This window comes from Eptesicus fuscus, chromosome 22 (assembly GCF_027574615.1).
Source record: "Eptesicus fuscus isolate TK198812 chromosome 22, DD_ASM_mEF_20220401, whole genome shotgun sequence".
In the NCBI taxonomy this organism is placed as follows: domain Eukaryota; kingdom Metazoa; phylum Chordata; class Mammalia; order Chiroptera; family Vespertilionidae; genus Eptesicus; species Eptesicus fuscus.
Window position 1 is genome coordinate 10,346,034 of NC_072494.1, and position 143,287 is coordinate 10,489,320.

Here is a 143,287-nt window from a genome sequence, read left to right on the forward strand (position 1 = left end):
TCATCTGTAAATGCCACTCAAGAGCTCTGCGGAGCAGGTGCCTCATCACTATTGGGTCTTTGATGAAATGATAAGGCCTTTGGTAGCCTGAGTTCCTTTGTTTTTTCCCCCTTTTCTCTATAAGACTTATTGAGTCATTGCTAAGGAAAAAGCTTTTTTCTTTTTTTAATTTTGCGACAGTGCCTCAGTCAGCGCCCCCAAGGCCTCATAGCTCTCCTTTCTCCCCATCCCAAAGGCCTCTCTGGCTCCTGGCTCTTAGCCAATGCCTAATTTTCTTTAACCCGACAGCACTCTGGGGCTAGGGTAGTTATTTGGGGGAGGAGGGGTCCATAGTGTCACCATCCCCTTCCACTCCAGCAGAGTGTAGAAGTTCAAGGGGAACAGCCAGTCAAGTCTGGTTCCTCAGGATCCCCTATTCTCAGTCAGGAAAAGTCAAGAGGATGATTGGGGGAGGGTGGGGGGTGTTCATGGTTTAAGACTTTCAACAACTGTGCCCCAGGAGATGACAACTGTCCCCACTGGGCCTGAGGTCCCTTCCCTTTGTTTCAAAAGCTGCTCAGGCCAGAATTGAAAATCAATCAGTGTCACCTAACAGACTTGAGAAAACATCTACTTATTATCTAAGTGGCCGACAGCATTGCTTTAACACTCGGTAATTTGCATTTCCAAGGAGAGCAATTTATTTTTAATTATTTTATCAGGCACAGACGTCCTCTCCAAACATAATTAGTTCCTTTGCTGGGGGATTATCAGTGGCTATGAGAACTCCCACTGTAGACCTACTAGTTCCTTAACTTCACCTCCCTTTATGGCCTCCCTTGAAATACTCCAAATGTTTCCTTAAACACGTCAGCACAGTTTCTCTCTCTCAGGAAAGGGAGCATAGCTTTCAGAGAACAGAGCTCAAGTTCAGACTTCTTAGAAAACATGATTAATGCCTCCCCCTCCCAATTATTCCAGAAACGTCTGTTTTCATTGGGATATTGAAGGGAAAGAGAGCAGAACTGAGCCCAGGCAGAGAATCGGTGGATTCCGGTGCCTCCCCTCCCTCCACCGCCTCTCTCTCCACCTGGATACCGCCTTTCAGCGCTTGGCTCAAATACCACTTTTTCATGTTTGACTACAGCACAGAGGTTGCCAGAGCAGACACTGGAATATCTAACTGTCCCCCCACCCCCAGTGGAGTCGGGTGGGATGATCATTTCCCAAGGAGCGCCCTGTGTCCGGCCCCGATGGGTGTGAGGGATCCAGTGGGGATCAAGCTGGCATAGCCCCGCTCCCCTTGCTTATCACCTTGTCTGCTTTGGACGCTCTGCTGTCACCGATGGGATGTGGAACATGTGGGATTTTCTAAGGAGCCACATTGCACTCTTTGGCTCATGGTGACGTTTCAGGCAACGAAAACCCCAGTCTTCTTTTTTTCCTTTTTGACCTTCTAGAGTAAAATTTGTTTTCACCCATTTCCGTAGGCATTTTACATGAAATCTCTACTCACCCCGATTGTGTACTTGTTCATCTCAAGTTCTTAAAACTTAACGGAGAACGTCACCTTTCCTCATTGATTTCAACTTTTCCATTCTGGGTCACCACCTGGTTTTACTTTACTTGCTTGTGTTATAAAGTCTCCCTGGCAACCGGACAAACCTCTGCCTCAGGAGCTGGCTACCTACGCCCCACGGGCAAAATGCAGCCCGCCCCTGTTTTTTAAATTACAATTTGTTGGAATACAGCCCCTTCCTTCCGTTTGCCCACATATTCTCTGTGGCCACTGTCATGACAAAATGGCGGAGTCAAGCAGTTGCCATGGAGACTGTAGGGCCCCCGCAAAGCCTGAGATGTTTGCTATCTGGCTCTTTATGGAAAATGTTTGACAACCCTGCTCTGTTTAAGTGGCTAGTGTTCTGTCTGTCTTCACCACGTGTTATGTTCCTGGGAAACTTGACTTGACTTACTATATCTGTACCAGTTGTAGATCTGATTAATTTAATAAAGAATCTAAGGCTTCCATATTGGTGTCTCGCCCAGCAGTTCTGAAGGTGGGATCCTCTCCACCGCACTCCTACCAGCGATGGAAAGTCCACACCATCCTGTTGAGTACTTTCTCTGTACAGGACGAGGTGACTCAGAGATGACTAAGGCAGGAACAGGCTCCTTTCATTATCTTCAGTCTATTGAGGCATCTATAGGAACAACGGGTTTATGGCAGCAGATGAACGCAATGGTAGATTGAAGTCATGTGCCATAAGAACTTGTTACCATGGGACAGGAGTTCATCATCTCAGCGTTTCATGGCCTCCCCGTGTGAAAGGGATTCTTCTTCCCATCTTATAGGTAAGAAGCTGAAATTCAGAGAGGTGGGGATTTGTCTAGGATCACCCAGCCATCTGCAGAAGAGTAAGAGCTGAAATTGAGGTTGGCTGGCAAGTCCTGGGCTCCTGTAATAAGCGTGGCAGGTGCTTGTTTTGTCACATGCTCTCGAAGTGCTGGTTTGTTCTAAAAAGGGGAAAAGGATTCAGACTGTAAGAGCAGGGGACCCCTTTGCACTCTGCCCTGATTCCCAGATTTCCATTCCACCCAATGCATGTTGATTCAATAGCTCCTCTGTGTTGCCTTATGATGGTGTTCAAATAGACACACAAGAGCATGTTTTTGTTACAGTCTCCCATGAGTGAAGGCGGATGCTACAAGTTCTGAAGTCTGTCTTTAGGGAATCTCTGTGTTGTTTAATGGTCTGTCTCCAGCGGCTCTTTGTACCACCCTGCCGGCAGCAGGAAATGGTTTGAGGATCTTCTGTTCTCCAGCCCCATCAAAGGGCGCTGATGCAAAATGGTCTTTATTCCCTAAGTGTGGGCCAAGTACCTTCCAGCCATAAAAGTGACAAGTTGGGATGCTGTGTGCAAAAAGGCACCACTGTTGAAGCAAAACATTGAGCAGTATCCTAGGAGTCTGACGTGGCTGGAGTTAGCGTCAATATTGAGTAAGGGTTACTGGCTCTGTCCAACATCAGCTCCCAACATATGTCTAAGTTCCTCACCTGAAACATTTTCCCTGATGGAGAGAGGTATTCAGTGTAGTATTAAGTATGGGTCATTCAAATGCAGTAAACTGGGAGACTTCCACTTGGCAACTGTGACATTTAGTAATCTTTCCACACAAAAAAACATAGTCAACATTTGAGCCTTCGTAAGAAGTAAGCTGCAGTGAGATACAATTGAGGCTGCAACTGCTTCCTCTTAGGATCTTCCACTTTGACTTTTTGCTCCTTTTAAATGATGTGCCCCATGAGTACTTCGGTAACTTAATAGTCAGGAATGTGAGCTCTGGACTTAGATTCCTAGGTTCAAATCCTGACATCACTCATGGGTTGTGTAGTCTTTAGCAGTTAACTTCTGTTGGCCTCAATTCCCTCCTCCATAAAATGAGAATAATACCCATTACTTCATAGGACTTGTTGTAAGGATTATATGAGATATTCATGTGAAGGAGAAGTCATAAATGTTAGAGATCATCATCGTTATGGACATCAATGACAAGCTGGCCGTTTGAATCCTTTCTACGCCTGAGAAGGAAACCAGATAGCCGGTGCTTTACTACCTAATTCTTAACACAATAGTGGAGAGAACAGGGCAAGAGAATGAAATGCGAGCATGGGCTTGGCCACAAAATGGGATCATTGCTTGGGTCCTCAGCCCAAAAGGCTAATTTAGAGAAAGAGAAGTGTAAAGTTTCAGAAAGAGTCAGGCTATCAAGGCAGTGTGGACCGAGGAATATTTGGACAAAATTGTCTGAGTGCGTTACAGTTAAATGAGGAGTCAAGAAAGTTTAAGCCAGGAGTTCCAAGTGAATATATGGGAATTAATGGGAAATGAAGCCACTAGAGGCTCCTATCCTGAGGTTCTTTATACCTGTATTAATTAGCTAATTCAATTTACATGTAGATTCGGGTACAAATAATTAGCTTGGGAATTTGTATTAGTCTGCTCAGACTGCCATAACAAAATGCCATAGACTGGGGGGCTCAAACAGCAGGAACTTATTTTCTCACGGCTCTGGAGGCTGGGAAGTCCCAGATCAAGATGCCAACTGACTGACAAGGGCCCTCCTCCCAACTTATACACTGCCAACTTTTCAATGCGTCCTCACATGACAAAGAGAAAGGGAGAGAGAGACCCTCATGACCTTACCTAAGCTTAATTATCTCCCCAAGGCCCTATCTCCTAATACTATCACATTGGCAAGCAAAGCGTCAACATATGAATTTGGAAGAACAAAATTAATTCAGTCCATGGCACTTGGAGAGGGTACACAACTTAAAAGGAAAACCATTCCAGTGAGCAGAATTCTTCCCCAATCTCCCCTCCTACTGAGCCATGCTCCAGCTCTCCCATCAGCAATGGGTGATTACTAAAGTGGCAGGAAGGGTGTCATCATGAGAAAAGTCGGAGGATAAAAAGGGATTGCTTATGCCGAAACCGGTTTGGCTCAATGGATAGAGCGTCGGTCTACGGACTGAAAGGTCCCAGGTTCGATTCCGGTCAAGGGCATGTACATTGGCTGCGGGCACATCCCTGATAGGGGGTGTGCAGAGGCAGCTGGTCGATGATTCTCTCTCATCGATGTTTCTAGCTCTCTATCCCTCTCCCTTCCTCTCTGTAAAAAATCAATAAAATATATTTAAAAAAAAAAAAAAAGGGATTGCTTAAACATACATGCAGGGCTCTGGGTGGGAACACAACGAAACTGGACCATGTGTCCTCCACAACCTTCACAAATGGCTGTTTTTGTCTCCTCTGGACCAAAGACATATTGGGGGTTGGAGGGAGGTGTTATGGGGAAAGCAGGTGAAAAAGAGGAATTGGGGAAAAGGAATGAGCAATTAGCACATAAGAGTGAGAAAGCAGAAATACAAGCCGACATCCACAGAAAGAAGAACCTCACACCCCCTGCCTACCCAAGCTCTGCCCTTGGGCACAGATGGGTCTCTGATCCGTCCTCCCCCACCGCCTCCGCACCAGGCAACTTCTGAAGGATGAAGCCTGCCTGCCCGCAGGAAGAAGCCCTTCCTTCAGACACCAGGAGAGGCAGCAAGCTCCACAGCACTGGGGCAAGGCTTTGCTGTCTGGGACAGTAGGAGAAACACCTTAGGTTTGGAGGTTTCTTTCCTTTTTTTAAAAAAAAAATATATTTTTTTATTGATTTCAGAGAGGAAGAGAGAGATAGAAACATCAATGATGAGAGAGAATCATTGATCGGTTGCCTCCTGCATATCCCCCACTGGGGATCAAGTCTGCAGCTCAGGCATGTGCCCTGACCAGGAGTCAAATCGTGATCTCCTGGTTCAGCGGTAGACGTTCAACCACTGAGGCACGCCGGCCGGGCTGGTCTGTCAGTTTCTGCTTAGAGTAAGGTGGAAGTTCAGTCCAGGGGGGAGGGGGAGAAAGTACTGAAGAGGAACTGAAGAGCTAGGAAGAGCTAGACCATTTGAAGGGGCTGCCCTGAGCTGCCCAGGAAGGCTGCCTCAGATCTTCATCAAAAGAGTTATTAACTCTTCCTCTTCTCATAGTTGGACTGAAGCAAATCCCTCACTTAGCCTTCTTTCAAATGCATGCAGACCTTGAGAGAGGACCAAGAGGGAGAGGAAGGAGGGGCTGATTAGCAAAGAAGTGAGAAGTGACAGGTGTTGTGAGGCCAATTGACAGGACAGGAGATGGTGTGACTGAATGAGTGTAAGGTGACAGCCATCGTCCTGAAGAGCCACATCCTCCTGTGGCTTCTACTCTGTGTTGTGTCCTGTTTACCAAGAAAAAAATCACCCAGATTAACCTCACTTCCTTTTCTGCTATGCTTTGCAGGCTGATAAGTCAAGGGCTAGCTATACAGAGCTATGCAGGAGCTGCAGCGAGGCGCTTGAACCAGAAGGAACAAGTGGCATTTATGGGACTCCGTGCCCAACTAAATGACCGTACCCAAAGCGTGATGACTAAGGCGTCATGTTTACCTGGAGATCTCTCCAGGTTGTGCTCAAGTGCCTGCTCAGCATTTTCACTGGCAACTTGAAGGCAAAGGGAGCAGCTTGTCAAGTGTTCAGTTGACACAGAGTCAGGAGATGGCACTACTAAGTCAGCTGACGGGAGTGGACAGGTTAGAATGATGGATAGAAACTAATGAGATGAAGAGAGAACCCCTAGTTAAGTTCAGGCAATTAGATGCACCAGGTAAGGGAGAGTTGAGTTCACGTGCGAAAAAAAGAAATATGTGATTTTGGTTGATTGCACACTTGATAAAAATTACTAACTAGCAGGACATGTTTGCAGCTTTAAGTTGCTTATACAGAGTGGTCAATACATTTTAAAAAATCATGACAGCAATACATGCGAGTTTTAGAAATTAAAACCACACCCAAGAGGAATGAAAACAAATGCCCATAGAAAGATGTGTGCATCAATGTTCATAACATTATTCCTCATCACCCCAGAGGGAAATCAACCCAAATATCCATCAACTGGTGAATGAATATCATGGAATACTGTTTAGCAATAAAAAGGAGTGAAGTACAGATACATGCTATATAACACGATGAACCTCAAAAGCATTATGCTGAGTGAAAGAATACGAGGCAATAGACTACATATTGTGCGACTCCATTTATATGAAATGCTTAAAAATGCTTAAAGGCAAATTTCTAAAGACAGAAAGCAGATCGGTGGTTGCCTTGTCCTGAGACTGTTATTAGGGATACAATTTTAACAGCACTGAAATTCATACAAAATATGGGTACGACTAAAGAATTTGTAAAGTCTCCTGTGTTTTCAAATTATAACCAGAGTCGTTCCTACTATAATGGCAACCTGACTGTGCCTGTGTTAAAGGACAAATTGAAAATGGTCGTTTTTATGAAAGGCACACAATGGAATGAAATTGAATTAGCATTACTTATTGTTAAGCCAAAAGAATAGAGCCTCAGAAGAGGAGGGCCTTCGGATTGGTTTTTATGTTAATATGCTGCTACCTAGTGATCATTTAGAAAATGGCAGGACTCGGCTTTTTTTTTTTTTCTCCCCCCCCCCCCCCCCCAGCCATGTCTGTATACCACAAATATCTGAATGCTTGGCTATGGGGTTGGTGAAATATTTGCGTGAATCACTGAATAATTTATGCTTCACAAAAATACTATAGTGGCAAGAACTGGATTGGGAATCTCGAAAAATGACTTCCAGTCCCCATCTGCCGGTGTCAGCTTTGTGACTTTGAGCCGGGAGAAGATTAATCTGATTCCAAAGTCCAAGGAGAAGCTCTGTAAGGCAGTGGTTAGGAGCAGGGCCTTGGGGCAAGCTCCTGAGGACTCTAAACTTTGAAATCTTATGCTTTAAAATGGGGACAAAAGAATACCCACTTCCAGGGTAGTTATGAGAACTAAGAATGCATGTAACAACCCTTAGAATACACCTCAGAAAAAGTTAGGCTAGCTCTGGCCGGTGTGGCTCAGTTGGTTGGAGTGTTGTCCTGTACATCTAAAAGTCTCAGGTTCAATTTCTGGTCAGGGCACATACCTAGGTGGCAGGTTCGATCCCTGGTTGGGGAGCTTACAAGAGGCAACTGATCAATGTTTCTCTTTCACATCCATGTTTTTCTCTCTCTCTCCTTTCCTCTCTCTCTCTCAAATCAATAAAAACATATGCTTGAGTGAGGATGTAAAAAAAGTAGGCTCTAGTGCTATTTCCCTATAGTAATAATTTGTATCATAATTGTGATCCTCTCCCACCCTATCCCAAAACAATGAGCAAAACCCAGAGGGATATACATTCAGAAAACTAAATATATTTTGGTTTACCAATTAATTGGAAAACACATTTGAATAATTTAACTTTAAAATAAGTAAAGGTTGCATAGAAGTTGGAATTTTACAAATAACTTGAAACCTGGCATTGCTGATTATTTTTAAATCATACAGATAGTGACAGGGATGTCAAGGGGCGGCTGTTCTAGCTGAGCCTCTTACCACTGGTATCTTCTAGATGTCCGACATGTTTATATATGCCAGCCAGCACAACGCTGACCAGAGAAAATATGTTCCTTCTATGTCCCCACGAATTACAGTGAGTGTTTGAACCACTCTGGATTTCATTTCACACATTGGAGAACCAGTCTGCTTAAGGAGCTACATTGTCTGAAACGGAACAGTTTCTACTATTTAACTTCTTCACCATTTTATTTCCTGAAGATGTCAAAATAGCTTAGATAATTAACCTTAGCTCTTATTTTCCATGCTGACTTTCTAACATTGCTTATACCTTATATCTTTTGTTTCTTTGTTTTGTACCGCTTCTATTGAGGGATAACTTAGATACCACAGAATTCACCTAAAGTATGCAATTCCGAGTCTTAATAAATTTATATAGTTGTGCGGCCATTACCACAATCCAGTTTTGGAGCAAACCCATCACATACTTTGTGTTTGACTAGCCCCATATGGAAAGAATTTATTGGATCATTAACCTGTGTATTTAAGCCATCTAGCTCTAGGACCTAGCCTAGGCATTCCTTTTGAGTAAATTGATCTCTAAAGAAAAACCAAATCAAGATCTCAATTTGACTCAAAATAGAGGTCTGTAAAGCACATTCTTCAATGGTTTCTCCACAGGTCTGCAAGCTATTTAAGGACATAAGTTAAAAATGTGAATAAAGAGTCAGAGTTAATGCACATACCCTACTGTACGTGTATATATTGAAAAGTGTATATTGCATAATTCATTATAGTTTATGCTGATATTATGGCCACCCTTCACCCAGTGGCAAACTTGTTTTTTCACTCTTATGAATTTGATTAGGTAGGGTAAACTATCCAGAGCCTAACCATTTTTTTCCTTTATTTTTATTGTTGACATTATTACAGATGTCTAGCATATCACATATTTATGAAAGAAATATTCCCCCTTTCAGTGATCTGGCTGTGCACACTTTCATGGAGTTGGACCTGAGATATATTGGCTGGGATACTTTCAGAGGAAGAGCTTCTTCCTGAATGGAATATTTAAAGAGGCCCCGATTTTGTATTGTTTCAAAAGGATATTATTCAAAAACTGACTAAATTACCATGCCCCTCTTCCTGCAAATCCAGTGTTTATGGTCTGTTTCTCCCAATACAGCGTCTATTAAATGTATGTACCTAAAAATGTCTCTGTGCAAGAATTATAATCTGGGAATGATGAAAATGCCTCTATTTATTTATTTGTTTTTACTTTGTCTTTAAATTTATCTATAGGCATTTCAGAGGGGTAGTTATATACAAACTAACTCCACTTTGGTTCCAGGGACATCTTTATCTAGCCCTGCAGAGTTTACTGCTAATTATATTCATCTTCACATTTAAATACTATTTTATATTATTATTTAAGTGTTCAGTCTCTACCAGATATTGAGTAAGACTTTCGTGTTTAGTTGTTAGAAACTTTGTGTGTGTGAATAAATAAATTCTATATTTCTCAAGTGCCTAGTCCACACCGGACACACAAAAAGCTATTTAATATGTACTTGTTTAATTAATAAATGATACCTCAGGTTTGCTTTTCCTCTTGCAGACCCCCATGACATTTACATTTATCAGATAGCCCAGGCTTCCTAGACACTGCAGCTTTTCTGTCCTGCTGTCCCCACTAAGTACAGCAGCAGCACATGCCATACCATATGTCTGGCCATATGGCCCTCAATAGCTGTAATACAAAACCATCTCCATTGCAATAAGTCTGATTTCTATTCCTCCATTTAAATACACACACACACACACACACACACACACACACGCACACACACACACACACACACACTAGAGGCCTGGTGCACAAAATTCATGCATGGGGGGTATCCCTCAGCCCAGCCTGCACCCTCTCCAATCTGGGAATCTGGGACCACTGGCTCCTAACTGCTCGCCTGCCTGCCTGCCTGCCTGATCGCCCCTTACTGCCTCTGCCTGCCGACCTGATCACCCTTACCTTGCCCCCCTGCTGGCCTGATCAACCCTAACCACCTCTGCCTTAGCTCCCAGCCTAAGTCGCAGTCTGGCTTCCCTCTGTGGGAGGCGACCTAGCGGATCAGGGGAAGGTGCCACCCCCATTACCCGGCTGCTGCTGCCACTGCCAGCCTGAGCCTGGGCCCTTCGCAGCCGCTGTGGCTTTGTCCGGAAGGTCATCTGCTCTAATTAGCATATTACCCTTTTATTAGTATAGATTTTTTAAATTGATTTCAGAGAGCAAAGGAGAGGGAGACAGAAACATCAATGATGAGAGAATCATCCATCGGATGCCTCCTGTACACCCCCTACTGGGATGGAGCATGCGCCCTTGACCGTTGACGGGAATCAAACCTGGGACTCTTCAGTCAGCAGGCCGAGGCTCTATCCACTGAGCCAAACCGGCTAGGGCTATTCCTCCCTTTTTAATGGATAACTTGGACTGCGATTTCAAATACAGTCCCCTTTCATTTAATTTCACCCTCGATTTTTAATATTATCAGAGCACACTGGTAGAAAAAAGTTTGACAGTAAGTACAAAGTCAAGTTCCCCTTCACCCCTACACTACCAGCGTCTAGAGAACATTCTGTACACACAGGGGGCACCTGCCCGTAATTCGCTGATTCTATGACCTTGGGGGAGTCACTTTAACCCCTATGAGTCTCGGGGGTCCCTCCATAAAATGCTGCCCATCTCTCCAGGTTGTAGAGTCTAGAGAGACATGCGTGTGTAGGCACTCTGTGGGGTCTTAAGCGCTACACAAATTTAAAAGACCTTTGTGGGGTTCTTTATGCCTGTCCTGGGGCAGACCTGTCAGTTCACCACGCAGCTGTAAAGGACGCCCCCGATCACCTCTCACCCGCACCCCATCTTGCCCCCGCCGCTCCAGCACCACAAGTTCTACGGCTCCTCCTGCGGTGGCCGCGCCTCCAGGCCTGTCCTCCACAGGGACCGTGACCGAGCACCGCGACAGAGCGCCCATGAGCGCCAGGCCCAGGCCCCGGGAGACCCGGGAAGCTCGCGGCGTTCTCGGCCATCGGGAGGAGCGAGCCTTCTTCGCAGCGCTCCTCCCTGCAGTTTGTAAACCCGTGTTTCCTCTAGGGCCGCCCCCTAGGGTCTCAAATGGAAACCCGAGTCGCCCCGGTCTCAGTCCAGCCCGTAGCTCCCCGTGTTCCTGGCAAGCGAAACTCGCCACCCGACCTCTAGTCTAAACCACCCTCCAGCCTTAGCCACGCCCCCCAGCCAAATGCCCCGCCCTCGCGCCTCAGCCTCAGATTTGATTTCTGCGCGCGCCAAGTCTTGGTGTAGCTATGATTGGTTGGAGGTGAGCCAATCTCCAGTATGATTGGCTGGTAATAGCGAGAGGGTGGGGCTAATGCCACGGCGGGAATTATGGGGGGGGATTTAAGACTGATGATTGGTTCTGGAGGACCGACTGAAAAGCGGAAGCAGGTGTTGGGGCGGGACTTCGTGGGAGAGGCCGGAAAGAACGTGATGGAATTAGTTAGGTGTCCAGAGCATGGTGAGGGGCCAGGGTCCTAGGGCCCCCCCGGGGTCGGTCCATCTATCATGGCGTAATTGTTGTCGACCTTCTCTCCTCAGGGACTTCCTGCTTTCTGAAGACCGGCGTTCGCGATGGCCCGAATAAAGGGAAGAGCTTCTACGTGTGCCGGGCGGACGCTTGCAACTTTGTGCAGGCCACCGAGTAGGTCCCGACTCCCCGTGACCTCGCGGGGCCTCCCGGGGGGAGCCGCCGGCTCTCGGCGCCCGGCGTCAGAGGGTGCAGGAGCGCTGGGGCCCCTGGTCTGCGGAGCCAGGGCCCTTGAAGTAGTTGGTAATCCCAGCACCGCAGGGCGTGTTGGGGAGACGCTCCGCTCCTGCTTGCTGTGTGACCCGAGCCTGGTTGCTTACCCTCTCTGGGTCACCAAGAGCTGTGTAAGGGGGGATAGGCTACCTCTAATCCTTCTGGTCCTTTCCAGCTCTGGGTTTCTATTTATTTGTTCGGCCTAGGCAACTTGGACATTCCCCTCCTCCGCCCCATTTAACTGAGGACCTACAGGCAGAGTAGGAAGGAGTTGGGCCTTGTTTTGAATTAGTTTCAGGCTGAACTGGTTTTTAAGTGTTTGAGGTTTAAAACACCCCGTTGGCCCCATCTACAAACAGGATCCTCTGCATTTAAGTGGTGATAATGATAATCCAAAGAAACGAGTTACTTCAGGGGTTAATGCTGAAAGGAAATCAGATACCTGATTTCAGCACTGGAGTTTTACAAAATGGAAAGCTGAGACCCAGCAATATTAAGTGTCTTTTTTTAAAGTGAGAAAAATTAATACTATTCTCAGAGTGTTCATGTTTTGTAGTGCCAGCTGTCCACAGTCTCTAGAGGACTTGAAAGCGATCACATCATTAAACATGTTTTCCTTCTCTCTACTGGACTTGAGAAAGAAAAATAACTTTTCTCTATACCATGTAAAGCACATAATGGATATCAACTAGAAAATAAAGTATTTTTCCAACATGTGATGTTAACTTTTCCGAGAAAATATTCTTTTACTGGTAGCCCTCTACTAAGGTTTTTAATTGAAAGAAATTACTGGGATCCACTTTCATTAAATACAAAATGATTTTGAGTAAAACTGTCAAATCTTGAGATAGAAGGCACCAACCAAAAATAAGCTATCAGTAGCATATTATGTTAGGGTTTGCTATTTATTTCTCGTTTCTATACTGAGCTTCTTAGTTTCATGAAACATGAAAGCATGTTCATATTAGTAGTAATTAAGCATTAATGGTAGCATAAGACTTGGTTTTACATTAAAAGGAAGATACCCTTATATAGAGTGCCATTTATACAAATGTACTGCTATACAAACTATAATAATAAAAGTGTAATATGCTAATTAGACTAGACGTCCTTTCGGACAACCTTCCAGATGAAGCCGGGGCTGTGAGGGAAGCCTAGGGCCTGGGTGCCGGCTGGCGGCTGGAGGGAAGCCTGGGTCCCGGGTGCCAGAGGGAAGCCAGTGCCAGCAGCTGGGGGAAGGAAGGCCTACTCTTGCACACATTTCATGCATCAGACCTCTAGTACAATAATATTTGACTTGAATACAGTAAAGGATAAACTTGATCTGTTTGGAATATGCCTGGTAACCAGAATATAAGCAAAATAAAAAGTGTTGCAGGTCAGGAAAGGAGAGTACTTCGCTTAAACCAATTTACTCTCAAATGTCAAATTTTCTCATAATAAGAAGTTGGAGGATAGGATTTAAGTTTATGGCCAAGCATGAACAAATTAGGGTGTGTTGCTGCAGTAGGTATATGAACAACACTAAGTGACAGCAAACAGGTTATGAAAGGAAAAAGGAGGATGGAAGAATCTGGGGAAAATGCCCAGCCAGTCTTAGATACTTCAGGCATTCCTGGGGTCTTACAATGTAAAGGTCATGTACCACAGTATATTTTAAAACTTTTGAGCCATCAGGAAAGAGTATTGTCACGCATTATTTGGGGGGTGGGAAAGAGGAAAGCTGTGGGCGCTTTCCCCAGAGGAGAGCATGTACACATGAAATGTCTGGGGTTTACAAACTCAGTGGAGGTCATGCCTGGACTCTTACAGTTTGGATTTAATTGTAGGATGTTTGCTTCTGTTCTTTGCCTTCTAAAACAAAATTTCTATTTTTCCCCCCCTCTAGCCTTCCTGTTTCTCATTGTTTATTGCACGAGGGATTTGTGGTAGAACTTCAGGGCTTACTGTCACCCCAGGGCACGAAAGAATATAGGTAAGTGTCCAAAAGGAACATCTAAGTACATTTTCTTTTTTTTTTTTTTTTTTTCCTTGCCTGGAAGAGTTAGAGCCAGGTATGTTTTCCTAGGATTCTTTAATACTCGTTATTTAAAAAAAAAAAAACAAGAACACAGCAGTATTTTTACATGTATTGATATCGTCTGAGCTGTCACTCCTCACTGCTGAGCAAAATTTCAGGATTAAACTGCTCCACCTTTGTCCCCATTCAGCGCTCAAGTAGCCAGTAACACCAGCCCACCAACGGTCATTAACTTGTCTACTTTCTCATTCTGGTAATAGAATGAGGTAATGTGTAAAAATGTCTAACATATGTTAAGTACTCTGTGAATGTTAGTTGCCCTTTTTATGGGAACTCAGAAGTGCAGGAAAGTCTATTTAGATGTTAGATGATATTTCTTATGAGAATTGAAAGATAAGTAGGAATTCACAAGGAGCAAGAGAGGGGTCATATTTAACTGATTAATACTCTACATTAGGGTACAGAGGCACGAAGTAACAGAATTACATGCATTTGGTTCAGTAATAGTTTAGCACATGTTTGAGTAGAGACTTCAGAAGATAAGGCTGGCCAGGAAGGCAGGGGCCAGATGTGATGGTCTTTATATGATATTCTGTGCAGTTTGGAATTTATATATTCTAGATTTATTTCCCCCAACTCCCCCATCCCCAAAAAAGAGGCATTCAAGGGCCATCTTCACAATTTTTACATACCTGAATACTGCCTGTTTTACTATTTTTCTTAATTGAGCTATACATGCAATAAGATGCATAGATCTTAAGTCTTCAACTGGTTGAGGTTTGGGAGAAGTATACTAGTTTACCCATCCTTATGACCAAGACCCCAGTCAAAATATAGAATGTTTCTATTGCCTAATGAAGTGCTATTAGACCCGCTTCTAGTTAATCTCCTCATCCACCATAGGCAACCACTATTTTGATTCATAATATATACATTTTTTTTGTTTGACTTTTATGTAGCAGTATCTGTGAAATTCTCCATCTGGTTTTGTGTATCAGTAATTCATTCATTGTTATTGCTGAGTTGAATTCTATTTTATGAATTCCACAGTTTGTTTCATGTGCTCATTTGCCATCTGTATATCTTTGATGAACTATGTGTTTAAATTTTTTGCCCATTTTTTAAATTTAGATTTTTATATAATTGTAGATTCACTTGCAGTTATGACAATACAGAGAGATCCCTGTAGACTTTACCTAATGGTAACATTTTGCAAAATTTAGTATAATATCACAGCTAGAATATTGATATCGATACAATTCATTGATCTTATTTGTAAAGATAGTTTTACTTATACTAATTTGTGTATATGTGTGTGTGTGTGTGTGTATATATATGTGTGTGTGTATGTATATATATATATGTGTGTGTGTGTGTGTGTGTGTGTATATATATATATATACACACACACACACACACACTAGAGGCCCAGTACATGAAATTTGTGTGCGGGGGGGAGGGGGTGGGGAGGGGGGTGCTCCCTCAATCCGGCCTGCACCCTCCAATCCGGGACCCCTCAGGGGATGTCCGACTGCCTCTTGCAATCTGAGACCGCTGGCTCCTAATTGCTCGCCTGTCTGCCTGCCTGATCGCCCCTAACCCCTCTGCCTGCCTGCCTGATCGCCCCCAACCACTTCTGCCTGCCTGATCGCCCCTAACTGCCTCTGCCTCGCCCCGCACCCGTACCCACGATTCCCTTCTCTGGCCGGTTGCAGGCACCCAGGACCTGGGCTTCCCTCCCTCTGGCTGACCGCAGGCACCCAGGACCTGGGCCGGCTTCGCCTGGGCTGGCCACAGCCACAGGGGACTGTGGGCAAGCGGCTTCACCTGTGCTGCAGCTGTAGGCGCTCAGGATCACGGGGCGGGTGGCTTGTCCCTCTCCTGGGCTGCAGCCCCAGCTGCTGGCACCCGGGACCGCAGGGTGGGCGGCTTGTCCCTCTCCTGGGCCACAGCCCCAGCCACTGGCACCCGGGACTGCGGGGTGTGCAGCTTGTCCCTCTCCTGGGCCGCAAGCGTAAGCACAGCCACTGGCACCTGGGACTGCGGGGCGGGCAGCTTGTCCCTCTCCCAGGCTGCATCCTGGCTGGTCCCCATTCCTCTCTCCCCAGTGTAGAGTGTCTGAGCCGTTACTGCGTGATGGTGTGAGGGTGTGATGACCAATTGCATATTAGCTCTTTATTTTATATATATATATGACCAATTGCATATTAGCTCTTTATTATATACATATACATATATATATATATATGTATATATATATATATATACACACACACACATTTAGTTCTGTACAGTTTTTTCACGTGTAGTTTTGTGTATTCACCACGACAGTCAAAATATTGAACAGTTCGATCACCACAGGAACCTTCCTGTTGCCCTTGTATAACCATACCCACTTCACTCCTACTCCCCCCTCACTCCTGGCAGCCATGAATCTGATCTCCATTTAAAAAATATTACATTAATGGAATTATACAGTATGACCTGGGACCTTTCAGTCCGCAGGCCAGTGCTCTATCCACTGAACCAAACTGGAGTTTTTTTTTTTGTCTTTTAAATATTGTGCTGTCTTTTATTATTGAGTTGGAGTTCTTTATATATTCTCTATACAAGTCCTTTGGCAGATGTACACATTCTGAATATTTTCTTCTGTTTGTGATTTTCATTTTCTTAACTGTTTTGAAAAGCAGAACTTTTTCATTTTTATAAAGTTCAGTTTATTACATTTTCTTTTTTAAATATATTTTATTGATTTTTCACAGAGAGGAAGGGAGAGAGATAGAGAGTTAGAAACATCGATGAGAGAGAAACATCGATCAGCTGCCTCCTGCACACCCCCCACTGGGGATGTGCCCACAACCAAGGTACGTGCCCTTGACCGGAATCGAACCTGGGACCTTTCAGTCCGAAGGCTGACGCTCTATCCACTGAGCCAAACCGGTTTCGGCTATTACATTTTAATGGCTTGTGCTTTTTGTCTTCTCTGTAAGAAATCTTTGCCTTCCCAACATCATACATTTCTCCAGTTGTTTCTTGTAGAAGTTTTATAGTTTTGCTTATGGCTTTGTTTATTTGTTTGTTTACTCTATGGTTGACCTCAAATTAATTTTGGATATCTTATGCGATAGGAGTAAAAGTTTATTTTTCCATATAATATCAAATGAATGCTATGCAATTGTTTTTGCGCTGTTTTTTGAAGACATTCTTTTCTCCATGGAAATGCTTATTAAAAAATCAGTTGAGCCCTAACTGGTTTGGCTCAGTGGATAGAGCATTGGCCTGCGGACTAAAGGGTCCTTCCTGGGTTCGATTCCAGTCAGGGGCATGCTCAGTTGTGGGCTTGATCCCCAGGAGGGGGTGTGCATGAGGCAGCCAATCAATGATTCTCCCTCATCATTGATGTTTCTCTCTCTTTCTCCCTCTCCCCTCCTCTCTGAAATCAATAAAAATATATTTTTAAATATATTTTTAAAAAATTAGGTGACCATTTGTGGGCTATTTCTGGACTTACTAATCTGTTCCACTGATGCCTTAGCCTGTCCTTACACAATCAGATAAGGTAGTGTGTGTCTTCCAACTTTATTTTTCAAGACTGGCTATTCTGGGTCCTTTGTATTTCCATATATAACACAGAATCAACTTTTAAAATTTCCTCAGGAAGCACTGTTGGGATTACACTGAATCTATGTGGATCATTTGTGGGAGAACTGACAATAATATTGATTTTCCAATCCATGAGCATGGTCTATTTATTTATGACTTTAAAATTTCTTTTTAGTATTGTTGAATAGTTTTCATTATGGAGTTCTGTACCCTTTTTGCTAATTTTAGTCCTCAATGTTTATGGTTTTTGATGTGGTTGTAAATGGAATTTTTAAAAATTTCATGTTTCGATTGTTTTCTCTGATATAGTGGGGCTGGTACGCTTCTAGTACATGAAACCATTTGCAACTACTGGGGGCTCTGTCATGCAGAAACACTGTTCTAGGTGGTAGGAAACCACTGAAGAATTTTTTATTCAATTTGCATTAAAAGAAGAACTAACTATGGAGGATAGATTAGAAAGTGAAGATAGTGGAGGCAAGGGGACCACTGAAATAATAGCTACATAGCATATTCATGATCTTTTATTGTCATAGATTCTGCTGTGATAAGTTTCGATATCCCCGTTTTACAGACAGATAGGGAAAATGTAGAGAGATTAGAATGGAATCTAAGTTCCCATGGTTATGAGTTACATTGCTGATATTCAAACCTAGTGAGAAAAATGGGCTTGGATTGAGGCAGTGGCAGTGGAATTGGATACACTTAGACTGCAGAAAACTTGCTGAAAGAGAATTGATAAGACGAATTTTCCGGTAGGGCATTGAAGCATGCTTCTTCCCTTCTTTCTCATCAGGAATAGTGATCATGGTAGCCCTGGGCGACTTTCCTGGGTTGTGAGGACACAGTGGGGCTGTGTGTGATGCACTTAGTCTGGTGTTTGGGTTATTGTCAGTGCTCAGTAAATGGTTGCTGAGTTGGGGTTTATGGGTGATGAGTATACCATTAAGCAAGATAGGAAGAAAGGGTTGGGATGTGATCATGTGGAGAGCTTTGGATTAATCATGTGTTGCGTAATGTGAAACCAGCTAAAAGAGTGAGTGTGCAGCTTTGAAGAGAGGTTTAGGCTACTGGGAATTTTGAGAACTTATCATTAATATTCTTCATACTGGGTAGGTAAAGCTGAGAGGTGATCATTGTTTTAAAATAGAAAAAAAATGCTAAATGTAATTCTTTTAGCCCAAATCCAGAACACTGTTACTAGGAGGTATTTACTAGAGCTTTAAAAAGGTTGTTTTAGGATGAATAAAATAAAGTTCTGCAGCATACAACCACAACAAAAAACATGTATCCAGCTATGTGGTATAGGCGGGGAATATAAGCAGAAGTACACAGCCCATGGATGATGATGTCCTTTGCAGACAATAATACATTTAACCAGAACTCCTGTAGTCTGGAGAATGACCTCACACTGGCTTTTCTTTCCAAGAACTTCGGTACGTTATATCCCCAAATTAATACCATTATGTGTAAAGCTTAACCTGAATAGGAGACAGGTGCAGCAAAGTAACGCCCCTTCTGTACACCTTGGAGTGCAGCTGCATTTGTGTGCAGTTCTCCAATGTAAACACCAGATGGTACCACTCACCAGCATTTGACTGGTCCTTCAGCCATGGCCCTCTGTTGGGCAATGAAGGAAGCTATGCTAGTCATTCAGTAGAACCAGAGGGAAGAACTCTTGCCTTGATATGCGTGTTTGCCACATAAAAGTGTCACACCCTGATTTACAAATGTGGGACATTGTCATTGAGCTCTGAGTTCATGTTCTCTTTTTTTCTCTCCCTGCCCCCAGCCCTTTTACTTTTTATTCTCTAGGATATGGGATCAAAATGGGTGGAAATAATACTCTTTTGCCTATAAATAATAATACAAGTTAGTTCTTTAAGAAAACTGGTTTTAGTAGTATGCTCAAAATTTTTATTTTTAATAACACTTGAATCTTTGTATGTCTAGAAAATTCCTTGAGTGGTTACTTTTTGGGTAAATTTGGCATGCAGATTATCTAGCCCAATGAAGATTACCTAGGCTGCTGACAAAGAGGCATTAGGGCATGAGCCAGAAGGACCTCAGGCCCCACCAACCCTTAAAGAACCCACATCGATAAAGCCAGTACCTAGTAGGTATTATATAGTATCATTCTCTGTGCTGTACAATAGGAGTAACCCTTGTATGTAAAGGATATCAGCCCTTTGTAAATATGTGTAGCAATTACTTTTCCCAGCTTGCTTTTTGTCTTAGAATTTGCTTATAGTATTTTTACTATATGGAAGTTTAAAACTTAAGTAGTCCAAATTACCGAATTCTTTATCTCTCAGCTGTAGAGTCTTATGTCATGCTAAGAAAAGCCTTCACTTTAGGATTACCAAGATATTCATCTTTTTTTGTCCCTTAGGATATTTATAGTTTCATTTTATACATTTTCATTTTTGTTTCAACTTGGGTTTTAGTGTTAAAGCAGTGAACCCATATTCCTAAGTGCCCTATGACAAAACTGGGTAAGAACTAGACATAGGAAGGTCATTAAGCAGTCCTATTTGCACACGTTAGAAGGCCAAATTAGATGTGTTCAAATGCCAGATGCTTCTGTGACTTTAAGACCTACAGTAAGGGATTATTGCTAATCAAGATTACTGAGAAAGTGGAGGAATTCAGACTTGAACTTGGCCTTGAATGACCTTTAAGATTTGGATAGAGATAAGGACAAGGGAGTGTTCCAGAGTGTAAGCAGAGGTCTGGATATAGGAATAAGCCCCTGTGGCTGCAGGAGTGGAGTAATGACTGCAGTTATTTATTAAGTTCTTAATATGGGTCAGACTTTGATCTGACTGTTATCTTCACAGCGACCAAATGAGGTAGGTACTTATTTATTTGCTAGAGGCCTGATGCACGAAATTCATGCAAGAGTAGGCCTTCGCAGCTTCGATCCTGTGGCTGCAGCCCCGGCTTCGTCCGGAAGGTTGTCCATAAGGACGTCTGGATGGCTGTTTGGTTGATTTGCATATTATGCTTTTATTATTATAGATGATTATTATTACTTTTTACCATTTTACAGGAAAGTAAACTGCCACAGGGACCAGTCAAATATGGTGTCATCATTTTCAGAGCTAATTATGTGGTAGGGCTGAGATTCGAATCCTCTCAGCCTGCCTGACAGTGTGGTGCTGGGTTGGACAGCCAGCCTTTAGGAAGAAGGGAGGATGTGCTTTCTGATGAAAGAGACTGAATTGAAGATGTCTGGCTTCCTCTGGCTGGTTTCTTCATCCTTGTTGTTTATAACCTGTATCCTGGAAAATAATTAATATGCTACAGACATTACATTCTCCTTATAGTGGAATCAGTATTTGCTTTTACATGTGTTTTACTGGATTTTCACATCCTTGATTATTTGTGTTTTATACTACATTAGATTGTTATTCCGATGCACTAGAAGTAAGGCTGAGAAGAAACAATGGTGTGGATATATCCCATGGCAGGTAGGAGTTATTTACCTGTTTTCAGACCTGCTCTGTTCAGACTGTTTAATCTGTGGCATCACCTGAAAAAACTTTGAAGTACAACATAAACTGATTGGTCTTCATCATACTGTCTCTGAAAGGCAGTTCTTGTCTTTAAGGAAGATAGACCCTGTTATGGCTTTTAATTCAAAGAACTATTTGATTATAGTAAAGATTTAATTGTCTTCTATTTTACTTACCTAAATATTTTCGGAGGTCTTAAATGTAGTCAATATTCTCCTACTTAGGGGAAAATTTAGATTTATTTGACTAACTTCAGCATCTTTTTATATACTGATATCTCCTTGATATTGGTATAAGCTGATTATAATTCATAAGCTCTTAGAATGTGAGAACTAGGAGAGATCCCACAGATATCCAGTAGGTGAGAAACTAGATCTAGGGAAGTGATGAGACTTGTTTTGATGGAGGGATAGCTTGAACTTATGATTCTAGACTCCACAGTGAGACCTTCCAAATCAATTAAGCATAGGACCTTGATTTGGTTTGGGGAAAAGTTCATATTGAGCAAATAGTTTTTCATGAAAAGAATACATGTGGCTGTTGCTATTAGAAAAGCTCTTTGATTTAGATAGCACATTTCCTGGATGCCTGGGAAGCAGTGATCATGGACAGAGAAGGAGCCAAGCATTGAAAGTGCTGTTAAGAAACAAATACTTCATGAGTTTGACAGGAGTCTTTTCTAGAGACAGGGATAGTCCCAGGCATGTTCAGAAATATTGTAATGCTTTTACTGTTTCCATTTCTTCAGGAAAAAAAAGGTATTCTAGAAATGAAGTTTGCATTAATATCTTATATTAAACTAGAGGCCCAGTGTACAAAATACATGCACTGGGTGTGTGTGTGTGGGGGGTCCCTCAGCCCAGCCTGTGCCCTCTCTCAGTCTGGGAGCCCTCGGGGGATGTCTAACTGTCCAGAGCGGGCCTAAGCCGGCAGTGGACATCCTTAGTGCTGCTGCAGAGGCCTCTGCCGTTTTGCTCACCAGCTGTGAGCCCGGCTTCTGGCTGAGTGGTGCTCCCTCTGTGGGAGCGCCCTGACCACCAGGGGGCAGCTTCTGCGTTGAGCGTCTGCCCCCTGGTGGTCAGTGCGTGTCATATTGACAGGTTGTTCCGCTGTTCAGTCTATTTGCATATTAGCCTTTTATTATATAGGATCATGTTCTTTTTCCTGTAGGATCCTAATTCCAAAGAGCATTCTGTAACCAGCAAGTCTCAGCATGCATCTGAGCCATCTCATTATCCTCCCATCAAGCAGAGAAACCCGTTCAAGGTACTTGACAAGAATCAAGAACCATCTCTGTGGAAACAGCTCATCAAAGGTGAAGATGTGGAAAAGATGGCTGGTAAGAAGCAAAGGGAAAAGGAAGACCCACTCTTGGATCAAAAGAAGGAACAGAAGCCTGAATCTAACTGCTGGGTGGAGAAAGATCTCTCATCTGGCCGGGCGGTAAAGGAAAAATCTGCAGGTCAAGAGAAGCCACGAGGGGAGAAAGCAGAGCTCCAGTGTGAAGCAAAGGGAATTGAAGGGATGCACAAAAGAAACCTTCCTGAGATGAAATCCAAGCAGTGCCATGGTAATGAGCTGAGAAAACCATCTGCGGCTCCTCGGGAGAACCTGAACGGTGAGAGTCATTATGTCCAAAAAGAATCAGAACCTCTGAGAGAAAAGAAAACCAGGCCTTTGCCTCAAACTGTTCGCAGCCAAAACCCAATAAACAAGCCCCCGGAAGCAGGACACCTCAGCAAGGAGCAGCCCAAGAGCCGGGAGGCTAGAGAACCAAAGGCCAAGGACGACCCCAGCACGCAGGCCACCCAGGAGAGGCGGCTCCAGGGCCCTTTCCAGGCGCAAGCAGAGGCCCATCCTGCACCTGCTCCAAAAGGGCCGGCCACCCAGCCTGCGCCACCGGCTGCAGGGCCTTCCCTGGGAGAGAGGCGAGAAGCGGACACAAGCAGTGGTGAGGAAGATGATGTTGTTTTTGTTTGCTCTCAGCCAAGGATCCCCTCATTCTTAGACACGACTTCAGACTCACAAAAGAAGGAGACCCCCCAATGCCCTGGTCAAACTGTGCAAAGAAAAATGTCTCCTGCCTCAGGTGTTTCCAGGAAGGTAGAACCCTCAGACCCAGCATCCCAACGTGCGTCCCTCACAACACAACTGAAACAAAAGAAGGTGAGTGCTGCCTGGTGCTTCCGTTGGAAGGTTAGGACTCTGCTTACTCTGGGCAGATAGGGACTCCACAAATGAGTTAAAGATGGTAATGTGAGCAAAGTTCCATAGATGGGTGTTCGTTTCTGCCTTTTCCTATGTTTATATTTTCAGGATTGGTGAATCAGCTGGGCTTAAAAAAAGTTTTGGTTTTCGCATGTATAGTTAAAAGACTGTAATTTCAGAGTTTTAGCATTTTAGGTATTTTAATCTGAAGCTGTCTTTTAACAACTGGAGAGGAGCGATCCATTTTATTGGACCTGTTTTTCAGAGCACACTGGCATCAGTGAACATTCAGGCTCTTCCAGACAAAGGTCAGAAGCTGCTCAAGCAAATTCAGGAGTTGGAGGAAACACTCAGTGCTCTTGCCCTCTCCCCAGAGCAAGGTAAATGGGTTGTGCCCCAGAACTCGGGTTTGCATGAACTTTACAAGAGACATTCGAGAAGCCATCTTTTTAAAAATGTATATATTTTTATTGATTTCAGAGAGGAAAGGAGAGGGAGAAAGGGATAGAACCATCAATGATGAGAAAGAATCATTGATTGGCTGCCTCCTGCACACACACACACACACACACACACACACACACACCCCACACCTCACTGGGGATTGAGCCTCAACTTGGGCTTGTGCCCTGACTGAGAAACTGTGACCTGGTTCACAGGTCGGCGCTCAGCCACTGAGCAACACTGGCCAGGCACGAGAAGCCATCTTGATAAAGAATGTTGACTCATTCACCTTTCCATTTCATTATCTGCTTCTGAGCTTCCTTTAAAAATCACAAAGCTTTTATAAAAGCTTTCTCCTATTTCCTGTGGACTCACCTCTCTTTCCCATAGTTATGTGCACCTGTAATGCTACACACTCTAGGAAGCTTTCCCTAGCTTATTGGAATGGTGCTCATCCCACTCTCTCTTGCCCTCTCCTCATATATAATTCCTTTACTTTTCTGAACTTTAATCTGTTCTTCCCTTGTTTTTTGAACAGGCCCAGATGAGAAGAGTAGCACTCAAGTACCACAACAGAGTAGCATCACCAAAACTACCACTGCCCCTCCCCACTTGGTGCCACCCAAACCCCTACAGCTGCAGGGTCAGGTTCTCCAGCCTCTGGGTTCTTGGGGACTGAAGGCTGCCAGCCAGGCAGCTGCTGGACAGTCCAGTCAGCGCTACGGAGGTAAGATCAAGGGCCTGGCCCTGTTGTGAATAGCTACCCCGAGGAGGTAAAATTCTGCCTGGTAGATGTCTTTCTGCCCACATGAAGGCGAAGCCATTCCTGAGTTGTTAGTTGCCTGTGTGAGAAAGATTGCGATGCTCAGCTGAGCTCTGCACAGTGTGTTTAGATCTCTGTGAGGGCAGACACTGTGTCTGTCTGCATGGTTCACTAACCTTGATCAGTCAGCCAGGGGTCGACACGTAGGAGTCAGTAGTAAGTGTGAATGGAAATTTGAACTCACAGCATGGTGAAGTAGGTAGACCAGCAGATACATTTGTATTCCCTCTGTGTCTGTTAAGCAGAGCAGAGGAATGACATGACTGAAGACCGATAGCAAATAGACCCATCAAGAGCAGTAACACCCTGTGTAGCTCAGTGTTTTCATCCTGAACTTTCCATAAAATGATGAATTTAGAAGTAACTGCAGAATGAAGATCTCAAGGAGAGCCTCAGATATGTAATAGGACCGGTTGGCGTGCTGATCACGAGCCAGGAGCTCAGGTTGGCTGGCAGTGACCAGTTTCCCCCCAGTGAGAACTGTTAAGAGAAAAAGGGAAAGGGAGAGAAGGAAGCAGATGGGGAGAAAGGAGATAGGAGAGAAAGTTGAAGAGCATAGTTCACAAGGGGGTCTATACTCTGCCTGAGAAAGCTAAGGTCCATCTGGAAGGGCACAGAGAAGGCGTGCTTGTTAAAGTAGCAAAGTAGTCGGGTGTACAGGAATGTTTTGAGAACGTTACTGTGTTACAGCATCATCCCTACTCATAATGATGATTGAGTCACCTAGAGGAAAATTAAATTATTAAGGTTTTGGAAATAATTCCATTAAAATAGTTTGCCTTTTGAAAGCATTTTAACATCTAAATGGTTAATGTTTATTGATCTAGAAAGCTCTTATTTGAATACTTCATCCCTAAAATTGCAGTCAGCTGAGGTGCCTGCATTTGTTAACTAACTTCACTAGAATTCTCCAGAAGGAGTGGGATATCAGCGTGAAGTATTTATCGGGGCAGGGCATTCGGCTCTGGCGTGCACTCCAGGGCAGTCTCTGTCTGCCTCAGCCTCGCCTGGCTTGGCCTTTTCTGTTGCTAACTTCTTTGCATTCAGCCCCAGGGATCTTTTCTTTCCAAAATACTGATGGTGTTTAATTTCCTCTGCCACCTCTTCAAGGCTGGAAAAAACTTAGCAAAAATATGATGGGTTATCTTATTTTTTCATTTTACTTTATATTATTTTGTCCTTTATTATGTGATTAAAAAAAACACACCACACACCCACAAACAAACAGAGAACGGGGATAGAGGAGCCTGTGGGCTAGGAGAAGTGCAGGCAGGGAGTTTTAGTCCAATATTGTATGTCAGCTATAAATTAAAAATAAAGAAAAAGAATTTTTAGTCCATACAGATCCATCATTTGGCAAATAGCGAATTTCTTTTTGCAGCCATAACCAGGACATGATACTGGCTATGTCACCTTTAGGTAACACCTCTCTGTACACAGGCCCTACAAACCAAGACCGCCTTCATGCCGTGTGGAAAATCACCAGTGAAGCCATTGATGAGCTGCATCGATCACTTGCGTCATGTCCTGGTGAGACTGCTGTGGCAGAGGACCCAGCTGGGTTGAAGGTGAGCCAGGGAGTGTCCTGTGGCGGTGTCCCCGTGCCCATGGAGAGGGGACCACTGTGTGACGGCTCCGCAGAGTGCCGCTCTGATGTGTTTCCTACAGATAATGCCTCAGTAGCTTCCCTTGCATTATTTTGTCCTTTTCTGTTTAGCAGTGAGAAATAAACAATTTTTTTTCTTAAGGTCATAAAGTTATATAGTTGACCTTGCACAATACTGTTTGAACTGCATGGATCCACTTATACTTAAAATCCGCATATAATTGGACCTGCACAGTTCAGATCCGCATTGTTCAGGGTCAGCTCTCCACGTCTATAGCAGAAGCAGATCTACCTAATGACCTTCGGTGGGTGCCACAGGATACAGAGGAACTGCTGCTCTTAAAGAACTAGTTGGGGTGAAAGTGCCTGCACAACATACATAGAACAATAGAAAGTGACTTGAAGATAAGGATAAAATGTGCATTGTAAGGCACTATAGACTGTATACAAAATGCAAAAGGGATTCAAAATAAAGGAAAAGTCATGCTACGTCAGTAATTACTAGTGCCTTGAAGCTGCAGGCCTAAAGATAGCTGGGAGGATGGAACCCAGACACCCCAGTTAGAGGGAGGGGTGGTTAGAGGGAAGATACAGAGACTGGTATTAATAACTGGGACAGGGTGACATCAGGACCTGAGCTGGGAGCAGCAGGTGATGTTACTGAGTGGGAAGACTCCCGTGCTGAGGAGCCTGGCCTGGTGAAGGGGCTTAGATCACACTGGCTCAAGAGATATGGAGTCACTGTAGAATTTTGAGCAAGGGTGTTTTATGAAGATTATTTTTGTCACTGAGTACAAGATAAACCGGAGTAAGAAAAGACTAGAGAGAGGGGTGCCAGTTAAAGGGCTGTTGAAAATGATGGTTAACAATGCAGACTGGGATGTTGGCTTACAGAGAGAGAAGTGAAATCTATAATAATAAAAGTGTAATATGCAAATCGACCGAAGAACCGAACAGTGGAACGACCATCCGGACGTCCTGGAAACCTTCCAGATGAAGCCGGGGCTGTGAGGGCTGAGACAGCTGGGGCTGCAAAGGCCTACTCTTGCACGAATTTCGTGCATAGGGCCTCTAGTTGAAGAGATAATAAGGAAAAGCCAACAGAATGGCTGGTAAAAGCAGGGTGACCAGACAGAGAGGTTGGTTGCAAGCAGTAGAAACTGACTTTGGCTGATTAGGCAGACAAACCAGGACTCTCTCTTGAGGGTAAGAGAGGGGGTGCTTGATAGACATGCTGGACAATAGGCATAAATCACACTGTCCTGGGTAGTCCAGGATATACGGGTACCCAAGGTGACATGGTGAAGTCAAGAACTTCAAGGTTATATGACATCTAGACCATGGGAGTATCACTAAGAGAAAATAAAAGAGTAGAATGTGGCGTCGCTGTGGGCAGGATCCAGGATAGCCTCTCATGAGGAATTTAAACTTGGCTTTTGGTGATGACTTTTGTCAGGTCCCTTTGCTGCTGCACCAGAAGCAGGCATTAGCCTGGTTACTGTGGCGAGAAAGTCAGAAGCCACAAGGAGGAATTCTGGGTAAGTCTGGTATTATGGAAAGAACCAACAAAGATAATGTTGTACTATTTCATTTGATCCTCTCAATGCCTCTGGGGTTGTTACCCTCTGTTATAGTTTAGAAACGGGTTCAGCATGGCTAAGCCACATGCTCAGGACCCTCAGCAGTAGGATCAGTCAGGTCTCGGTTGCAAGTAGTAGAAGCTGACTCTGGCTGATTAGCAGAGACGGTTTATTCTGTGGTGGGAGGTATGGAGAGCCAGTCTGGAGCCAGACTTCTAGGAGCAATGCTCAAAGCCAAGTAGTAAGCTAGTGTCTTGTGGAAACTGTCACGGCTGCTTCGCTCTATCAGGCACGACTACCCCGAGATCAGACACTCCCGTGCCCAGCCCTTCTAGCCGCCTTTCTCAGGTCGCTTCTATCTGACTCTGGGTCCTGAGTGGGTCCTGGTAGTCTGGAGCCGGGCCATGTTGGCACTGCCTTAGCTGCAGGAAGCCGAGGAAGCAGGTTTTTCAGGCTCTGCTTCGGGGACTTGTCAGACTACATTTTCCAAGGTGCTCAGCTTCTAGAAAAACATGACAGACGTCCACTGGGGCTAGTAAGTGGCTATGTTGGTCCCCAAGACCACCTCCAGATTCAGTGATTTGCTAGGAGGACGTAGAGCATATAGTCACACTCATGGCTATATTGTATTCCAAAATAAAATAGTAGTAACATTTATTTGATACAAATCAGAGTCAACACAGGGAAAAGGCACATGGGATGAAGTCCAGGCGCCAGCTTCTGAGGCCTTTCCCATGGGAGTCACACAGGGCAAACGTAATTCTCCCAGCAGTGAGATGTGAGAACACATGTGCAGTGCTGCCAACCAGGGAGGTTTGTTAAGAGACCCGGTGCCCAAGGTATTTACTGGGGCTGGTCGCATAGGCAGCTTCAGCCTGGTATGTATGTAAGTTCCACGCTTCCCGAGGGAAAGCAGGCATTCCACGTAAACTGTGTTGTTTGTACAAATAGGGTAAGCACAGTGAGCCACTCTTTTTTTTTTTTCAAATATATTTTTATTGATTTCAGAGAGAGAGAGAGAAACATCAATGATTAGAATCATTGATCGGCTGCCTCCTGCATGCCCCCCTCCTGGGGATCAAGTCCGCAACCTGAGCATGTGCCCTTGACCAGAATCGAACCCAGGACCCTTCACTTCACAGGCCAATGCTCTATCCACTGAGCCAAACCAGCTGGGGCCAGTGAGCCACTCTTGTCAGCTCAGGGAATGGTGGGCCCCTCCTTAAATCTGAGTTCCCAGATGCCAGCCACGGGTCAGTCTTCCTGGAAGCAGGGATTTCAGTGGATAGCTGTGTTTCCTCTTTTTCTGTACAACAGCAGAGCCAGGATTTGAACCGGAATTCATGCTGTCACATTTTACTTCTGCTTATGTCAGAGTGATTATTTAAACGGTTGAAATGAGGATAGTATTTTGCAGGGTATAAATAGTAAATTAGATAAGTTCAGTTACTGACACATTGACAGTTCTCAAGGAATGTTAATTCATGCCTCTCTCTGATGAATAAATTAAGGGGATGGGGGACTGTTTTGAGTTAACTGTAACTCCAGAAATGTGGAAGCACCAGGAAAGTAGGCATAGGATATATTTATTTTCTGGAAGCCGAGTTGATTCTTTGCCCTAAGTAATTAAATCTCCTGTCTTTATTTTTATTTTCCAGCGGATGATATGGGGTTAGGAAAAACCCTGACAATGATTGCGCTCATTCTGACCCAGAAGGATCAAGAGAAAAACAAAGAGAAGGACAAAAACACGACCTTGACTTGGCTTTCCAAAGATGGTATTCCAGTGCCTTCGTGGCCTGTCATTTCCTACATCAATCATTTGAGCAGTGGAGAGTGGAAACTTTTAAACTACAAAGTACACCTTTGGTCATCTTTAATTAATCTATTGGAAATCTACTTTCCTACAGTATCATTTCTGATGCTGAATATGCTAATTTAAGTGATCTTTTTTCTCTTTTAATATAAACTTAGCTTGACCTGTGAACTAGAAATATTTTGTGGAGAGAGCTAAGGCTCTAGAAGACTTAGTCTAAACATGATTACTTTTATTAATATTGAGGATATAACCACAGGATAGGTCCATATTAGTTAATGTATTATTTTTTGAAGCAGGATCTATCACAAACTCAGATTTGAGCCACCATAGCTGAAGCTTTTCCCCATGTTTCTGAAGTTCCAGAAGTTTCCAGATTCTAGACAATTCCTATCTTGTTTCATCCTGTTTTTAATCTGTAATGACTATAAGTACTGTAAGTCCTGTGTATTATTTATAGACACCATCACAGTAAGTTGCCATGGACACAGTACATTTCTCAGTTGTTAGATAGTTAAAAAAAATCAGTGACTGTCTGCTCTCAAGCCTCTGATGACCACTGTTGCAGCTGGATCCTGTGTCCCTGTGTGCTCACACTTATACTTACGCACACATGCACGCATGTATACAAACACACACACACACACACACACACACACAGGGAATGAGGGGTAGTGGTACAAATACTACATTACTACCTGGTTCCAAAGTAGTGTTTGCCCATCTTAGGGGTTTTGTACTTAAATTTCAGTGTAGATATAATTAAGTTAATGCTTTTTTAAAAAAAATAATACTCCCCCATAAAGCCCAGGATGAGTTAGGATATGATCCAGCTTCTACCTTCTGGCCACTGAAAGTACACTGGTTTCTTCTTTTTTTTAGACTGAAGTTGTGTACTACCCACTTTCCTCTCCTTTTTCAGCCTCTATGTCTGACACCTATGTAAGGGTAAATAAGAAGTAATGAAGTACTTTGAGTTAAAAGGCCATCGCTTCCGTTTTCTACTCTGCTATTACCATGTGTAGAAATAAGGGCAGCCGTTGTTAAAAAAATATTGATTGAAGGAATGAAGCCAGTTGAGAGAGAGGGAATGTCTCTCAGAAGCTAACGGCTGTTTAATGGGTGTAACTAGGTGTTGATTTTTTCCTCCTCTTGAGACTCCACCGAGTTTACTTCCAATGGAACACTTATCGTCTGTCCTGCTTCCCTGATCCATCATTGGAAAAAGGAGGTGGAGAAACATGTGAGCAACAGCAAACTGAGAGTCTATCTCTATCATGGCCCAAACCGGGATCACCGTGCGAAAGTGTAAGTGCAGAAATATTGAAGTCACTAGGCTTAAGAGGCCTCATTGACTGTGCCTGCTTTCCCTGAGGTTTCATTTAATCAGAACTAATGATATTGTCAAGACCAAAGGTACTCTTATCCCCAAACAGCCTTCACCTGTATTAAGAGATAACTCTTGAGAGAAAATGGTGTTCTTTTGCTATATCCTTGTCACCCTGCAAAAAAAGCTGCCGTGTGAGCAGACCTGATACGCCTGAGTTGTCAGCCAGGCAGCAGCTGCATTCCCTGGTAGAAGAGGCTCTGTCACAGGTATTTCATGATGGTGAATTTCTGATTCCAAATTCACATTCTTTTTCTGTTAGTGTGAATGGAACTAGCCCAGTCTTAAAGAGCTTCTTGATACACTACTAATGATTAGTTGATGTAGGCTGATTATATTTTTACTAGAGGCCCAGTGCACGAAATTCATGCATGGGTAGGGTCCCTAGGCCTGGCCGGCTATCAGGACCGATCAGGGCTTTCCTGCTGCTGGCCAGGGCCTTCCTTCCCCGGCTGCCAGGCGGGGCCTTCCTGCATTCCGTGCCGCCCCCTGGTGGTCAGTGCATGTCATAGCTAGCGATTGAACTCCTGGTCGAACTCCAGAGGGAAACTTTACAAGTTCCAGAAAGTGATCTTTTTTTCTCTTTTAATATAAACTTAGCTTTTTATATATGGAGATGACTTTTATATATATAGATGAATGTATTTTTCATATGTGAATGGTCTAAGAAGTTTTAGATGCAAGAGTTTAGGATTAGACCTAACTGAATTCCTGAGGAGGAATGATCAGGAATGGGAATATTTCCTCAGATGTTAAATTGAGTCCTGATCTTTGTCTTTTGGTTTTAAAGAATTTGTTTTTTTGTTCCTAACTGATATAAGGGTCTGAGTTGAACATTTGCTGATCTAGTTAAGAACGGATTTATTTCCACTTCTCTCCCCCACCTCTGATAGTGAATCTTTTATCCCCTAAAGAGAAGGGCAGTGGTCTTTCAGGGGTAAATTGCCAGATTGGTGACCTCTATATTATACACCAATTCTTGTGACTGAGAGTCCCTTCAGCTGACGAGGGCACTGGGGCAGCAGCGGCAGGCCTGCATGCTTCTCCGGCAGAGAGTACTGTGAGTGGCCTGCCTTTATTTAGAAATAAATTACATCTCATTGGCTTGCACTTTGATCATACCTGGTTTGGTATTCAGAGTGTACTAGTTGACTGATTGGAATCATTCTCAGTTATACTTTGTATGATGCTAAGGCCACCTGGAGTCCTTGCTGCCTCTCTGAATTAGGCATGTCATTTTTATCAAAGATATTTATGGACATTCTCTTAGGTTCACATTATTAAGCTTCTTTGGAAAAAGATTTGTGCCTTTCATTAAGAATCTTTACATGTAAAGAGTGTAGGCAGAGTAAACTGAAAGTTTACAGCGTGATTATACCCACATGTCAAAGCTAGATCAGTGGGTTTTTACAAGTCCATTGTAGAACAAAGAGGAGAAAGCATTCTTGATGAAAGGCAAACTGCGTTGAGAGCCTCTTTACTTCCCTGGGACTGTAGCATCATCTGTGTCAAGTCATTACTAAATGTTAGTTCCCAACATTCTGTACAGGCCAGAGATTATGAAGGTTAATGTGAGCCCAGCTGGTTCTCCTTTATGACTCGTTGGATGGGAAGAGGGAGGCTGTTCTTGTTATAGTGAGTAGACTGTAGAAATTATCAGAGGTAAGAGGGAAGGAAGCCAAATGAGTCAAGTTTACCTCTCCAGAATCACGTGTGTTGATGAAGGACATAAATGAAGGAATTCTGCCATCTGTCCATCCAGCCACAGGAATTTGTATGACGAGATCAGCTCTGCTTCTCATTGTCAGAGTCACAGGGGGATCATTTACCATTTCTTTGTGTTACATCTACACAGCCTCTCTACGTATGACATCGTGATCACCACCTATAGCCTTCTGGCCAAGGAGATCCCCACAAAGAAGCAAGAGGAACTGGTGCCGGGCACAAATCTCAGGGAGGAGGTGAGGCTGGGGGCTGCCAGGGAAGGAGAGGTGGAGCCCCATCTCCTTTCGCTCAGTCTTGTCACAGCATCAGAGACAGCAGAGGTACCCTCCTGTGAGGTCAGGAGAGTCCTAGCCGGTCCACCTGTGGAAACGAAGCGCTCTCTGTCCCATCTCTTTTATTCTAGACCATCTCCTCAGTGATAAAGGGTGAGGCTTGGCACAGTTTTAGCTGTTTTGTTTTGTTTTGTTTTTTTAAGAAAGAGTGGTAACTACATCACAATTGTGTTGGTCATCACATGATTATAGGAAAACATCTCTTGTTGCAATTTTTATTTTAAATTCTGTGGGATATCCTCTCAGGATATATGTATATTTTTTAATATATCTTACTGATTTTTTACAGAGAGGAAGGGAGTGGAATAGAGAGTTAGAAACATCGATGAGAGAGAAACATCGATGAGCTGCCTCCTGCACACCCCACTGGGTATGTGCCCGCAATCAAGGTACACGCCCCTGACCGGAACCAAACCCGGGACCCTTGAGCTCTATCCACTGAGCCAAACTGACTAGGGCAGGATATGTTTTATATTTGGTGTGAAGACTGGTATTTTAGGACTAGTATTTTGGTATTAGGCCATCATTCCCTGCCTCTCTCCAACTCTCAGGAAAAGGGGTTGCATTAATAAGGCTACACATGGACCAGGGGCTAAATGATAACCAGCGAGAACCTGATGTTTGCTCTGCACTTGGGGGAGTCGCAGTTGTCTAGGGCAGAGGCTTTATTGCATAAGTGATTAAGGGGCTTTTTTGTCCGGAAAATACAGTGTTGCTCCAGGAACTCTTTAACATATGTTTTTACAATAGAATAGTCACAGATTCTGTATTTGGGGAGATCTCTGGCATGGAGACATCTGATGACCAACTCTGCCTTTTTGCAGATGATTAACTTTGCAGATTCCTCAGTGGTTCCTCATTGCTCTTAGGATAAAACCTTAATTTTTTTACGTGATATTTTAGGCTCTTATGCCCTTGCCCTGCTTGCATGTCCTTCTTCACCTACACCCCAGCCCTCCCTGTGGCCCCCCCTTGCTCAGCCATAACAAGGCATGGGCGCTGCTCCGCCACGCTCTGCCACCCTCTTGTGCCTTTGTTCACTCTAAGTGGAATGCTTTGCCTCCTGTTTGGTTCCGTGTGTCTCTTATGCTTATGTGACAGCACTCCATTTATCCAGCAAACATTGAGCTGCTCTCTCGGGTATTGTGGGTACAGCAGTGACCAAGACTGGGTCCCTACTGTCACGTGATGGAGGATGCAGTGGGGCTTATTATACACTCACTGTGGTGTATGCAGTTATCTTGGTGCTTGCTTTTCTCTGGATTGTGAGCTTTCTGAGGATAGGAACTGTCTGTTTGTATGGCTTAGTATCTCACATATGAAAGTAAGACTTTCAGTAAGTTTTCAGGGATTTTTTTGATAAATTGAGTAAAATTTAGTAAATATTTTATCGAATGAGTGAATACCTAGTGAAGTCCTGACCCATAGCCATTGCTCAAAAGTGGATTGAAAGAGTAAATGAAAACTCATATTAGAAAACATTTTATTCTTAAGCATCTTGAGCTCAAGGACTGGGGCTCTCAAGTGACTTGTTTATTTGGACCCATTGAGAGTTTCCACTCTTGGTTTCTTAAGCTTAATGCTTATTTCAGTGTACCCCAAACTTGAAGTTCTTCAGTGGAGGACCCTCTTGTTTGTTATCTCCCCGTATCTTCTTGAAGACATACACCTTTTCCCATACTGTTGTTAGGTTTCACTGGTGTGTCTTCCAGGGTATCTCAACACCTTTGCTTCGCATAGTCTGGGCCCGAATCATCCTGGATGAGGCTCACAATGTTAAGAACCCCCGCGTGCAGACTTCCATAGCTGTGTGTAAGCTGCAGGCTCGTGCCCGTTGGGCTGTCACTGGAACCCCCATTCAGAACAACCTGTTGGACATGTATTCACTGCTGAAGTGAGTAAACTCTTTGGGATTATGTAAATGTGAACTCTGTCGGTAACCTTCCTAATTATTTCGTATCTCATGGTAAAGCTCTGGTGAATGCCAGGTTATCTCATGTAGCAGATGGCAAGCCTCTCAACCTTTAAAGGGTAAAAGAGTTAATATTTATGAGAAAAATAATCGGTTGATTGACTGGCTGATATGGGACTTTGATTACATTCAGCCACTGTATATGGAAAAATATAAAACAGATTAAATTATAGGCAACAAAATTACCTTTTTCAGTCCAGTGAATGTTTTGGGCTATTTTTGCTTTAAAGCATATGACCCGAGGTCAGGACTACAATTTATTTGAAGCAAACAGAAAAGAATGCTGATTTTAAAATACTTGATTTTATTGAAGTCAGCCCGTAAGAAGATATGGACTCTCTTTGCTAGCCTTTTAAGCTTTAGGAATAAATTCTAGCTATTGGTTATATGTCCTGTTGTGACGATACAGACAGTGTGTTAATGGGAAAGTTCACAGTTTTATAATGTGGTTTTGTTGTTGACCTACGTCCTTTTGATCTGTCTAGCAGAGCTTTACTATGACATTCACTTTTAAAAATGATGGGATGGCAGATGTAACAAAATCTGATTTGTTTTTCATCTGATGTCTTTCTTTGAACCTTTACTCTGTCCTCCCATACTTTTCCTTCTTTCTATGTCCTTCTTCCCAACAAAAAAGATTTCTCCGTTGTTCTCCATTTGATGAATTCAATCTGTGGAGGAGCCAGGTTGACAATGGTACAAAGAAAGGAGGCGAACGGTTAAGTATTTTAACCAGGAGCCTTTTGCTACGGAGAACAAAAGACCAGCTGGACTCCACCGGCAAGCCCTTGGTAATCTCATTTATGTGTGTTCCAGGGGGAGGCCAGGGAGGGATGGGAACCATGTCCTTGTCTTGGGTTGAACAGCCATCTGCTTTGCTTCGGGAGCCTCTGAATCCCACTCTCCAGGGCAGAGCCTGGGTTGCTGTCCTGCACCTGTGTCACAGCAGCCCTGCTGTGCTGGGTGTTAGGCAGCCCCACTTTTAGGGAAGGGTGGAGGCTGCTGTCCAGCCTTCACTAGATTTCCAGTGTCAGCTCTGGGAATTGACTCTAATATTCAGTTAATTTCTGTAACTTCATCCCAGCGGCTTTTCCCCTTTATTTCCCAGGTGGTGCTGCCCCAGCGTAAATTTCAGTTGCACCGTTTAAAGCTTTCTGAAGAGGAAGAGACTGTTTATAGTGTCCTTTTTGCAAGATCAAGGTGGGTGCCATGAAGAAGCACCTTCTCACATGTACTGTTGCTTTTCTGTCCTTGCCTTGGCAATGGGTCCAGGGTCAAGTCTTCTCTAACTGTATTTATGGTATTATTGATGAGGCGGATATCTGTTCCTTTTTTATAATCTCCCTGTCTTGCTCCTTGCCCCCTCCCCAGCTCACCTTTGTCTCACTTACATTGAAGGCTTTTGAAGTTGCTCTTCATTGGCTTCCTTGCATAGAAGTGCTAGGGTATGGTCACTGCACCAGGTCATCTGGTCCTCGTGGGGCCATGTTGGGAAATTATCTCTTTGACCTTTGACCTGTTACCCAGCATCTCATTGGAACTTAAAAACAAAAAACTGCTCTGTAATCCTTGTCATCTGGTCTTTGCACTTTCTGTAAAACCCTTCTCTTTTCCTGAATCTAGATTTACTCCCCCACTACCTCTCACTTCCAGCATAAGTGTGTCTTTTTCTCTTTGTATACCTCATATTTATTAATATTCATCAGTACATATTAATAAAATATCATACTAATTAATATCAACATGTCGTATTACATATTAATATTTAATATTCTAACATTTTGCATTGGTATGTATTAATTATTTAAAAATGATTTGGGGGTTTTTCAATACTTATTTTTCGTTGCCTTTGGGCCAATGCTTGCTATGAGCCTGACATCATTTAACAAGTCCACCTTTATCGTTTTTCGAGGTGTTACTGCAAGCACAGTTAAGCAGTGGTCATTGTAAACCTATTTAGTTGTAGTGAACATTATATGTGCATTTTCTTTTTTGATCTGAGGCAGATCAGCTCTACAATCCTATCTAAAAAGGCAGGAAAGTGGGGATAAGCAATCTGGACGAAGCCCTGATAATCCATTCAGTAGAGGTAAGCAGTGGGGCACTCATACATCACTAATGACAGTGTGCAGTCAGATTCATAAAATTACAGCAGGGAGTTGTGGATTCTTGGTATCAGAGATTTGACCTTAGCTGGGAACCTCAAACCATAGTGTATAGACTGATCTGTAAGCATCAGTCCTGGTGATCTAAGCTTTTTAATTATTTTCAAACTCTGATCTATTAAATATAAGTAGGTCAATAAAGAAAACTGCATTTCATTTGGCTTATTTGGTATAGAAGTATTATAACTATATCATGGAGCCTCAGATCAAAGAAATTTAAGATAGCATCGTTTAGTTCTTGATTTGTCCTCATACCTCTGTTTTAAACCCTTACTGTTTCCTGCGGTTTGTTTTCCTTCCTGAAGTGGCACAGGAGTTTGGGTCCAGTGGGCCTGGACGCTCTGTGGCCACAGACTCACAGGGATCCAGCACCGTCCACATATTGTCACAGTTGTTGAGACTGCGCCAGTGTTGCTGTCATCTCTCTTTGCTAAAGTCGGTAAGAAAAGCCTTTAGCTTCGTGCCCAGAAGGGCTGCCAGGAAATTCCTGTCTTTCTGCATCTGGGACCTAGTCTGCTGGACCAAGGAAAATGGGGTTTGGGTGGGTCTTTGGTTTTTGGTGGGGCAGAAAAGAGGGTGCTTATTTTACTTTGTTTTACATTAATTTTTATTGATCTTGATAATTCCCATGGTGTTGAGAATAGTTTTTATTGTTTGTTTTGTTTTAAGTAAGCTTTTTATAAAGAATGGAAAATAGCATTTTAAGAAGGAAACCATTTATGAATACTTTGGTATTTTAGGATATCATAAAGCTAATTTAGTTACTTTTTTTTTCTGCCTTTAGGCAGTATGACTTTTAAGTCTAGTTATGAAAACTCAAGTATTTATACAGTTGGAAAAGTTGCCTTTATGTTTGGGAGAGGTACATCCATAATTAAGAGGAGTATTTTATTCTTTTGAGGAGTAATTGTAATGTATCTCGATTAACAGTAGCTTAATTTACTGTACTATCCCAGCTGGGGGAAAAGAATAATCATGTGATCTGTCTGGCAAGTCACTAAAAAATTCCATCATTTGATTTATCTTTAATTTGGTGAAAAAACTGGCAAAATTACATTTTTAATGGTGGTTTTTCTGAGAAACTACTGATGATCAATGAGAAAACATTTTGCTGTGTGGAGTGTTACAGTCAGCACGTCATTGGCAAGTGCTGTGGCTTGTTGCCTCAGTGCCCACCTGCTCCCGTCCCGTCTGTCTCCTGCTCAGGCCCTGGATCCGACAGAACTGAAGAGCGAAGGCCTGCTCCTTTCCCTGGAGGATCAGCTCAGCGCGCTGACCTTGTCCGAACTCCAGAACTCAGAGCCGTCTGCCACTGTTTCCCTGAATGGCGAGTGCTTCAAGGTGGAGCTCTTTGAAGACATGAGAGAGAGCACCAAGGTACTTTGTCGCCTCTATTCTGGGGGACAGAGTTGGACTCCTCACACATTTGTCCAAGTGGGTACAGTCCTTTGATGGCAGAGCTAGAACTGTTCGATTTTAACTGCTCAAATTCTCCCTCCAGTCTTAAATTCTAATTTTATTTCACAATTAAAACTAAAGTTAGATAGTGAGCCAGCCCAGGCATGAAGGCAGCTTTTGGTCATGGATTACTGGGAAAGGAGCCAATCAGGTTTATGCTGGGACAGGGCGAGCGAGCAGTTTGTTTGGGGAAAGCTTTAAAGGGAAACAACAAAAGCTGGACCCTAGAGGCTGTGTAATACATCTGAGTGCCAGTGGCTCTGACTTGTTGAAAGGCTTCCATCTGCGCTAGTGTTTCTCACCCGGCCTCCTATCTCCATCAGTCATTCTGTTCTGCTCATTAGAGCTCTTTAAGGCGGACAGCCCCGTTAGAGGAAGGCTGAGACGCGCTGCCACTTGAGCCCTGCCTTTCATCTCATGCCCACTGCTAGCCTCAACCTCTTTCTTCAAAGGCTTCTTTAAACAGTAACTAGAAAGGCGGTCACTGCCAAGGGGATGGTGTTACTTAAGAATACTTTTAATTAAAACTTTAAAGTATTTACCTAGGTCTTTACCACTAATAACTGAGAGAGACATAAGAAGAGCGCCATATGTGGCCAGACTTCCTGTCCCGGCACCTTCAGAGTTTGTGATTGGGTTAAAACTTACATTCCTAATAATTCGTGTTCCTTGTCTAATACTCGAGTGATGTTTATTCACAAGGCTTCTTAGCATAGCCCATTAGCAGTACCTCACACCACTGAGGTTGCTTTATGAAGGGAGTTTTCTCTGGTAACATAAACCTGAGCTCAGGCAGAATGTCACTGGGATTTGAAGCACATGGACCATGAATCCTGCTCTCACAACACTTTTCTCAAAACACTTGTGGCCATTCTTTTCACATGGCATTCAGAGCACTTTCTAGAACCTCAAGTTGCCAAGATACCACACACTTCATGTACCTGCTTTTTTTCTTCCTACTGTTTCAAAATGGTACGGTCCTGTGACTCACTTCCTGCCCGGCATCAGCACGTTTTCAAATTGGGAAGCAGCCGCGTGTGTGGGGGCCTCTACAGGTCACTGCTCTAACCGTAGTGTAGAGTGTAGGGGCTGAGGGCACCTCAGGATTCATCTGGCTCAGCCCAATTTTTTACTGATGTGGAATCTGAACTCTTAACTGGGAGTTCCAAAGTGACAGTCATGTGGCGGCAGAGTAAGGATTTTCTTCATCTCCTGGTTCCTGGTCTAATTTTCTTCCTCCACCATTCTGGGGATGACCTCTAGGGCCCTTCAGAGGCTTTTGCAAGGTCATTCACATTAGCAGTCAGGAGGCATGAACTGAGCTGCTGTCCAAAGTCCTGCCCATGTGTTCTTATTGACTGGTCCCCTGTGGACTCAAATTTGACAAATAACCAGAGAGCTTGTTTGGACGCTTTAGCAAGTGTTCCTCAGTCTGGACACATCCTCTCCTTCAACAACATTTGGAGCAGGCCTTCACTTGGGGAAAGCCTTTTTACCTTCTTCCCCAAATGTTAGGATGGTACTTTCTCTGGTCTAGTAATGTGCTAGGGGTACAGAAGTGAACCAGACATATGCTGGCTCTGCCGCCTTGGAGCATCTTAAGTTATGGAAGCAGGAGATGATTAAATGAGCAATTAATATATAGCATGAAGAAGATCTTGGCAGTCGAAACAAAATGTGCTGTGGTAGCACGTAGGCAGTGGGCACCTGACCCATACTTTGGGGGTTAGGGAGGACCTTCAAGAAGAAGTGGCATTAAGCTGACGGGGAACAGAATGGACAAAGATGAGACAGAGCATGGCTTGGTGAAGGAAGAATTTTCCTATGACTAGAGTGGCGTTTGAGGAGGGCATAGTGAGAGCTGAAGCTGGAGCTGGAAGCAGAAGCCAGAGCAGCCAGGATCAGTGTACAGAGCTTGGGCTCTATCCTCAGGGGGGAGCCACTCAAGGGTCTTGAGCTAGGGAGGGAAGTGACACGCTGACATTTTAGAAATAGCTGTCTGGCTGCAGAGACGAGAGTGGAGTAGAGAGGGTCAGACCAGAGCAGAGAGGCCATCCAGGTACCGCTCAGTAATTCAAGAGAGGGACAATGAGAAGAGTTCTTAAGCTACGTATGTTAATGTAACCTTTTCCAGGTTTCATCTCTGTTGGCAGAATTGGAGGCAATCCGAAGAAATCCAGGGTCTCAAAAGAGGTAAATGTATTGTCTCATTATCCAGGTATTTCTTGTAATTAAGCAAGAAAGTTTGGTATTGCTGATAGTTACAAATCTTAGTGTTTTATATCAAGGACCTTGAGTCATGCTCAGCAGAAAGCCCAACTTCCCTCTGATTTCTAGTTAAAGTATTTGTGGCACTGATTAGAAAGGAAGTCCCTGGAGGATCAGAGAAAGCTAAGCCTCCGAGAAGTGTTTAAAAGGAGAGCAGTATCTAAAGAAAATCAAGGGTAACAGATGTAAAAGGGAGGGAGAACTGCGTGAGCAGGCCGGGAGTCCATTTGCTGTTTGTTTCAACTTATGTGTATGTTATAAACCTGCATTCGTATATGTGAAATATTTTGATCTAAAAACTTTAAACTCTAATTAAAATATCATGGAGGGGTTGGGTGAGGGGAGTAGAGAAGTCCTAGCAGCTTGTTGTTATGACTGGCGACGGGTCCCTCTCTGCAGGACCACAGAGCTCCTCTGGGTGAGCACTCGACCCCCAAATAGTAGGAGGCTGCAGTGCTTACCTGAGTTTAGTCACCACTGTATCTTCACTTCATTCAGTGCCAGATAGATTGTAGGCTGGATCTGGAAACAACTTGGAGCATTATAATCTTTTTTACAATGTCACAATTTATCTACTTATCCACATGTAATCTTAAAATGTGACCTAAGCATGTGCCTTTCCCCTGTAGGTAACAGAAGGCCTTTCCTCACCATATGACAACTGATTCTTAAGACTCACAGGGGCATGGCAGGCTGCAGATGAGTTTAATCTGTTTGGGGGTTGTTTTATCCTTTATTCCAGTGTCATTGTCTCTCAGTGGACCAGCATGCTGAAGGTTATAGCCTTGCACCTGAGGAGGCACAAACTGACCTATGCCACCATCGATGGCTCTGTCAGCCCCAAACAGAGAATGGACTTGGTAGAGGCATTTAACAACTCCAGGGGCCCTGAGGTACGAGCTGGTCACATCAGAGTTATAGAATTAAGAGCAAATTTTTCTCAGTTATACAGAGAATTATAATGTAGCAGCTCAATTTAAATATATTCATAGCTTTGATCCCTCCAGGTCTTTTAAATTTATTAGACATTTATGGGGTACATATCAAAGTATGCAGATACTGTAAAGAGAATAAAATATGAGGGCTAAAAGGAGAAGGGAGAGCAGAACTGGGTAGGATCAAGAGAATCTTTGTGGAGGAGGCAAGTCGTAAAGAATGGGTAGGATTTGGAGATGAGGAAATACGGGGGGAAGTGGAAGAACGAGGCATCTGATGATGGATAATAAGACTTTGGGAAGCATTCGTGAGTGACGCGATGATCATAAAGGTGTTGAGGGTGGGGGTGCAGAGATTGATGGGATAGACAGAATCTGGTTAAAGGAAAGTGTATTGAGCTAGCCACCCTCAGTCCTCTAGAGTGCAGTATTTGTATATTTTGTATTTGTATATTTTGGCAGGCACACAATGTTTTGAGATTTACTCACCAAAAAACTGTGAAATGAGAATTTTCTTAAAGGTGGGGCATTTCAGAGTTTCAAAATAGTGCATTTATGGCCGCAGAAGGAAATTTGATAGGAACTCGGTGCTGCTCTGTCCTGATGTTGGGCTTGAACCTGGGACAGAGGAGAGTGTATTATATGGAGTTACTGATGTGCTTTCTTTTGTAGGTCATGCTAATCTCTCTCTTGGCTGGAGGTGTTGGTCTAAACCTGATTGGAGGAAACCACCTTTTTCTTCTGGATATGCACTGGTAACAACAACTCTGGATTTTTCTTGAGTTTCCCAGCAGAGCAGGGGACCAGCAGGCTGGAGGGGCAGCAGGGCCTGCCTTCTTTGTTGACGCTGCTCTGTCTGTGTTAGGGAGATGCTGCTGCACACGTGTGTGGAGATGCAGATCTAAACGGGGCGCAGGGCTAGTGGACAGCCCTGAATTCCTGACCAGCAAGGCTTCACATGCTACTGCAAATAGTCCATTCACTTCATTGTTAGTCTAACGTCTGTTTCCATGGAAACTGGGAGCAGGGCTTTTCCTAACACTAAGACCTAAGACCTACATCCCTCAGTTTTGTCTCTTCAAAATACTGTATTTCAGACGTAGGTGTTTACCTCCAGGAAACTCAACCCTACAAAAGAGGGAGCAGCATTACTCTAAAAGGAAAAGGGGGGAGGAATTTTCTAATTATATTAGGACTACTATTTTTTTTAAAATATATTTTATTGATTTTTTACAGAGAGGAAGGGGGAGGGATAGAGAGTTAGAAACATCGATGAGAGAGAAACATCGACCAGCTGCCTCCTGCACACCCCCTACCGGGGATGTGCCCGCAACCAATGTACATGCCCTTGACCGGAATCGAACCTGGGACCTTTCAGTCCGCAGGCCGACGCTCTATCCACCGAGCCAAACCGGTTTCGGTATATTAGGACTACTATTAACATGTCGCCCTTGGCCTCTCATGTAGTGTCAGCACCAGGAGCATAATAGCACCTTTCCTGGAAATAAGATAGATGAGTAGTGTGTTGTCAGGAGAAAGTGTCATAATTAGTCCCAGCTTTTGGTTTTCTAGTGATGCCAGCCAGGGATTGCTGCACGTGGGTCTAATTCTCCGGCAGTTGAATCACAGAATATGAAAGTTGAGAAAGGTAATCAGCTCTCATGTTTCCAGGTAGCAGCCAGGAATGTAGAGGATTGAGGTTAGTTGACTTGCCCAGGGTCCCCCAGCTAGTTAGTGACCGAATTTGAATGTTGGTTCCACCTCTGTTACTTACTGTTTGAACTGATAATGCTGAGTCACTATTAGCAGTGACCCCAGTTTCTCATTAGAGGGCAGGAAATATGTGACACTAAACTGTCTGCAGCCAGTATAGCCAGGACAGGGATCTGCAAACTTTTTCTGTATATAGTTTAGGCTAGATAGTAATTATTTTAGGCTTTGAAGGCTGCATAGGTTGCTGTTGCATATTCTTCACTGTGGGATTTTGCTTATTTTACAACCCTTTAAAGCTGTAACAACCATTTTTAGCTAAAGAGCCATACCAAAGTCAGGCTGTGGGCTGGATTTGTCTATGGAGTTGGCTGCCCCTGGCCTAGGATATCTGTGCCTTTGAGCTTTACCCCTTTTCTCCCAGGAACCCCTCACTTGAAGATCAAGCTTGTGACCGAATTTATCGAGTAGGACAGCAGAAAGATGTTGTCATACACAGGTAAGTAAGGGTCTCCCAAGTCCTAGGACCCTCCCCAAGTACTGCTTTCGTGCCAGTCTTTCTTGGGTAGTATTTTAATAGAATGTAAAGTATTTAGTGATCGTTTTACTAATGGTGCTCCTGAGGCACATCCCCCTTGGACTCGCAGTCAGGAAGGGAACACAGGCATTGGAGGATGACCTTGGAATTGGCCTCTGCAAAAGAAGAGCAAGCTGTCTATAGTAGTGAGCCTTAGCTCAGTCAGGGCAGCCCATGAAGCAACCCTCTCCCTCTCTCCCTCTCTTGCTTATAACTTTTATTTTGACATAATTTCAGGTATAAAAAAATGTAAGAATTCTTACAAGAATAATACAAAAAAAATCCTGTGTGTGTGTGTGTGTGTGTACGTACGTGTGTGTGTGTGTGTCTGTGTACGTGTACATGCAAACTTTTTCCTGCACCATTTCAGAGTAAGTTGCAGACATGATGCTTATTTATCCCTAACTACTTTAGTGTGCATTTCCTAAAAATAAGGACGTTTTCTTACATAACCATGATAAAATGGTCAAAATCAGGCTGTTAACAATGTACTACTGATACAATACCTGAGCTATGGACTTCATTCTGTTTTGCCACTTGTTTCAATGATGTCTTCTCTGCAAAAGAAAATCCTAGATCCTACATAGCATTCTGTTGTCATGACTCTTCTCTCCTTTTATGTGGAACAATATCTCCGTCTTTTTTGTGTTTTAGGTTTGAAGAATACAAGCCAGTAATCTTGTAGAATAGTCCTCTGCTCGGGACCCACTTCTCTTTAAAAACAATAAAACCTGCTTTGATGCTACAGTCCTCTAGCTATGGACCTCTATTTCTCCTTCCATTTCAGGGCCACGTTTCCTGGAGAATTAGAAATCACTGACTGTCTTTACTTGCTGACCTCCCATTCATTCCTCAGCCTTTACCAACTGACTTTCACCCCATTGTTCCATTGAAATTACTCTTGCTAAGGGCACCAATAAATTCCAAAATTTGCCAGCTACAGCGATTATGTTAGCTTTCCTGTCTTGAGCTCTCTTCTCACTCTGGATGCACCTCCCCTAAAAATCCTGTCTACTCCAGTAACTCCCACATCTATATCTTCAGTTCCAAGATCCCCTTAACTCCAGACCCTGCTCAGTATCTGAATCTGACTGCCCAGATACCCACCCATTACTCATTCACTCACGTTTTCATCTCATTCAACTCATAAAACTCAGACCTATTGAGCACTCACTATGTAGTAAGTACGGTTACATATTCCAGGGACTCAGAATCTCACAAACTGAAATTGTTTCTTTCTACCGCCTCATAGCCATTTATTCTCTGAATTCCTTGTCTTTGTGAAGACTATCACTGTTTAATCACAGAGCCAGAAACTAGGCTCCCCCTCATTCCCACTTTCACCTACCAAGCCCATTAATTTTATTCTCTAAAATGTTTCTTATAACCATCCCCTCCTTCCCGGCCCCACTGCCCTTCCCTCTTTCAGATCTGAATTTCTTAGCATGACATGCAGAGCCGCTCAGGATCGGGGCCCGCCAGCTTCTTGAGCTTCTGCCGTTACAGTACAGCGCAGTAGAGTCCTTTTGACCTTGGCCCTGGCCAGACTGGATGACTTAATCTTCCCCCCACATGCCATGTTCTACAACTCAGCCATGGTTTTACATATGTTCCCATTTCGAGGGATGCCCTCCCCGCTTCCATCTGGCCAGCCCTTGCTCATCCTCCAGGCCACACGTTAAGAGTTCACTCTTCGGTGGAGCCTCCCTCAGTACTCCAGACAGATTTCCTCTTGCTCCTTTTGCACACTGCACATGCTTCCATCGTAGCACTTTCTGGGTGGTATTGTTTATTTTAATCTCTTTTGGGTTCTCTTTGAGAGCAAGACTTACGTTAATCTCTCTATACCTACACTTAACGTAGTACATGGCATACTAGTATAGTGAATGCTTCATCGGAAGTGGTTGAGTGATTGAATGACAACAGTGGCGTTTCCTCAGTTTGTAAAACCTGTTACAATGTGAATTAGCCCCAAAATCAGATACTCTGTTTAACCAGCACGCATGCCTAGCAGAAACTTCCTTTCCATCTTATCAAGACGGAGCTGTTGGTGTGAAAGCTGGCTCTCTGTGTTTTAATGGATAGGGATGTCTTCTGCTCATGTTGGCATTTCTCAATTACCTTGCTTCAGAAAGAAATAAAAAAGTCAATTTGAGTCACATCATTTTAAATGGACATATATTTAGTCAGGATTGTCTGGGTTGCCTAAACTTAAGAGTTCTTAACCAAACCTAAGAAAGCTTAAATAAAGGAAGAAACCTTATTTAAAAACTAAAGCATAATTAGAAGTTTGAACATGTTATTAGATACGCTACCTTGGATTTCTAATTGTTTGCTTATCTGTGTTTTAGATTTGTTTGTGAGGAAACAGTGGAAGAGAAGATCTTGCAGCTCCAAGAGAAAAAGAAAGATTTGGCCAAACAGGTTCTATCAGGATCTGGAGAATCTGTCACCAAGCTGACCTTGGCTGACCTCAAAGTCCTTTTTGGCATCTAACTTCCTTTGTAGAGCTCAGAAGGGTGCCACTGTTGGTGTGTATTAGGATCTGGGAGAACGGCCTAACCCTGGTCCCTTGGGCTCTCCTTGCATTCCATCTCACCATCACGCCTTCTGCCCCCTCAAGTGAGGCACACTGTAACCCCCAGAACTGAGTGAGTGACACAAACCGATAAATAGCTTCAGATGAAAGAAAATGTCTCAGCGCTGGATAATTTTGGAAAACAACTCTGGGAGGGTTGTGCGTAAACTTCAGGAAAAGCTCTGTTGCTTTTCGCTTCTCAGCTGATGGGGGACCTAGTGTTACTGCCTTTCTAGCATCTCTTCTTCTCTCCTGCCCATGAGGCCGCTCCTATAACTGTCTCTTTATGGGCCAGAGAGTGGACCTTACGCCCATTCCTCTGCAGTGGTCTCACTTCTAGGCCCTTCTCCCTCAGGGTAAATCAAAGAGGTGCCCTATACCTATACATCATTTTGTATTGCTATCATATCATGTACTATTTGTGTCATACTTTAGTATTTTTATCATTTTCATAGTATTTTGTATTTTTACAAATCTACAGTATTCATAGTATTTAGTATTGTTGTGTTATTTAGTCTTTGTACCATTGTATCATTTAGCATTGGTATAATCTAATGTGTTTGACAGTGTAACAGAAATAATGCTGTGTTCATTAAACTGCATTTTCTTTCCTCCTGGGTACCCAGAGAGACTATGTTTCCCAGTCTTTACTGCAGTTACATGGGTCATATTGAGTTCTCACCCCGGGAATGAGAACAGAAGTGATGTAAGTCATTTTTTTATCTTTCCTCTAAAACTTTGCAAGTGATTCTTCAGGCTGTTTCTTCCCTTACCAGCCCACTGGATGCAGAGGACCCGATGGAAGACTACAAGGCCCCAGAGAATTGCAAAGCCTCTAGATTAGAGATTCGTACCCTGGTTGTTGGCCATGGACCCTTTTGGTTCCTGAATGCCTGGGACAAAAGCCTTCCCCATATGTGCCTCCCTTCTCACCCCAGCTCACCCACATTGGACTGTGACATGGTTTTTTAAGGCACAGAGATTTTAGGGTTGTTTATATAAGAGTTAGTACCCTAATACAAACCCTTTAGACTTTTATACTTTGGGAAACTAGTCAGATTTCCTTCTTCCCATTAGCAGCTGTTTCCAGAACACTTACTGTGCTAATGGTACTGGAAAGAATTGTAGTTTTTCCTAGATAGACCACTACCCTCCTTTGAGTTGGGAATAGGAAACGAAATCCTCTGTTAACCCAGCCGTGGTCTGGACAGGTGCATTGGAACCTGTTTAAGCAAAAATGCCTTTCTAGGACAAGGCCTAAGGCCTGCAAAGGAAAGGATAGAATGACCTGGTAGGAAGGGTTCGATTTAGAACTTAGACTTAACTCCAGTCCCAGGTTCACCTTGGCTGGGGGTGTAACCTTGAAAAAAAGCCTTCACTTCTCTACACTTTGGTTTCCACATTTGTAAGGTGGGTATTGTTTTCAGAACTCAACAGCTACACTGCGGTCGCTGATAAAATCAGGAAACAGAGAGACGTAAGATTACCCTCCCGGAGTTATGCTATAAGATCAGCACACCAGAGCAAAGATAAGTGTCACCTGAGCAGCAGTGGCTCCCAGGCCAGCAAGAATGTACGAACCCTGCCTCTGCCCCTTGCTGATTGTCTGATAATAGGCTGGTTACAGATTCCCTGCACATCTCCATTCTGTTATCTGTAAGATACTAGATTACCATATAGCTCAGTGTGCTCCACTGGGAATTCACTAACAAATACACCTGCTATGACCCGTTTGACTAGATAGACAGTGGGTCGTCATCAGAAAGCACGTTAGATGAACATAGTCGGTGTTCGTTCCAAGCACTGGTTAGGACAGAGGAGATGTTAGCTTGGAAGTCCAAGTATTCTTGCTTTTGGTGTGGAGAGGAATGAAGGGATTATAGCCGGCAGTATTCAGAGTCCATGGACAAATGTAATCTGCGGTAAGATTCCTTCTGGCATCATAAACAGCTTCTCTAGTGTTTCTTGTTCTGATGCTAAGCTAGCAAAGCCACCGAACTATGTCGTGGTAGGTGTTCCTATAACAGTGAGATGCTGTTGATTTGAGGTGTATGCAGTTAAAGTTGGAACCATTGTCCTGGTGGCGTGAAATACACTAAGCATACATCCTTAAATCCTAGCCCCGGAGTGAAAATTTCTCATGGATTAATTAAGTGGCATTCTGGTGGCTGTCTCGGGCTCGTGTTCATTTTAGTTACCGTGAGTCAGTTTTATGTGTAACAAGGTGGGTCTTGGCCCCTCCAGCAGTGGGCCACATCCCATGGTGTCGTGGTCTCATCGAGGTGCTGCCCTCTGAGTCCTGGCAGTGCCAGGCAGCCTCCCTCTCTGACACCACAACTGCCAGGTCTTGTTCCACCTGCCTGCCCACCTCAGCAGACTTGGGCAAGGACGAAATAAGGCGATAGGAGTTTTGTAAACTGTGGCATGCCATACAAACGCCAGTGTTCACCGCTGTGGGACCAGACCTGGGAATATGAGAATCCAGCTGCAGCATGGGTGCGGCTGAAAGAGCCAGATGGTGAACATCTGTCACCAAAGCACCACCCCGCTGAGCACCAGTTTACAGGGCATATCCAATGGGACAGAATTGCCTCATGGGAGGTTTATAGTTTGACTTCTCTAGCAGAGTTGATCCAAAAAGGGCATTCATTGTGCTTGCCATGGCTGGATGGAACCCTGGCCCTTTAAAAACCCGCCAAGGTTTTTAAACCTTGCATGCAGTCATCAGGAACACCAGTGGGTGGAGTGATACCTTTGTGGGATGCTACCCATTTCTTTAGCAGTGGTGATGTAGAATGACTGTTAGGAGCGCTGGGTGGTTCCCTCCCTGATGGTCTGTGTTGCCCAGTGAAGTGCTGTCAGCAGGCCTCAGGTGAAGCCAGATTCACCTGTGCTAATGGGAGGACCATGGAGACGCCAGTGCTCAGTGTGGCCTTTGGGTTGTCTGAAGTCTTGCTGTCTACCATAATGTCTGGAGAGAACTGGGTTTACAAAGTGGGACATTGTACTATGCTATGCAGCATCTAGCCCTAGGAGAAGACAGAATTAAGAAGCGTAACTGCAGTCACAAAGTGAGTTATAGTAGGAATTTAGAATTCCTAGGCATATAGCTTAGATTAAAATGTTTTCATAAAAATGAAGTGCGGGTCAGTTCTAGACCAAGTACCACAGGACTCAGTAGCTAGGGGACAAAACTAGCCCCTAGGGAAGGGACGGGGACACACACGTGCAGCTACACGGGGTCTTTGCTAGCTTAAGTCCCTTTTTCCAGAATCTACAGCTGAATCTGAATGTAGGTAGAGATTATATGTGAAAGAAAAGGTGGGGAGAAGACTCTTACTGCTTAATTATTTATACATTAATTAAAATATGTATATTAAATGTGTCAGGCACTGCTGGGCATTGAAAACATAAAACCGAAACCAATCCCCATCCTCCTGCGGCTACAGTCTAGGAGGGGGACAGGCGTTACTCAGATCTCCATGGATGACTGTGATGTGCAGTGGTGAGATCTGCATGAAGAGGTCCATGTAGTTGTGGGGGGCTATAAACTAGGATTTGACCTGCTTAGGGAAGACTTCTCTGAGGAAGTGATGAAGGAATTGGAATCAGTATGTAGAAGGTAACAAGGCCAAGAGGGAAATGCCTCTTTCCTATTCTGCTTTTAATTCTCATTCACTTCACCTAACCACCTCTTCACTGAGACAGACCTGACACACGGTGTACAGCCTCTGGAGTGAAGCTGAGCGACTTGCACTTCAGAGATTAGAGTGGGTGGGCTGGCAGGTGTAATGTGTACGCTTGTTACCCAAGACAGCCGAGGTGTTTATCCTGTTACAGTACCCCAGGGGACGAAGGCTGTAATTAGGGCTCTTTTTTCTGACCTGTTAACACCAGAGGTATAACTTGCATCATAATACGGCATCGCGTGGATGCTCCAGTGCTCACAACTCAAAGGTGACTTCTGAAGCACTTTGTTACACTTGGGACAATTCCTAAATGCTCAGGCTTCTTTTTCTCCTTACCTTGGAGTCTTGGGCTCTGCAGCTCACTCATCCTTTGCCAGGTTTTTCAGCTGGCAGGGCAGCTAAATTAAAAATTGAATGTAGATTCCACTGTAGTGTAGGCCAAGGAACACCCCCGCCCCCATCTGCACAAACTTTCTAATATTTGTAATGGAACTGTTGCCATTAATATTGCTTAAGGGCTAGGGCATGGCCAAAACCTAGATATATTATACAAGTTTTCTGTTGCTCATCTACGGTAGTGTTATCCAATTATTGAAATCTTTCCAACTGAAATAAGTAAGCTTTTTATCCTCATTTCTGAAACCTGATTCATTAACAGACCGTGGGGGAAAGGGGGAGAGGGAATGATATAAATATAATAAGTTTCTTCGTGGCAAGCAATTCCCTACATGTCTGAGGTCATTAGAAAATTCAAGGCTGGTCCCTAAGGTGCATTTAATTTATCCAATGTGTTTGAGAGAGGCCGAGATTTTTTTCTAAGTGGTATTTGATTAAATGGCAAATATTGGAGTTTGGGGGAAGGGAAGTCTGGCTTGTAAAAAGATACGAAGGAGATCCAGACTAAAAATTCTATCAATCACATTTTTATTCATTCAACAAAATATTGATTAAGCTCTACTGTGTGCCAAGAACAACGTAAAATACACAGGGACAATATAGTAGTTAATAAGTGCCAAATCTCTGCCTTCATAGAGCTTACAGTCTAGTATAAGAGGACAGACAATAAACCAATAGAATATATATGATAGATAGTGATTAAGCCGACTAAGGGTAACATGGAGTCCTGGTGAGGGGAGGGTTGGGGTTGCTCTTTTATATGATGTACTTAGGGTCCTCTCCAGAAAGACACTTGACAAAGCAGAAATCTGGTCTCGGGGGGGTGGTGATAAGGCTGCAAGACAGAGTACTTGGAGGGTTTGAGAGCACCAGGCAGGCCAGTGTGGCTGCAATAAAGTGATGTGCAGTGGGGCGGGCGGGTAGGGAATGAGAAGAACAGGTCATGCAGGGTCCTACATGCTGATGTAAGGACTGGCTTTGTTCTGAGTACCATGGGAATCCATCGGAAGGTGTGGAGCAGAAGCGTGATTGTCTGGCAGGAGCAGGACTGCAGTAAAGGTATGAGGTTCTCTTTCAACACCACTTCCCTTTATCTACTTACTTCTTGTGTGCCCTTACCAAGTAGTTATCTTCTAGGCTCTGGGGGTACGAGATGAACGTGGTGTGGAGGGGGAGGAAGGGGACTTCCATCTAAACAGCAAGATCACATTACAATCCATTGAAATGGTGCTAGTGAAAAGTGGATACGATAAAAGGTGTTGATTTCTGTGGAAAATATCTATATAAAATGTACCTAGGAGAAATAAAAAAAGGTTAATTACCAAAAAGTAAGGAACACGGTTATCGGTGGGGTGTCCTCCATGTCCCCACTGGTTGCCAGTTGAAATGGGCTTCTTGTAATGTAACCAGAAAAGGAATTTTCTAAGACTCGCATGGGAGAATGAGGGATACTTATTGGCGTGGAATTAAACCCCTGAGTTTTCAAGGTCCCATCTCCCTCTAATTCCGCCAAGAAAAAAGTCCATTTTGTCTTCAGCAGAGCTAAGATTAAAGCCAGTGTCCAGAATTTCCACTTCATACTTGCACAGACTAATCCAGCATCAGGCTAGCTGAGCTCGTATTCCCAGCTGCAGTCCATTGCGTGTGGAGTCCGCATGGCCACGGCAACTAGGGCCACATGGCTATGGAGGGAACATGGGAGAGTGCAGGGAAGCAGGAGCGAAGCAAAAGAAACAAGAGGAATAAGAAAGAATTCTTGCCGAAACCGGTTTGGCTCAGTGGATAGAGCGTCAGCCTGTGGACTGAAGGGTCCCAGGTTCGATTCCGGTCAAGGGCATGTACCTTGGTTGCGGGCACATCCCCAGTAGGGCGCATGCAGGAGGCAGCTGATCGATGTTTCTCTCTCATCGATGTTTCTAACTATCCCTCTCTCTCCCTCTCTGTAAAAAATCAATAAAATATATTTTTAAAAAATAATAATTCCTTTCAGTTTAACCTTCTTAAGATTTTGTGCACTTGCAGTGATTTCACCCTCTAGCCAAGGATTCTGTTCCTAGGTTTGACTGACAGGCAAGCATCTTTCCTGCATCACCCCGACTTTACTGTGCATGTGTCCATCTTCCCCTCCCCACAGTGATCTGCAGGGAATGGAACGGTGGTCCCTGGAGCGTGTGAAATTGCAGCTTCCTGGCGAAGCTGCCCAGATGACCATGCTTACAATGTCTGCCCTCCCTTTTGCTCCTTTCCTATTATTAACTAGCTGGTGACAAGAGTAGCAAAACTGTCCCCATGATCTTGAAGTTTAATGACATAGGTACCTTCATACCCACACAAACAGAAGACAACCTCCTTTGACATATAGAGGTGGCGTCTTGTGCTCAACCATCCACACGTACAATCAGTGAATAACTCACAAGAAGTATTTGTGCTCGAGCATCTAGGTAAGGCACTTTGTGTTTAATTCTATCAGTTTCTTCAGAATTAATCGAGGTCCGGGGTCTGGTGATCTGAAGCCGTGCTGGCCGCAGCTTTAGCAGGTTGACCTAGGAAACCGTCAGAGTGCCACCGTCCTGAGGAGACTCCTTGCTGTGCTCTGCCCACCTGTCCACGTGCATTCTGACTTCTCAGCAAACTTCCCGCAGCATGACCAGTGGGGACGACCTGGGTGGCCTTTGTGTCCATGGCCACAGCCTAGGTACCCACCTGTGTCCCACAAAGAGGAGAGGGGGAAACACCATCAGAGTGAAGTCCAGCAGTTCCCATGGACATTAAAGCTCCTGGCAACATCCCAACTCCTGGAGGTGAAAACATCTAATAAAAACCCAGTGAGAGGAACAAACTATCAGATGGCCCTATAGTCAGGAGGACTCCCAGGACTGATGACAGTAAGTCAATGAAGGTTAGCTCAAGTTCTGAGAAGAGTGTTATTTTAACATTGTGCTAACTCAAGGAGATGAGCTGGTTTGGATTTTAATTCTGAAATAATACAAATAAAAGAGTAGTGGAGCCCTGACCAGTTTGGCTCAGTGGATAGAGCGTCGGCCTGCGGACTCAAGGGTCCCAGGTTCGATTCCAGTCAAGGGCATGTACCTTGGTTGCGGGCACATACCCAGTAGGGAGTGTGCAGGAGGCAGCTGATCGATGTTTCTCTCTCATCGATGTTTCTAACTCTCTATCCCTCTCCCTTCCTCTCTGTAAAAAAATCAATATATTTTTTTAAAAAAAGAGTAGTGGAAATAAAAAAGAAGATAGATCCTAAAATGTTTATAGCAAAGGGTGCAAAAGCCACACTTGAGGCCCAGAATTGGAGTAAGGACACAACAGAATGCTTTTAAAAACAATTAGATCTTGTCTGAGCTGACTGACCCCTTTCCCCAGAGAAGAGTCAGACCTGGTTCAGTTGGTTTAATCAGCCATGCACCCATCCCTGCCTCGTTTGGAACTTCTTTAACCTTTTACTAGTAAAAGGAACAGGATGAGTTAACATTTGTTATCCTGCCAGGTTGCTGGAAAGAGCAGAAACGGGAAACCAAGCTTCCAGGGAGAAGCAGGGCTCATGGGATTGGTGAACTGTATCAAAATGAAAAGAGCTCAGAACTTGTAAGCTTGCTGTTTCAGTGTTCAGAACAAAGAAGCTTTAAATGAAAGTTTTAGAACTGTGGTACCTGTACCCACAGACTATATTCTTTCTTTTTGTTTTGTTAATCCTCACCCAAGGATATTCCTCCATTGATTCTCACAGGGAGAGTGGAAGAGAGAGGGGAAGACAGAGACACATCAATTGGCTGCCTCCCACATGCCCCCTGCTAGGGCCTGGGCCAGGGAGAAGCCTGCAACCAAGGTCGTGCCCTTGACCATGCCCTTGACCGGAATCGAACCTGGGACCCTGTGGTCCACAGGCCACGCTCCATCCACTGAGCCAAACCAGCCAGGGCCACAGACTATATTTCTTAGAAACAAAGCCTAAGGCGGAATATCCCAAACTTAGTGTCTGTGCTAATTCCCACTGCTGGGAGACGGTCCCAGAGGGGAAGGCCTTTCTAGAGCGACTGGCCCTCCTTACCTGGCATGGTGCCCCCACAGGCACAGCGAGCTGTTTTCTGGCCTCCACTGGAGCAGAACGTGCAGCAGTGAAACACGCCTGGGTGCGGGTGGTGCCTTTTCCTCACGGTCACAGTGAATGGCGAGCCCTTCGGTGTTCAGACCAAGAGCAAAGAACAGCACCTTATGTATGAGCCAACAGGGATGTGCTGAGCATCCCATGTGCTAAATGGAGTGTAAGTCACAGGGCCTGCCCTGAGAGGGAAGCACTAGGGGACAAGATCTAGCTGGATGGGTGCTCAGCTGGGTGGGCCAGATACAAAGGCAGGGACAGCCAGGAGTCCGCTGCCCTCCTAACACCTGGACCACGTGACACACTGGTAAACCCTGCCTGTGCTTTCATGCCACTGACTCGGTCTTAGCTTCTCCGTTCTTGAGGAATCTCGGGTAATTAGTGGAGCGCCACACCCACAGGCCCGGACATCCTGTGATTCTTTCTCCAGTTTCTCAGCCTCACACGTCCTCCCCTCATATACTGAGCTACCTCCTTCCCTTCCACCCCTCCATCCTGGACATATGTGTGTACCCACCCTTTTATTCTGGGTCAGTGAAGAGATTTGCAAGGGAGAAAGGTTAAGAGCATGGTTAATAATTCTCCAGTTAGAAACTCTCCTACCTGCCCCCTTTCCTTCAAGGATAACTTCCATTCTCCAGTTGCTAGCCTACGTTAAGCAATAAATATTCAGTAAGTGTTGCTATGTGCCTACCCCTATGTGAACCACGCAGTCGGAAAGTACAAAGTCGAGAGTCTGGCACAGTAAAGCCTTTCAGATGTTAAGTCTCTCTGCCTTTAGAGAATTTACAATCTATCTTAAAAATAACTTGGAGTTTAAAAAAATGGGGTCAAATTCTGGTTTTGCTATGCAGGTACTGTACGCTTTGACACGTTTGGTGTCTCAGTCTAATCAGATGATGATCTCCATACCTAAAAATGGTTCGGAGGAAAAATGAAATAAATGTATGCAAAAACACCTAACCCACTCTGGCACACTGGTTAGGCAAGCAACGTGTGGCTAGTGAACAATGAATCTTCTAGTACGCGGACCACAGGCCTGACATGTCATGACTCTATGGTATTTGTGTCCCTGTCAGTGTTGATTTCTGGTTGGGGGGAACCTCTGATTACTCAAATGTCAGCAGAGAGAGTCTGCTGGACATGTTGAGTATGGCCCAAGTTTTTAAAAATTCATAATCTCTAGCCAGAAACTGTTACAGTTGTCTGTGGAGGTGGTATAGTAACCATGGTAACAGTTAAGCATATATGTGAACAGAGAATCACATGGGCAGCAGACAGATGACTAGGCAGTTGAAAGGAGAGGGTGTATGTCTCCCAATCGTATTCCAGTAAGTCCACCATCTGGTCATCGTCTGAGCAAAGCTGGAAAATCCTGAGCCGGATTATATTTCTTGGGTGTGTATTCTTGTCTGCTAGTAGATTGTCCCCTGTGATTAAGGCATCTTTCCCAAATTCAGAGTTCCAACAAGCCAACTGGGAGAATGAGAAAATACAAGCATCACTGCCCAGAGGTAAAACAGGGCTCGAGAATTCTTAGGCACCAGCATCCTCTGGTAAGAATGAATCACAAAATCTGGGGCATTTCTAAAGGGAAGGGCAGCAAGAAAGGAGAGAATCCCATTCGGTCCCTCTATACAGCGGATGCTATGGGAAAGGACTCCATATCCGAAGGCGACAGAACCCACGAGGGCCAGGGGGAAAGGAGCTCAGGGAAGCGTCCGCACAGGTCTTCCTCACCTGCACGTGCTGCTCTTTGACGCAGACCAACACCTTGTAGATGCCAGGTTCCTTGGGGGTGTAGGAAACGCCGTAGGTCCCGTCCTTGTTGTCTTGCACCATTGTTCGGACTGGACTGGACGGAGAGAAGAGTTCCAAAAAGCCACTCACTCTCACAGCCTGCTTCCTTGCCCACTATTTTAGGATGGAAACTACACCGTGAAGTTCAATCAACGTTTACATGTCCCCCGAACAAGATGCTGCTCCCACTTGTCTCAGAGACTAATTTCACAACAGAGGGGAGCAAAATAAACGCCGACTTCATCTGCCGTGGGGGTGAGTTCCCTGAAGACCTTATGGCTCTGCTGTGCCCTCCTGTACGCTGTCCTTCCCTTCCCTCACCGGAGCCACGCAGCTCGGCTCCCAGTACTATTCAGTAGCCAAGTGGGGCTGAATTTTGAGAAGGGCACCATTCAGTCAAATATAGACTATTTTTCACTCTATTCAAAGCTTGGGGGTGAAGGCAATCGGGCAGATCAGACCTTTGGGAGAGAATTGCATATAGGCATCAAGCCCAGAAGAGACATCTGGTCCAATTGGTCATATTTTTAGTAGCACCATGGGGAGGCAGATAGTAACCACTGCCGTTACCACTCCACCATTACTTCAAGCTTCCAGTTTCATCACCCAGGACACGTGACTGTGTGGTACAAACCTGTCTTTCTTATCTTTAGGGACAACTGCGACTTGAATGTTGTCTCCTCCCCTGCCCATGCTCTCTCCCGCTGCGTCCTTACAAAGCAGGGTGAAAGAGGCCGTCTGTCTCTCCCGGGCTCGGTGGAGATCTGCAAGATAAACGCGCCGTCCTCACCTTCATGGCCGATGCAGTGACTCCCTCCCCAGGTCACACACCGTCTTGCTTTTTCTCTCCAGAACAAAGGGTTGTGCCTCCTGTGCATGGTGGTCACCCTGTCCCCTTTCTTCTCTTCCCGTCTGTCTCCCAGCGCATGCTCCTGGGAGTCTCCTAGTTCTCTCTCGCAGCAGCTGCTTTTGGGTCACAGGATCCTGGACATTAACGTCAGCCCCAAAGAAGCTTTTGAAAATATTCAGGGTTGGCCTAAGTGTTCAGAGAAGAAAACCTCCAGACCCTGTGAGGGAGGCTGGTAACCCCAACACTATCCTCTCTCCGCTGCAGATACTGCCGGAATGGGCTTGGACTCCATGCTAAGAGCCTCCACAATGCAGTTGCTCATGCCAAGGTGCTGGGATATTCAACAGCAAGGACACAATAGAATACTTAAAAAAAATAATTGGACCTCTTGCCTGGGTTAATCCCCTTCCCCCCCAAAAAAGCGCCAGACCTGTTTCTGTTAGTTTAATCATCCATCCCCCACCCTCCCATCCCTGCAGCCCCTAGTCCAGCAGTCAGATGAATGGGTTCAGGAGCTACTGTGAGGTCTATGGAGGGTCTAAGAATCTCCTCAAATTGCCCGAGGTAGTGGGTGTCTCTTGGGAAAAGAGCATTCTCAAAGGGATCTGTGACCTCGAAACAGTTCCCAGTTCCTGTGCCCGAGTCAAGAGGACTCCAGGATACAGCCTTCCTGTCAGGGCTGATCTATGACATACATGTGAACATCATGTTTCTTCTAGAACAGAACACTGTGGTCGATGATTGTCTTCCCCTACTGAGTGAAATGCCTACTGTCTTCTTTTAAATGCCAATGGGAACCAAAAAGGATCTAGAAAGTAAACCATAATCCCTCCCTCCCTCCCTCTGAAATTCTTCAGAACTTGATCCAAGCAACCTACTCCCTTTCCAAGCACTCCAGATTCCACCTGCCCTGAAGTCTATGCTGTTATCTCTGAGGGCTGCCATCTCGGCTTGGTCTTCTAACAGAAAGAGCATGATCCTCGAGTTCCTGGGTGGTTACCACATTTCTCAACTGGAAAAGGACCAAGCCTCATGCCTGCAAGGGATAGTAACTGGACCCTGACCAGAACAAATCGAAGGTTAAGGGCAAGAAAGGGGGTCACTGTCCTTTAGTAAAATGGCCAGGAGGGAGCTCCTCCTAGCTGAACGGAGGCCTCGCTGAAAAAGCTACACATCTTGAAACACCCTGTCCCTGTCCACTGCCCCCTCGGTGGCTGTGGGCAGTGCTTTCCTACCTTTTCCTTGAAGGACACATTGGGCTGGATCGACCTCTTTGGTATTGATGGCCCCATAAACTTCGTAGCCACGGCACCGGCCTGCTTTCTCCTGAGGAGAGAAGCATATCTTGTCGTTGACTCTGGGACGGGCGCTGTACTCGACTTGGTTCAGCTTCGTGAGCCGCTCCACTACCACCCCCTTGGTGATGAGGATCTCCAAGTCAGTGCCGCTGGTCAGCAGGTGCTCGGTGAACTCCACTCCAGTGCGCAAGTCCGCCAGCAGCTGCTCCAGCTGTGCCTTCTGCAGCTGCAGGGAGCTCTCCTGCTGGAGCCGTAAGTCTTCCAGCTGCTTCAGCAGCCTGTCCCGGTGCTCTTCGACGGCCTTGATGTAGCCCTCGGAGAAGGTCCGGATATCGGCCGCCACGGCCTCCACTCGCTGCTGGAGGGCACTGTTTGTGTCTTTGACCCGAGCCAGGGCTTCCTCCAGGGCCTGCACACGGGGCTGGGTGTCTCTGAGGAGCTCCCGCACGGAGTCCCCGTGCTTGTGGATAACGTTGCTGGTGAAGTCACAGGGGTGCTCCCGGTGCGCCCCCACCACGCAGTCTCGGCACACAGGCTGGTCACACAGCTCACAGAACAGCCTCAGCTCCTCCGCAGGGTGAGCAGGACACAGAATGGCCTTCCCAATCCGGCTGTAGCCCTTCAGGTCTTTGAGGTCCACCATGGTGTGGTAAGTCGTTTTCTTCTGCCTCCTGGGGGCAAGCAGAGTCAGGAACAGGAAATGAGGGGACCATTCTAGTGGGGAAACAGCCCAGCAGTTGTAAGAGCATGGTCTCTGAAGTCAAACAAACCCGAGATCAGTTCCTCGCTCTAACCTCTGAATAGCTACATCATCCTCTCTGATCCCAGTCCCTCACCTGTGCAGTGGGGATAGCACGTACCTGGGAGGGCTGTTGTACAGAATACATAGTAAACTAGGGCTCTCTGGCTCAGGACGTGGCATTGCAAAAGGTTGCGGCACTAAGTCTACATCTTAGAACTTGCCCCAAAGAGTTACATTGGCAAGTTTAGACAAGAGCCACAGCCTCCTCCTCCAGCAAGCTAGAGGTGAGAGCACGGTGAAAACCCAGCCCCAAGAAACAACTGAGCCGAATGGCACAGCGGTAAACCCCGGGCCACCATAAAGCAGCCAGCTGGCCCCCAGAAGTCTCCCTCAGCTTTTATCTAAGGTGTTGGTAGAGCATTTCCTTGGACCAGTGCCTACTTCACCCAAAGCAGCAAGCTAGAATTTTCCTCAAGAGTTATCAACATTAGAAAGAGTGAAATCAATGATCAGACGCAAAGCTCTTTGAACTCCTCTTCTCTGCAGCTCTCCAGAGACTCAGGGGAACCCCTGGGAAGCCATGGTGCCTGTTGGGGCAGAGGAGTGGCTGTAGAGAAAACAGGGTCAGCTGTTCAGCTGGCAGCAAGACAGTCAGAGTTACAAGTTAAAAATAGACCGAAGACTACTAACTCGTTGTGTGGGTGAGGCCAGAGAATAAATGGAAGGCAGAACTTAAAAACTACCTGAAGCTAACCCTAAAACCTTGGTTATTTTTTATTCTGATGTGTTGGAATGAGCACCTGTGACTTCACCTTACACTGGGAAGGCAGCATGGACTAGCAGAAAGCAGATCTGGATTTAAAAGTCAGTTGTTGTATATTATTTACCAACTGTGGGGCTGTGGCAAGTCATATATCGAGGAGCTAGTTTCCCCAATAAATAGGGATGGAAGCAGTGCCTACTTTTTTTTAAAAGAGGTGCAAGGATCAAATGAGATTGAGGCAGGAGCTATGCTATTCTATTCATTCTCTTTCTCCAGCACCCAGTGCCATTACCCAGCGTACAAATGACTGATGAGCCAAGGACGCCGTGAACGTGCTTTGCAAACGGAAAAGGACTATGCAGGCCTCTGACGCTGTTACTGCTGTGGGCCTTGTCTAAGGCTGCAGGAAGATACCACCACTCGAGAGTATTTGCTCTCAGATTGTCGGTGGCTCTTTGACCTCCCATGGCATTTGAGAAAGCTTTCCTTCCCATCTGCTCACCAAGGAGGGATGTCTGTCTCAACACCTCTTTCTCCTCTGCTCACAAGCCACACCAGGTAGGGGTAATCCCGTCGTTACCTATGCGCCTGGCAGCAGAAATGGCAGAGATTGGCTTTGCAGGTCTGACACCTCTTCTCCACGTCCCTGTCGCTGCACAGGTCACACACCAGGCCCTGGCCTTCCCCACGCAGACTCTCCAGCATCACATCATTCATGGCCAGGTGGTCTATGGTTAAAGCTTTCACTCCACCCATGGGCAGGTCCACCTGAGCATCACATACTGGGCAGAGGATGCCGGTCTGCGGCTGCAGGCAGGGTGGCTTGAGTTCCTGGAATAGTGACCCCTCAGAGCTTGTGTCAGAGTCTCCCCCTCGGATGTCCACTACTGAGAAGGGTTCCAGCTGCTCCAAACAGGTGGTGCAAACTGTGTGCAAACAAGGCAGGAGCCTGGGGGCTTGGAAAAGCCCCATGCACGAAGGGCAGTGCGTCTTGCCGGAGTTCCCAAGGGCAGGCCCACTGGGGAGTTTGCCCATGAAGCCCAGCAGCGGCTTCCTCTTTTCTGACATATTCCCCACGTTTATGCCCAGTATCAGAAAAGGCCCCGGGCAGTTCTGTAAGGAAGTAGTTGATTAAGCCCACCCAAAGAGAAAGCTCCCAGAACGTGAACAGAGACCATGGGGAACCGCTCTCCAGCAAATCAAAGGGCAAACGGGGAGAGGATTCCTCCGAGGAAGGACCCACAGCTCTGCTCAGGAGTGCCCCCTCCTTTCCACGGCATCCCATGCCAGACACGCCCACGCCCGCCTCTGCCCCCCAAATCCTCCCCGGAAGCGCTTCCAGGTCTAGGTCTGGCACTAGTCTCGCTGCTTCCTCCTGAACCCCTCCCTGCACCTCTCTACCCCACCCACCCCCACCCCTCCCTCCCGCCCCACTGGTCCCGCGCCCGACACGCGACAAGCGCCCCCCTCGCCCCCGTGATGAGGTAGGGGGCCTCCTGCTCCTCCCCCCGACCCGGTCCTGCGGGGAGGGCACACAGCGGGCCAGGACGTGGCGAGTCCGCACCAGCTCCTCAGCGGCCACAGCCTCCCCAGGTTTGGACCCCAGGTGCTGAAAGGCTCCGGCCCCTCTTCGCACCAATCCCAGCCCTCCACTCAGGAGCGTCCAATCACCGTCCGAGGGGGGCGGCCCGAGGCCCTCTAGATTGACACCACCAACACCCAATAAGCTTTGGAAATCCCACATCGCCTGTCCACTCAGGCGAGGAGGGGAGAACCAAACTGAAGGGCGGGGCGGTGGGAGGGCTCGGGCCTCGCTGGGAGGAAAAAAGCAAGGTGGGGAGTGAGCGGCATAGTAGAGCCAGCGTCACCATTTTACGGGGATTGTCCTCTTTATCCCTGTGGTGACAGAGCGGCCAGAGGACCACTTGATATGCCTCGGGGATGGCCTCCTTGGCGCCCTCAGGTTGGTCCCACAAGCCCAGACGGGGCCCTCCCATTGGTGGGTGGAGCTGTCAGTCAGCCCGGGCATGCTGGGAGTTGTAGGACGAGAAGTTTTCCAGTTTCCGGATGTAGCGACGGAAGTCGCCCCTCAGGCCTGGTGTGCCCGCTCGTGGGCCTCTGCGGCTCGCTGGCACCGGGCACTTTCTGGGACGAAGGGCCCCTCCCCCTGGGGCTGGAGAAGCCGCTGTTTCACCCCGTACGGCCTGGGGTGAAAAAGACCTAAGGAGTTGGGTGTTTGTCGCCCAGGACGCTACAGTTATGCATAACAGAAAAGGAGCAGGTTCGTCCCGCCGTTTTTATCAGTCCCTCCAGGAGGGCCCGCGACTGGTCACAATGGGAGAGTGGAGGATGCCAGGGAGGGTAGAAATAAGCCCTTTGTGGGCTCACGAACTAATGGGGCAGATGAACTCATTGAACACCCCTTAAAATTAAGTCTGTGTTTATTAGTGCCCTTACCAGTCGTCTCCTGGTTCGGCCATGTGGGGCCTTTGCTGTTCTGGGATCTGGAACCTCTCTCCCCGAAACTCCGCAAGTGGCAGCACTGGCTCCTCACCTCCGCCTTCTCTCCTTGTCTCCAGTCGCTTAGGCCAGTCGAGTAGGTTCCATCTTATTTGCTTTGTTCATGGCCTTCCCTACATTGATTTGCGCCCAATGAACAGCTGTGTCATTGATGTCTTCCTTATCCATAGCTACTCGAGGCACAGTGCCTAGAGCACAAGCTTTTAAAAATAAGGTCATCTGAAAAACAACAACAACAAAAAACTTGACTCCAAATTATGAAGAAGAAAAAAAACTATTTACAAAAATTCGAAATGTTTAGCCGTTTCCAAAATAGATACAACGTGTCCATGAGTCCAATGCCACTTATACAGGGTGAGGCAAACGTAGGTTTACAGTTTGTATGGAAAAATAATACAATAATAATAAGTAATAATACCAAAATAACTTTTCTATACTCATCTGTAAACCCCTCAAGACCTTTGCCCCTCACCTTGTATATAAAAATTACACGTGATTTCCAAAAGTAAGGATGCCTACAAGAATTCTTACCTCGATTTCTTCACCTACCTTGACTCAGAATCCGCTTTCTCCATCCCGGTGTGCTGGAGTTAAGTCCCACAAACTGTGCAGCCTTGGGTTTGCTATATATTCCAGCTTGAACTTCACCTTCACCTGATGCTTGGTGATGCTTCATCTCTTATTCATGCCCTATCCCATTTCCCAGGTGGGTGTTCCGAGCTTCTCTTGTTTAAGAAGTACTTTATAATTTACGTTAGCATTATCTTGTTTAACCCTTGAACAATTCTTTGAGGAAAATCTCAGCGAAGTCTGGTGTTCAGCCCAAGGTAATACATCTGAAGACTTGAACTCAGCCTTAAAATGCCTTTTCTAAGATTTTACCCCAACCACCTCTTTCTTTCCTTTCCCAGTTTGTTACGCATCTCAGCAGGTTCTTTAAATGTTTAATATTTTTAAGGTAAAGTATTTAGCCTTTAATTGAGAAAAGCAAAGCTATTTGGAGAACGCCCTTGCCTTCTACTTAAAAACCTGATTTATCATACCTCCTTTCATACCCCTCCTGCTTGCCTTTCTTCTGTTGCAAGGTTAACCCCTCAAGACCTTTTTGCTCTTTTTTAAAAAAATATATTTTATTGATTTTTTACAGAGAGGAAGGGAGAGGGATAGAGAGTTAGAAACATCCATGAGGGAGAAACATCGATCAGCCGCCTCCTGCACACTTCCTACTGGGGATGTGCCCGCAACCAAGGTACATGCCCTTGACCGGAATCGAACCTGGGACCCTTGAGTCCGAAGGCCAATGCTCTATCCACTGAGCCTTGACTTCTTAACTCCTCTCCTCTCCTGGCCTTCTAACCTCTTGGGCTGCTTCTCACACTCTCCTCCTCCCTCCCCTACCTTTTCTCTCTGCATTTTTCTCTCGTGCAGGTGACTCCCAGGTCCACACTCTCAGTACTGACTTCTCCCCTGAGCTTTGGTCACAACCATCTATTAGAACTCCGCACCCAAATGTGTCCCCATCACTTTAAGCCCCACATATTTTAAACTTCTATGAACTTTTCTGCTCACTAAACTGTGCTTTCTGAATTTTATTCTCTCAAGGATATCATCATTCTCCCTTCCCTCCAGCTTGAAACCTTATAGTGCTCTTGGCCTCCTTGATGTTTTTCCATATCCAGGCAGGTACCAATTTCTTTCCATCCTCACTGCCAACACCTTACTGTGTAGACTTTTAGGACCCGATCATCCTGACCTCAAGTATCACGATAGTCTCCGAATTATCCCTCCCCTCCGCTTTTTTTTCCCAAGCAATCCTACACAGCTTTTCCAAATTAATTGTAAACACATGGTACATGGTCAGCCTTTATTCTAAAAGCGTCAGTAGCTCCTTATCTCTATAGGATAAAATCTGGATTCCTTAATAGATCCATAAAACTGGCCTGATAGTTATTCCCTGAACATTGCTAAGCACACTTCTTGGTCTTTGCCCATTTTTTTCTGCAGAATTTGTTCATCTTTATTTAAACCTCCCCTTCCTTCTGTGTCAAGCCTGTTTGAAACTTTTTCTATTACTTCAAGGCCTCAGATTTGAGCTCCAATAGCTCGTTGCTTATACTTTTCACTTTCAAGTTTGTGCTACATTGTAGTAGCAAGTGTTTTTATTTATTGTGTATAATGTATGCATGTGCATCTGTATTCACATGTATACACACATACACACATATATTCCTTATCTCTCTATTAATATGAAATGCCTTTGACAACCAGCTGAGTGCCTTCACAGGAGGCCTCTAGTAGAGACCTGTTATTGAAGAGGCAGGGAACGATGACCTCACATAAAGGAGAACAGACAGGACTACCCTCAGCCGAAGGTTTTGTGGGTTGTTGAGACCAGACGTGATACGGGGTGAAATCATGGGAGAGGATGAAGGATGAAGGATTCTGCTTTCTCAACAAAGTTCAGGGTGTTAGTCTACGCTCACGTACTGCTTCATCTTTCTGGGGACCCCAGGCAGCAAACAGTGACAGGGAAGTACGAAAGCCATGGAATCAGAGGAACAGGATTGATGAAAATGGCCAGGTCCATCAAGGGGTCTACAGGATTCAGCCCACTCTTGCAACCCCAGACAGGGCGAGTCCCCAAGGCAAGAAGGCAGGAAGGGAGAACGACTCATCAGGAAGGCCGGCAGATCTGGACTGGACGTTGTGCTTGATCAGTACCACCAGAGACTGAGTGAATGGAGAGAGAGCGGTGTCAGGTTTGTCTTTGACCTCTTAATCAGAATGGTCTCCACTTGCTCTCTAACTCCCCTCACATTTTGCTCCGAAACAGTACAATCTGGCCTCTGCTCTCACCGTTCCTCTGAAATTGCTTTTGCTCAAGTCCCGGATAACTTCCTCCTTGCTAACTCCAGCGGATACTTTTCAGTTATTATTTAAGAGAATTTTCTATAGCTTTGACACTGACAAGTTTCTTCTCCTTGAAACCTTGTCCTCCCTTGATTGCCATAGCGCGATTTAACCTCTCCTTTTCTTTTTCCCACACTTCCTTCCACCTGGCTCTTAAACGTTGCTATTGCCCAGGGTCCTTAGCTCTCTCTCTCTCTTTTTTTAAAAAAATATATTTTATTGATTTTTTTACAGAGAGGAAGGGAGAGAAAGAGGGACAGAGAGCTAGAAACATCGATGAGAGAGAAACATCGACCAGCTGCCTCCTGCACACCCCCCACCGGGGATGCGTCCACAACCAATGCACATACCCTTGACCGGAATCGAACCTGGGACCCCTCAGTCCGCAGACTGACGCTCTATCCACTGAGCCAAACCGGTTTCGGCTCTCTCTCTCTCTTTTTTTTTTTTAAATATATTTTATTGATTTTTTACAGAGAGGAAGAGAGAGGGATAGAGAGTTAGAAACATTGATGATAGAGAAACATCAATCAGCTGCCTCCTGCACACCCCCTACTGGGGATGTGCCCGCAACCAAGGTATATGCCCTTGACCGGAATCGAACCTGGGACCTTTCAGTCCGTAGGCCGACGCTCTATCCACTGAGCCAAACCGGTTTCGGCTCTCTCTCTCTTTTAATAATAATTTTTAAAAACACACCAACCCCCTCATCCTCCCTTGATTGTTGTGGGATTTGGAGGTGATGTATACAAAGCACCAGCCCCCTTTCTATATGGGGGGCTCTTTTTATTATATTATTGCCCATATCAATTCTCTGAATTTACTCCCCTTTCTTCCACACTATTTCTGCTTTAGCTCAGATTCTTCTTTTTTTTTTTTTTTTAACTCAGGTTCTTATACTTTGTTTGGATTACTAATTAGGTTCCCCATTTCCAGTCAATACTCTCTAATCTTATGAGATACATTTCTGACATTTCAGTTTGATTAGGATCTCCAGTAGCTACTCAGCACCTTCATTTATTCATCAAATATCCTTGAAGCACCTGGAATATGTTTTCCCCAAATGTCTTCATGGCTTGCTCCCCACTAGAATAGTAAGTTCCCCGAGGGCAGGGCCTTTTGCCTATGTGCCAGGATCTGTCATTGTGCAGAACAAGCAAAGACCCCTGCTCGCATGGAAATGGTCTCCCAGGAGCGGCTTCCCCGGACCCTGCCTCTGCCAGCCCGGCCAGCCTCATTTCTCACACCGCCCCACCCTGACCCCAGCATGCACCCTGAGCTCAGCCTTTTCTATGATTGTCCCAGCCACTTGCTTTGCTTTGGGCTTCCTGCCTGCTCTCCTTTGCCTCCTTAGCCTCCACCCATTCTTCAGAGCTCATTTTCGAGACATTTTCTCTAGGAGTCCTCCATCGACCAAGTCTGTATTAGGCGCCCCTCTATGTGGTACTGATGGTGCTCTGTGATAACCTCTACTAAGTCCTTAACATTGTACATTTCTTTTTGTAAAAAATATATTTTAATTGATTTCAGAGAGGAAGGGAGAGGGAGGGATAGAAACATCAATAATGAGAGATAATCATTGATCAGCTGCCTCCTGCACGCTCCCTACTGGGGATGGAGCCTGCAACCCAGGCATGCACCTGACCCAGAATCGAACCGTGACCTCCTGGTTCTTAGGTTGATGCTCAACCACTGAGCCACACTGGCTGGGCAACATTCTCTATTTCAATTTTTTTCTAGTTGTTCAATAAATATTTGTTGAATGAATAGGTCATTGCTGTGTTTTCTTCCTGTATTTTTTTAAGAAAAATAAAATCACACTAAAGTAAAAACTGGCATCTGTTCATTATAAAGAATTCAGTAAAACATGGTGAAATCCCAAAGATGGAAGTGAAAAAACAATTCCAATCCCACCATCCATAATAACCAATCACATTCGGTGAACATCATTTTGGACAACTTAATATGCAAATATAAGAAGAGAAGCATGGGTAATGAAAAGATGGGTAGAGATGCTTTTTTAAAAACCAGAACAATCATAATTCGGATACAATTTTAAATTTAATTTTACTTGAATTTCACAAAAGAAAAAGAAAGAGAAGTTGATGGAATTGCTAATTCATATAAATATTTCCTCTAACCCTAGCTAGTTTGTCTCAGTGGGTAGAGCGTTGGCCTGCAGACTAAAGGGTCCCAGGTTCGATTCCAGTCAAGGACACATGCCCGGGTTGCGGGCTCGATCCCCAGTGGGGGGCTTGCAGGAGGCAGCCAATCAATGGTTCTCTCTCTTCATTGATGTTTCTATCTCTCTCTCTTCCTTCCTCTCTGAAATCAATAAAAATAAAAATAAATAAATAAAATGAAAGCCCCAAAAGAGGGGTCTATTTCCTGAGGCTGCTGCTCCGATGACTACAGACCGGCCTAAACCAACAGGAACAGTGCTCTTCCCATCTGGGTGCCAGAATCTGAAATCAGGGCGTCTAGGGCTGTGCTCTGTCGGAGGGGCTCCAGGGCAGGGTCCTTCCTGCCTGGTCAGCTTCTGGGGGCTCCTGGGGCTCCTTTGCTCCTGGCCCCATCCCTTCACTCTCCCCTGTCTTCACGTGGCTGTGGACGAAAGGGGCCACATGCTGACCTCACAAGCTCAGGGGAGGCCTGCATGGCGGTCTTGCAAACTCTGAGACCTAAAGTAACCACAAAGGATGGTCTGAAATTAAACTTTAACTAAAGCAGTTATGGTGGGCAGTTATGTCCTAGGCCGGTATCTTCACTGACAAGGTCAACCTTTACCTTAACTGAGCCTATCTGTCTTTTTGCATCTATGATAACATACCCTTGAAATGTCTGGGTAACTTGTAATTTCCCTTTTTCTGGGGCAGAACCAAATGTGCTGGGCGCCAGGACAGATACCACAAATTCCTTTATTATCATGTTAATTGTTCCTGCACCCACCTAAGTATGTGTCCATCATTTTACTTTTTATCCAGTCCCAGGGGTTTCCCCAGCTTTGCTTTATCCCACCTCCTTAATCTATCACCAATGAGTTTCATGTAACCCACCTATGTCCCTCCTTTGATTGCAATGTATAAATACAAATGTAACCCGCCATTCTCCGGAGCATTATCTCAATTCGTTGAGGTTCTGCTTCCCGGCATATGTCGACAGTTTGGCTCAAATAAACTCACAAAAATTCATTACGGGTTTCAATGGTTTTTACGTTAACATGGCCTCTCCTCTATCTTCAGTTGCCCCCTACTCCTTCCTAACATAACCCCACACTGTGTTCAGGTGTGCACTTCTGGCTGATCACGTGGCTCCGCCCCCCTGATCACGTGCATACTTCCGGCTGTCCACGTGGCCCCGCCCCCTGTTCACGTGCCCATCGTACAGGTGAGGCTACTGTAGCACAGAGAGGGCGAGTGGCTTCTTCCTTCCCGGGCACACAGCAGTGAAAGGACAGAACTGAAAATGGAACCCTCGGCGCCCAGAGTCTCTGTCTAACGTGACCTGTGACCTCTGGGTAAGCGGCCCTTCACCCTGTGGCCATTTGCTCTGAGGGGCTTCACCCTTCCCCTCACCCCCTCCTCCACCCCCAGCAGACTGGGTCCTGTCATGGCACCAGTGCCTCCGGGCGGCTGCTCTCTTTGTCCCTCGTCCCTCCCAGCTGGGAACCTTGGAGTCCCGCTGCCCTGGGGCGAGGGCCTTGCGTGGAGAACGTCCCGCCTCCCCTCGCCGTCTGTGGCTTTGATTACAAAGTGCCATGATTTTTCCCGTCTGGCTTACGCCGCCTGCCTCTCCTGGCAGATTTTGTTTTCCCTCGAAATGAATTGATTCGGGTTCTGCAAACCAGCAGACTTCCTGCATTCGCTCTGTGAGACGTGGCCCTGCCCCGGCGCCTCCTGGTCCAAGTCCCCGATGCCACCCCACCTCCCTGGCAGCATCTCTCATCCCCTGGGCCCCCATTCAGCACACAGCACCCTCAGCGCTCCCCTGCAGCTCCAGGGACCTGCTGAGCCTGGACCCTAGCGGGTCACCAGTTCCCCAGGTCCTGCTTGCAGCCCCAGGTCCTCAAACCAGTCTGTGAGGGGCCGGGAGGTTGACCCCTTAGGCAGAGGGGTGCAGACACCAGGTGGGCACTCCGCCCCCACACCCGCGTCCCCTCTCCCCGGAGGAAATGCCGAGAGCACCGAGTCTGTGCTGACGTCCAGCTCCTGGAGGGCTCAGCCTGCAGTGCGGCCACCAGAGGGGACCTGTCTGCAGGGTGGTAGGCAGAACAGCCTCCCAGGGCAGCTGGGTGCCCACCTGGCCCCAAAGCCACCCTTCAGCCTCCCCCTTACCCCTTCTGAAGGGGAACCAGGTGTGATTACTGCCTGGCCTGCCTTGGGAGGCGGCAGAGGCGGTCGCCCTCTGCTGGCCAGTTCCTGTTACTGCAGAAAGTAAGAGTCACCCTGTCACCCAACCGGTGCCCACTGGGAGCCGGCCCAGCACGTCATTCCCATTCCACAGGTCAGAACCAGGCCTCGGCGCTTCCCTCAGCTGGGATGGAGCAGAGCTGGATTGGGAACCAGGTCGGTCTCTGCAGCTGACGTGTGTGGTCCCCATTTTCACGAACCCAGGAGGCTCCGGGGCCCTCTGTGCATTTGTAACTGTGGCTGTATTACCAGAGAGCCCTTCAGGGCCCAAGCTCGGACGTGGTGACCAGGACTTGTACGCAGCCTCTAGGATCGGAGTCCTCTGCTGTTTCCTCCACATGCTGCAGGGACACCCTGCCAGGCGCTCCACTCAGATAGAAGAGGGTACCTTGCCTCCAAATGGGCAACAGACTCAGGCCTGTTCGTATGGAGACTGCTTCTGAGCTGCCATCTCCCTGGGACCCAGAGCTACAGGGGCTAGGGGGCTCTGGTCCCCTCTCCCAGGTGCCCTCCACACGCACCACTTTGCCCCAAGCAGCTTAGTTTCCATCTGTTGTATGTCATGGCCATCACGTAAGGCATTGTTTGCAGAAAGTACTCAGTGTGAAAACCCTTTGAAGTCCCCTGCTCAAGGTCAGCCCTCGGGCCCTTGCAAGCTTGCATGGTCCTGGATTTGGGAGAATGGAGGCCTTTCTCCCAAATCTCTCAAACACACGGAGCTCCTTATGAAGTCAAGTGCACGTCTGCATCCTGGTGTGATTACCTTGCCTCCAAAGGGACAACAGACACAGGCCCGTGGTTATAGAGAGGACCCCTGAGCCGGCTCCAAATGGGATGAGGCAGAAGATGCTGCAGCCCAGGCTCAAGTGGAGGCGGCAGGAAGGGAGTGGGCTTTGCTCCATGCCCAGCCCTGTGCCAGGTGCTCACAGTCCAGATCCTCCAATCCTACGAGAGGTGTTTCTTTGCTTCCTTCCTTCCCACCCTCCCTCCCTCCTTCCCTCCTTCTCTCCTTCTCTTCTCTTCCTTTTGGCTTTCCTAGAGCACCTGTCTGTGCCAGGGGCTGGGGTACAAAGGCAAAGCTCGCATCCCAAGACCTCATCACCCCGGAGAGCATCAAAACGGCTGTGACTGGGGTGGGTGCAGGATGCAGGGGGAGCCCCAAGGGACTCAGGGAAGGTTCTCCAGTGGAGTTAAAGCTGAGCTGGGATTTGAAGGATGAGGAAGGGCATTCCAGGTGGAGGGAACTGCATGCGCGAAGGCAGGGAGGCAGGAAAGAGCCCACCTGGTCTGGGAACTGTGGGAGGGCGATGGAGCCCAGGTCCAGGAAATCTGCTGGGTGAGGTTGGAGTCCCAGAACCCACTCCCTGGACCTTCTGCCTCCTTAACCTCCTTTGCTCTCAGCTGCCTGGCCAGGAAGAGGTCCCCGCCTACTGTACAAAAGGAGGCTTTGAAGCTGAGAGGAGTGAGGAAGGAGGGGCCAGCTGGTGTGTATTTTTGGATTGCTTCTCAGAAATCTCCTCCTCCTTCCTATATTTCAGTTTTATACTTGCTTATCTGATTCTGCCCTTGACCCTCACAGTACCCCCAACCCCTTCCACACTGGGAACTCTTAAGGACAAGGAACCGTGTTTTATTTCTGCATCCCTAACATTGGGCACAGTGTCTGAAACATAGTAGGGTTAATAAATAAGTGAATAAACTGAGATTCATGTTAATTTGGTCATAATGGCAGAGGACCGGGGAAATTTATTCTTTATTTCAAGATAGATAATTTTTGCCTTTTGATTTTGAGTCTGATTCCTAAAAAAGAGTCTTTAGTGCCACCTAGTGGCAGTAGCCGCAATAAAAGGCTTGAGTAATTAAAAAACGCTTGGACCTTGCATACTTCTGTTTTATTTATTTTGAACTGAGACAGAGAAGGGAGAACTTGCATTGCATTATGGTACTTTGATTTTTTTTTTATCTATAAATTCTCTGGTCCATGAGATAATTCTAATTGTGAGACCTAAGAAGCATAAATAGTCCCTTATAACGGATATTTTGTGAAAAATGGGCAACTTCAATTTTGAGAAGGTGCAGGATGAAATGGGCAGAATGATCTGAACTTGGGAGCTCTGCTTGCGTAGCTCTTCTGGGTCAGAGTGGAACTAACGAGACATAAGTTCCATTATTACTACCCTTTCCCAAAAGACTCTTCACTGTCTGATCCGAGGTCGTCTAACGCCTACTTTGTCTCTTCACTTGACTCCTGATTGCTGGACCAAACCCCTGCCATGACCCCAGACTTTCTGCAGTTGATATAGTGAGGAAGCTGCCCCCAGTCTTAGTTGGTTTGGCATAAAGATATTCTTAGACTATTTACACTTTATTGTACACTTGATTCATCTCTTTCTGTGAATCCCTTTTTTCTATGTTTGTCAAGTAATAAAGCACATTATAACCTTTTTGAAATAAATATTTTAGGAAGCAACTGATACATTATATTAATGTGTTTATTTAAAAAATTATTTTGGATGAATGCTTTGTGATTACACGATCTTTTATATAAATTTATCTTCCCTATAAAATATACACTGTTAAATGGGTAATAATATAAAGAAAATGGCACATTTATAGACTGGATTTTGTGGTGCAGATGGCAATAATTCCCGTGATTAAAATTAGCAGCAGTGTGGAGTGCTCCTACTCTTGCATTAAAGAATGGATCATAAAAGGCATGCTTTGCACTCTTTTCAATATTGCATTGTAATTTAACATACGCGTTTTCTCTTTTTTCCTTTTAGGATTCTTCCATTCTTATACTTGATGAACATGTCATCTTGCAAGATTCATCATGAAAACATTGACTTAGAAAAGACCCTTTGTCTGGACTACGTTGGCCCCTGGTATCTTCATGGCTCGCCCCTAATCAGAATAGTAAGTCTATTGAATTCTCTGTGTATCATGGTATCTAGATGCATGCCTGGCCCAAAATTGGAGCCCAATAAATATTTGGCAAATGGATGTATGAGAAAATTGAGGCACAGCTAGGCTAAGGCGTTGGCCTAAGGTCACACATGAAGTTACTGGCAGAAGTGGGGCAAGAAGTGGGGCAAGAACCCATGACTTCAGACTCCTACTCTGTTGAGTGGTTTAATATAACACCTTGTCTCTCACCAGTACTGCTTTTCACCCAGGCACCTGAGTCTCCTGACCTGGGCCTTTTGCTTTGAAAGGACCCATTCTGGCCCTTTCCTGGTCACAGTTTTCCGCAGGGCCTACGGTATTCTAAGAGTATGTCTCCCCACTCTCCCCCGACACGCCACACACATTCCAGAGTAGTTTCTAGCAAGTCAGGGATTCTTGAATTTTCCTGACAAATAGCTGGAGCCCACTCCCAGGGGCTGGGCATGTTCTTCTTCAGGTATAGACAGGGTAAGTATATGCATGCCTAGGTCTCAGGAGTGGTCAGAGGGCAGTTGTTGGGGGTGGTGGGTATCTGCACACATAAGTGGGAGGCCCCTCCGTTTGGAAAGAAGAACAGACCATAGGCTGGGTGTCTGTTTCTCCTCTTGCTTGTGGTGCCTGCAAATGTTAAGGGTGGGCCTACCTCCAAATAAATCTGGTTCTCCCATAAATTATCATTTAATCCAACACTAAATGAATACCAGTATTGTGCCAGGCACTGTGCTAGGTATTTTCAAATGTATTTGTTCATTTAAATGTTATCCCTACTTAAGACTCAGAAGTAATTTCTGACTCTAACTGCAAAGGCGATTATCCCTTTTCCTTGATCGAGCAGACGCATATGGGGGAGTGGGAGCAAGGGCTGGAAGCCCTTGGTGAGAGAACAACCTATACTAGCTCCTGAGCTTGGGGGGGTCCTCTTTCTAACAAGGCCATTCCTTAATTGGGGGCTTCCACAGCCTCATAGTTGCCTACTCTTCCTTTTCCTTTTGTAATATATTTTTATTGATTTTAGAGAGGAAGAGAGAGGGAGAGAGAGATAGAAACATCAATGATGAGAGAGAATCACCACTGACTGGCTGCCTCCTGCAGGCCCCTCACTGGGGATTGAGCCTGCAACCCGGGCATGTGTCCTGACTGGGGAATCGAACCGTGACCTCCTGGTTCGTAGGTCGACGCTCAACCACTGAGCCATGCCGCAGGGCTACCTACTCTTCTTTTTCTACAAATATGTAGAGCATTGCTGTGGGGAAGGGCCACTCTCGGCTGTAACAGGGCAGGTGACCAGTGTCTACCTGAGCCCCGGTGAGTCCAATGCAGCATGCATGTCCTGAGCTGCCGCTCTCACAGGAGCTCAGGGGCCTGCCCTGCTCCTCCACACCTGCTCGGAAGCTTCCCCCAGGAAGGCCCTCTTTTATGTGTGCATCTTAGCACTAGAGGTGAGAGTGTTTGCGCCCTCCTCCCTCTCCCCCCCTTGCATGACTTTGGCCAATCATAGATTTTTTTCAGTCTTTAAGAACTGCAAAGAGAATTTTAGTGAGAAGGAAAAAAAAGTAATAAGAGCTATTTTCTGTCCTGAGAGCCCCAGGACAGAAAAGACAGTAATCTACCTCTAGCCCAAAGGCAGACTTACTGCTCAGCATTTAGCTTAGTCACATAGAGCCAAACAGCCCCTATCCCTCAATCCTCCTCCTTTAAAGGTTGGACCCACACTGGTTTTATTTTCTATCCTTTCATGCTCTATGGTCTTTCCTAACATTTAAATAGTAGCCTGCAGTTTGGGAGGCCATTAGCCAATTCAGTTCCCTTAACAGTATCTACCTGCTGAGCCGACCTGCACTGGTTTTCAAGTGTCCTCTGACCTGGTTTGAATTGGTAGCAAGGTTTTCAGCGTGTGCCAACTGATGAAACAATAAACATTCTTGGTCAAATAGGGGGTAAAAAGCAAAGTTGTTCATCTTCTCTGTATGGTTGCCTTGGTATTCATTAGCCCTGCCCAATACATGTATTTAAAAATAGCTCATTTTTATTAGTTCCTTGATATACGCCAGTATTATGAACTGAATTGTTTCCCCCCAAATTCGTATGCTGAGTCCTAACCTGAAGTATACCTCAGAATGTGACTGTATTTGGAGAGAGGGCTTTTAAAGCGGTAATTAAGGTTAAGTGAAGTAATATGGGTGGGCCCTAATCTAACATGACTAGTGTCCTTATAAGGAGAGGGATACCAGGGATGCCTGTGCACAAGGAAAAGGCCACGTGAGGACACAATAAGCAGGTGGCCATCTGCAAGCTAAGAAAAGAGGCCTCAGGAGAAAACAAACCTACTGACACTTGGGTCTTGGATCTCCAGTCCCAGAACAGGGGAAAAGAAATTTCTGTTGTTTAAGCCACCCAATCTATTGTATCTTGTTATGGCAGTCTTAGCAAACTGTTACGGCCAGGCAATGTAATAACTGCTTTTTATGAACCCTCTCTTTAATGGTCATAGTTACCAAATTGAGGCAGGTACTATTGAGACAGGGCCTGCAATAAAACGTTTGCCCATAGCAGGAACCCTCTTTTCAGTATGCTCAGACCTGCCCCTGAACAGAGGTCAGTACAATACTCTGGCTCCTAAGTGGATGAGGTGGGGAGAGAATGGAATGGGGCCACGCATTTTTTGACACGTGTATCTCTATCCTGATTGTGTTTGTGTTACTCTCTGTTCATTATATTAAGAGAGAATAGTAATATCTGAATTTACATCAGTGTAAGTTCTTACAAGGCTCTATTGATTGAACTGATAAGCCCCTTCTGATCATTCACCGTTCTTTTCTAATTGTGTCCTTTATTTTGGTCTCCCTCGCTGAGAATCACTGGTTTACACTCTGATACCCCAAGTACCTCTCACTGGTTTGATGTTTTTATATGATATTTTCACTTATAGCTTCATTTCCGTGAAATAAAGGTTTGCCTCCATGGGAGGGCCATACATTAAGCTAATGAAAAAGGTAGTTAATAAATTACCGTCTCATGTGTAGCTAGATGCTAGGGGGCAGTTCTTAGCACCACGCTCTAACCTACTGAGCTAACCGGCCACACGGTAGGGGGCAGTTCTTATTGGGAGGAGGGCAGAGTTTGATGGGAAGGATGGTAGAAACACTGAGAGTACTCAGGGCCTAGAGGAGGGTTGATTGGGCCACATAGGAGAAGATGGGTAAAAGGAAAATGGAGAGGAATTGATGACAATAGTCATTTAGCAGGCTGTGACTTGGCTTCTGCTGGGAGCACCTACTGCCTCTCAATAGAAACTGCTGTCTCTGTGTTGTCACCCTGTCACACTTCCATCCTCACCAACCTAGGTATGATGGGACCTGGACCTGCCACTTGGGTCATGTATGGCTACTTGAACCATCTCATCAAAGTCGTATTAAGTACATAAGGTCCTGGAATCTTATCTGTCAAAACCTAAATAGTTCTCCCTAAAATAGCACATGAATGGTTACAAATAAAATTTGAAAACTGCAAATATGGGAGGCAAAGACAAAGAAAATGGTCTCAGTCTTCTATTGCTCACAGGCTAAATTAACTGAGCACCACTTTTGTCCTGTTCTAAAGAAGGGATATAGGGCCAAGGTACCCATAAAGCTCTTATTTAAAGTATTATTTAGAGTTTTGGGTTAGGGACCTTATAATTGAAAATGCTAAAAATACTTCTTAGGCCAGGCAATTCGATTTGGACTGAAGAGATAAGATAATGCTGAAGGTCAAGTTTCGACTTTGAGAAGACACAGGTATATCATTATCTGGGGGAGCCATGCTTTTCCGTAGACACGGGGCCTCCTGTAGTGATAACTACAGACCCCTCTTCTAGGCTCTGACTTAACTGCTTTGGCCCAGCAGACACCGTCAGTAAACAAGGCTTCCTGGGAATATCTGCTTGGCCCTCTTTTAAGAGCAACTTCCAAGGATGGCCTGAGCTCCCACACCCATTTTGTCATCATCTTCCAAGGAGTCCCAGTATACAGCACGGAGGAACAGTCAACAAGACAGTGTGAGATTTTGTGCTAAATTGCATGTACAGATGAAGGACCGCTCAGAGACAGCTTCATGGGGGAAAGAAGAATTTTTGCTTGAGGGTAGGTAGAAAAGAGAGCACAGCTAAGGCCCTGTTTTTGAGACTGTTAATTTTCTCTCCTGGCTGCCATACTGAAACTCCTGGAGATGATTGATGTGAAAGAGGATGCAAGACAAGGTTAAAAGGAGCAAGGAGCGCAGGCACATAGTGAGACAGTCTGAATTAGAGCTGCCAGTGGATGTATGGAGACTTCACCAGCTGGAGGGATGTTGGGAATTATGTGTTTCATCAATAGAATGAAAGCACACCACTGTGCCATCGGGCAGATGCCTCAGTAAGCAATAATATCCCCTGCATACCCCTCCCCAGTTAACAACGCGCACAGTAAAGTCACTGTGCTGTTAAATCTCATACAACCTGAGTACAGCTGGTAGCTGCTACTTCACTTTGAAGTTAGAATTGTTTGTCCCTTCAAGTCTGCTAATACGCCTTAGCCTTTGGCATCTGGATGTGAGCTTCCCCAGATGTTTGCGGTGTACGTGACGTCCTGGTCCTTGCACTTCAGCTGATCTGACGCATCTGGTGCCTAATGCATCGCTGTGTGCTCATGGACAAGGCCAAGGGGTTAACCTGGGTGGGGGTGAGCATGTTATGCTTTCACAGTTTGCTTTCTTGATTTGGCTTCACAATGTTTTCTTTGTGCAAAAGGCCTATGGGAATTTGAAAATTAAATTTTCTATAGATTTTACTCCTGCACCAACTACCAGTGTGATTTTTGGGCAAGCTATAGAACCTGAAGATAGCCAGTTACCCACACTTCACCTCTGGGTCTTCATCTGAAAATTGAAAAGCCTGGGAATGATGACTTTGAGGTTTTTCTTCTGAGATTTGAGAATTTGAAATTCCTGAGTAGTCTAACTCAGATTTTTTTGACACTCGAGCATTGGGTTTGTCCACCAACATATACCCTTCCACACTTATGTGCATCAAGCCCGCTGTCACCACTTACTTTCCTAGATGGAGACATGCCAGGTTGGTGAGCCTCGTGGAGTTTCTTTAAGAAACTAGACCCGGCGACCTGGCCCATGCTCACAGGCTCCTCTTGTGTCCTCCCATTCATTTATCCATTCACTCAACAGACATTCACTGAACGCCTGTCATATGCGCGGCACTAAGCTTTAGAAACTGATCTATGACTTTTTATTCATCTTCCCTTACACTCACTTTCTTTGACAAACCACGCAGGCAACAGTATAGGAAATGTATATTTAATCATTCTCATGAGTGATCAGAACTATACAATCAAGTTTTCTATAACAAAATGTAATACATTCGTGGTGGGCCCCAAGTGCCAGGGAGGCAGTAGTCAACACGTGAAAGGTGTGGGTAGGGGGCTGGAAACAAAATATTCTTTCCTATCAAAGCCTCGCTCCTCAGGGCCTCCCTTCAAAGGTTTATTGTCCCTGTTTTCAGATTTCTCTGTGCGCTTCAAGGAAGGTACATGTTTTTATTGTCTTAATTTAAATGTGACGAGGCAGGGTTCTGAGATCTAAATTCAGAGCGGGAGAACTTGAGATGGAACTCAAGCAGCTCTCTCACATAACTTTATTTGTAGAGAAAAATTAAGGGAAAGGAACTCAGAAGCTCAACAGCTGCAGATAATCCAGCAGAAAGTCCTGGTTGCACCAAACTGAGTTCTGGCTCTCTGGTCTGAGACAGCAGCCTACGCGACAGAGGCTAATGCCTATTTTTACGATCCTTTCCTATTCCGCATCAGGGTTTCTTAACCTCAGCATGAGCGACATACTGGGCTGGATAATTCTTTGTCGTGGGTGGATGTCCTGTGCATCGTAGGGTGCTGAGTTCTATTCACTAGATGCCAGTAGCACCCCTCCCCCAAAATCGTGACAGCTAAAGTCTCCAAACATTTCTAAATGTCCCCGGATGTTTGCAGAATGAGTTTGGTTGAGTGAGTCTCACCGCTCTAGATGCTGTTGAGACCTGAGGCCCTCTCAGGCCACGCAGGCTGGAAAGCACCAAGCCTGCGACCTTGTGCTGACTTAACGCCCATGTGGTCAAGATGGGAGGCCTTTCCGAGCCCACTCCAGGCTAAACGTCACCTGGGAAATAATATGGCATGTTTGTTTTTGAAAAGAAGGTACTCAGATCATTTAGAAAATGTCACCCAACTGCGACTTAGACGTTAAAATGACAGTCACGTCCCACACTTCTTCAGCGTTTGTCAGGTGGGAAGAGGTGCCAGGGCACGTTTGCAAGCCTCATAGTGACAAGCGAATCAGTTGACCCACCTCTAAGATGCAGCCACCTCTGTTGTGAAGTGGCAGCTGATTAGCTGCTTCTTGCTGTTTCCACAGAAGTTTAAGCGTGGGCATACTGCAGCTGAAACTTTCTGGGAGCGACATTACAGCAGGATAACTGAAGATCCAGAGACGGGGAGCTGCAGCAGCCCACCCTCTCACTCCCCAAATGGGGATGGGCAAGGGGAGGTCCCTGAGATATGGGGGGGGGGTACACTTGTCTCCACATGCATTTTACTTAGCAGTCTTAACACACTTCTCGAGTTCAGATGAATTATTTTCCCAACTTTGAATACATGTCTTTGAAGATAGATTTATCTTGTTCATATTGGAGTCTTCAGTGGGTTGCTTTTGGCTTCCTTTTGCTTCTTGATCTTGTATGTTCACTCCAGGCTTTTAGGCATGAATTCATTTCCCCCAAGAAATAGAAAACTAGGTCATATCTTGTGGTGAAATCGTTCTGCAGATTCCTGTGATTCTGAAAATAACAGCAATAAGATACCATTACAACCATTCAGCAAACATTTATCGAGAACAGAAGCTCTCCCTGCCACTGGATGAGTGTATTTCTTATTCAGGAATGGCCTTGTTTTCTGTATTTTGATGATGTTCTATCAAGGCCACATGGTACCCTAGGTTGCTGAGGGAAAGGAGATGGCTTGAGTCTCTCCTTCAGGGAGGGGATCATCCTCAGAGATGATGCTGGAGCGGCTTGATCTTGTTAGGAACACAAGCACACATACACAATAGATCCCCCACACCATTCAGGACTCATCTCACCTGCTGTACTAATGACTTTGCATGTTGCTGTGTGGCCAAGGCACGCTACTTTAGGACCAGGTAAGAGGAGAGAGGTAGGAGTACCCAGCCGATGGCAAAGAAAGAAGGGACACACGGGGAGGCCTTGGAGTCCAGCAGCTCTAGGTGACTCCGCCTTCTAATCTCAGAGTCTGTAAAGGGAGAGAAAAAGTTCAGGGTCAGAGAGGGGAAGCTTCATATCTTCTTCACGTGGCTGGTTAGCAAGGAAAAGAACCTGGAAAACAGCAAGTTGTTCCTAATACAACTTGTACCCAACTGGGGGGCAACTTTGTACCCCATTATCCACTTTCCCTTTCTTCAAAGCAAGCTCTATTCCATGGTCCACTCCAGTAAGCACGCAGCCAAATGAAAAATGATACCAATAAAGAGATAATAATTGGTGACCAAATAAAGAATGGGCTGAACAAATAGCCATGGCCAGTCCTTGGTTTCAGACACATTTTTTTTCCCCTCTCGGCAGTGACCTTTACAGGTTCTGTGATACTCGCTTTCTTGACATCATTGCAAAGTGATGAGAAATTATTGTTCTCATTTTGAAGTGGGGAAGAGAAGTGAAGAAATTAAATTACTCTGTTTTTTCCCTCGACAGTCCAATCTCATTTGTTCGTTTTGGCTCTGACACTTCCTAGCTGTGTGACTTTAGTTAATGTATATGTGTTTCCATTTCTTCATCTATAAAGGAGGACTAAAATAATAATAATCTACTTCTTAGGAGGATTAATGAGTTAATACATTAAAGAAAGTGGAACGTACCTGGCAAATAAGTAAGTCAATAAGTATTAGCTGTAAAAACAACAACAGTAATCCTGCTCAAGCCCAGTTAATAAACATTACTTCCATTAAGTCGATCCTTTCCAAATCCATCTCCTTATTCTGAACTTTGTCGTGAGTTTCACATCGGGATTCACAGTTGCTACTGTGTCAGTTAAAAACATAATTATTGAGTAAATGTTTGAACACCTACTGTGTTCAAAGGAGCCCAATAAACAATGCCCCTTTTTACAGCCGAGTTCCGAATTAGTTAAAGAGTAGGACAAAAAGAGTGAGGCAATTGGAAGACCAAAATATCACTTTCATTGCTAATCAGTCTGATACAGGATGAGGCTTTGTCTGCTCCGAAGGGAGCTGCAGCCCAGGCATCTCCCGGGACAGGCAGCGCCAGACTGGGGCAGGCTTCCTCCCGCCAAGCGGATTACACCCCTGAAAAACGGATGGCTGGGAAGAGCAGAGAAGAAATGATACTTCCTGAGGGTAACCATAGAGATAAGAAAAAAAGGTGGAGCTGAGCTTCTTAATCCCGCTTCTTCTAATAAACTCACCCATCAGATAAATTGGTAACTCCTGCTTCTCTGATGAGGCATGAAAGAGGGGCGAACAGAGAGGCTAGAAGGGTGAGATTGGTGGGGATCTCTTCTCATGGAAGGAAGTATGTGGAATAGGGATGGAGCGTTCTCCCAAAACCCCTCGGTTGCTGGGTCATGTGCCAACCCAGAAAACAATGGGCACTTTCAACTCAACATCTCTAAAATCCCCATCTTTTTTCCTAACCTGTTGCTTCTGTATTGTAATTGTTCGTTGGCAGTGTTATTGACCTCCTCAGCAAACAGAGCAGAAGTATCACATTGGACTTGCTCTTGCTCTTCTCCTTCACATTTGTGTCCCTAAAGCCTGTAGATTCTTTTCTTCATTAACTTTTGATTCTTCCCCTTTCTTTGCCATTGCCACTGCCCCCATTAAGACGCTCATCATTTCTCCCTTGGACATTGACATAGGCTCCTGACTTCATGCCTTCCTATTCTATCAAAACCATTCTTCTGCCCTGGCCGGTGTGGCTCAGTTGGGTGAGCATTGTCCCATGCACTGAAAGGTGACCGGTTCAATACTCAGTCAGGGCACATACCCAGGTTGCAGGTTTGATTCCTAGTCAGGGTGGGTACAGGAGGCATCCTATCGATGTTACTCTCCCTCTCTCTTCCTCTCTCTCTCTCAAAAATCAATAAAACTATAGTAAAGTAAATAAATAAAGTATACCTATGAAAACCTATGGAATGAGATAAAATATTTGCAAATCATATGTCTGATAAATGTTTCCTATCCAGGATGCAAAAGAATTCCTACAACTCACTCAAATTGAATTCATTTTAGCCCCAAGAGGGATGGTTTTAAACGTTATAATTTGGTCTGTGCATTTCTTTGATGCCAGCTCAACCCTAGGTTTTGTATGCACTAAAGCACTGCAGAGAGACCCGAGTGCTGGGCTCCCTGGGTCCTGGTCTTCTCAGCCTGGGAGGCCAGTTCAAACTAGAGCTATCGGGTAATCCTGGGCCATGTGAGCGGGAACATGAGCTGACCAAGGAGAGAAGGGCTGAATAAGACTAAGGCAGACTCTAAGACCTTTCGTCTTCAGATCGAAAGCCTTTTCAAAGGCAGGCTAGAACCAAACCAGTGTTGGGGGACTTGGCATATAGCTCACTAGCTGAATATATCAGCGATGTCAAGTAATCATCACATCCCACTGCTTCACCAAAGCAGTCCTGCTGAGTTAAGGCCTCAGAACCCTGAACATCGCTCTCTAAGCAGTCAGAAGGTGTATGAGATGAAGCTTAGTTGCCATCTTTGACCTATTATGCCATAAATATTTTTTTTTGTATTAGTCTTCTTATGTAGTGTAATCCCAACTGGAATTATGATCCAGGTCTCCGTGAAGAGAACTCTAGAGCTTTCTGTGCCCTCGTACATAATATATCAGTTATAGAAGTTATATTTTAATTTAATTCTCACCCCAATAAACACATACAAAAAGCATGAAGGGGCCCACCTGTCACTTTGATGTCCCCCGTGGCTTTGGCAATGTTGTTCTCAATCATACAGGAGTATGTGTTGTTGACTGTGACATTGTAGAGTACAGATATAACCTTCATGGTCACATTCTCAGAATCCAGCTCAAAGCTGGTATTGGAGACTTCTGAGAAGTTGGTTCTTCGGTCAACTTGGGATGTCCAGACCACTGTAGGCTGGGGGAACCATCGGGGAGCCTCACATCGAAAGCTCTCTGAGCTGGCATTATAGTCCACATCCATCTCTGGGATGCTGAAGGCTGCAGGGTTGAAGGTCAGAAAGGGCTGATGTCAAGGTCAGAAAGAGAAGACAATATAGCCTTTGAAGTACTAGGTCTTAAATACACCGCGATTTCTATCATTGAGGTGACTCAGAACTTCACTTCCCCAGAGGGCTCTCTGTGTATGGCCCATTGTACTGTAGATGCAAATAATGATCTGCTCTTGATATTGTTGTACATCACAGTTCTGGCCAATATCACAAACTCCACAGACCTAAGTTCTAGGTTTAATTGTTACAACAGGTAAATTCTCCAAGTAAGAGGAGTTCCAGTGATTACAAAAAAAGTTTACCCATTAGGGAAATTGGGTGTTTCCCCAGGGACCTAAAGCCTCCTGGACTTTATATCTTTTTGCTACCTGGAGAAAATAGTTAGGGGAGGGAGAGAGAGAAGGAAGAAACAGTATTCACCTGTCACTACAGTGTATTATTTAAATAACATATGTGAAAATTCAGAAGAAGCTAGAGTTCAGAACAAAAGATTTTAAGACCTAATATAAGGGGCTACTTTTGGAGTTGGTGTGGGTCTTGGACAGCAAGGATGGCTGCTAACAGACTTGGAGGGGCTTGTCTAATATTAATCACTCATGAGCGTAAAAGCATGATATTTCATCACTAGCCACTATTTAGCCTCAAATTGCTTTTGGCCCTTTCTTTCCCTCTCCCTAAAAATAACTTACCTCCAGTTTTATACTCAAGGTTAGCATTCCCCCTGCCTTTGGAAGTGATGATGTAACATGTATAGGTGCCAGCATCTGTGAGTTGCACATTTTTCAGCCTCAGAGAAGCATTGCCAACTCTCACTTGATCAGCAAACACTGCTGTCCGGCCTCTGAACATCTCATTCTGGTCTGACAAGTCATCTTTGCCTTCTTTGAACTCGTGGACCAAGCCCATAACACCTTCCTTTAGCCACTGTATCACGATATCAGAAAGCTTGATGTCAGGTTCGAAAGTGCAGCTCAGGATTCCATCCTCCCCGATGTTCCCAGCCGAGGTGAGAGTCGTGACTGAGATGGAGTGTGTGCCTGCAATTTAGGAAGCAAGGGTCAATGCCAAGGAAAGCTTTGGAACTTCTGTCACCAAACCCTTCATTACCAAAAGCCAATCAGAGACTTCTGTAATAAATTAGAAAGACAGAAGAAGGATAGAAAGAGCAGGAAGACATAGTTTGTTTTTATAGCTACAGAGATCTAAAATAAATAATAGCTTTTTAGGACCAAGTAACCCAAACCTGGGGAGACAATGAGAGGAGAACATATTGGATTTGGGGTTTAAAGGTGAGAACTCAAGTCCTGGCATTGCCATTTAGTATCTGTGTGACCTTGAATAAGTCATGTAACCTCTCTGGATCTCAGAAAAATCGAACATCTATCTATCTTGCCTGTCTTAAAGGGTTCCTGTAAGGATCAAATCAAATGATTATGAACTTGACTTGAAAAGTGTAATGACACATATAAGGTATTGTTATTCTTAGTTAACCAGAAATGTTGTAGGAGTGAAACCTCATGTTAGCCAAATGTGGCTAGGAATTCTGAAGAATGTTAGATTCTAAAGCGCTGTTACTTTTATCTCCATTTGAATGATGAAGGAGCTAAGCGGAGAGAAGATAAGTGACTCGGTCAAGGTTATAGTGCCAGCTGTGGCATAATGAAGAATGATACTTAATTAAATTATTTTTGGCCTAAGATAGAAGATATCCCCTCCTCTCCAAACACACCACCGATAGAATAGAAATCACGCTGCCAGCTGTGTCCACTGCCTTTTCTGCACTTGCCCAGCTGATAGCCCACTCAGTCTATGAAGGACCGACCAGCTCTTCTTTCTGCACTGGGGCTGCTGGCACCTGTAGGACTGATTTAATGAACTGAATCTTCTTGAGAGGCTCCTTCTGGGGTATGGATGTGAAGCCGAGGTGAGGATGAGTCTTTGAGCCCAAGAGGACAGTGGGCCAGACACAAAAAGTAGGGGAAGGGGAGAAAGACCATGAAAGAAAGATGAAGAGAGGGTTCCCATCCCCAGAGCTGTCTTAGATCCTGAGGATTTTCAGGTCGAGTTCCATCCCAATCTCTGAATATCCTTTAATACCTTATATTAAAATGGTCGTCACTAACCGCTCCTCCTTAAAGCCAGAAAAATGTGTGCTGAGCGCTTTCCAATATATTCCTTCCTCTTATCTTTGCCTCCATCCAATATATTTTACATGCATTAGTCTTATAGGTAGAGCTTAAAGAATATTATGAACATGTTAGTTTCCTAATCATTAGTCTTCTATGTCTCCCAAGGACTGTAGAGTCAAGTTCAGACTACCCAGCATGGCCTTCAGACCTAAATACTGCATGGCACATAGGAAATGCTCATTAATTGTTACCTTTCCACCCTCATTTCCCACTGCATTCTTTCATAGTCTATATTGTCTGTTCATATCAAGTGATTTATTGATTTTCTGCTTTCAATGGAAAAATACACAAGCATACTTGGTATTTTTCAAATGTCAGAGGTAACATTATGAACATAAGGATATTTTCTCTTGCCCACAAGGGGTTGGAATTGTCTAGTTGGGCCCTAGGCCTTTATAAAGTAGTTGAAGGTAATGGATGAGGGACAGACCTGAAGAAGCTAAGTTAGATGGGTTTATATTAGAAAGAACAGAGAGCTACTGATGGAAGAAAAATGATAAGTAGCCCCAACCCGTTTGGCTCAGTGGATAGAGTGTTGGCCTGCGGACTCAAGAGTCCCAGGTTCGATTCCGGTCAAGGGCATGTACCTTGGTTGTGGGCATATCCCCAGTGGGGGTGTGCAGGAGGCAGCTGATCGATGTTTCTCTCTCATCGATGTTTCTAACTCTCTATTCCTCTCCCTTCCTCTCTGTAAAAAAAAATCAATAAAATATATATTTTTTAAAATGATAATTTAAAAAGGCAGAGGAAACACAGGTGTACTGGCTGGATTGGGGGATGTTTGGAGGCTTAGAGTGCAGGGGAGAGAGCGGGAACAGCTGCCATGCATGGCCACACAGGTGGGAGGTTTGGGAGAGAAGTCATGAGAGAGGATGGTGCGAAGCTTTGCTGTGTGATATGAATGCGAAACACCCCTTTCCCCGCCTTGGCACTGCTTTAAAGATTTAACTTGTTTTCAATGATTTTTTTTACTTGCCAGACTAATATCCCAAACATCCCAGGCTAGTACTGGTTATACCAATTATACTGTTATTCTCACACCCCTGTTCATCTTCACCTCCGATTTATAGTTCCCTCCTCTCTTATCAGCAGCTATCCAAGATCTGCTTATATTCAAGGCTGTTCAGACGGCAGCCCTCAGGAAACCCTCCTTTGATCTACCAAGACAAAGTGAGTAGACTCTCTCTTTACTCTCCCTGCACACTTTCCCGTGCCTTTATTACAGCAGCTGTCTCCCCTCTATCTTGTCTCCGGTTTCTATCTGGCACTGTTCTGTAGGCTTTTCAAGGGCAGAAACTGTTTTAATCATATGTGTAATTCCTATACTGCTGTGATGATTAATTTTGTGTGTCACCTTTACTGGGCCACAGAGCGCTCAGACATTTTGTCAGATCCTTTGGGTGTGTCTGTGAGGATGTTTCTGGGTGAGATTAATATTTGAATGAGTAAACGGAGCAAAGCAGATCACCCTTCCTCTGACGGAAGCCTTAGAGATGGGCCACCTGGGGCCTGAGGGGACTTCCCCGCCTCCAGAACTGTGAGAACATAAACTTCTGCCATTTAAATACCAGGTCTATGATATTTTGTTATGGCAGCCTGAGCAAAAAATATATATTTGTTCAGTGAATGAATAAATGAATGGAAGTCAGAAGAAAGCAAGGGACTGTTTAATAGTTCTATCCAAAATGATGATAGGAGTGAGGAACATTTGGCAGGATTACTGCATCTAAATTTGGGGGAAATGTGAGCCAGTGAAAAAGAAGGCAATGAGCCTGGCTGGTGTGGCTCCATGGTTGAGCATTGACCTATGAACCAGGAGGTCATGGTTCAATTCCTGGTCATGGCACATGCCCGGGTTGTGGGCTTGATCCCCAATGTGGGGGTGTGCAGAAGGCAGTTGATCAATGATTCTCTCTCATCATTGATGTTTCTATCTCCCTCTCCCTTCCCTCTCCCTTCCTCTCTGAAATCAATATATATATATATATATATATATATATATATATATATATATATATATATATTTAAAGCAATGAAAATACACAGAGATTCTCAATAAAACCATGAGGCAAATGTAACTATATTAGAGCAAAGGTAAATTTGACTGTAGTTTATAAAGTGCCATTAAAGTTGATTTGAAAAATCACTTTTCAGGAAAAATACATAATCAGCAGTTTATGAAGAGAATGAAATGGTAATGACATATCTTAGTTCGGTAATTGTGTTACCGTTAATTGTAATGCGTTGGCCGTGAGCCCACGGTGGAGGACTTGTTGAACTCTCTCTTAGAGAACTTAATGAGCAAAAGTAGCAGCCGTGGGAGCCCCAGCGACCACTGTGGACTCCAGACCATTTAAGGCTGCATTACAGATGTGGCAGATGGAACGAGTGTAATGTTGATTAAATCCCACCCTCCCCATGTCAAATCAAGAGGAGGAATAAAGGCCCGTGAGATCTTAAAAAACCATGAGGACCAAGCCATTGCTTTGTACCCAGAAAGCAGTCAATAAATACTTCCTTGTTAGCTGAATAAATGATGATAAAAAGGGATAAAATAAAATTTAATATGCCAACAACAGGGAATAAATATTGCTTCTCACAAAAATAAATCTATATACAAACTTGCAAACAAATGCTGGCTCAAGGAGCTGTGCTCGAGGAAACACAGACCGGTCTGATATGACTCTCCAGGCCTCAGAGCCACCAGGGGCTCTTGTGTGATTTGGTGAGCCACAGGGCTGTAGGGGATGAGTTAAAAGCAGCTATTTTTTAAAAACATGTTTTCATTGATTTTCAGAGAGAGAGGAAGAGAGAGAGAGAGAAACATCAATGATGAGAGAATCATTGATTGGCTGCCTCCTGTATGCCTCCTACTGGGGATCGAGCCCTCATTCCCGGGCATGTGTCCCAACCAGGAATCGCACCGTGACCTTCTGGCTCATGGGTCAACATTCAACCACCAACCTATCCTGGCTGGGCAAAGCAGCTATCTATTAATAGAGAATTCTGTTCATTTAAACAGGCACATATTTTAAGGATTTCATTGGCCTCTAAGAGCCCATCAAATTCCTTTCAAGTTGGAAGACCCGTCACTTACTGAAAATGAATGACTCACAGGGGAGCAAGTGAAATCTGAGCACTATTCAGTTGCCCTCTGATGTAGGAGCAGGAATCTCTGGGAAAATGAGGTTTCAGGTAACACAAGGCAAGGATTCTTTACAGAAACGATGATTCTGGGATGCCCAACAACACTGGATAAAACCTAAGAAATGAACTTCCTTTTGAAAGGACTCAGTAAGACAGGTTCTGTAGCGTCCAGTAGCACAGAGAGCGTACTGGAAGCCTTCAGCAGATGGTCACTCAGCATCTGCTGGAACCCAGCTGTCCAGATGGGCACCACGGCACATGGCTTAAAGGTGGAAACACATAGGTTTACGCCTGTGCCCATGGAGCCATTCTTGCCAGAGAAGAGCGCAGGGTTGGTGGTAGCAATTGCTTCTGTGAGAAGAAACCAGAAAGGATGCTGGGCCGGACTAGATGAAGGCACACGGTAGGGAAGTGGCAGCAGAGCATGGTGTTTGAGAACAAGGCGCAGGTATCAGGCTGTCTGGGTTCAAATCCCAGCTCTGCCACTTACTTGCACAAGTTTTCTAACTTCTTTATCCCGTAGCTTTTTCATCTATAAAATGGGGATGTTTAATAACAGCAGTTCCCTCAATGGCCTAAATGATACCATGCAGGTAAAGAGCTTTGTATAGTACCTGATTTGCCACATGTTAAACCTTCAGTCGTGGTATTGATAACTATTCTTAGCTAGAACCATTTGGAAAGATTGCAGATTAGAGTACCAAGAGGAAAGAAACTGTTTACTAAGTACTCTACTTACAGTCACTCATTTGAAGCCTGATAAAACCATGGGAGGTAAGAATGGTCATTTTGTGAATGAGGATTAGGAGGCGCTGTGGGATTAAATGGCTTTCCTAAAGCCCTTTAAGTAGCGAGTAGTAGAGCTAGTGTCAAGCTCCATCTTATCTGGTGCTAAGCCTGTGCTCTTTCTCCCAGGTTTTGCTGATATCCAGGGCCACACTGAGATATGTAGAGAGCCTACTCACCTCTTTTAAATATAGAAACAATTAAAAACTATAAAACAAGTGTAAGAAAAGCCAATAGCTGTTCATTTTATCAGATGACCACAATTTTTTAAAATATCAATTTTGTTCCAAACAATTTGTTTAATGCTCCTGTTTTGGTGCCATAAGCACATACCTGACTGGCTTACTGAGTAACTTTTACCCAGTGTCCAAAGATGGAGAATTTGTGTCCTGCGGCTTCCTGCCCTGGCCTCCCTAACTTCAGAGGGGGCCTGCCTTGGTGTGGCCAGGAAATTGTGCAAGTCTTAGGAGGTGGTATATGAATGCATCAATACCAGCAAACTCTGAATAGCACTGATGGTGTCACCATCCTATCTAATAAAAGAGTAATATGCAGATTGACCATCACTCCAACACACAATATGTCTGCCCCCATGTGGTCAAAGATCCTGCCCCCATGTGGACACATGATGGCCACCACAAGATGGCCAGCAGGAGAGGGCAGTTGGGAGGCACCCAGCCTGCAAGGGAGGGCAGTTGGAGGTGATCAACCCTGCAGGAGAGGGCAGTTAGGGGTGATCAGGCTGGCAGAGGAGGGAAGTTGGGGGCAAACAGGCTGGCAGGGGAGCAGTTAAGCATCAACCAGCTGGCAGCGGAGTGGTTAGGGGGTGATCAGGCTGGCAGGCAGAAGCGGTTAGGGGCAATCAGGAAGGCAGGCAGGCAAGCAGTTGGAGCCAGCAGTCCTGGATTGTAAGAGGGATCCCAGATTGGAGAGGGTACAGGCTGGGCTGAGGAACAACCCCCCTCCGTGCACGAATTTCGTGCACCAGGCTTCTAGTAAATAATAATGGCAGCCACCTATTACACATACAAGCCAGGCACTGTACAAATACTTGTCATTTAGTCCCCACAACTACTCTGACTGCCTGACCAGTGAGGAAACTGTCTGGAAAGTTAAGTTATACCCAAATGGACACACACCATTGGTGTCAGACCAGAGATTAGAGCGTCTCCGTCTGATTCCTAGCTCTCCCACCACACAGAGCTGCTCCAAGTCATCCAGTGAGTGAGTGAGCGATAGCACAGGGACCAAGTAGGGTCAGGGGCCTTTCCCCTGCCGCTCCCTCCTTAAACGGCCGCCCGGGATGGCAGCACGCCCACGGTGGAGAAGAGAGACAGAGAAAAGGCGGCTGAAACTATAAAGTTCTGAAGTGACAGCTCTGGCCACAGACTGAGTTCCCTGTGTTGGCCTGAGTCAGACAGCTGCAGGGAAATGGAGCAAAGCACTCGCCTCAGCGCAGACAGCTGCTGGCCAGCTCACCCAGTGTCTTAATTAATGTGGCTTAAATAACAGATGCTTTTGAGACACAGAAGAGGAAGAAAAAGACCGTTCCTCGCAGCTGCCAGCAGTTAGCTGCCTTCCGAAACGCACCATCCATGTTTCCTACATGAGACTACATGGGACGACAGCCATAGCCAGTCTTCTCTCTCCCTGAGACCCCTGTGTGCAAAGACTTGATATTCTTTAACAGGTCAGCTGAGGCTTCATTGCAAAGGAATCATCCATCCAGGCCAGCCATTGATAGAACGGCTCAGCCCTGCAGCACTTCACCTATGACCCCAGAACCCCCGATCGCTGTCTGATAGATAGAACACTGACAAACGTTCCATTTGGTTCTCTCAACCACCTGGTGATGCAGACACTGCTCCCTCCACTCCGTAAACGGGGAAACTGAGGCCCACAGAGGTGGGTGACTAATGCGGAGAGAGTACAGTCAACAAGGAGAAGGCCCAGTGCTCTGCTCCGAGGCTTTCTGGGTCCACGAGCTTGTGCCACACTGAGTGGGGGGCTCAATGGTGAGGCTTGTGGTGGTGCAGGAAATCACATACCTGAAATACCAAAACCGATGATAAGGGCAATTGCTCCAGCCAACACAATGATGATGCCAATAATGCTAGGGAGAGATAGAGAAACAGGAAGTTATTTAATTCCATGTGACATGCCGATTTTTGCAACCTGGGCTCATATCTGTCGTAAGAGGTGCTACCTAAAGCCCCTCAACTTTCTCTTCAACACATTCCTAGAAATAGGCACCTTAGGAAGGAATCTCAGCAATTCTGCCCCGTCCCCTTGGGGCACGAGGTAGGTTAAAGGAGTGACCTTTTATTTGACTGTTGTGTCATCTATCTTTCCTGTGTCCAGACCAGGGAAGACCATGCACAAAGACTGTTGGGACAAGACTGACGAAATCCCTGTAGTGCAGGTGCCACCTGGGGGGCACTGGTCACACACCCAGCCCACCCTGAGCATTGCTGCCCATCCATCCCCCTTGGAGCATTCACCTACCTGTTTCGTCTCCTCCCATAGACTTCAAACTTTGACCTTGGTCACGTTCACTTTGTACTCACTATTCCCTAGTCCACTGCATCCCCTAGGTCCTCAGCGGGACCTTATTTCCTCTTACTAACAATTAATACATATTTATTACTGAAAGGTTAGAAAATACAAACAAGCAAATATCCCATCAGCCAGACATAACCACTGTTAACTTCTTACTCTGTCTCCTGCCAATGTTCGGTGACCAGATTAACAAATGACATCTGGGAAACAAACAAGGAAGTATTGCTTACATTTATCGAGAGCTAGAATTACGTGGCAGACGTGTTCTAAGCACCATCTGTGGGTTATATCATTTCTCCACACTCCAACCCTGTGAGGTAAACAGAGTTATTGGCTCCATTTCACCGATGAGGCCGTGACAGGGAGGTTAAGCATCTTCCCTAAATTCACACGGTTGGAAAGTGGCAGAGCTCCGATTGGACTCTCTCTCTGGAATCTGCACTTGACTACTTCCTACACTGTCTCCCAAGGGTGGGGGCTCACAAATGGGGTGTGTCGCTCCTCTCTGTTCAGGGGAACCCAGGGGCCACCAGCTTTAGCTGGGGAGAGTGACAGGCAGAGCAGGAGGTGCGCGTCAGAGCTGGTGTGTGGCAGAGCAGTTCCTGGGAAACTTGCCCATCGCTGCCCACCCCGGTGCATAGGTCATCAGGCCGGTGTCCCCAGCCACACCCTCTCGCTGCTGGCAACTCACACTGCCCACACCCACACGGATGTTACTCAACAGGCAGGACGAAAGAAAGGCACAAGGAGGCAAAGCACGATGCTACAGAGAGGAGGGGAAGCACGGGCATTTTGCTTCCTGCCCTGAATAGGCTCGTTGTACCCAGCTCCCATTGGCTCAGGGATGGGCCCCCAGGGAGAAACAACAATGTACAAGGAGCAGTCTGGGTAAACAGTTCCCCTGGGGGTCAGGCCCTCATGAGGTCCAGTCAGAGGGGCAGCACTTGAAGAAGCAGAATGGAGCTTTAACACCAGGGCATCTGCAATCGATTCCAAGAGGAGACCGCATATGACCACTTCCCCTCTGTTTACACAGCTTGCTGCAGCCTCGGTTCTTACTGGACCACGTGTGTGAGAGCAGCTAGACGAACTCACAGCAAGAGGCCCTGTCTGGCTCTCTCAACCACTGAGTTAGGCAACAGACTTGCATTTGTGACCCTGGGATTGACCTGCCTTGGGGAAATGACTTCAACTCTCTGAGACTCGGTTTCTTGATCTTTAAAATGGGAATAAGAGTAATTCCTGCTTTACCTGCTATAAAGGTGTTATGGGTTGAAGTGTGTCCCCCCCAAATTCTTACTTTGAAGTCCTAATCCCCCAGTGCCTCAGAAAGTGACTTTATTTGGAAATAGGTTTGTTGCAGATGCAATTAGTTAAGATGAGGTCATGCTGGAGTAGAGTGGGCCCCTGATCCAATATGACGGGTGTTCTTGTAAAAAGGGGAGACTTGGACACAGACATGCACACACAGGGAAAACACCATGTGAAGAGGAAAGCAGAGATTTGGAAGTCAAGGGACACCAAAGATGGCTGGCAGGTCACTAGAAGCCAGGGGACAGGCATGGAACAGATGCTCCCTCACGGCCCTTCGGAACCAACCCAGGCGACACCTGGACTGCTCGGCTCCAGAACTGCAAGACAGCAAATTTCTGTTGTTTAAGCCACCCAGTTGGCAGTACCTTGTTACAGCAGCGCCAGCAAACTAATACAGGAGGGTTGCTTTAAGATCTAATGAAGTAGTTGACAGTGAATGTTGCATGATCCATAAAAGGCTATTCATATATTACTTTTTATTATTAAAAAAGCTGAATTGGCTCTGGCCAGGTAGCTCAGTTGGTTAGGGTGTCACCCCGATATGGGAGGTTGCAGGGGCGGGGGCGGGAGGCAGCCAATCGGTGTGCCTCTCTCACATTGATCCCCTGTCAGAGCACATACAGGAATCAATGAATGAATGCATAAATAAGTGGAACAACAAATTGATGCCTCTCTCTAGCTCTCAAATCAATTAAAAATTTTTAAAAGAGCTTAATTGCACCTACCTGATTGAATTTATTAGGAAAAGCTAATGACTTAAACCTGGAGAATAATCCAACTGATTATAATAAAAATATCATAGTATTTGAGACATCAAAGTAGCAGGTCCCAGCCTTGGTGCTCAGGGTTCAGTGTGCATTTTCACATGTGTTTGAATCATCCCGTCCTGTTATCTCCTTCCTTTCTCTTTCATCCCTTCCCTGCGCCTGCTCACCCCCATGCCTCCCCAGCATTAGTGCACCACTCCTGTCAGTTATCCCTGCGTGCAGTCTGTCCACATTGCCAGGGTCAGCAGTGACTTCAGCATTTCTCTATGACAGCAGCTTAGGGACAACAGCCCAGTTGAAAGTGGGAAATGGGCTGATCACTGAGGCTTCCGGATCCAGCCTGCACAGTTCCAGTCCCAGCACCGCCACTTACTAATTGTGGGACCTCAACTTCCGGTCTTGTGAAGACTGAGTCAACACATTTTAACAGGTCACTTAGCATAGTGCCCGGCACATAGGAAGCGTCTGTAAGTATTAGGTACTCTCATCCTTGCTCTGCTGCTGCGGTTACCTAACAAGCACGTGCTTCTAACTGAGTGTGTGTTTCCTTGGTGGGGCTGATGGATATTGTTGTGGGACTACCCTGTGGGTCAGCTACTGAGCTATTGGCAAGAACGATTACAGCACTGATGATCAGGTAGTCCTCGTGATAGTCTGAAAACTTCCAGTGCCCTTCCTATTTTCCTCCTGATAAGACTCCACTCTGTGATGTAGCCCACAGGGTCTTTCAAAGGGGTTCTCGTCCTCTCTCTCCAGACTGTCTCTCCCCACACTTCCCCCGGGGCCCCCCTGGCATCCTGCACTCCAGCCATGTTCATCATCATAGACCCCACCCCCACCACAGATATGCTGCCCCCCACCCTCTCTGTGGGGGGCTGGACAGCAAGGACACGGAGCAGACACCTGCACCTTCACCGGTAGGAATGGGATAGTGGAGGTTGGGAGCTCATCTCCCTCCCCCAGACCCACGCTTCCCCTGCTGTGGAGGCAGAACCCCATCTGTCAGCAGGTTCCCTGTCTAAGCAGGATCACCCTGAGCTTTGTTCTCAACTGCTGTTCCCTCGGGGGAACCGCTCAACTTGCAGAACCTTGGAAAGCGAAGCAGCAACTATCAGAGCAGCCAAATTAAATGATTCCTGCTGCTGATTAATTTTTTAAGACGATGAATAAAATATTTCACGTAAGGTGTTCTTACACTGCTTTTTGGTTTTCACTTCCCCAGCATAATTTCCAGTAACTACGCTACAGGACATTTTTAATGCAAAACTTGGGGTACAGGACGACGCTCAACCAACTGAGCCACCCGGCCAGGGCTCTGTGCATTGGCATTCACAGGGCACAGCTGTTACTCTGCATTCACAGGGCACAGCTGTTACTCTGCACAGAAGGGCCCAGACGCGAGTCAGTGCTTCTGGAGGGTTTGTCCACGTAGCGGGTATTTATTAGTGCTTACCGTGCGAAAGACACTGTGCGGGCAAAGGGGAGGAGGCCCAGGGAGCAAGCAAACAAGCGCCTGCCCTCAGGAATTAGAGTGCAGTTGAGGTGAAACACACACACACACACACACACACACACACACACGCACATAGAGCGTACACGGACACACACACACATGCACACACACGCCACTGTAATAGCACAAGACAGAATGCGGTCGGGGCTTCAGTAAAGAGGAGCATGTTCTCATAGGAACTCAAAGTGCATTTCCATGAACTAGTTTCAAAGCAAGTAAAGAGACAGGCTTTATTCAGGGATATATTTTGCAATTCATGCCGCTGCACCCTCTCTCCAGAGCAGACACCCAGAGAGCAGGGTTATTCTGCTGCACTGGACCCGTCAGGACCAAGCAGCACACGTTAGTGCTCGGGGCTGGGAAGAGGTGCTTTCCGGGCACAGAGCTCGGAGCCACCAGGGCGGGACCAGCCTCGCACCCGGACTCTGCCACACGAGTGGCCCTTCTTGCTTCCTTTTTGTGTCTTTCTGCAGCACTTGAAAGAAATTAGGCTTTCAGTTACAAAATGGTATATTGTGCTCCTGAAAAGCCTCGCATTCTATGAAATCGCACTATGAAGGTAGCAGGGCTGACGGGAAAACATAAGGTTAAGGTCAGGGCAGATCACGGAAATCCGATGTGACTCTGTAATGGGTCTCTCACGGAAACAGTAACTCGTACCAAGGCAGGCAGTGCAGTAGGGCCAGAAGCTGCTTCAGGGATGTTCAAAATGCACAGAGCCCTGGCCGGGTGGCTCAGCTGGTTGAGCGTCGTCCTGTACACCAAAAAGTTGTGGGTTTGATCCCTGGTCGGGTGTGTACGGGAGGCAACTGATCAATGTTTCTCCCTCACATCGATGTTTCTCTCTCTCTCTCTCTCCCCCACTCTCTCTCTCAATAAAAATATATCCTTAGGTAAGGATTTAAAAAATGCACAGAAACAACTGAGCAGAAGCTCTGACTTAGGGTGCTGTGAGCCAGTGAAGTTGGGGTACAGAGGGAAGTACACCCTGGGATGTGCAAGGCCAGGATGTGCTTCTCGGGGAGAGTGCTCCCAACGCAGGTGCTCATTTAAAATGGAAAGAAACAAAGAACTGAAAGCCACACGGGGCCCTTCCCAGTGAAGCTGACGTTCTCTGCTGCTTCAGCTCCCTTGCCTTGGGGAAGATGCATGTGAAGCAACACAACTTCCATGATATTACTGTCCTCATTCCCCTGTGTCCCTACCACGTATGAGCTCATCGGTGCTATAGAAACACATACTGCCGCAGACAGGCTGTGTTACTGGGTTACCAAGAAATAAACTAGGAGAGATACCTATCTTTTAAGGACAAGCTTTCATTGTCCCTGGGTCCATGAGGTCCCTGAGGTCTATGAGGATGATAAAAACGCCAATGCTGATCGGCACGTTGTGGGTGCCAGTGCTACATATACAGACAGTGTCTCATTCATTCCTTCATTCAGCAATGCTACGAGTAAGCATCTCTATCATTGCCTTTTTACATGTGGGGAACCTGAGGCTTAGCCTAAATAACCGACCAAACTCTCACAGCTGGGAAGTGGGAGAGCCAGGTCTCAAACCCAGGAGTCTAATGGACGAGCCTGTGCTCCTAAGAACCATACTTCTAGAAAAAGCCCCACGTGGCAGGCAGGAGGCCAGCAGTTCAGAAGGCTTCCCTCATCCGCATCCCTGCATAGCTCCCATAGCTCCATTTCAGAAAACAAGGGCTTCTGGATCTGCTTCAGTACGTAGCACTCTCATTCTGGAAGACATAGAGCCTCTTTGTTCCATTCAAACATGAATGGTTTCTACGTTCTCTAGTTTCTGCCTCTGTCTCAAATACTGACAGAACCGAGAGGTACCACATTCCTATCGATCATCAGCCTTCTTCCACTGTGTATCCCATAAAGGATTAACGCCCTGAAAACTAGATGAAGTGAGCAAATGTGTGATTAATCTGAATAAGTTCTACTTTAAAATTAAATATACCAAGCAGAATATTTGAGTAAATCAAGTAAATGTTTGAAAAACAAACATATTACTTTATTCGTAAACTGACGAAGTGACTAGGTTTATAAAGGAATGCTGAGAGTGAAGGCATTGATTTCAGCCTGTCCAAAAAGTTTCTCTCTCTCTCTCTCTCTCTCTATTTTTCCTCATAAAAGGAGAAAAGGCATTATTTTTAAACACTATGTGGAACAGAGCATGTAACCATTTTTAACATGTTGATTAGTATGGGTTTTAGGTTTCTGAGACGCTTAGATTATTGTCTAGTCAGTATTTTCCCCCTGAAGAATCTTTTATTTTCTGTAGAGAATGTTTCCTCATCTCTACATGCCTCTCCCTTTTCTCTTTGTGTGGGTGAAATCAAGGCCAGCTTTGATCCAGGGGCAGGAGAGCATGAGCATGAAGAGTAGTAACTGGAGGGTCAGGAAGAGATTGACAAGGCGGTGTCATATGGGGCTGTTCTCCATCACTCTGTAAGGACTGAAGCCAGTAGGTACAAGTTCTAGGAGGTTCGATTGAGCTTTATGGACAGAGAAACTTTCCAGCAGAGCTCTCTGGTACTTGCCCGAGACCAAAGAGTTACATCCTGAGACGTGTGTGTACAAACAAGGGCTGAGAAACCGCTTAAGGAGAGATGTGGGCAGGGGAGAGTTTCTGGCACCAGGTAAGGTTGGGACGATTTTGAAAGTCTCTTTCTAATGCCGCTAGTTGCATGATTCTGTACTGATATTCTCTGGGATTGCCTCTGGCCTTGGCCTTGTCATAGTTAGGTATTCTGATATGGTGCCTAAAACCTTGGTTAATAACATAACAGTGAGAGCTGATATTAACTGAGTACATGACCTCGTTTATCCCATTTATTCCCCACAACAACCCTATGAGATAGATACTGTTATCTTTGCTTTATGGATGGGGAAACTGAGGCCTAATATTAAGTAACTTATCCAAGGGCTCATCCCCAGAGAAATCAGAGCAGGATTGGACTTGGGTCTGAGACTCCCTCGTCCATGGCTTTCATTATTATGCTGTATTTTATGTAAATCCAAAGCTTTGTAAATCCCAGGATTCAGATCAGTTTTCCAGGCTCATGTTCTGTACAGCTGCACCTGTGCAAGGACAACTTTTACATTTTACATTGACTGAAGAAGTCCATCTCTGTCAGGAGGGATCTTTTGTCTGAGACTCTGGAAGGAAAGCTAGAAGGAGCGTCTCAGCTGGAAAAACACAGAATATTAATAAACAGGCACCTTTCCCTGAACAGTATTTGAGTTTGCAGCAGAGCCATTCCATTATTTTCTTAAGCCTGCTCCGTTTGTAACTGCTCCCCCGATGTCCATGCAGCACACACCGGCATTCCGTCAGCCTCGTTCACGGCTGCCCAGAAGCACAAGCAAAGCGAGACAGAAGTCCATGCAAGGGTGGCTACTCGTCCTTGTCCTAATCATACCTGCATTTCCCCGTCCCCCTGATTCTCACTGCAGAGAAAAAACATTTCCAGGAGATTCCTTCTGCAGTCTAACATCCCGTTGTGTTTAATAGCACACACGCTTTCAACCCTTTCTGAACCTCCCACCGAGTGTCCGTCCTGTTAGCAGAGCCGGGTAGCCCCTAAGCAGCCTGTGTGGTCTGGACTGAAGCAGCCTAATTGTAAGTCTTCCAAACGGGGGTTTAGGAGAGATTGCCAGGGGTGCTCCCAGCACCTGCAGGGCGGTTTGGCTGCTAATGAGCACTTCCTTTTCAAACTGGCTGCCGTCACACACAGCCCCCTCCACCTGTCTCACCTTGTCCCCTCAGCCCTGCCCACCCGCCTCCTCAGGCCCATAGGGGCACTGCTCAGTGACAGCCTGGTCATTTCTGGAATGGACGAAACATAGAGAAGGCACTGCTATCCCCCTCTGCCCCGCCCTCATCCACTCCCCAGAGAGCCTGGTGTTCTCCTAATGAAGCCTCCATGGGAGCAGGGGGCTTGCACAGCTGAGCAGCGCTGCGATTCGCCCCAGACCGGTGTCCAGATTAAACACTGCTGTCTCCACAGGACCGTTGTAAGGGTCCAAAGAAACAAACTATTAAGGTATAAATATTAGCTGCTATTTTGAATTGTAAATGTTGATTCTTATTTTTACCCCTTCTCCCTATCCCAAATTTAAATGACTTCTTACTGCTTACAGATTCAAGTTCAAACTAAGCCTAGAAGTTAAGACTCTCCCCAGATACCGCAAGCTGTCTATCCAATGCTTCTCCCCTTCTGGAACCCTTTGTTCTGGTCAAACTGACCTGTGTTGTCCCCTGTCACCTTCTGCCTAGAACATTCTTCCACCTCCTCTCTGGCCATCCAAAGTGGGCCCCATTCACAGCCTGGCTTGGCTCCGACTTGCCTCTGACATCATTCCTGAACCCAGCCTGGAGCTTGCTCCTTCTCTTTCCTTGGTGGATGAAAGGGGGTGGGGCCAGAAGGTGAATCTGAGAAGGCTGGGCTCCACTGAGAACGGAGAGCCAGGCACTGGGGTTGGGATGGGAGCTGGGAGGCGGGAGCTGGAACTGAGAAGCTCTGATGGGGAAGGACAGGACAGGTTGTCTCTGGGGAGCGCACGTCTCCATGAAATCTCTCTCCCCATCAGTCACTGTGATCTGGGCCGCAGGCAGGTGGCCGGCCGGCAGAGTCCCAGTGATCTATAATCTAGATGACTCAGCAGCGCCCTAAAGCACAGTGACTGCTTGACTTGTCGCCCTTTTGGTGCCCAAAGGAGGCCCGTGCTGTCACTGATGACGTTCAAAGACATGCTCGGGCTCTCTCCTCTCAGGAAGCCTAGCCCTGGGTCAGTTCTGTGTATTCATTAATAAAGCTGGAAACAGGCACATGTCACCCTCAGAGCTCTTCCCTACCAAAGCACCTATCTCTGTCTCAGCAGTCTGATGCCTCTATTTGTACGCCTAAGGCTTCTGTCACTCACTCTCTTCACTTCAGTGACACCAGAAAATCTCCCCACTGAAAAGCAGACCAGCGAATCTCGGAACCACAGGGATACGTTTGCAGTCTTCCCAAGGTCCTACCCGGAGTTCCATGGCAAACCCTCATCTGCCGGGACACACGTTCTCGTCTTTTAGACGTGGGCACAGTTCTGCAGGGGTGGCCGGGTAAAGCTTGTGAGGACAGAGGAGTGGGAGTCGGGCTGCCAGGCCCCTCCCTCCAGGGCCTGGACCGCCTGAGCCGCACTCATCCACAGACCCTGGGCTGTCCTCTCACGTGACAAGCCTTGGCTGCCCACACCAAGAATGGTTCTGAGACCCGAGGCAGGGGAGACACCCCCTGTCCCAGGTCCAGAGTCATCCTTAAGTTGAACTCCTCCGTGGACCTGTCCATCTGTAACAAACACAAAGGAAGTTCCTCTGACCTTCCTGGAGTCTGTACCTGCCTCTGCCCTGGAGTGAACTTGAACCCAGGGCCTCCTTCTGATTTCACACCCTGCTGCTTGGTCCTTTCCCTCTGGTCCCGCCTGAGTTTCAGAGCGCCAGTCTCAACTCTCCTGTAGATTCGTGGTTTCTGCAACCCCCTCATAGGGACTCCCAGCCGGTTACTGCATGCAGGAAGGGGCTATTGTGCTCTCCCGTAGGCACCCCAACTCCTGTCCTGGACCCTGTGGGCCCTCTAACCCACTGTGGCCCAGGGCCTGGCGATACCCAGGGATTGGTTACAGGGCTATTATAAAACACAGAATTCTGTTGTATCTTTTACACATCCAGATATCATATGTTAGTAAAAGCTCAAGATTTAAATCTAAAGTGTTGATTTGAGCATAAAAAGTGAAGAATGCATAGTAATTCCAAAAGTTTAAAGAGTTTGAACACATATATAAGCTCAAGAAAAGTTTACATAAATTTATAATTACTTTACCCCATTTTTTTTTTTTTTGGCTCCATTTCTGGCCCCCTACCTCCATGCTCTATCTATTTTTAACTACTTTGGGCCCCTAAATATATCAGACTGTTTCTTGCCTCTAAGCTTTGTTTATGCCCTTTGTCCATGGTAGGAACTTAGTAAATGTCTGTTGAATAAACGCTCCACCTTAGAGAATGCTTCCCAGTGTGTCTAGCAGATAGTATTTAAAACTTTTTGAATTAATGAATAAATTAAATGGCCATACAGTGTTACTAAGAGCAACGAACACATTTGTAACTTTTGCGTAGCCATTTATGGGAGGAATTCTCATTTATCTTCCTTCTTAAAGGAAAATAATATTTTATAAAACTGTGGTGTGTGAAATCTTGCTGACACCATGAATTATTACAGAATGCCCTGGAGAGTTGGAAATGGAAGACCTGGTTGGCTGGGGTCAAGAAGGGAACCTGGAGAAGGAATTAATTGATAACAGCTGTGCTTGAGTCCTTGCTAAACTTCAGCCATTTCAGTCATTACTCTCGACAAATGACTTTCAAAATAGAGATGTCCTTCTAAAGAAAAAAGGAACTTTGCAGGGAATGAAAATTTAAATTTTTAGCAATAATGCATAGAAATATCCTTAAAAGAAGTAATAATCTTACTAAAAATGTTTAAAATGCTGAATAAAACAAAACCACACGCATTTTTGAACACCTGGTTTTGCTGGCAAGAACAACAAGGAGATTTGCAGAGGCTAAAAGTGAAGCAAAAAACATGACTCTCGACAGATAAGAGGGAACTGAACACAGTGTCTGTCTACGAATTCCAGTGACAAAAGAGCCATCAGAACGTCAGTGACACAGCCAAGGGCTCACACAAGCTGGAGAATCGAATTGGAGAATCACATAAGCTAGAACCCTCCACTCCCCTAAAGGCACCAGCCAAGTCAGATCTTGGCTTACATTTAACCAACCTCATTTGGTCTCAGTTCTGGGTGAGGAGAAGAATGCTCCCTGAGATTCATGGTCTGAATTTCCAGTGCCTCCAGTCCTGAAGAACCCCAAACCAAAAATTAAGTCTAAAGGGTTCCTAGTTGGTATAGTTCCAATGCTTAATAGAAGCAAAAGCAAAGGATCTCTGAAGAAATGCATTCTCTACCCAGGCCTCAAAGAATTTCAGCAAATGAAACTTCCCAAAATACAAGCTTATAATAAAAAACCCCTAAGGGTACAAGAAAAAGGCACCATGCACAGAATAAATGAAAAGGCTTCAGATATTGAAACCATTAGGTACAGAATATAAAACAAGCCTTCTTAATGTATTAAAATAAATGAATAAGGGAATGGAAAGCTTGAATAAGGAACAAAAGATTAAAAAAACTGACCAGATAAAGATTTGAAAAAGAGCCAAACAGAACATCTAAGAAATAAAAAATAAATAATTGAAACTTAAAACTCACTGGACACATTAACTAGTAGATTGGATACAACTGAAAGAGAGAATTGGTTAAGCAAAAGAGTTGAAATATTAAATATTAAAGAGAGGGTAAGACACACGAAGACCAAAATAAGAAATTTTAATATTTATATCTAATCAGAGGTTCAGAAAGACAGAACACAGAGTGAGAGAGAGGCAATAAGTGAAGAGAAAAAGACTGAGTATTTTTTAGTATTTATGAAATATCCCAATCTTCAGACTCAGGAAGCTCAATGAATCATAAGTAGGTAAATAAAAAGAAAATTACAAGACACTTCATAGTACAACTGAAGAAGAACAAAGCAAAAATCTTAAAAGCAGTGAAAGAGAGGAGACAGATTGCCTAGAAAAGAATGACAAGTAGACTAACAGCTTACTTTTCAAAGTAACAAGGGTTGGCCAGAAAAATTATGGAATTTTGTCTTCAAAGAAAAGGAAATGCGAGACATAGAGTGTATCTATAGAACCGTGCAGGTATTATAGACTGTGATGTGACATGGAGAGAATACAGCCCCCACCAGTAAGGCTTCATGCCCAGTAGACTACTAGGTGATGCTATAAAAACTGGAGAGTAAGATGTATAATTTCACCATGGGGTAGAGTCAGCCTTAATGGTCATCCAAAGGATTTGTTTCAGGCATATTAACCACTTGGAGAAACAAGTCATGGACAAAGCTGTGCTGTCCAGAGGTCTAAGCTATCAGGAACGTCAAGAGATAGACCAAAGGAAGCTTTGCTGGCCAGCATAGTGTGCCTGAAGCCAGGCAGCACTGGGCGATCCACTAGGCCAGTGGTCGGCAAACTCATTAGTCCACAGAGCCAAATATCAACAGGAAAACGATTGAAATTTCTTTTAAGAGCCAAATTTTTTAAACTTAAACATCTTCTAACGCCACTTCTTCAAAATAGACTCGCCCAGGCCGTGGTATTTTGTGGAAGAGCCACACTCAAGGGGCCAAAGAGTCACATGTGGCTCGCGAGCCGCAGTTTGCCGACCACGGCACTAGGCCAACTCAGCTTGCCCCATGGCATTAGAAAGGCAGGGATGGCAACCCGCCATTCCCACACCGGACCAACAGACTCACAAACAAGGGGACAGAGATCCAAGTTAAGGTTCAATGAACTTACCTAGAAATTTATAATCAGGAAACGAGAAAGAAGTGTTTTCTATTTTGACTTGTGTATAGTTTTTTTTTTTTTTTTATGGTTTTGTATTCTTTATACTTTGAATTACATGCTAGCTGGTAGGGACATTGGTGGGTACCGCTACTATTTTTTTAATGCTTACGGCATTATTTCTGAATTTGAAGTCAGAAATATTTGAGGGTCAGTAAGGGAACTACCTTCTTTACTTGGTGCCTTTCTTTATGATGTGTACAATTTCTGTTACACAGTGCTGGCAAATGCACTAAAATGTTAGTGTCCTCTCCTGCTACCAAGAGGCTAAGGCCCCATCCAGAACCAGGGTGATTGTGGATACAAAGTGTGGTTTATTTCAAGGTCAGAGAGATGAAGGGTAAGGTCTCCCTCAGAGACACTTAGAGGCAGATTGTGTTACAGACTGAGACCCCTACTAGGCCTGAGAGCAGTGCCTCCCCACTTCTCCATTGTTCCAGAAACTGGATAGCTCTGCCTCTATAAGAGAAGAATAAGGCAACAATCTTTAGGGCCATAAGAGAGAAAAGAATGGAGATGAGAAAAGAACCAAGGCTGATGCCCATGAAGCTGCACCAGCCACGTCAAATCTTGGCTTAGATTTAAGAAGTTAGAATAAGAGGCTTTGTTAGTTTCATATTCACAATGTTTCTTAGTTTCCTCCTTCTTTATGGGTATATTTGATCCAAAAGCAAGGACAGAAACAGTTTTTCACATTTCAGTCAAATATGGTAGAGCTGGCAGCTATCGGAGCTGAGAAAGCCAGGGAAGGCCAGGAAATTGTGGCACACGGACAGGCGCCCCGAGAAAAGAGGGGAGAATGAACCCTGGGCAGTGCCAGTGTGGCGTTTCTGCAGGAAAGGCTGCTTCGTTGCTCTGGAGTGGTCTCTGCTTACCGGAGCGCTCTTTCCAAACACAGGAAATGTGGTTTGACAAAGGCCACACGTGCTGCTTCAGGGATCAGAGGTCTGAAGGGCATATTTTGGGTTCCTGACTATTTGAATTTCTGGGATAGGTCCATGGCTTGCTGGGACAATAGGGAAAAGGACTGAAATTACACAGCCCTGCCGACTTGGAGGCACGCAGCCCTGGTACGGTTCTCTCCGTGTGGACAGTGGACTGTACCTGCAGGGACATCTCTAGGAGTCTGAGGCCCAGCTGCAGAAACTGGAGTCAGAGTCCTAACTGGTCACAGCTCCCGTCTTCCCTGCCTTAGCAGCACTAGAGGAGCAAGCTCTTTGCGAGAGTTTTTCAGTATGTTCCTTGCAGTTTTATGATGCCCTGTTTCATTGGGGGCTGGGAGAGTGCAATGGATATATGTTGCAAAGGAAAAGAAAGCATTGGATAGGAGATAGGATGCAGAGAATGAGAAGGGCGGTGTAGTGGATGGGGCCCCTTACCCTCCTTCTCCACTGCTCATGTCTGGGGCGGTGTCTGTCCAGATGTCAAGAGCACAGTGGTGAGACTCGGAGTGGTCCAGGCCCCAGAGCAGCCCTGACCCTGCCCTACCTCCAGGCAGGCTCAGGGAGGGTTACCATTGTTGCGTTTGGCTGTCTCTTTGCCGACCCCTGTATTTTTATGATTTGACTTTTACGACAAATGAGATGCGAGGATCTGAAAGATGACACGGCTTGTTCAGGGTGGATCAGTGTTTGCTCTTCCCCTGAGCCTGACGCCGAGGCTTCGTTTCTGCATACATCATGAGAAACCTAAAAGGCTCGCTCTCACCCTTCCTGGCCATTGCCTGTTGTAGCAACGTGTCTGCGGGGACAGGAGTGTCTTTTGTAGGCAAGCTCCCTCTAGGCAGTGCTTCCCACTGCAGGGCACAAAGCCACCAGGGTCCCATTTAATGTCATTTAAATTCCACCCAGTTACAATGACCAACTAATTAAATGAACTCTGTGCTCTCACAGGAAGCAACACCCTACCTTCCAACTCCTATCTCCACTTCCCCGGAGTATTACCTAATTCCTACCCACACCTCACACCTGCTAGAGGAGGGGAGGTGCTGCGCGATCCCAATGCCTAGTCACTCCACAGAGAATCAGTTACACTGACGACCATTAAGTAGCATGGGAGTGACAGACAGGCCTGTTCAAGGCTTTGTCATGGGAAGGATTCCAGAGAGAGGGGTGGGGTGGGGTGGGGTGGGGTGGAAGCACCGAGTATTTAGTCGTGGCCCAGCCACTGCCTCACTGTACTCGCCCTGAATCTAACCTGTCCAACAGTTCCATTCTCTGTCTCGGACATGTGGCTCTGGGGCCGGGAGGACAAATTCAAACTGGACCATGTGTCTAGGTTCCTTATAAAGTGTGTGAGATGCTCCCTGAGGCTCCTGCAGCCTCACCTCAGGGTGAGTCTCCTCCCTGCTCCAGACTAGCTTAGCTCGCCTCCAAGTTGTAAGCAAATTAGATGAGCACCTATGAACTAGGAAGATAATAATACCCTGAAAGGATGAACTAATTAATAATTATAATAATGAGAGGGCAGTCCTAATAATACACTGTGTTTATTTAGTATCTGTCACTTGAGGAATATGGGGTGAGCCACTGATGTCACCTCATGAACCCTCCCTTCATGTTTATAAGAGAGAAAAGGGCAGAGATTCGTTACCAAAAAAGCCTATTTGGAGGAAGGTTAATCAGGGAAGGATTACTGTAGAAGGGGAAGCTCTGAAAACTCTGATGACTGTGGACAGCAGAGATGAGCGGGCGTCCCGGGAAGGAGACTACAGTCTGCCCTTCTCCCCTGGGCTCAGCCCTTCCTACTGCCCGGGTCCCCTCATTACTGTGCTTTCTTTCTGTTCATGCCCTCTGTTTTTTTTGTAATTACTCCAGCCCCTAGTTTCCAAAAGTGTGCCCTGTATATAAATAAGTATTATGTTTAAAAGAATGACATTTTCATAACATTGGGTCAACCACAATCAAATAGATTCCTTTGACTTTAGGACTTTAATATGCTCATTGCATAGTGAATGTCCCAGGGGAGTATATACTAGGTTGAACCGTTTGAAATAATCATTTCTGTAGGTCAAAATCAATCAAATGTTGGCAATTTCATATGGTCCAACCAATTACTATTCAGGTCTTCCAGCCTCGCTTGACTACAGAGCTCTTGGAGGAAATTCTGTTGCAGAGGCGGTGTCCCTGAACTCACCTTGGGAAACAGTCTTAGATGCTTAAATACAGACTGTCAGGTGCTTGGACCCATGATGTTCAGATGCAACAGGATAACGGACTGAGCAGAATGCGAGAGATGGAGGGATCCTGCCAGGCCCTGGGGCGGAGATTCCAGGAATTTCCCACCCCATTGAAAGTATGGAGATGCACATTACTCTATAGAGTTACACCTGTTGCAGTGGTAAGGTACAAGGATGTTTTTAGCTATAAAATTGCTTTAAAATATTTAGTTTAGTACACCTAGGTTCCATAGAAAAAGCAGATTATGAAAGGATACACACTCTACTAATAACTATGTAAAATGATTTGCAGTTGGATTTGAAAAGGGCAGAACCAAAAAATAGTCATTTTCTCTTTTTAAAATTTTCTTAAATGTTATTATATAGCTTCACAGTGAAAAAAAAAAAATCATACCAGTTGCTCCTTAAGCTTTGAGTCCATACCAGAATACCGTCTGGGAAAATCCCACTGTACCCCCTCCTCTTCCTTGCAGCTGGGAGAATAGCATCAAGGAGCAGATGACCTCCCAGCCAGGACTTTGGTAAATTATGTTCCTCTGGCCACCTCATTGAGCTGGCTGGGGTCAGTTACCTAAGAGATGGGCACCTCTACCTGCCCATCCAGATGAAGGGCCGGCCCACCCACTTAGTCCCAAAATCTACAGGCCTTCCCAGTCCCCAGCGTTTGCTTTGTGAAGTCTGCATTTAAGTTGGTTATGTGAAGTTTTGAACAGGATCCTATAGCAACACTATTTATAAATGATGATTGGATTTTCAGCAAGGCTTCAAAAACCTGTTCAATCCTAATGTTTCAGAAATACTGCACATTTATAATGGGAAAGGGAAATAGCAGAAAACATTGCTGTCATAACTACACAATTACAGCTGAGTATGGAGGACACGGACTTGTGTGGGCTAATGTGGGACTCTCGCTCTCATTTATAAAGCTGCGGCCATGGGAAAGTGTCGTCCTAGTCTTGCTGAGGATGTTGCCCTGAGAGCGCCTCAGCAGCCAGAGGTAGAGGGTGAGGTGGTCATTTTCAGGGAATCCCTCTGCCCAGGCTCAGGTAGAAGCTGCCCTGCAGGAGAGGCTTCCGGGCCAGCTGCTGTGTGGAGCTGCCTCTGCTCCCCCAGGCCTGGGGGAACCCCCCTGAAGTCCTGCTTCCTCTTCACCAAGGTCAGGGGAGGGGAAATCAGGAGAGGGCGTCGTGTCATGGGAACCAAGAGAAGAACGTGTTTCAAGGAGGGGGTGGGACATCTGTGTTGAATGCTACTGTGGAAACAAGAACAGCGATGTCAGCATTAGATTTGACATCGACAGGAGCAATATCTCGGTATAGTGGGGACGAAATCCAACTAAAGTTGAGGAGAGAATCATAATAGAAGAATACGTGGTTTACAATGAGTGTCTGCTAAGTGCTTTGTATGTGTTAACTCCCATAATTCTTATACTGCTACGATGTACATTCTAATAGCATTCCTATGGTACAGCTGAGGAACATAGAGGATAACTAACCCACCCAAGGCCGCCTGGCTAGAAAGTGGCAGAGCTGAGATTGCACCCAGGCAGCCTGGCCTCAGACTGTGCTGGGATCCTCATCACCTCCCTCTACCCTGCCCAGGAAGATCAGAGCTCAGACAGCTCTCTCAACAAGCAAGTTTGCTGAGAAGGAAGAGATGGGGAGGGAGCTGGAGAGGTTGTGGGGCTGCGAGAGGGTTATTCTTTTAAGATAGAAAACACTGACCTATGGGTTGCATGTTGACGGGGATAATAGAGTAGCAAAAGAGAGATTGATGACGCCGGCTGGAGGAGGTGAGGTGGGGTGGACCAGGACACAGAGGGGTCACCCATTGATAGGAGTGAGGTTTGTCCTCTGGAGCCGGGAAGGGAGGCAGGGAAAAAGGGCCCGGATGAGGGCAGCAGGTAGTTTTGGAAGGGAACAGATGAAGGAGCACCTGTCTGCAGGGGGTGGGTAGTGGGTGGTGGAGGAGAGTACATGAGCAGCTCATAGGAAGCTAAAAGAGACAATTTAAGACCCTTGAATTTTTATGGATGCTGTCTGTGTTTCCGAAATCTTTCATGGTTTTTATTCTCTGAAGATTTTTATTTAAAATCTGCAGAGAAGGAAGAGGGAGAGTGGCTGTCTCCCCCATCACCGCGGCACTGGGCGCGGTAGGAAGGGATGTCAGTCTGAAACACCCCAGGCGGGTGGTTTGGGATTGTGGAGCGCCTCTACAAAGAGAGATACAGCCTGCATTTCGTACCTGCAGGAACGTCATGCTTCTTCCTTGTCCTCAAGGCTCATCCGTTCCCTCCTTAGGGCATTTCTTAAGGAGAAATGTGGACTGAGGATGATCCCAGGTGAAATGTATCCCTCTGTGGGTTACATCCTGTGCTTCCCCTGAGGAGTCAGAGAACGCTAATGCAGTTGACCCCCGACCCTTCGCTGTGCCCCTCAGTTTCCGATGCAGTGGGTCCGGAGGGCGGGCCTGGGAATTTCTAACAGGCTCAGGTGGCGCCCCTGCTGCCGGCCAGGAGACTGCACTTCGAGTTTTGAGTGAGTTGCCACCTCAGTCAGCCAAAGATTTCCCCTTCTGTCACCGAACAAGGACTAGAAAGTCCACTGAAACCCCCGAATTTGGACACACAGGTCCCTTAAACCCAGCTTCTCCTGTTGGACTTGTCATTCCTCTCCCTCCCACCAAGTCACTTTGTTATTCTGTAAAAACCAGTGGAAGGGAATAATTGAATAAGCATAACTAACTCATAAAGGCCAACGAGGTACAAGGTGCTGCTCTGAACTCTTTACATGTATGAACTAATCTGGTTTCCACAGCAACTCCAGGAGGGAGGCATGATGGACCACATTTCACTGTGGAGGAAATGAAGACGCAGGTTAAGTAGCTTACCTGAGGCCAGCCAGCTAGGAAGTGGAGAGCTGGGATAGGAACACAGGTCAGACTAACTCCAGTATCCACATTATCCCCACTTCTGCATATGTCACAGGTAAATGTGGATGGAGCTTTGGTCTCTCAGATCTAGGAATCCTGGATGGTTGGGTAAATCGTGGTCAGCTGGGGTCTAGCACCGTTTTGAGGTAGGGTCACCAGGCAGTATGCGTATGATCATTGACAAAGCTCTCTTCTGCACACTTTTAACTACATGACCGTTGAGCAAGTTGCACAATTTATTTTAATTAACCCTATCCTATTCCGTCCCATTCCTTGGCCTTCCCGCCCTTCTTTATCTGGATCACGCTAACTCATCTTTCAAGACTTAGCCCAGCCCTCACCTGGCTCAGGAAACCTTCTCTAAAGCCTCAAGTTAGGGAAGTTGCATCCTGCCCTGATTGTCTCATGATTTATGAACCGCATTATGGAATTATCTGTTTGGTAGCCTCTCTCCCCATTAGCCTATAAGCTTGTCCATGTCTTAATCATCTTTGCTCTAGTATCTAGTGCAATGTCCAGCACATAGCAAGTGCTCAGTTAATGTTGTTTACCAGAATGTAACCCCTTCAGAGCAGAGATCATGACTCTTCCACCCTGGGACTCCTAGCAGATACTCAACAAGTGTTCCATGGGAGAGTGCTGTGCCCTCTGAAAAGGGGATGATGAAAAGGGGAGTATAGTTTTGACCACACAGCTCATAAATGTACCACAAAGGTCAGGCACAGTGGAAACTGCCCTCCAGCATTCCATCCCGAAGTGGCATGCATGTGAGCATGAGGTCAGGAGGTAGTGAGCTCTCTAGTAATGATTTAAGAGAACGATCCACTGGGTCTGCAGAGCACGCAGGCCCTCTCATGAGCTCTCCTACACCACCAATGGTCACCATCACCTCGACAATAAGTATCGCTATGGATTAAGGAAATTATGGCAAAGACAGAGGGTTTGTTAGGGCCAAGAGTGAATACCAGGTTTCCTCAGGACGAGCTTTCTTGATCCAGCTTCCCACTAAGCCTGCCCATGGACCCTCTTCCTGGGGGCCTCTTTGCACAAGGGATCTGCTGCCCCTGTGGCTTATCTCTGCCTTTGCAACTATATAGAGCCCGAATAGCTGACCTAGGGCCAACAAGAGGAGCCTCTGTCTATTCCAGTGGTCTCCTAATCCTCCTGCCAAACCAGTCAGGCTGGTTGCAATGTGTTATTAGAAAGCCCACATATCTGTCCCTGGAACAACAGAGCCGCTTGTTGAAGGGGGAGTGTGCGCATCTATGAGACTGTGGGATAGTGTAGAGGGAAGGAGCTGGGATGGGCAGGGAGGGGGCGAGCAGGGCACCCGGGAGAGAGCTGGGGTTTCAGAGTTCAGTAGAGTGGATTTCAAAGCTGCCCTGCCTCTTACAGGCTGTGTGGCCCTGAGCACATGACTTAACCTCTCTGAATGATAATTAACCCTCACAGGCTGTTGGGAGGAGTGAAGGAGGCTACTGTACTGGTCCGGCATCTCGCCCAGGGCACGGAGATGGAAGTGCTGGCACAGCACTGGCTCCTCTGACGTGGGTGCTTTGGGGGACATTCTTGCAGGTAGAAGAGTCCAAATGACACCCCCCCACCCCCCCACACACCTGCTGCTTCTCCAGTGAGCGGCGTCCTTGCAGCGCACAGAAAGGGGAGTGGTGCCCCCAGCCCTGCCCGCCATGCAGCCCCCCAGCACCTGCTGCAGGACGGCCACTTCAGGTGGACACAGTGAGGGAGCCGACCTTTTGTTTTGAGAGAGAATTCTCTAGGCTGCCTCTGGGAAGCAGTGTTCTCTCAGTCTCTTCACAGACTTCTCTGTGAATCTGAGGTTTTCTCTCCTCTCTCCCTTTTTCTTCCTTTCGCTGGAAAAGACACTAAACGACCCCTAGAACCAACGAGCACCAGCCTTCCTACACCCCGGCAGGAGTTGGGACGACGTGGAATCACCACCGTTTCAGGAAAACCCTTCCTTTCCTTTCCTTCTCTTTCCTCCCAGAAAGGGGAACAGAGGCAACTAGAGGTGGCTGGGGCATGGGAGCCACAGCTAGGGATGGGGCTTCCCTCATCCTTCCTCTCCGGGGAGTTAGGCTGGGCCCGGGAGTCCTCCTCCTCCGGCCCGCGTGGGCTCTGCATCCTCAGCTCTGCAGCTCTGCCTGCACAGCAGCATTGCACACGCCCGCTCCTCTCCCGCTGCTTTCTCGTCACCCCTAACCGCGTCCCAGCCCCAGGGTGGGCTGGCTCTAGCCTCTTACAAAGGCCTTTTTTTTCTCAGCAGCAGCAGGGTCCCCTCTCCAGCGAGCCCCCAGGAAGACCAGAGACCCCCTCCTGGAGCGGGGAGTGGAGGAGGGTTGGAGTGAATTCCTCAGCAGTGCAGGGACATCACACCCAGAGAAGCGGCAAAGCATATGCAGCCCCGTCCTTTATCCTGGGGGCTATGTACAGGGTCCCCCCCCCCCCCCCCGCCAAGCCACACACACCTCACCCATCATCAGCCATCGATTCTCTTCCTTCCCACCAAGCATCTATGCCATCCTGCGCGGTGCCCCCGTTAGAGCCTCGGTGCTGCCAGAAGCGCCAGTCAGGCACACACACTCCTCGGCCCAGAGCTGTCCCAGCAGGTGTCAGCCCTTCATGGCAGACAACCAACCCAACCCTGAACAGGTGCCCCAAGTGTCTGGGGGGTAATGTTAAGTCAAGTTCAGTTAGGTTCTTGTCCAGCCAGGCTCCTGTCAGCCCAGTGCTGGCTCAGATACGGATGGGGGCCTAGGGGGCAGCCTGGCCGTCTCAGCACCCCCCAAAGCCCCACCCCTGCCCCCTCCACCTGTAGAGACAGAGAAGTGTGCACTACCTCCAGAAGATGATCTGCCCCAGGGACGCCATGGCGAGGGGAGGGTCCCTTCCCCCGTGCTGGTGCCGGGAGACGCAGCTGCCTCTGCCCTCCTGGTGTGTGACTCGCAGGCAGCGGGCGGGCGCTGGCCTTAAATAATGAGCTCAGGCCGGGAGTGTGCGTGCAGCGGTGGAGGCTCAGGTATGAGGAAGCGGCGCTGCTGTGCAGACACCCCTGCAGGCACACAGGCTGCTGCTCCCGGCCGCCAGGGAGGCCAGGCCTGCCGAGCTGCCTTTCCAGGCCTTGACCCGTGAGACAGCAAAGCTTCCCAGACCCCCTGCCGAAGGGCTGGTATTCGGCACAGGCCTGCTCCTCCTGACCCTCTGGAGGGGAGCGCCAGGGATGGAGATTTAATCTCCCAGTGAGAAAGGACTGGGACCACTCAAGGAGTCAGGGCTATGCCGAGAAGCTGGAGGCTGGCGTCGCCAGGCCGGCTGGGTCCCCACGTGGGGCCTCTCGTGGAGGAGGGTCGTGCTGAGGGACCTCAGGAAGGCTGTGGGTCAGAAACGACGGATGCTGAGTTTGTCCCCCAAGACTGAACTCGCCTCAGGCACAGAGACTGCCCAGCTGGTTTTACTCAGCGAAAGGGTGGGAGGGCCTGCCCTGCTCACCTCACAGCTATCTTGAGACTCAGAAAGACACCGAATGGGCACTGCACAGGAGCCGTTGCTGTCGGGTTAGGTTTGAACAGGTCGTCTGTGACATCCCTAGCACCCAGACTTCCAGCGGGGACATTCTTGAGGCATAAAGCTGGCTCCCTTCGTATTGTTCCCCGCCCCCCCCGCCCACACACACACACACACACATCCCCTGGAGGAAGAGGACCAGGGTAGTAAACCTCCACCGACTGGACTGGCTAACCTGCTTGGAAAACAGCTGCCTCACATGCCACAGTGCCACAGTACAACACCTGTATGTCATCGCCCTCAACTGTCTCTTCCCCTCGCCCCTACATCCCCAGGCTCCCCAAGTCTCCCGATTCTTCCTCCTTGTACTAGTTTGCTCTGGCTCCCGTAACAGAGTCCTGCAGACTGGGTACCTTAAGCAACAGAAAGTTATTTCCTCACAGCTCTGGAGGCTGGAAGTCCAAGATGACCGTGTCGGCAGGGTCGCTTTCTCCTGAGGCCTCTCTGCTTGGCTGGTAGACGGCCGTCTTTCCAGTGTTGTCACGTGGTCTTCCTTCTGTATGTCTCTGTGTCCAAATCTTATAAGCACAGCAGTCATATAGCATTAGAGCCCACCCTAATGATCTTCAACTTAATCACCTCCTTAAAGACTATCTCCCGGACAGCCATAGTCTGAGGTACTGGCAGTGAGGACTTCAACATAAGAATTTTTTTTAGAGGAGGACACAATTCTGCCTATAATACTCCTTTATGCCTCCCAAAGCAACCCACTTCTCTCTATCCCCACTAGTACCACCTACATTCAATCTCTCATCATTTCCCATTTGAAATGAATTATTAACGAGTCTCCTGTTTCATTGTCCTGCTCCCAGTCTGCCCCTCTATGTGTCAGTCTACCCACTTCTGCTGGAACGATCTTCCTAAAATGCAAATCTGATCAATCAGACCACTTCCCAGGTTAAAGTGAGCGGTGGTCCTCCAGCGCCGGTGGCCTGGCCCCTGCCTGCCTCTCCCGATTTCACTCTCCCCCTTCTCACTCTGCATCCCAGGCAGGCTGAGCTGCTGTGGGTTTCTCCAAAACGTCACTCTCTGCCAAGCCAGTCTGCCTTTGCTCATGCTGTTCTGTCTGCCTGAAATCCATCGCTCACCCATTTCCGGTTTTATATAAATTCTATGGGAAACCTTTTGCCACCACTTCAACCTGACAGGTGCTGCACTCTGGGCTCTCATGTGAACCTCGTGTCTACTTCTGTGTACCTAAATGGTGCTTGTTGGCTTGTCCAACCCCTTCACTAGACACTCTTTAGCAATAGAAAGGCGTTTTATTCGTTTTTGTATTTCACACCATAAGGCATGCATGGAGTAAGGGATCGTTAATATGTTTGTTGAATAAATGCACATTTTTCTTTCATAGCACACCGTAATAGTCCTATTTCCTGTTGATGCATCTATCTCATCACTAGGCTCTGAGCTCCTAGAGGATAAAAACTATGCCTCATTCATCTTCGTGTCACCAATTCCTAGCACCATGCCAGATACATAAAAATGACTTGGTAATGTTTGATGGATGGGTGAGCAGGGATCAACTTGGAGTGTAATCCATCAAACCCTTGTAAGCTGAGACATCTCGGAAACTGGATTGAGGCTATTAGAAGCAGGAGAGAACAAGTTGCATATGAGATAGAGAAACAGTGTAGGGCTAGAACAAAAGGTAAAGCAGATGTGTGAAACATACAAAATCTGTTTTCTCTTTGTTGGTCTTGGGGAGGGGGCAGGGAGGAAGGAGGGAGAGAGAGAGAGAGAGAGAGAGAGAGAGAGAGAGAGAGAGAGAGAAAGGAAGGGAGAGACTAAGTTAATGTTATCTGGAACCAAAAGGTCTTTTCATGAATTTTAAAAAAATGATTTAAACAGCCCACTCACCTGGAACTCTGTGTTCTCCTTGAATATCTGTGCATTCCCCTGTGCACCAGCCTAAAGTTTCCCTCGTAGCCTATCCTGGCTGATAGAAGAGCATCTGTTTCCATGTGGAGCTTTGCACTTTTCACAAAAGGCTAGGGAGCTCATGTGATCCTCTCCATAACCCTATGAGTTGTGTTTTGCAAATGGGAAACTGAGTCTCAGAGATGAAGGGATTAGTTCAAGGTCAATGATTTTAGTTTCCCCAGACCTACTTGCTGTGTGTACAGACGGGAGCATAGTAATGAAAATAACAAAGATCTCACTAGCTCTTGAACCTACCTCCTAAGGTAGAACCTCCAGCTGCCGGCAGTTTTACCTTTGAGAGTCTCAGGACAGTTTACAAAGGTTCTCAGAAAAGCAAACTGGAAGATTCTTTACACTTGAAGGCTCCCAAGGAATCATGCCTTTGTGTCTGTACTAAGCCTTTGTGCAGTCCCCTCCCACACTGACTCTGTGCTTGACCTTGGGACATTAGCAAGTGTGATGTAAACAGAGGCCTGAAAAGGACGTGCACACTTGGGCTTGCCCTCTCTGGCTGCTGAGGACTCTTCCACCACCTTGTGATAAAGCCTGTGGAGCAGAGATGAGTGTCCTGACTGAGTGTCCCCTCCATAACCAGGCCCTCGGCCACCTGACAGCTAACTGCAGCCACGTGCATGACCTTGGATGAATGGAAGAATCACCCAGCTGAGCCCAGCCCAAATTGCTGACCAGCATCATCATGGGCAAGTAAACTGATTGTTGCTTTGAGCCACTACTTTGGGGTGTTGCTTACATAAACAATAGATACACTGTCCTTTCATTTTACTCTGCTCCAAGTTTCTCTCTGAGGGTCACTGCCTCTGAAATCACTTCAGATGACATCTCACATTACTACTACTGCTGGGCGCCTGCTACGTGAACCCTAGAACCTGTAGCGAAAGTGTTCTCTTGCTTCCAGATTGGAATGGTGTTCCATGGAGCTCCCAGTAAAACATTTACACAAGTACACACACACACACACACACACACACACACACACGCACGCGCGCGCGCATACATGCATACACATGCACACACACTAGTGCCTCAGAGTTTAAATTAAAAAAAAAGGTTTATTGTTGAATCTGCCCGCAGGAAGGAAATAAAGAGAGCCCTCACCTACTGAAAGCAACGACTACACCCACACCTCTGGGCCTTTCATCAATATTTCTCTAGTGCACTCTGAGACCTGCTCTGAGAAATGCCTTGTAGTTAGCAAGGCTTTGGAACCTTATGATACTCTGCTAGAGCCAAAGAAATCTCATAATACTCAGCAGAGCTGAGAAGAGCAGACCTTGTGGTCTTAATACAGCACATTTCAAAAAGGCTAATTGAAAGGGAGGTTGACATCGTGTAAAATATTCAGGAGCTGTCATTTTGTTTGAGACTTTGACTTCTTTGGCCAGTTGCTAGAGCTCTATTCTTGGGGAGGGACTGATTGCTTCATCTGCAGACAGGCCGGGGACCAGTATCCAGGCAGGTGCCATCCTTGCTCTCCATTCCCCTCCCTCATCCTTCAGCAAAGCCCTCAGGTATGGACTCCTGGCAGCCCTGCCCATCAGTTCACCTGTTCAGAAGTTTGTGGGACCCCTGGTGCCCTCACACAGTCACAATGTGCTAGAGCCTGCATGCATGATCTGGTCAGCGGACTCTAAATTTAATACTGTCCCAACCTCACATTCATGGAAGACCTTACCAGTTGATCATGGGTCTCTTTCCTGCTAGTCTTGTGTTGCTATAGAAACCTTTTCAAAATAGCATCCAGACAGCCCCTAGTAAGCAATTGGAGATGTTCCCGGTATTAGTTTGCTAAGGGCTGCTGTAACAAAGTACCACAAACTGGGTGGCTTAAGCAGCAGGCATTCATTGTCTCCCAGGACTGGAAGCTGGAAGTCTGAAATCACAGGGTTAGTTTCTTTCGAGGGCTGTGAGGGAGGGATCTGTCCCAGGCCTCCTTCCTTGGCTTATCGATGGCTGTGTTTCCCCGGTGTCTTCTTAGCATCTTCCCTCTGAATGTGTCTGTGTCCAAATTTCCCCTTTTTGTAAGGATACCAATCATACTGGGTCAGGACCCATCCTAATGACCTCATTGTAGCTTGATTACCTCCGTAAAGACCCTGTCTCCAAATTAGATAACATTCTGAGGTACTAGGGGATTAGGGCTGTAATATATATTTTTATTATTAAATAAATATATAATAAAGGGGGAGACACAATTCAACCCATAACAGTCTGTAGGTGACGCCTGTTCCCCCTTCCTTTCTATGCTCTGCTACTCCAAACTTTATGCGTGCCTCTAGCATTCTAGTCCGAGTAGAATACAAGACCTGGGGAGAAGGGTTGGGGGTGGGGCTGTTTTGGCTCTGACATGCGTAACCCCAGGCCAGTGATGATATTCCAGACCCAGCTGGTGAGATGAGGTCCCCAGCCTACTTCAGGCTCCCTGTGTGTCCTTTCCCAAAGCTGCACATTAACAGAAAGGACGATGATGGAAGATTGAAATGTTGGTCCCAAATATTTATCGTTTCTCCTCAGAGGAGGATTGTACGTCTCGATCCCATTGGCATCAGGACTGCTTGTGTGATTCACCTTAGCCAGTGAACGTGACTGAAAGGGACACGTGTGACTTCTGGAGGCAGCTGTAGGAGGCAGGGTGTGCGTGGTCATGGTCTCTCTCCTGTGTGAGAAAGGCAGTGTTCTAGATGGACGGTGGCTCGTCAGCCTGGGCCCCAGAGTAAAGCTGATGTGGAGCAGAGCTTATGCCGAACCATGATGGACATGTAGCACGAGCTTGAAAGAAACCTTTCTTGCTAAAACCACTAAGATTTAGGAGTTGTTTGTTATTGGATATAACTTTGCCTCTCCTGTCCGATCTAACAACCTTCCCAATAGAAGAGGACTGTATGTTAGAAATGTAAGTGTGACGTGAACACAAGGATACATTCCAGATGGGTCAGCGTTTAAGTGTAATTAATGAAGGCTCAAATGTACTAGAAGAACAATAGGACTTATTTCCTTAAAAATTTTTAAAAAAATTTTTATTGTTGAAAGTATTACACATGTCCCCCTTTTTCCCCATTGAACCCTTCTAGCCCACCCACCCCTCCCCCTCCCCCCACCCTAGGCCTTCACCACCTTATTGTCTGTGTCCATGGGTTATGCTTTAAAATGATTTTAAAATTAATTTTGAGAGAGAGAGAGAGAGAGAGAGAGAGAGAGAGAGAGAGAAGCATCGATTTGTTTTTCTACTTATTTATGCATTCATTGGTTGATTCTTGTATGTGCCCTGACCAGGAATTGAACCTGCTGTGACCAGTGTTGGCACCCAGTCCTCATTTTTGTCCCTGGTGTGGTCACAAGATATCCCACATTCCAACATAAAGTGTGAGATTGCCATTGAACAAAAGGATCTAGTTACTTAAGAAATAGTGGATCCACTTATATAGTATAAGGAGGGGGAGACGAGACTGTTTTAGAAGCAGATGAGGAAGTTGCTATTCAGGTTGATTAGGTTATGCAAACAGAAATTGGTTAGGAAAACACAAGGCCAGGCAGGAATCTCAAGCTGGGACTGTGGTTTCAAGTGACTCCATTTTTGCTCTCAGAAATCACAACCTTATTTTCTTTTTTCCACCAGAGCCAAGTCTAGTGACCTCTGCCAGGGCCTTGTAAATCATCTCTTACCCAACAATAAAACCCATGGCTGTTTATTTCTCAGCTGGCCATTCACGAACACAAGTAAACAGACTCCTGGCTAACTCAGCTAATGTCATTCTCTTGCTGATGGAAGTGAGGTCCTTTATTGGGATCGTAAGGAAAGCATTCCGAGAGACCCACGTATGGGAGGTTGTGGCGTGGTAAGATTTATTTGAGTGGAAATACAGGCTGCCCCCAGGTTCCTGATGTCTCATCTCCTTCCATCCCGCAATGGAAAAAGTCCAGCCTTGTCTTCATCAAGCCCAGAACGAAGACCAGTGTGCAGAGATTCTGTGCCTTATTAAAGCTTAGTCCTTTGGAGCCTGCACAGTCTGCCGTGGGCCGCAGTTGGCTGCTAGACCTACATGTGTGCTACAAAACATACAAGCAAACAGGGCGAGCGTGAGAGAGAGAGAGAGAGAGAGAGAGAGAGAGAGAGAGAGAGAGCCCTTCTTTGTTAACCTGACTATGTCATATGTTATCTTGGGCTTGGGAAGACCTAGTGCCCTTTCAAATGAACCAATCCACTTCCCACGCTTTTGCAGGCTAGTGCTGTGCCCCCCCCCCCCCCCCCACCAATCTCTTTCCTAGGTCCTCGGGGATACTGTGTCCCTTATTCAGTTGGATCCTTTTCTCAGGCTGGGCACTCCATCTTAGTTCCTGCTGCGCTTGCCTCAAAGTGCAAGTGCTTCCCCCTGCACCATGTTGACTTTAATGGGTATGTATGTGCCCAGCAGAGGACTTTCTCCTGTTTTCAGTCCGCCCCCATTATGCCAGCTTTGGGGGATTAGGTTCCAAGGGCGGAGGATGACCTGGGGAGTGTGTGACACGGTAACTTCCTCGGGAAGCAAGCCTGTGCTCACTAGTTGATTATACTTAAATAATGCCCGATTTCCTTTGCTCCCTTCCTTTATTAACATCTAGCTACCAAAGCTAACCATTCTTCCTTGCAGTGGTTACAATTAGGTGAGAACTGCCACTTGACCAAGCACCTGGGTTGGCCAGTGGCTCCTGTTGCTATTCATTAAATAAGGGGGGAAACAGGCATCCTTTGAGGAGCCCCGGTCAAAGATCTAGGCCCTAGATTCTAGGGGGTCATTCTAGGGGGTGTTTATTGTTGGGTTTTACCTCTGACACTGATCTGATGTGTGACCTTGAGGAAGGCCTTTCACCTTTCTGTGCTCAGTTTCCTCATCTGTAAGGTTACATTATTGAAGATCTTGACACCTATTTGATTCTAAGCTTTTAAAACCAGGGACTCAGGCAGAAACCAAGATGGCGGCATAGGTGAAACACCTAACCTGCAGCCGGGCACAACAATTTCAAAGGCACAACTAGAGGTCAGAACGGACATCGTCCAGAACCACAGGAGAGCTGGCGGACTGAAATGCCCACAGCTGGGGGGAAGGAGAAGGCCACGGGGACAATCGGGGGAGCCGTAAAAGCCTGAGGTATGGAGAAACTGGCGGAGACACGAGCACGCGCGCCTGCGGGGAGGATGGAGCCGGAGAGGAAGGGGCGGCTGACGGCCTGGCCGGCGTTCACTGGCAGGAAGGAGATAAAGGCTCCGGAGTGTGCTAAGCGCTGGCTCCGACTGCACTGAGCGCCAGTTCCGGGCAAAACCCTGGGAAGCCAGGCGCAGGCTGGGGGAATGAATCTGGGCTGTGGGGCGCAGGCACAGAGGAGCGGGGGAAGGCGGAGCTCCAGAGTCGCGCACGGGAAGGGGCGCAAAGGACGGACTGTTGCCTGCGCCACTGAACTGCCCTAGCGGGAAAGAGACATAAGCTCAGGACCATGCTGAACCCCAGTTCCGACTGCACTGAACCCCAGTTCCGGGCGAAACCCTGGGAAGCCAGGCGCACGCTGGGGGAATGAATTTGGGCTGTGGTGGCGGAGGCACAGAGAAGCGGCGGCTCCAGACGCGCGCACTGGAAGGTGCGCAGAGGACGGACTTTTGCCTGCGCCACTGGGTGGCCCTGCTGGGAAGGAGACAGGGACGCCAGACTGCGCTGAGACCCAGTTCCAACTGCACTGAAACCCAGTTCCAGGCGAGAATCTGGGAGTCCAGATTCATTAGGGGAGGGACTGGACTGTTTGGCAGTGGGCGAAACTCCAGGGCACGTTTCTCTCAGAGGTGTTTGCAAGGAATACAGAGGGACACAGACACAGGAGCCTCATAGGGCGGGGCTGACAGGAAGCCAAGGTTGTAGGCTCCACCCTGTAGCTCCGCCCCAGCCAAGCTGAGCAGAAGCTTTTTCCTGCTGAGTGCCTCAGGTAGTGGCTGACCCACACTGCATTGGAGACCCAGAAACGGGGCATCTAGTGGTTGGTGGGAGATGACACCAGATTTCAATCACTTGCATAAGGGAGGCATTCTAGAGGCAGACTCAGTGAGCGCCAAGGCATTGCTGCATCAAGACCCGGCCCACAAACATGTCTCCTGCACAGCAACTCTTCCTATATGGACAAAGAGGGTCCTCACGGCCAATTGACCTGGAGGACAATTCCTCCCAGTGACACCAACAACAATCAAGACTTAACTGTACAAAGGAGGACCAAGATGGAGACATAGGGCGGCAGCCTGATCGTTGCCTACCACAACAATATTGAGACTACGACGGGAGAGCAGAGCAGACACCAGCCAGAAAGACCGGGGGGCTGGCTGAGCAGATGCTCTACAACTAGAATAAAAGAGAGGGGTACGCAGGATGATGCTGATGCCGGTGACCCAAAGTCCACACTTTAAGAACTATGGCTCAGGCGACACAATGGTGGCCAGGAACGTGCTCGGCGCAGTTCCCCCGGCGGTCTCCGGCTGAGGGGACTGCTCCACTCGCTGCCGAGCACGGACAGACGAGCCCCTGGGAGACATGGGGTGGGAGACTCCGTGCTTGCTGACCTCCGAATCCTTCAAGAATCTCAATGCCCCGAAGTGGCCAGGTGCGCACGCTCAGCGACTGGCCACCGTTGCAGACCCAAGGGCCGACGCAGCGACACCGGACCAGCCCACCGCCGGGCACCGGGCACACCGGAGCCTTGCCGAGCCCGCCGCCCAACGAGTTCTGCGGCAGCCGCCCTGGAGCTCTGAAAAAATGACCGAAGGAATTGCTGAGAGGGAATTGACCAACAGGAATTGGGATCAAGAAGACGAAACCCCGCTGAGACCCGAGTCCAGGCGAGCCTGCGAGCCTCTGGGCTCAGATGTGGTCACACGCCTCTGGGTCTAGGTGAGGCCTCACGCCCCTGGGTTTGGGTGAGGCCACGCGCCCCTGGGTCCAGGTGAAGCTGGATTCCGGGTTCGGGTGAGGCCATGTGCCCCTGGGTCCGGGTGAATCTGAACCCTGGGTCCGGGTGAGGCCGTGGGCCCCTGGATCCGGGTAAGGCTGGGTCCCGAGTACGGGTGAGGCCGTGAGCCCCTGGATCCGGGTGAGACCACGCGACCAGAGGTCTGAGAGAGGTAACGCGCCCCTGGGTCCGGGTGGCTTCGTGCACCTAGGTCCAGGTGAGGCCACGTGCCCCTGGGTCTGAGAGAGGCCACGCACCCCTAGGTCCGGGCGAGACCATGTGTCCCTGGATCCGGGTGGGGCCTCGTGCACCTAGGCCCGGGTGGGGCCGCGTGCCCCTGGGTCTGGGGGAGGCCAGGCGTCCCTGGGTCCGGGTGAGACTGTGTGTCCCTGGATCCGGGTGAGGCCTCGTGCGCCTAGGCCCGGGTGAGGCCACGTGCCCCTGGGTCTGGGGGAGGCCAGGCGTCCCAGGGTCCGGGTGAGACCGTGTGTCCCTGGATCCGGGTGAGACCTCGTGCACCTAGGCATGGGTGAGGTCACGTGCCCCGGGGTCTGAGAGGCTAAGCGTCCCTGGGTCCGGGTGAGACCATGTGTCCCTGGATCCGGGTGAGGCCGCGTGCACCTAGACCCGGGTGAGCCCAAATGGCCCTGGGTCTGGGAGAGGCCAAGCGTCCCTGGGTCCAGGTGCGACCATGTGTCCCTGGAGCCGGATGAGGCCTCGTGCACCTAGGCCCGGGTGAGCCCAAGTGGCCCTGGGTCTGGGAGAGGCCAAGCGTCCCTGGGTCCGGGTGAGACCATGCGTCCCTGGATCCGGATGAGGCCTCGTGCACCTAGGCCCGGGTGAGCCCAAGTGGCCCTGGGTCTGGGAGAGGCCAAGCGTCCCTGGGTCCGGGTGAGACCATGTGTCCCTGGATCCGGGTGAGGCCTCGTGCACCTAGGCCCGGGTGAGCCCAAGTGGCCCTGGGTCTGGGAGAGGCCAAGCGTCCCTGGATCCGGGTGAGACCATGTGTCCCTGGATCCGGGTGAGGCCGCGTGCACCTAGGCCCGGGTGAGCCCAAGTGGCCCTGGGTCTGGGAGAGGCCAAGCGTCCCTGGGTCCGGGTGAGACCAAGTGTCCCAGGATCCGGGTGAGGCCTCGTGCACCTAGGCCCGGGTGAGCCCAAGTGGCCCTGGGTCTGGGAGAGGCCAAGCATCCCTCGGTCCGGGTGAGACCATGTGTCCCTGGATCCGGGTGAGGCCTCGTGCACCTAGGCCCGGGTGAGCCCAAGTGGCCCTGGGTCTGGGAGAGGCCAAGCGTCCCTGGGTCCGGGTGAGACCATGTGTCCCTGGATCCGGGTGAGGCCTCGTACACCTAGGCCCGGGTGAGCCCAAGTGGCCCTGGGTCTGGGAGAGGCCAAGCGTCCCTGGGTACGGGTGAAGCCAGATCCTGGGTCCGGGTGAGGCTGTGCGCCCCTGGATCCATCCGGGTGAGGCTGGGTCCCAGGCCCGGGTGAGACCACGCGCCCCTTGGGTAGGGGTGAGGCCACGTGCCCCTTAGTCTGGGTGACGCCGTGCCCCTGGGTTCGGCCGAGACCAAACCAGAGGGAGTCGGACCTCCATTACCACCATTTGTCCACCATCCAGTGCTGAGGGGTCAGTGCTGACATGTACACATAAGGAACTACTGGACATTGAAATTGGGTCTCAAAAGAACTGTTGGTCCAGGGGGAAGCTCGCTACAGATTGATGCATTTGCCTGTCAGCATAACTATTATTGCTCGTCTCACATTCAGTTCTTATTAGTATATATCTAGTGACATATGATCTCGCTCATCTAGGGGAAATGATGAACAACATAGACTGAGGAACAAGAACAGAACCAGAAGCAAGGAGGCATCGATCGGACTATCGGGCCTCAGAGGGAGGATAGGGGAGGGGAGGGGGAAGGTGGGGGGAGGGGGAGAGTTCAACCAAAGGACCTGTATGCATGAATATAAGCCTATCCAACGGTTAAGTTCAACAGGGGATTGGGGCATGCGTGGGGAGAGGGGTGGGATGGGAATGGGGGGATGGGGACAAATATGTGACACCTTAATCAATAAAGAAATTAAAAAAAAAAAAAAAAAAAACCAGGGACTCAGCTACCCGCTCCACTCGTTTCTCTTGAGAAAGGTGTTTTTTTTTCTTTATATATTACACTCTGTTTCCCAAATACAATGGACAGTGTAATAGCTTGGATGATTAGATTTACTGGCTCATTACAGTTTTAGAAATAGAACAAGTCACTTAGAACTCTTACTAATCGCCCCCTTGAGGCTGATAGAATCAGTGGGTAAAGAGGCAACACTTTCCTCTTTTAAGATTTAACTTGAAACTCACATGTTGTGTGACATTGGAGGGATTAATGTGCAATGAAGATGCCAACTTGAAGTATCAGAGGAGAGGAGAGAGGGTTGTTGACCCCGTGGCTCAGGATTCTTACATCTGAGCCCTTGACCTACCTCTCAGGTGCCTTTCCGCTTGCTTGGCTCTGCCAAACCTAGTCCCCCTTTCAAGGCTTCAGAAGCTTCTCCCATGTGGCCTTCAACCTTTCTCCTCATCCCCTAGCTGGAAGGGGCCCCCTCTTTCCCTCTATAAGCACTACTTTGTGTAGCACACTGCTCTGTACCGTGGATGTTTGTGTCTAGGCTCCATTCTCCTGGAGGGCAGGGGTCACATAGCCTGCAATACTATCTCCCATAGAGCACACACACAAGGCAGGCAAATGGAGGACATGGAGCATGAGGATTCACTCACCCGGTTCTCATTTCCTTCCTCTGTTGCATGTCCTGAACCCTTACCCCATCTGTTCTGTTCTTGAATCTCAATACGTTCACTTTTTCAACCACTTTCTTAAGTGCTATTGAGGGGTTAGACACAGGGGCCTATATACCACTTTAACAAAGAGTGATAAGTCATGGAGTAGTGACTAGACAATAGAACACACTGTGATGTGCCTCTCAGATCTCCCTTCAGAAATGAAGGAATTTCCACCTCAGAGCCTGCTAACAGTACTAACCTGCAACAGTGCTTCGTACCAGAAACTATTCTAGGTTGTGGCCTTAGAGTGGTGAACAAGTCCAGGTTCTTGCTCCAATGGAACATTCATTCTGTTGGGAGGAGACAGACAATAAGCAAATGCAGACAAAAATTAAAGGGAATAATGGACAGAATATGGGAGTTGGAAAGTGACTCAGGAAATGAAGGATGAACATTATTCTGTTTACATAATATCAGCCAGTTTGTGCTTTATTGAAGCCGTCATGCTCAGGCCTTGAACATATACTCCTGCGGTGGTTATTGTCGTCCCATTTGCCGCTGCTTCTTGGTCTTCGGGTTCTCTTCATGCTTGTTGAGCCAGCGGCACATGGGACTCCTTTTCTTGGGCCCTAGATCCAGGGGCTTGCATTTCTTGCCCTTATAGAACTTCCTGAGAAAGAGCAAAGTCTCAAGTAGGCAGAAGCTGGATGGGATGCAGTGTACAATTGGGGAAGTCAGCTGGAGTTTGGAGCGAGGGAAAACTGTCCTTTGTGACAAACGGGAAGAAGCAAATATGAGAAAGCTTGCAAGGGGGGTGGTTGCCTTTGTTGTGGGAGGACATGGATCTTCTCCTCAGATTAATCTATTTTCTCAGTAAAGTAAGTAGCAAGGTCAACAGCCCAATGTAAATTGCAATGAAAGTGTTTGAGGTCTTTGAAAAGAGAAGAAAGTGTGAAATGCTTGTCCATAACATTCACTGTACGTGCTATGTGCCAGGCACCATTCTAGGCTCTTGAAATAGACCAGCGAACAGAACAGAAATCCTTGACCACAGAGAGCTCACGCTCCAGTGAATTTACTAGAGTAATGTATTCAGATTGCCCGGCAGCCCTTAGGATCCACTTGAGATTTGGAATCAAGACTATAAATGGAAGTGGTCACATGATTGAGTATTGGTCAGTTGCTTGAAGGCATTGTTGAATGGTCAGTGTAGGGGAGGAAAATTTTTCCCTCTATCCTCTTGGGTTTAGTTCCCCAGAGACTGCTAATTAAACCGACAAAAGACAGGTAACAGGAGAAGGTTTCATTTTGCATGAAAGAGGGGGTTAGACGTCTACAGGGGCCTATATGCCACTTTAACCAAGAGTGATAAGTCTTGGAGTAGTGACTGGACAGGGGAAAGGTGGGGGTAGTTTGGGCTTCTAGGGACAGTACATTGTGGAAGGCGACTAGGGAAAGTATGGTAGATAAAGGTTGCTCAGTAAGGTTTGTTATGCTGTCTTCAGTGAGAGTCATCTCCAGTGATTAAAAGTGTTCTCTTCGTGGTGCTGGAGAAGGAGACACCTTTACACATGGAAATTTTGCTGCCTTTACAAAGGGAAATTTATGCCCTGCTTTTAGGCAGCAAGGGGGAGGCAGACAGTTTCTCCTATGTCTACTTCTTAATTGTCCTCAGCTCAAAATCATCCTGAGTCCAAAGTGGCATGTTGTGGAGTAGCATATCCTGATCCCCTTCATCAGCTAAGGAGGTCCCAGTTTCCAACAGAGCAGTGTCTAGAACATATGAAATAGAAATAGATATTTAAACAGAAAAACTAACACTTTATAATGCTTCTCGAAAACTAATGAAAACCCAATTTTATCACTCCACCTCCTCCTCCCTCCTTCTCACATCCCCACTGCTACTGTTCTAGTTCACGTTCTCAGTTCTCAGCTGGACTCTCCCATTAGTCTCCTAATTTATTTTCCTTTTCCATTATTTTCTCCCTGGAAGCCAGTCTGTAAACCTGGTTAGATTACTTATCCATAGCTCTAACTGTCAATGTGTCACTTTCCAACTCAGAAGCTGAGTTTCTCAATTCCTACAAGATAAAGTCTAAACTAATTTTTCTTTTCAATGCTTTTTTTTCCAATCTGGTTCCCAAGTTACCCGTGCCATTCTTGTACCCCCTCTTCCCTTGCTGAATATCACGTTCCATTTAGACTAATTTACTCGATGGTCCTTAGCCATTGCTTTTTCTTGATATGCATCATGCTCTTCACTTGGAGAGCTACAGCCTGTCTCAGCTACCTCTTGTACTGCTCAAGCAGCATGGACTGCTCCAGTAGCGTCTCTCCCTACTCCCCCACCCCCATACCACCTAATGCCACCAATTGTTTCTATTACTCCTTGAGCTCTTACATGCTCCTAAATTGATAATTATCTTTTATGTGTCTATTTCTTACCTCCTCAGCTAGATTCTAAACTCTCAGCAAGCAGAAGCCATGCCTTCTACCTCTCTGTCTGACTCTCAGCAGTTTTGCACTTGGAAAGTCAACCCTTTTTCAGCATTTAATTTTGTATGCTGACTTAGAGGCAAAAATCATTCCACCAGGGAGCCTTCACCCGATGCCTCTGATTGGTGGTTCCAATTACAGGAAGCTCACACGAGAAGCCACCCCCCCATTTGTTTTCACTCCATTAGGAAATTCTTTGTGTTAATTCAACATTTTGTCCTATGACCCATTAAGTAAAGCGACTTTGAAAGCAATTTAATTAAAACCCGGTGATTTTTGCAAGATTGCCAAAATTTCTCAAACTATCTCTAGGCAAAACTATGGCATATAAAATACAGCATTTTCAGATATCACCATAGCAGTGGAGGAGCCCAGCAGCTCAGGCTTATTCGAAGATGAAGTTCTGAGAATTTCCTCCCACATTGTTGAGGTCACTTGGCTGCTAGATAGATTTTGCAAATGAATCTTAAGGTCCAAAAGCTGTAGCATAAAAATATAATAGCAACCTGGGTGTGCTGACACAGTCCCAGCAATTAAAGTTAAAGCCAGCAATTACCACTTTATAGTATCAAAAGTAATTCGTTCCCCCAATGAAAAGTCACCCTCTTTGGAGCTAAGTCTTTTCTGCACTGAGAACTGTCATTTTCCCAGCAAAGATTTATTGAGAGCTTACAATTCACCAAATTGCAGTAAACAAACAATACAAAGAAAAATAATTCCTGGGTTCTTTACTCAAGGAGTTAATCTACTAACAGGGGGCAGGTAATATAAGGTTATTAAACTCAAGTTCAGGTGCTAGGAGAGATGTGTACATTGGAAAGAGGGGTAATACATAGAAGGAGGGCTATCTTGGGTGGAAGGGGAAAGAACAGGTCAAGAAATACTTCAAAGAGGATGTCTTAAAAGATGTGCAGTTGGCCCTGAAAGGGTGGCTCAGTTGGTAGGCCACACATCAAAAGATTGCAGGTTCAATTCCTGGTCAGGTTGCATACCTTGGTTGCAGGTTCGATCCCTGGTCAGGTTGCGTATGAGAGGTGGCTGATTGATGTTTCTCTCTCCCTCCCTCTCTCTCTCCCTCTCTCTCTAAAAATCAATAAACATATCCTAGGAAGAGCATTAAAAAAAAGATGCTCAGTTGGTTGGTAGCACCTCAATAAGCTAAACATAAAATAAACATATTATTTAGCAAGTCCACTCCAAAGTTTATGTTTGCCCCCAAAATGAAGCAGGTACAAACATAAACTTTGTACACAAATATTCATAGCAGCACTATTCACAATAGCCAAAAGGTTAAAACAGGGGTCCTCAAACTTTTTAAACAGAGGGCCAGTTCACTGTCCCTCAGACCATTGGAGGGCCGGACTATAGTTTAAAAAAAAACTATGAACAAATTCCTATGCACACTGCACATATCTTATCCTACCTTATAATAGAGAAACATGCAAATTGACCGCACCTCCGCTATGCCCATGATTGGGCCTGCGAGAGGCTGGGGGCTGGACTCCGGGTGGCCTATCCGGCCATTGAGAAGACCAAGATGGCGGCGCCCAATCCTCTTAGTTCCGGGAGCATCCGCAATGAAGAGGTGCTTGAGAAAGAGGCTGGGAAGCCTGACTGGAAGGTTTGTTCTGTTTGCTGGGCCACTGCCCCTTAGGAAGTGCAAAGAGCATGGCTCTGAGGGCTTCCTGTGTGCTGAGTCAAGTTCCACAGCCAACTGGAATTGGCCTCAGTTTCCTGGTCTGTAAAATGGATGAAGTGTGTCCCAGTGCCTTCACTGAGCTTTGATGGCCAATTGAGATACTATATAAAGAAAATGAGGGAAGAAGTGAGAAAGAAAAGGAAGGACAAGAAACACAAAAGAAAGACTGAACCCATTGTCACTTAAATAGGGAATATAGTCAGTAGTGTTGTAATGATGGTATGATGCCAGGTGGGTACTAGAAATATCGGGGAACACTTTGTAAAGTATATGATTGTCTAACCACTATTCTGTAACTAATATAAAACCTGAAACCAATACAAAATAATGTTGAATGTAAAGAAATGAAAATTGGAGTGAAATTTTTATAAATTTCAAAGTTTAAATAAAAGCTGTAAAGGAAGGAAGGGGAGAATAAAAAGTGTTTTTCATTTTGCCACTTCATTAAAAAGACAGTTGTCTTTATATGGTGCTTTTATACTTTTCTAAGTCATTATCTCATTTTAATTTCCGGGCAACTTAAAGACAAGATAAGTATTCCCTCCACTATTCAAAGAAAGGAAATCTTGGTGTCTGGTTCTAATGATTCAATCGTCAAGCCCTTATTGTAAAGCAGGGTTAGTAAAATTTTCTGTGCAGGGTCATAACTATACTAATAAAAGCCTTGGGGGTGATCAGGCCAGCAGCGGAGGGTATTTGGGGGCAATCAGGCCAGCAAGGAAGCAGTTAGGGGGCAATCAGGCAGGTAGGTGAGCGGTTAGGAGCCAGCGGTCCCGGATTGTGAGAGGGGTGTCCAACTGCAGGTTTAGGCCTGATTCCTGTGTAATCGGGCCTAATCCTGCAGTTGGACATCCCCCGAGGGGTCCCATATTAGAGAGGGTGCAAGCTGGAATGAGGGACACCCTCCCCAGTGCACGAATTTCGTACACTGGGCCTCTAGTTTTGAAATAAAAAAACAAAACAGCAAAAACACCCGCATGTGGCCCGCGGGCCGTAGTTTGAGGACGCATGGGTTAAAACAACCCAAATGTTCATCAATGGATGAAGGAATAAGCAAAATAAAATACATTCATACAATGGAATATTATCCTATATAATAAAGAGGTAATATGCAAATTGAACATCACAACAACACACAAGATGGCCGCCCCCATGTGGACACAAGATGGCTGCCACAAGATGGCCAGCAGGGGAGGGCAGTTGTGGGCTATCAGGCCAGCAGGAGAGGGCAGTTGGGAGGGACCAGGCCTGCAAGGGAGGGCAGTTGGGGGTGACCAGGCCTGCAGGGGAGGGCAGTTAGGGGTGACCAGGCAGCAGAGGAGGGCAGTTGGGGGCGACCCGGCCTGCAGGGGAGGACAGTTGGAGGGGACCCAGGCCTGCAGGGGAGGGAAGTTAGGGGGAACCAGACCTGCAGGGGAGGGCAGTTGGGGACCAGGCCTGCAGGGAAGGGCAGTTGGGGGGACCAGGCCAGCAGGGGAGCAGTTAAGTATCGATCAGGCTGGCAGGGGAGTGGTTAGGGGGTGATCAGGCAGGCAGGCAGGCGAGCGGTTGGGAGCCAGCAGTCCTGGATTGTGAGAGGGATGTCTGACTGCCCATTTAGGCCCGACTCAAGGGGTCCCAGATTGGAGAGGGTGCAGGCTGGGCTGAGGGACCTCACCCCGCTCCCCTGTACACGAATTTCGCACACTGGGCCTCTAGTTTGCCCATAATATGAAATGATGTGCTGATATGCTACAACGTGGATGAACCTTGAAAACATTATGTTAAGACCATGGTCTGCAAATTGTGGCTCCCAAGCCACATGCAGCTCTTTAGCCCCTTGAGTGTGGCTCTTCCACAAAATACCACGGCCTGGGCGAGTCTATTTTGAAGAAGTGGCGTTAGAAGAAATTTAAGTTTAGAAAATTTGGCTCTCAAAAGAAACTTCAATTGTTGTACTGTTGATATTTGGCTCTATTGACTAATGAGTTTGCCAACCACTGTGTTAAGAGAATGAAGCTAGACACAAAGGCCACAAATTGCATGATTCTATCTATATAAAATATCTAGAATAAGCAAATCCATATGACAGAAAGCAGATTAGTGGTTGCCAGAAGATTTGGGGGGAGTTGGGAAGTAACTGCTTAATGGTTACAGGGTTTCCTTTTGGGTGATGAAAATGTTCTGGAACTAGGTACTGATAATGGTTGCACAATTAGTGAATGTACTAAATACCACTGAATTGTACCCTTTAAAATAGTTAAAATGCTAAATTTTATGTTATGTTAATAATAATAATAATAATAATAATAATAATAATAATAACTGACACAGTGGGACAGAACATTGTAGGAAGAGGCAACAAATGCATGTAGACCTGAAACCCCTGGTGGATGACTTTAAGAGATTTGATGTGACTGGTGCCAATTGCACCTCCTAGTCATTGTGACAACCATAGTGTCCCCACACATTTTTATAGTCAAGAACTGCTGACTTAGACATTGGGAACTTTCTAAATTAAATGTAAACACGCCCTTCTTGATTGCCAGGATATTTAAATTAGAACTTATTTCCAAGGGAGGATCTTAGCCAGTTGATTTGAGGTCATTAAAAACAGGTGAGGCACTACTCTGGCGTGGTATTAGCTGCGCTACTGTAAGTCTGCATAGAGTAGGCAGATTCTTTGATTAATTGAAAGTCATTACTCTATTAGATATGGCATGTGCTGAAATTCAGGAAATTTTATTAAACTATGGGCAGGAAGATAGTTTTTATGTCAAGACATAAAGTCTATGATATTTTATTTAAAGATAATTTTATAGCAACAGAGATTTGGAATGTAGCCTTGTTTTATGAGATACTTTAATGTAGTGGGCCACCCTGAAAAGGATTAAGTGTTATACTTTTGAACTACTTTTTTAGGTTTCTATCCACTAAGTGATAATGGGTGCTGTTGATTGGGTTGGGGAAAGCCTTCTGAGACCATATTTTCTGATCAAATTAGTTCAAAGAGAGCACAGATGGAAGGGAAACCAAAGTTTGCTTTTGCTTAGAAACACATTTCCTGGAAGGGCTTTGTTTTGTTAAGCTTGGATTATATTACCTTGGGCTTGGGAAGCGCCAGGTGCTTCTTCAAAGTAACTGATCAATTTCCCAGTCTTTCCCATAACCAGTCCATTCCCTAGATCCTCCAGGGTTCTATGTTCCTTATCCAATCCGATCCTTTTCCCAGTCTAGACACTCCCCTTTATGGTCACTATCTTAGTTCCTACTGTGCATGCCTCAAAGTGGAAGTACCCACCTCCATGCCATTTTGGCTTCTGGTGGGTATGCACCCAGCAGGGGAATTTCCCCATTATTGTTCTTTCCCTACCCCCAGTAATGACCAGTTAATGGTCCTTGCTGCCCACCTCAGGGACTCAGAGGTCCCCTGGGGAGTGTCTGAAGCTGCAGCTTCCTAGCGAAGCAGGCTTATGCTTCCTAGTTGATTATGCTTCTGAATGTCCCTTTCCCTTTGCTCCCTTCCTTTATTAATATCTAGCTGCCTACACTAACACACGGACGTATCAGTTGGAAAGTGGGTTCAGGCTCCTTTGAAACACTTCACATCACCAATTCAGCTTGAAAACAACACCCACTCCCGTTCGTCCCTGGGCCTTGTTAAGGTATGGCTTTGTCAAATTCCTTTACTCCCTTTTGATTACTAGGATATCTAAATTAGAACCTTTTGCAGGGAGTATCTTAGCCTATTGAGTCAAGATGTTTAAAAATGGGTGGCAAAGAATGGGAGAAAGGAGGGAAGAAGAGAAGAAAGAAGAGAGGGAGAAAGTTGTTCAAGCAACCACAGTTTACTGGTACAAATATATATATCCTTGTAGCTATAAACCCTATTTCCTTTTAACAAACACTACTCTCAAGGATCCAAACCCCCACAAATGTGTAAGCACAAATACATCTACGCATACATACCCACACAGACGTCCCATAAGAGATTGAAAAAGAATCATTCAGCACATAATTGAAAGGTTAGCATGGGTGGTGCACACAGGCAGGCTAAAGAGCCATCTCAGATGGTGATTTCAGAACAATTTAATGTATTAAAAAAGAGGGGGGTGGGGGATGGGATACCCAAAGGGAAAGGCTGCATAGCACCAATCCAAGGGGATATTGGGTCGATGATGGCAGCACCCAGGAGGTGGAGTTTCATCCTTACATGTAGTCATTTTCAGGAAGCTTTTTGTCATCAGTGGGTTTGGGGGTGCTGAGGTGATGGGCTGGGAATGCGGATGGATGCAGGTGTGCGATCAGGTGTCTTTAGGACAGTTTCAATTCCTTATATGGTCTGACTCCTGGTGTTCAGCGAGATTTTCCTGGTCTTTTGTTCTCCTGTGGCAGGAAGCTTACAAATGGCCATTAAGGGTTGTTTTATATACTTCTAATAAATTATGGTGCTTCTTTTAGGTATCAGCCATTATTCACTTGTCTTAGTACCACCCTGGACACAAGCTCCTCCTCTCTGTCATCTGTATCAGCTCAGCCACACCAAAGTCCACTCTCCACTGCTGACTTTCCTAATTGCCACTGCACACTGTTATCTTCTGGCTCCAAAGCACAAGTTCCTCCATGTCCCTGACCTGGTTAATAACCCCACCCTCCACCTCATCACCCAGCAACCTCTTAATTATACCACCTAATGGCTTTTCCCACTCCTCGACTTTTTAGTTATTTTGCAGCACTGAATCTTTCAATAATTCTTCCAAGAAATATTTGTTATGAGCTTACTATGTGCCATCATGGTTCGAGGTGTTGGGAACCAAGACAAATAAGACCCTGAAGCCCCCTTTTCCTTAGTTTCCAATGTGAGGGAGGGAAAAATTTCCCCTCTTAGATCTTCTGGATCGTCTCAGAATTAAATTGACATGAGACAGATTAACAGGAGAAAATAACCAACTCACTACATATGTACACAATAGGGATTCTGCAAGAATATGGGATCCGGAGGACCCAGATGGCATATAAGGCTTATATGCCACCTTGAGTGGAGGAGAAATGGAGCTGGTGGTTTGGACTTCAAAGGGGAGGAAGGCAACTCACAGGAAGATGAGAAAGAGCAGACATGTGGTAAACAAATTCTTGTTAGGCCACCCAGAAACAATGGGTCACAGAGGGGAGTCTAACAAACAGGCTTTGCTAGATTTTTCCCTGTCTGCCACATGTAATTCATATATGCCAAGGTGAATATGCTAAAGTGAATACCTACAGTGAATGGCTCTTTTCCTTAAGGTAGGTTTTTCCATCTCGATTCCTTTATGTAGGTAAGGGAGGTCAAAGGTTCTGAATCTTTTGTTTCTTAAAAATAACCAGTTTAAAATAATATCCCAAAAGGCATATTTGGGGGGTAGCAAACTTTGGCCCCCCTCACTGTTCACACCAGTCTCATATGGTTCAAACATCTCCATTTCATTAGAATTACTATAGTCGTTATTGAGCTAGTACCTGCTTTCTAAATCACATAGCTTATCCCTGTCACTTCCTCTTTCTAAAATGACTAGAGGCCAGATGCATGAAATTCGTGCAAGGGGCTTGGCCCTCGCAGCCCCAGCTTTGTCTGGAAGGTTGTCTGGAAGGATGTCCGGAAGGTCGTTTGGCTGTCCAGTCTAATTCGCATATTACTCTTTTATTATTATAGACTAGAGGCCCAGTGCATGCAATTCATGCACTGGGGAGTGGGGGTCCTTCCGCCTGGCCTGGGCTCTCTCACAGTCTGGGAGCCCCTCGATAGATTGCCCCGCAGAGGGAGGTCCTGCCCACCACTGCCAGCAGGGTAGCCTGGGCCTCCCTCTTTGGGGCAATCGCGGAGGGCCCCCCCCCCCCGCCCGTGGCCTGGGCCTCCCACTGTGGGGCAATCATGGGGTGATGGCAGGACCCCCCCGACCAATTGCATCACACCTGCCTTGGTGGTGGCAGTCAGTGCTGGGTCACTGCGGCGCCTGTGACCTAGGAGGGACCAAGAAATCAGCAGTTCAGCTTGCTCGCCAGTCCCCGCCCACCCGAGCCTGCTGCACGCGCAGCCTGGCGTTCAGTCGTCCGTTCGGACGTTCTGGAAGTTATAAACCCTGGCTCTTTATATATTAGGATTGTTACCAGACTAAAGGAGTTTGTTTTAAAGCCCAGTCAAATTCAAGCAGGAGTTTGCAGTGAAGGGAGTAAGGGTTTATTGTTTGAGGAAATGATGCTAGGCCTGGCGTCACAGGTAAGCTGGTGCTTAAAGACCTGGCTCCCTGATGGCTTCTAGGGGATGGGTTATAGAGGGGACAAGAGTGTTAGGGTCGTGGTTTCTATTGATGGGTTAGCGCTAGAGTAGGGGGTAGTTGATCATTACAGCACCACGGCGTCACTTCGTCTGGTTTCTCAAGGATGTGGTCAGTGGGGATGTTCTGGAGCCAAAACACCGCTGAGGCCTAGATGCCATCTCTACTTTGACTGAAACTCTGTCTGTGGTCAACAGCTCAAGGCTTTGTTCCTAAGATTATTTGATGCTGACCAGAACCTTGTTGTCCTGAGGGCTTAATGATTGACAGAGTGGACATGCAAGGAGGGGGAGGCAGTAAGTCAGGGTGCTCTTAGGCAGGACAAGGCCAGTTTGAATCAAAAGGAAAGGAGAAAAGGTCATATTTAAGAAATGAAGTTTCTGCTCCGTTACACCATCCATCAGTGGTTTTCCATTCCCTCGCATCACTTTAGGGCCTGCCTCTAACAGGGGTCAGTTTATGCACCCATTTCTCCAGGGAATGTCTCTTGTCTCAGCTGGATGCCCTCTCCCCCTCCTTTGTTGCCCAAAGAACTCTGTCATTCCTTTCAGTACTTACTCATTTTACCTTTTGCAGAGTTATTTATTTATATGTCTTCTTTCCTGTAATTCATGACTTCCATGAGTGCAGGAAGTGTGATTTATTGTGTGCTCCATGGGACTCAGCCCAGTAGTTGGTACTCAATAAACATTTGTTGAATGAATGATTGAGCTCGAGTTTGGTTCAAAATATACTTTATCATTCCGTGTTTCTTTGTTTCTCCTCCATTAATTAAAAAGAAACCCACAATGCATTTGATCATTTATTTCTGCTGAAAGAAGAACACTGATAGTCAAGTACTGACATTATTTGTGATAATGATCAATTTAGATATTATATTAAAATTTGAAAACAAATTTATCATAATCAAGGAACATAAGATCACTTACTAATTATAACAAAGAGCAAAATAACCTTTAGGTCCTCAATCATGGTCATAAAACAGGATTCTAAATTAATGCAAAGATAAGCAATCCTTTGTGAATATTTGATTTATAAAATAATTTGAACAAGAAGTGGGGAGTTGACATTCAGAACTCCACCCTTTAAGGTAACTTTTTCTTGTTCCCCAGTTTGGAACAATTTTATCTTCTCTTAGGCAGATATAAAGCTTGCATGAATCGGGGAGCTGGGACCATCTGCCCACAATTGTCCCCAACACTGCAGGTCTGTGTCTGCTGCTGGGCTAAGGGAGATATGTTCACAGCATTCTAGCAGGAAACACGAAATGGGTATTCCCCATCCCCCCCAAAAAAAATGAGGCTGTAAATGAGGCTAAATAGATCAAAGTAAAGTTCCTAATGGCTCTCTTATATTATATTTTGGGTTGAATGGCTCTTGGAATCAAGCCTGGTAACCTAATCGTAAAACCTTAATGGTCTGGGCAATTGCATTTTGAAACGCCCTCTTTCTGTACAGTTTTAGCAGCTGAGGAAAGTCCTCTCCTGTTCTTACTCAGTCCTACTGACCTTGCATCATGGCTCTCTGTCCTGTGGTCTCTGTCCTGGGGGCGTTCCAAGGGGTCTAGAAGAGTTAACAAGTGGACATACCATTTGCTGAATCACACTTAAAACCCATGCCAGTGGCATTTGTTAGAAAGTAAGAAAAGTAAGAAAAAAATGAAACTGTGCATGAAAGGAGACATTGAAGGTGATTCTTGAAATTTGTTTTCTGAGATTTATTGCCATTAGATTGTATTCATTTGTTCAGAGAACAGTTTATTTCTTACACAATTCACCCAAAACCCACTCTAAGTCCTCATCTGTCTGGAAATCATAAACACACAAGGTTGGAGGAGCCCTGGGTGGTCATCTGGTCCAGTGCCCTCATTTATCCTACAAACACAGTGAAATTGCTTCAGTTTTATCTTTGTCATAAATTCTGTATGCCACACATGGTGTGAGTACTCCCTCCGGGTTCCCAGTGTAGCCAGCTGGGTCTTATATTGAACCACCTTTGTTTATAAAACTGCAGGGAGAATTAATACAAGACAGAAGAAAGTAATATCAGTTCTATAAAGTGAATCTCTGGAAATGAAGGAACACAGACTCAAAGTTTTAAATTAAGACTCTGCACACAGGAAGAATAAATGAAAGAAGCACCAACAGCAATGGCTTAGCTCCCCGACTCCATGCTTCGGAGATAAACTTGTTCTTTCACGGAACTCTTTGGAAACTGGCTTGGTAATCTGAGCAAATAGCCAAGAGGCCTCTGTATAAGGACTGTCTTAGTGATTAGGGATGTCTTTGCCCATCCCCGCCCCCCAACTGGGAATTCCTTATGACACAGGAAAGCTGTGAGCAAGGGTGCCTGGGAAAAGAGGGGAGTTGTCTTTTTGGGTCTCTTATGGGTACTTCTAGAGCGGGTGAGTGGAGAAGGTTGTGGAGCAGATGAGGAAATGGAGGAAGTGGCATAAAAGCAAATCCCTTAAACATGGGTGCAGGTAGAAAGAAAAACTATTGAAAACCAGAATGATAAAACAGCCTCTGGATCAAACCCATTTACTCTTCAACTAGATCGTTCTGCCTTTATCTGACTTATATATTGAGATTCCTTGTAACATTTTCTTTTTAAAAAGAGTTGTATTAAAGGGTGTTCAAAAAGACTTAAAAACCATCGATCTATTTTGATTCCCCTCCATTTAAATCAATGAAAAGACATTAATTAAGCACCTGCTACATTTTGTGAATTATGGTGGTTCTGGGTTTGTAAAGATGAATTAAGACACACTTCCTGCTATTCAGAAGTTTATCATTTATGGGAAGGACAGACTCATCTATCACCACAACAGAGATGGTAAGAGCTATGGGAACACGGATGAAGGAGCAATTAATTCAGCCTGAGACGGCCAAATAAAGCTATAAAAAGGTAACATTTGAGTTAGACTTAAATATGTTATAAGTTTGTCAGGTGGACAGATAGGATAGCTTTACTCAAGGGCAAGTATGCCTAGTGTGGTTGGAGTTAGATGCCTGCCAGGGCAGCAGAGAGTGCTGGCGATGCTCTGGGGAGGGATGCTGGCAGGTGCATTTTGTTCAGTTCTGAAATGGAACCATCACCAATCAGGATAGTGAACATCTATCACACCCAGATTTTCCCTATGCCTACTCGTAATTCCTCTCTCCCACCTCCCCACCCCATACCTTTCCTGATCCTTCTCTTTGTGGCATTATCGGTCTGCTTTCTGTCACAGTAGATTAGTTTGCATTTTCAAGAGTTCTGTATAAATGGAATCACATAGGAAGTACTTATTTTTGTCTAGATCCTTTCACTCAGACTGATCTGCGTTGTTTGTGTATCTACGGTGCATTCCTTTTTCATTGCTGAGTAGGATTCCATCGCTGCCGTTTTCTCGGAGTTAGTTTCACTCTTTCATTGGTGCCTAGCTATCTTGTGTGGAAGGGAGCCTGGCCCATGGATGTTCCAAGATTTACCTTTATGGTTGCCTCCATGGAGAACTGATTTTCATTCTGATCCCAAGTCCTGAAATTCCTGGGAAGGGATCTGATTGACCTGTTGTGGGTCAGATACTCACCCCTGGACCAAAGGACTGTGGCTGAGTGGGCAGTGACACTTGAAGAGCATGGCAAAGCCATGAGAATCTTCTCAGTGTGTTTGATTCCAGCCATCAGCCCACGTGGGAACATCCTTCTGACCTGGCCCCACGCTTCAGATTCACACTGAATGTGGGAAGTGCATTATTTTAGGCTCCATTCCAAATGCATCAAATATTAAATGCAAAGAAATAAACCCAAAAGGAAAGTTTCTTTATAAATTCAGTGTAGAGAAGACATTTTTAACTATGATACAAAATCTTGAAGTCATAAAGTAAAATATTTAAAGTAAATTCCAAAAATATAAAAATATTTGCTTGGCAAAAATACTCCTTGAGCAAAGTAATAAGACAAATTCCAAATTGGGAGCAAATTGTTGGTAACTCATTTCACACACAAAGCTTAATGTCCTTAATGTTTTAAGAGCGCCTGGCGGTCAGTAAGAAAAAGTTATCCAGAAGAAAATGGGGCATAAAAATGTAAAGAGACAGTTGACAGAAATAGGAAAAACAAACAGCTCTTAAGTACATGTATAGTCAAACCTACAGTGAGATACCATTTTCCTCTCAAATTAGTAAAAACCTAAGTGTATGAATGCACAGTGTTGGTAGAGGATAGAGAAGAAAGTGGGCATTCTCCTATACTGCTGTTGCGAGTGTCAGTTGGTGCCACCCTTAGGAGAAAAGGTTTGTGATAACCATAAGAATTGGTTATTCACCGCAGTATTGTATGCTATGGCAAGAAATTGGCAGCAACTCAAATGTCCATCAATAGAGAGTTGGTTAAATACATTCTGGTACATCCATTCAGCAGAATACTGTGAAGCTGTAAAAAGAGAACAATGACACTTCATATGCATTGCTGTTGAAAGATTTCCAAGATGGATTATGACATGAAAAAAAAAAGGAAGATGCAGAATGATATGCATAGCATGCTCTCATTTGTGTAGAAAAAAAGAGATTGCATTTTAAATTTGTATTTGCTGGTATGTGTGTTTAAAGTCTGTGCAAGGAATTCACAGGAACTATCAACATGGCCGCCGGTGTGGGAAGGTGAAGTGGAAGTGAACACATGGGGACAGACATGGGAAACACATTTATGTGTGTGTGTGTGTGTGTGTGTGTGTGTGTGTGTATATATATATATATATATATATATATATATATAATTTTGAATCATGTAAATGTATCTGCCTACAAATTGAATGACTTAAAAATGTATATTGCTTGTCTTAAATCAGTGATTTTTCAGCCTTTTCCATCTCATGGCCCACAGATGATGAGGATACCCATGGGATGAAACCTACTTCCTCCGCTTCAGGAACTCATGTCTGCGCCGTAGCCTTTTCCCTGAGGGGAGGGTCCCCGCAATCTCTTAAGGAGTAGAGATGCTTCTAGAGCACAGACTTCTTTCCTCCGTCCCCAGACGTAAGCACAAGTTGCAACACCAGGCAGCTTGGAAGGGAAAAGCCAGCCCGTCACGCTGGTGCCCACAAAGCCCTGGTTATTGTTCCGGGTGGAAGGCAGAAGAGAGGGGAGCAGAGAAACGGCAGATGCAGCCTTTTCATTTGCCGGCAATTAATTCTTTCACTTACTTTAAATTAAAATGTTCAGCCCTTTCCCAGTCACTCATCAACAACTGTTAGCATCAGTGTCTTTGCGGCATGTGGAAGGCTCTGCGTGCAAAGAGCCCATTACCTTGCAAGGAAAGATAAATTTGGAACCTTGATTAAGAAGAATCCTCTGGGAATGAGCTTTACTGGTTCATTGATTCTTCTACTTCCTGGAGATTTAGCCAGAAAACTCTCTTTAAACTTCAGCGTTTTGTTCATTCCATCAATTAATCTACACGGCACGGGACAGTGGTGACGAGCAGCCTCTGGAGGCAGGCGGCCTGGACGCAGTCTCAGCCCCATCACGTCGTCGCCTTGGGCGGCTTGCTTACCGCTCTGTACTTCTGTCTCCTCCTCTGTAAAATGGAGATGACGGTAGTTCTTATTTCATGGAATATGTATGAAAAATTGGATAGATTAACACATGTAAAAGCCAAAGGACCGTGCCCAGCACATGGTAGGTACTCCGTGACTGACTGTTGTTATTGATCACTCTATAGTCTGTCCATGAAAGGACAGTGAGCAGGATAGGCATGATCCCTGCCTCCCAGTGAATTCCTGCTACTATAAAAGCATTCAGGCAATATAGAATCATATAGACTAAAATAGGAAATCATACTCCATCTCCCCTAATTATACTCCTCAGAGGTAGCCATTATTAATAATTTTATGTCTATCCATCCAAGCTATTTTTCTACTTTGGAAGGATAGGCATAAAGAACCACCAACTGAGCAGCTTGAAATAACAAAATGCATTGACTTACAGTTCTGGAGGCCAGAAGTTCAAAATCAAGGTGTTGGCAGTGCCTTGCTCCCTAGGCATATGAAAATATATACACAAACATCAGTTGTTGATTTTTATAAAAAGTATAATCATTTTTCTAAAAATATATCATGTACATTTTTGCAGGCCAGTCCACACAGCCCTGTCTCCTTTGCCTTATATAATAGAATAATCCATACTTTTTAATTTAATCTTCTTCCTTTTGATACATATTAGGTTGTTTCAAATGTTTAAAGAATGCCAACAATGCCAAAATGAACATCCTTGTACAGTTAGCTATGTACATTTGTAGAATATTTTTGGCATAATATTCTTAAAATGGACATTGCATTTTAGAATTTTTTGTTTAATTGGACATTCCATATTATGAACACTTTCAATTTGACAACGCAGGAGTAAAACAGTACTGAAAAGAACCTCACAGCCATTATGACAAATCCCCAACCCCTCATACCAGGCTGTGGAGAGTAGTCATTGGAGTTGAAACAGATTATTTGGTTGCAGTGTTCTTCCTTCTAAAGATGTGGTAGAAACATTCTCATTAAGAGCTTTGATTAACCAAGTTCCAGGTGATTAAGGCTTTCATCTTCATCTCAGAATCTCATTCACATTCCCTTTCTCTGCTAGTTCATTCTCCCCGTCGTGACCTGGCAAAAAACACCCATGACTCTATGACTTCTGTTCTCCAAATATTTAGAGCACCTGACCAATGAAAGAAGGAGCAAGTGAGCAGAGAAAGAGGGAGGAAGAGTTAAAAGAAATGACAGCCAGATGGGGATCATGATATATATTTATACTGGAAAAATCACTTAAGAGAATTCTCATGCTGTAACTATGTGCAGATTATGACCAATTGGGTAAATGCCTTTGTGGTCTTGAGCTAAGCCAAAGACAGGCCAAAAGGTGGGCCCTGGATACGAGTTAGGGTATAGGCTTAACTGTTCTGCAAAGAGACCAAAAGATACAATGGCTCAAGACAGAAGTTTCATTGTCCCTCTTGGGAGGGTAGGCTGGAGGTCCAGAGCGGACATGAAGGCTGTTCCCTGAGGTCACCCGAGAGACAGGCACTGGGGCAGCTCTTCCATCCTCATGGTGGCTCCCACCTTTGGTCTCAGGTGGCTGCTGCATTGCTGCCATTCCCCACACAGTAGGAAACAGAAAATGGAGCACAAGCCCTTTCCTCTGTAAGTAATATGGTACCGATGTTGGTCACATCACTTCTGCTTACATTCCAATAGCGGGAATTTAGGGACATGCCATGTCCCCCCTCCTTGTTGCCATAACAAAGTACCACAAACTGAGCAGCTTAAAATAACAAAAATGTATTGACTCACAGTTCTGGAGGCCAGAAGTTCAAAATCAAGGTGTTGGCAGTGC

General features: G+C 46.1%; 3 protein-coding genes across 5 annotated transcripts; 1 reads left to right on the plus strand and 2 right to left on the minus strand.

The window, feature by feature from the left end:
- Window positions 1–11,489: 11,489 nt before the first annotated feature.
- On the plus strand, window positions 11,490–47,145 carry TTF2 (transcription termination factor 2). The gene is made up of 23 exons (XM_008147222.3): window positions 11,490–11,529; window positions 11,610–11,712; window positions 13,700–13,786; window positions 20,841–20,907; window positions 22,123–23,118; window positions 23,426–23,540; window positions 24,143–24,331; window positions 25,868–25,995; window positions 27,490–27,571; window positions 29,272–29,391; window positions 30,587–30,737; window positions 32,672–32,777; window positions 34,586–34,767; window positions 35,483–35,636; window positions 35,954–36,045; window positions 36,852–36,934; window positions 37,316–37,449; window positions 38,217–38,387; window positions 40,603–40,661; window positions 41,479–41,629; window positions 42,344–42,426; window positions 43,806–43,880; window positions 46,310–47,145. The coding sequence occupies exons 1-23, from the start codon at window positions 11,502–11,504 to the stop codon at window positions 46,452–46,454; spliced, it is 3,501 nt and encodes a 1,166-aa protein (XP_008145444.2). The 5' UTR covers window positions 11,490–11,501; the 3' UTR covers window positions 46,455–47,145.
- Window positions 47,146–53,059: 5,914 nt separating this feature from the next.
- TRIM45 (tripartite motif containing 45) lies at window positions 53,060–61,981 on the minus strand. Of its 3 annotated transcripts, XM_054712063.1 has the most exons (7): window positions 61,753–61,981; window positions 60,769–61,019; window positions 58,621–59,354; window positions 57,170–57,299; window positions 56,476–56,590; window positions 54,685–54,811; window positions 53,060–53,324 (listed from the first exon to the last, which is right to left on the minus strand). In XM_054712063.1, exons 1-7 carry the CDS (start codon window positions 61,930–61,932, stop codon window positions 53,176–53,178), a joined length of 1,686 nt encoding a protein of 561 aa, XP_054568038.1. In that variant the 5' UTR covers window positions 61,933–61,981; the 3' UTR covers window positions 53,060–53,175. The 3 variants fall into 3 exon arrangements, with proteins under 3 accessions (XP_054568038.1, XP_028009962.2, XP_008145445.2); XM_028154161.2 differs by lacking the exon at window positions 61,753–61,981 and having other exon boundaries at window positions 54,685–54,845; window positions 60,769–61,546; XM_008147223.3 differs by lacking the exon at window positions 61,753–61,981 and having other exon boundaries at window positions 60,769–61,545.
- Window positions 61,982–80,176: 18,195 nt separating this feature from the next.
- VTCN1 (V-set domain containing T cell activation inhibitor 1) lies at window positions 80,177–113,066 on the minus strand. Its single transcript, XM_028154163.2, has 5 exons — window positions 113,035–113,066; window positions 91,449–91,513; window positions 83,968–84,315; window positions 82,989–83,267; window positions 80,177–80,301 (listed from the first exon to the last, which is right to left on the minus strand). The coding sequence occupies exons 1-5, from the start codon at window positions 113,064–113,066 to the stop codon at window positions 80,177–80,179; spliced, it is 849 nt and encodes a 282-aa protein (XP_028009964.1).
- Window positions 113,067–143,287: the final 30,221 nt, after the last annotated feature.

Bases quoted from the DNA above. Each gene is read 5' to 3' on its own strand.
- TTF2 (XM_008147222.3), top strand. From the start codon at position 11,502: ATGGAATTAGTTAGGTGTCCAGAGCATG. The intron at 13,787-20,840 runs GTAAGTGTCCAA...ATACTACATTAG, and splicing joins CAGGGCACGAAAGAATATAG to ATTGTTATTCCGATGCACTA. The intron at 37,450-38,216 runs GTAAGAAAAGCC...TCTCCTGCTCAG, and splicing joins ATCTCTCTTTGCTAAAGTCG to GCCCTGGATCCGACAGAACT.
- TRIM45 (XM_008147223.3), bottom strand. From the start codon at position 61,256: ATGTCAGAAAAGAGGAAGCCGCTGCTGGGCTTCATGGGCAAACTCCCC. The intron at 57,300-58,620 runs GTAGGAAAGCAC...TTTATCTTGCAG, and splicing joins ATGTGTCCTTCAAGGAAAAG to ATCTCCACCGAGCCCGGGAG. The intron at 53,325-54,684 runs GTAAGGAGGGCC...TGTGGGACACAG, and splicing joins CTGTGGGGGCACCATGCCAG to GTGGGTACCTAGGCTGTGGC.
- VTCN1 (XM_028154163.2), bottom strand. From the start codon at position 113,066: ATGGCGTCCCTGGGGCAGATCATCTTCTGGAG. The intron at 91,514-113,034 runs GTAGTGCACACT...ATCTCTCCCTAG, and splicing joins GGGCAGATCATCTTCTGGAG to CATTATTGGCATCATCATTG. The intron at 80,302-82,988 runs GTGGGCCCCTTC...CTCCCTTTACAG, and splicing joins GGGGGACATCAAAGTGACAG to ACTCTGAGATTAGAAGGCGG.